The sequence below is a fragment of the Gobio gobio genome (assembly GCF_949357685.1).
Source record: "Gobio gobio genome assembly, chromosome: 20".
In the NCBI taxonomy this organism is placed as follows: Eukaryota; Metazoa; Chordata; class Actinopteri; order Cypriniformes; family Gobionidae; genus Gobio; species Gobio gobio.
In genome coordinates, this window is record NC_137113.1 from 27,274,712 (window position 1) to 27,408,471 (window position 133,760).

Below are 133,760 nucleotides of genomic sequence, written 5' to 3' on the forward strand. Positions count from 1 at the left end.
CAATGTAAAATCCCCAAATCTTAAAGGTTATATAGTTTATTATCCAAGGCACTAAGTAATAGGCTACTCAAATAATCCATGTGTTAAATAGATTTAGGCCTATAACTTTGCTACTGGCCACAGATTAAAGAGGACTTTTGGAGAGATATGTACCCTTTGATAAGAAACTCTCTCGTTGTCATGTTGGATTAAAGCTACTTGATTTTTTTAGGAAGGTGATTTTATAGCGACAAGGTCTAGTGACGTTAATACTACAGCCAATCCGATTCCTCCAATCGCTGAAGTTCATTGTCGACTGTGTCGCTCTTCTTGTCAGCAGCAGTAGCGCGAGAAGCCGGAGTCAGTAGTTCAAAGGGCAAGGATCATCACTAATATCCACCGATGGAAATCTTTTACGCGCTGTGTAGTTTGAGGTAAGTTTTGGGATTCAACACAATACATTCGCATACAGATTGTTAAAACCTCCACGCGCGCCTGTTACATCGCAACAAAATGCTTCATCTGGTCGCCGGACTCATATGCGTCTATGCACTGACGTGTGTAAAAGTTGTCTATGGACAAAATGAAAAAGGTGAGCGTTTTCTATGTACTGTTGTCCCCATTGACAAGGATACAAGTTGCCCCGTGCAGTCTCTGCCTGTTCAAAGCTCATCGGTTCAAGAGGAGGAACTGAGAAACACGGTCATGCAACTTCGCGAGACAATTTTACAACAGAAGGAGACAATTGTCAACCAGTTAGGAACGATTAAAGAGCTGACGTCTAAACTGTCACGATGCGAGTCTGACTCCGAGACATTTAGGAAACTGAATAAGGACACAATGGATGATGTGCCTAAAGATGACACCATTGACGTTCTTGGAAAGATCATGCAGGGTCTGAAGGATCGACTGGAAAACTTAGAGGTAAGAAAGACATTATTTCAGATAAGTTTGACGCTTTGAAGTGTTCTACATGTGTAAGTAAACAGATTACATGACTAAAAACAGTTGTGCTGGATGTTTCTCTGCCACGACTATTTTGGTAATTACGCGGAGGCGTTAAAGATTTACAGGGATTATCTCATTAGTTAGTACGTCTCTAACTCTTAACCACAAATGGCAAAGTTACTTATGATGCCCCAAGCGACAAAACGTCTGGAATGTGTCAGCGCCACTTAAATGTCAGGTGTTAATCTGTCTGTGTGAAATGATGGATTGCATTGCATGATGCATCCTGTATTTTTCTTTCTTCCCATCTGGCACTGAATGAGTTTTTGTTAACAAACTAGTTTGTGGAAGTTAATTTAGTTAGTGTTTTAGGGTTAATTGCTTAAATGAATAGTTCACCCAAAAATGAAAATGCTGTCATCACCCTCAAGTTGTTCCAAACCTGTATGAATTTCTTTGTTCTGCTGAACACAAAAGAAGATACTTTCAAGAATGTTGGTAGCCAAACAGTTGATGGACCCCATTGACTTCCATAGTATTTTTTCCCTACTATGGAAGTCAATGGGGCCCATCAACCGTTTAGTTCCCTATATTCTTCAACATATATTTGTTTGTGTTCAGCAGAAGAAAGAAATTCATACAGGTTTGGAACAACTTGAGGGTTATGGTATTAATGGTTACATATAAATTAACTGGTTTTATTCAAGTTATTAAAAATGTTATTTATCATCACTGAACCAACATATAATTAACCAAGATTAATTTATATCAACAAAGCTAATGAAATCAGGTAGAAGTAGCTCTTTAAGGTAGCAATTGCAGAGCAGGTTAGCTCTTTTTAGAGTGTGCCTGTGTCATTAAAAAATCCTTAACCATACAGATAAATACTCACGACACCTAACAATTATTTTTTGTGTATTCACCTGAAATGTATCTATATGTTTTTATTGTTTATTTTTATTTATCCTGTGGCGTATCTTCAATAATACATTCTTGGCTTTTCAGAGATGCTACAAATGTAAAGGGTTTGGCCATGAAAACATCTTACTGTTTAAAAAAAAATGAAAAGAGGAATATTAGTTGAGCTCTTTTGTAATTATCATTAGCATTTAAATGATTTTAAGAAAAAAAAATTAGTGAGATTACAAAGCAGAATATGATATTTTTTTCAAGAATGACATTGCTTTCTTTGACTTCTTAGAATCAGTACAAATATTTTCAGGTGTTAAAGAAGAAGCTTGAAACCTAAAATTGATTTGTGAATGGAAAAATATTATCATCTTCTTGAAAAAAATACTTGCAAAAAAAGAGAGAACTGGATTATGTTTTAGGCCTACTTTGTAATATTCTTAGTTCAGAATGGAATAGGTTCTATCAAGCTAAGAAAAAGCCTTTGTTCAATTCTGTCAGCTATGTTTAGGAATCCAATGCTTGTCGTTTTTTGTCATTTCTTTCCAAAGCAACAGCAAATGCGAGCCAATGTCTCTGGTGCCTCCTTCCCTAATGAGCTGAGAAATCTACTGCAGCGTAGACTGGAGGACCTGGAGAATCAACTGCTGAAGAAGGTCAATGAGCTAGAGGAAGAGAAGTCCCAGCTATATAATGAGACAGTCGCTCATCGGCAGCGCACGGACAGTACCCTCAACTCTCTCATGAATAGGATCTCTGAACTAGAGAAAGGTCTGCTTCTAGTTATTCTTCTTTCCAAAATACAGGAGACTGAAAAGTGTTGTAACATTTTATTTAGAATGTTTGTAACTGTGTAGCACTATGTGCTTCAAAATTGGCTAAAATATTCCCATATTTGTCAGAGCTGAGCCTTGTGGGCATATATCTGGTGATCAGAGTTCTATTCCCAGGTTGAGTTCCAGTGCTCCATGCTTTCCTGTCTGATCCTCGACTACACTGTCCTATCCGATATATACACCAATCAGGCATAAGTAACATTATGACAGGTGAAGTGAATAACACCGATTATCTCTTCATCATGGCACCTGTTAGTGGGGGGGGGGGGGGGGGGTAGTGGGGGGGTATATTAGGCAGAAAGTAAACATTTTGTCCTCAAAGTTGATGTGTTAGAAGCAGGAAAAATGGGGAAGCATAAGGTTTTTATCGAGTTTGACAAGGGCCAAATTGTGATGGCTAAACGACTGGGTCAGAGCATCTCCAAAACTGCCGCTCTTGTGGGGTGTGCCCAGTCTGCAGTGGTCATTATCTATCAAAAGTGGTCCAAGGAAGGAACAGTGGTGAACCGGCGACAGGGTCAATGATGCACGTGGGGAGCGAAGGCTGGCCAGTGTGGTCCGATCAAACAGGCGAGCTACTGTAGCTCAAATTGCTCAAGAAATGAATGCTGGTTCTGATAGAAAGGAGTCAGAATACACAGTGCATCACAGTTTGTTATGTATAGGGCTGCATAGCCGTAGACCAGTCAGGGTGCCCATGCTGACCCCTATCCACCGCCGAAAGGGTGAACAGTGGGCATGGAGCCAGGGCCGTTTCTAGCCATTTTGACGCCCTAGGCAAAAACCTTATTGGCACCCCCCAGCCAAATCTTAAAAAGCAACATGGTATAACTGGTATTAATTTTAATCCTTATTAACAAATACATACATACATACCATTTTGGAACTGTAATCCTTATTAACAAATATATACAAATACAATTTGGAAACTACGTATAAAAGCTGTTCCAGTCACATGAAAGTAACAAGAATAAATATGGATTCAGTGTGGTCTTTGTTTCTCATTGACGCTTGAACTTCCCCTTTAAATAACGCAACGCTATGCCCTGTAGACACTATTAGAACTGCATGAAGCGATTCAGCTTTCAACACCATCCGTAAAGATGCATTAAATTCGACAAAGCAGTTTAATAAAGGATAATAAATATTGTGAATTAGCACATTTTATTATACTATTTTTTAATTAGCCGTTGAAGTTTTATATGGGACAATTACACACTGATCATTAAACAATGCATTAGCGCAAAAACACACACCTTTTGGAGGTGTAAGTAAGAGAAGAAAGCTTAATAGAGTCTAAATATAATGATATCATGAAATGCTAAAGTGAGTGAGGTTAGCCTACATCTTGCCTCTATAATACACACCGAGCAATATTACACTATCTGCCCATTTCACAGCGTGATTTCTCGACTGCCACAAATACGGCCCTAACAAAATACAGATTTGTGCACTTTTTATTGTACCTGTTTTTTTAATTGGCCTTTGAATTTAGCCTTATTGTGTTGTTAAAAAAAGCGTTACCTTGCCAAAGCTTTGACCGAGCTCTTTGATCAAATGGTGTTGAGCGCTCTATATGCAAACTTTACATGCAACATTCAGACAGTAATTGACAGTACTCTGATCCAATAGTGTTAGGGCAGGGGTAGGCAAGTTCAGTCCTAGAGAGCCGCTGTCCTGCAGATTTTAGTTCCAACCCTAATCAAACACACCTGAACAAGCTCATCAGTGTCTTCAGGATTACTAAAGCTACAGACAGGTGAGGGTTTTTCAGGGTTGGAGTCAAACTCTGCAGGACAGCGGCTCTCTAGGACCGAACTTGCCTACCCCTGTGTTAGGGGAACCAGTGGGGGTGGCAATCATATTTCAGGGTGGCCTTGACACCCTTTACACACTCCCCTGATATGCGTCCATTGCCGCCCCTTTAGCTGATGGCGCCCTAGGCGACCGCCTAGTTCTCCTATGCCTAAAAACGGCCCTGCATGGAGCAATGGAAGAAGGTGGCCTGGTCTGATGAATCACGTTTTCTTTTACATCACGTGGATGGCCGGGTGCGTGTGTGTTTCGCTTACCTGAGGAACACATGGCCCAAGGATGCACTATGGGAAGAAGGCAGGGCGGCGGAGGCAGTGTGATGCTTTGGGAGGCTGATGGAAATGGTATTCCCTGGTGGCTGCCACAAAGCAAAAATGGTTCAGGAATGGTTTAAGAAACACAACAACGAGTTTGAGGTGTTGACTTGGCCTCCAAATTCCCCAGATCTCAATCCCATTGAGCATCTTTATTCGGATCCCCATTAGCTTCCACAAAGTGGTTGCTAATCTTCCTGGGGTTCCACACAGTCATACAAGACAAAAAACATACAAATAAAATAAAATACAATTACACTAATAAAATCATCAAACTATACATCTTAGCAGTAGCAGCGCATCAAACATACAACATATATCTACATATTTGTAAGCATATCTTTACAATGTCTTCTAAATACATGTGCTTTTACTCTTTCGTATGTTTATTGGAACCGCAACAGAACCTTGATAAAGCACAGTTTTTTTCATGAAATTTGTGGGATAGGCTGAACAAACAAGTCCGATCCATGAAGGCCCCACTTCGCAACTTACAGGACTTAAAGGATCTGCTGCTTACATCTTGGTGCCAGATACCACAGCACACCTTCAGGGGTCTAGCTGAGTCCATGCCTCGACGGGTCAGGGCTGTTTTGGCAGCAAAAGGGGGACCAACACAATATTAGGAACCTTCATAATGTTACGCCTGATCAGTGTATATATTCCCACATTATCTGCTATAGTGTTACAGTTTGCTTCTTGGTTTCCTCTACATTAAATTCTAGTCCTGATCTGTCCACATTATTTTTCTTAATGTTTGATTTGAAAGAGTTTGACCTGAGGGGATAATTAGGTTGTTTTGTGGTCCGTCAGCATATATCTGCATTATTCCAGAGATGATACAATCATAAATCACACTTTTTGGCTTTAGGTGGAGGTGGATTCAAATCACCAGAGAATTTCAAGATTTCTCTTCCTCTTCGCACAAATTACCTTTTTGGACAAGTAAAGAAAAGCCTACCAGAAATGTACGCCTTCACTGTCTGCATGTGGCTCAAGTCCGGTTCAAGCCCTGGCATTGGAACACCATTTTCCTACGGAGTGCCTGGACAGGCAAATGAGATCGTACTGATCGAATGGGGCCATAACCCCATAGAACTGCTCATCAATGACAAGGTAAAGAAACAATGTATTAAGAAAAGAAAGTTTGGAATTGAATGTTATGAGGACAATTGCAGTTTATTAATCATCATTTAATTATCAGCATAGATAAGTGTATAAGAAAATGTGTTTAGTAAAATAGAAATGCCTTTCATACTTCTTTACAATGAGTATCATTTGCTCATTCATCATTATTTTGTTTTCCTGTAAAACACAAAAGATTTTATATCGCCAAGCTCCAAAAAAAGAAAAAGCAGCATAAAAAGTATCATAAAAGTTGTCCATATGACTATATTATTCTGAAGCCAAATGAGCTTAGTTAAAAAAAGATTATTCAAATTAAAATAATATTTCAATGTTAATCGTTCTATTCACTGCAGTTTTGAAATCCCATTCCCAATTGTGTAAAAATATACCGTCTAAGATGTGTTGCACAAGGAGGTCACGTGACCTGGGAACGTGACATGGAAAGTTTTAAAAGCACTACTGAGCGTAGAGGAAGATTATAAGTGTACAATGACTTAAAGGGATAGTTCACCGTCATCGTCATCATTTACTCACCCTATTGGCATCGCCCTGTATGACTTTCTTTCTTCTGTAAAACATTTTAAAAATATTTTGAAAAAATTGATAAAAACCAAAAAGGTCTGGTTGCAAACAGTCTTCAAAATATATTTTGGTCCCACTTTATATTAGGTGGCCTTAACTACTATGCACTTACATAAAAAAATTGTGCTCAAATTGTATTGCAAAACATTTTTGGTGATTTTGAGGTGGGATAGGGGTAAAGTAAGGGACAGGTGTGGTGGTATGGGTAAGTTTAAGGCTAGGGTTAGGTGTAAGGGAAGTGTCAACAGTGTAATTATAAATGTAACTAATTACAGGTGTAATTACATGCAGGTAATTTTTTTAATGTAAGAACATGTATGTACACAATAAGTGCATTGTAACAAATGATTAATTTAAATGTTAGTACATAGTAGTTAAGGCCACCCAATATAAAGTGAGTCTGTATTTTTTGTGTTCTGCAGAAGAACGACATAAGTTTAGTAAATGATGACAGATCTCGGCAGTATAAATCACCATCCATTTCCCTTGTGTGGAAAACTTAAGATTTCACTTTGTGTTTAATGAAAGAAAGAAAATAATATTGATAAACTATGTTTTAATACCTCTTGTTGTCAAATAGGTGACGCAACTACCTCTATCACTGAGCGATGGGAGGTGGCACCATGTCTGCATCACTTGGACTACCAGGGATGGGCTTTGGGAAGCCTACCAGGATGGCCAAAGATTGGGTTCAGGCGACAATCTGGCCCCCTGGCACCCTATCAAGCCCGGAGGAGTCCTCATCTTGGGCCAAGAGCAGGTGAGAACAGAAGCAGAGCTGATACAGCAGTTTCTGCTGCAATCCCAGACACAGTCACACTGTAACTGTAATATTATGCCATCCCTGCACAATAGTGTTACTGACTCATGAAATTTACATTTTAAATAAAACTTGACCTCAGACAGCAAACAATGTCGTAGAGTTAGCATGCACATGCTCTAAGAGTGAATAAAAGGGGATATTGTTGTTGTCTTAACGAGGCCTGTCGTTTATGGCCTCAACAGGATGTAGTAGGGGGTCGCTTTGATGCCACCCAGGCCTTTGTGGGGGAGCTGAGCCACTTTAACATCTGGGATCGGGTCCTGCGCTCAACGGATATCATTGCCATGTCAAACTGCTCTTCCTACATCCCTGGGAATGTGGTGGCCTGGACAGATAGTAACATTGAGGTGTTTGGTGGAGCCTCAAAGTGGCCGCTGGAGCTATGTGAAGACCGGCTATTTGACAATTAAAAGTGTTTGTGGACAATAGCGAGCGATATGATATCCTTTTCATCCTCAAAAAAGATTTATCTTCATCACTCAAAACAAGAAGTAGCAAAGTTTTTAAAAAAAATCAACCTAACTATATCAACAATATATAAATATTCTTGGACAGATTACAACATACAGATAAATGTAACCTTTCAGTTGACATATTTGAGGCTAAAGGATATTGGCATTACAGAAAGTATTGTATCAGATGGTACTACTCTGATAACTACCATGTAACTGAATGATCATTATGTACTATGTATTTACATGATACTCCATGGTACATTACCATGTCACCTTGTCGGTGTACAGAAAAGTACACACACACACATGCTTATCCTGTTATATAGCTGCGTTCATGGCATGTTGGAATTACTGGAATTACGAGATAACAACTTTCTTGTAGAACTTGTAGTTGCAACTCGTAAACTATGATTTTTAAAACTCATCATGTGGAAGCACTCAAAATGGCAGCTGCTTTAGCAGCAAAATGTTACTAAGCAGTTATTTTGTAATATTTCTGTTTAATAATTCCTATAATTGACTGTTAATATCTAAATAATGCAAGAATAATCTGTAAATAAAGACAAACGAAAAACATACAAGACAGTTTAATGTAGCTAGCACAGCGTTAGCATAGAATAACTATCTAATGCCCTGCTAAATAAACTATACGTTTAATAAGGCATTTGCATTACTTGTTGTATTAGGTTTTTGACGATTGATTACTAAAATTACACATTCTTTTTGCCGTTAATAGTGCTGCCACAGAAAAACATAATCCTGAGTTTGAGGACATAAACAGCTCAAAGTAGAACGTTCGTGGTTATCATCTAGTAATTGTGACATGGCATGAACACAGCAAATGCTTTCACATTTTATATAGTAAAGGGAGTTCTCACATCTTTCCATGTCCTCTTTGAGTTTGCATAGTTGCCCTTAAGGAGCCTAAGTCACAAAAGTCATTACATAGCTGTTTTTGATTTGAAGAACAAGGCCACATAAGGAAGATTTTGTACTGTACAAGTCAAAAGTCTAAAATTTGGTGACTTTGGTGAGGGAGATCACTTTTAAAGTAGGCACCTTTAGCCTGTTTAGCATTAGCGCAACCCATCAGAGCAAAAAATGTGGTTAAAGCGCCATCAATCTTTTTAAAACCTGTCACAGGTTCTTATAAACACATATCTATATTTAAAAGAGTGAATTACCCATGGAAGATTATAAATGCTTTAACTGTCAGATATTTTGAAGACAATGAATGAACTGTGAATTATGTTGCAAGGCCCGTTTCTTTGAATATATGATCATATTTTTATACCCTGCTTTTATATCAGATATGTAATTTAGTGTTGTTTTGTTTGTTATGCAATGTCAAGATACCCATATTTTGTTTAATGAAAAGCCTTTTTTGTTTACTGTGCCAATTATTCAAGGTTTGCTCGACACTGCTAACCTGTAATTGCCAATGAAAAATAAAGTTAGCATTGAAATCTTTTTGTTCTTCTGCAATATTTTCTATTATGGTTTAGTCTGTTTTTTCAGCACCAATAATAATAAATATAATAGTGTAATAGGCAGTAACTTTCTTACAGATATTGTTCATTTGCCCTGCTTGTTTGTGGAAAGGGTAAATTTGTTTTAAGTTTTTTTTTAACCAAATTTACCCAAAAATACTGTAGAAAAGTACTATAATGAGATATAACTATTTTCTGAATGTAACCTCAGTAGATATAACTGTGGTTGAGGTCAAAATGTGGAAAGAGAGCATGTAATCACACTGTTCTGATGGACAGGTGGCTCAGAGGGCATTAGCCTGTCTTAAGGGATGAGATCAGTCCCAAGCCAAAGCTTGTGTCACAGAGGGACATTTCACAAGACTGCACAAACAAAACTATTTAAAAAAAAGAAAATGACCTTTAGAGAGGTGGACATAACAATAAAAGTGGTGGGTGGTGTTAGAGGTCAGCGCATACAATATTTAGCCGGGGATGTTGAGAAGGTCTCTGGGTTCTATAAAACAGCTGCATCAGTGACCTTCACCAAGGGAGAGAAAATCTCCAGCTTCCTCACAGCTCACATCCCTGAGATAATTAACATTTAAAGATTTTTTTATACTCATGCTCTGCCAAATGCATTTCAGTCACACATCAACATTATGAGCTTTGAAGGGAAAGTAGATAATGGATTATACTGGCTGTGTGATTTAGAATTGGCAAAACAGCATTAATCTGAGTAAGGGAGAGTGATGCATTTAGTATTTGTTCAGATTTATAAACACATAATTTGATCATTTAAAACATTACTGCTAAAAGTATAATAATAATTTCAAAAGATTATGAATGTTTTTTTTTCATGAGGCACAGTTTATTGTTGTCACTATAAGAATAACATAAATGGACACTGTTTATTGAATTTAATTATAGGTCTCAAAGTTGCAGCTGTTTAAAACCTAATTCAATCAAACATTATTAACAATACAAAACAATTAATGTTAGAAGCACCTTAATTAAAAAAAAAAAAAAAGTAAAATCAAAGGTTTGAATTTATTGATTTGAGTTTATTATCTCCAATAGCTAGATCTATTACAAAAGCATTACAAAATGGTCTAATTTCCTAAAATACAGCATACCTAGATAATTACACTCTTGTTCAAATAAAAAAAAGAAATTAATACTTATATTCAGCAAAGATGCATTAAATTGATCAAAAGTGAAAGACATTTATAATGTTACAAAATATTCAATATTTCTTTCTATTACTTTCTATTAATCAGACAATCCTGAAAAAAAAAAAATCTGTTTCAACCTTTTTAACAAAACAGCATACTAGAATGATTTTTGAAGGATCATGTGACACTAAAGACTGAAGGAAGAATGGCTGCTGAAAATTCAGCGTTGCCATCACAGGAATAAATTACATTTTAAAATATTGAAAAGTTATTTAAAATAGTATATGAGTGCTTTCAATGTATTACTGTATTACTGTATTCCAATAAATAAAGCCTTTGTGAACATCTTCTTTCAAAAATATTAAAAAATCTTACTGACCCTAAACTTTTGAACGGTAGTGTAAGTTATGATAAATCAGTGTGTAGGTGACAGGTTGTATTTGAATTGGTTGACTGTTTCCTAAACGGAGACAAATCTTTGCTAAACTTTTGTAAAGAAACATATTCAAGTCCTTCCACATACATATGACTCCCGTAACACTTCCAAGGGCAAGAATAATGCCTCAGCTACTTTTGAGTTGAAGGGCACGGTTATTACTAGATGTATGATGCATAGCTCATCTGTAGCCTTTGACCTAGAGAGGTATTTTGCAGTCCCTTGTGGAGCTGTAATTCTTGTCTTCCTGGTACCTCACAGTGCAGATGGCAAATGTCATTGATCATCACAGCAGGAATATACAGGTCAGACCCATTCATTTCAACAGAAAGAGCTCTAGGTCTTATACAAGGAAACTCTCCCTCATAATCACTCGCAAAGAAATATGATCGTGCTATACAGCGGTGTGTTGGGTACATTTGGGTCAGGTTTAAAATTGTAACAATATTCCAAGGCAAGCTTGTTGAACTGCATGCAATCCCTCTAACCTCATGTACTTTCCTACTTTAAAAGGTTCATCACCAGTGTCAACATCCATTAGGATCTCGAGGAGTTTTACATTAACAAATGGAACCTTCATAAAGTGAAACCTTGAAACCCACTCAAGTATGAACTAAAAGAGCAGAGAAAACAGGAAGGAGAATTAGTGAGTTGAGTTCGCATAGACACAGAAGAGTGATTCAGACGAAAAGCTTTCATGGATTCTGTATTGTGTCGATTCATAGGATGGTGAGTCTATAACTACCTTTCTCTTAGCTTCAAATGTAAATAGATGTATTGAAAGGAATACTTCAAGTGTAATGTTGACCGAGGGGGGTCACAGTGAGACTAACAGGGTTGGGTGTTGTGGGAAGCCCCTGGCTGATGAAGAAGGGGTAGGGCTTCATTTGTCTTAGAAGCAGGAGAATTACCCCATTAAAGGGATGGTTGCATCCTTGACACGCAGCTCGATGTCTGTGAAGGAGAGATAATTCATATCTGCCACCTGCACAGACAAAAAGAGAAAAAATACACTTATTATATTTGCTAACGACAACTAAATCTACTTTCAGAGCATATATACTGTATATAATCTGATATAAAAATCTTATAATTAAACTGTCACTCTGCTGTTTTGGCTGTGCTCACTGTCACTTTTTATTTCCTGACCTGCATAACAAAAAACTTTATTGGAAAATTATAAAATAATAATAAAAATAAAATAAAAATATGATTATATATATATTTTTTAAATATGAAAATATGATTCTTATTAAATGAGTTCTAATGAAAAGTGTAAATTAGATTTTTTTCCCTGGCAGTTGCATAAACAGACACTATGTTAAGACTGTGTCTTGCACTCTTAAAAATAAAGGTTCTTTATTGCCAACAATGGTTCTACAAAAAAATACTTAATTTCCAAGGAACCTTTCCATTGCACGAAAGGTTCTTTATAGAGGAAAGAGGTTCTTTAGAATATGAAAATGATCTATTCTTTTAAGAACTAGTCTGAACAACTAGAAGTTAGTCAAGGGTGTTGACTGTCTTAATTATTTCTTAACATTTATTTAAACTAATTAGGTAATAGAGAAAAACAACAACTATTTAATCTAACCTTTTAAACTACATCAATGTATAAATATTCTTTCAAATCTCCTAGGGGACAGAAATGTTTAAAATGCTTTAAAATAAATATTTAACTCAAAAATAAATATATTTAAAATAAATATTTACTTTACTTACTTTTAAGACAATACATTATACTACTTCACCTCCATAAAAGAAAGGAAGAAGCATGGACTTGTTACTTGAAGGATACAAGCAGGATACAGATATTCAAAAGCATCTTCTAACAAAAGCTTAAATATTTTGTGGTACATGTCATCCTCTAGTGGACAAACCTGAATGTTACACTTAAAAGGATAGTTCATCCAAAAATGAAATTCTGTCATCATTTACTCACCCTCATGTTGTTCCAAACCTGCATTCATTTCTTTGTTCTTCTGAACACACAGGAATATATTTTTGTAAGAAACTTTGTAACCAGGCCGGTTTGGGACACTATGGAAAAATACTATGGAAGTCAATGGTGCCCCAGCACTGTTCAGTTTCCCACATTCTTTAAAATATCTCCCTTTGTGTTCAACAGAACAAAGAAATTCATTCAGGATTGGAACAACCTAAGGGTGAGTAGACTATGACAGAATTTTCTTTTTTGGGTGAACTATCCCTTTAGTTAAATCTATTTCTATAAAAACATCTTTGCTTTATTAGGACTCCCTTGAAAATGAGATGATGCTTCTCAAGGGGTTTATCCTAAAGAATACATTTGTTACATTATTCTCTGTTCTTATTCTCTTTCCTGATGTGAATCACTCACCGGTGCTTTAGATATGAGGGATTGCTGCTTTGGACGACATACGGAGACAGAGATGAATATGAGGGTAGCAACAATCACTGCAGCGCAGGGCAAAATGAAGATAAGACTCACATCTGAGGGGAAAATATATTTACATGTGAGATTGAATGTATAACACAAAAATATAGCATACAATGATTAGCGGTAAATGGAACCAGATGGCTGAGTCACAGCCTATTCAGCCAACATCATAGTCAATAGTGATATTACTTTTATACAGCAAACTGTCAAATAATCATGAAGCTAATATTTTGTAACTTACATTTTAGACACAATATAAGTTCTAAACAAAGTTAAAGAATTTGACTCAGAATGAACATGTTTCCAACCAACACAAGCGTTTCAAAACTGAATGAATCAGTGTTATTCAATGATCCAATCATAAAACCGGATGTGCGTTCACGCCATGTCGGAATTACCTTAATTACGAGATTGTCAAATGCATTCACGTCCTCGTAAAACTTGTAATTACAACTTGTAAACTCAGAATTTTCGGAGAGCTCTGACTTGTTGTACCACATGCATGACTATACCACATGACCTCAGCAGATTCATTGGCTGCATCCGAAATCATAAGCAGCTTACTTTTTGTCTCGCTACCATGACTTTGTAGGCAGCGTTTGTGCATACAGGTAGGCCTACATCACAAAACTGATATTGGACAGACTTCTGAGGAACCGTAAGGGTTTAATGATCTACAGCAAAATACAGTGATAATAGAAAACACAGGATTGTGGGATATCAAGCTGTCACAAACTCATCCTCTATGTCAGCACCAGATTCCTCAGCTCATACCTCTCATTCCCAGTCCCTGGAATATGAACCACATGCCCCTGTCATTGAGAACTCCCATATAACCTGTGTACACCGTGGTTCTATTGTCTTGTCTGATCACGTTTACAAGTGTCTGACTTACGCCGAGTTCACACTGCCCGATTTTAGCCCCGATTTTGAGTCGCGGACAGGTTTTACGAAATCCCCGACAAAATGCCTGAAATCATAGGCAACCCGCAGTGTGAATTATCAAAGACGCGATCAGAGAGAATCTGTATGAAATGTGTTCCGAGTGAAAATTTCATTGGCGATGAGAGAGCAAGATACAGCTGCAAGAAGCAGCTGCAGCTGCTTTCTACTTCAATGCTCACTCCTGTTTGAAATGCAGCCGCAGCGATTAACCACCGACAGAGCAAAGATCACATACATTATCTCTCTGCTGTTTGGCCGTGTGTTGCAGTGGGCGAAAACCTTATGGGATCAAGCTAATCCAATCGCACGCTCCCTCTATGCATTCATGACTCATTTCAGGGAAGTTTTTGGTCAGTCAGCTAACAAGATCTCAGTGCATTACCAACTATACAAACTTTGTCAAGGTAAATCTTCTGAGTATGCCCAGAAATTCCATACCCTTGCAGTGGCAAGTGGATGGAATGAAGCTGCACTTATCATCGATTTTACCATCAGACTTTCCCCCGCACTGCGGCTGCAACTCACTATATGATGTTTTATTAACAAAGTTCAGGAGGAACACATTGAAATGATCTATCCAATCATCACGTCATTCCAACCAGCAGTCAGCAATCTGTAATCAACATGTCTACCCAATCAGCATGAGTGGAGACTTATATAAATATACTGTCAACTCACCTATGTTCCTCGACAGTTTTCAGCATCCCTCCACCACCTTGTCTCCTCACACTCACCTGGTTACTTTCCTATCCAGAAATACGGGGGGAGTACTCTGGGTTCGGGCCAAGATACCGAGCTCGGAGCCCTCTCCTCGGACAGCACACCAAATACACATACTACTTTACTCTATCCAACTTATTTGTAAGTGTGAACTCGTGAATTACAATGACGTCATCTGTCTTGAGAATCTCATTCAGCGATCCATTCGCATCTTACAATGCACGAATGCCTATTATTCGCCCAGCAATCCCCGCCAGAATTCTCAGGCCAGTCACCACCAGCACCAGCCACTGAACCCATGCAAATCGATTCCTTCCACCTATCACAATCTGAATGTCAGCGTCACATCCAAAACCACCTGTGTTTGTATTGCAGAAAGGAATCTCCTACCTACCTCTACAGTCAGGCCCCCTCACAGTGAGTTCTGTCCAAATGCTGTCCAAATCCGGTTCAGCCATCTTAACCTCATGAAAATCCCCTGCCAACCTAACTGTCCATTCTATCATGGGCCTTGGAAAAGGCCTTATAACCCATTGTTCATAACCGCATAACCTACTTTAACTATTTGCATTGGCTGTACACACTATGAGTAGATTTCATTGATGATGCTGGATGATTAGAATGCTGACATCATCCTGGGACTGTGCCATCGACTTGCTGCTAGGTGCTCCTTTGCCCAAGGGAAAGATCTATCCACCGTCCATCCCAGAACAGAATCCCATATAGAGTATGTGGAGGAAGCTCTGCACCAGGGAAACATTCGTCCATCCACGTCTAGTTTCTTACTTGTTGCAAAAAAGGAGGGAGGTGTTCAGCCCTGCATCGATTACCGTGCCCTCAATCAACAAACCATTAAATATTAGTATCCACTTCCATTGGTTCCAGCAACGCTTAAGATGCTATAAGGTTCCCGCATTTTCACCTGCGTAGCTCGTCCAACCTAATCTGGATACAGAGGGGGAGATGAGTGGAAGACCACCTTCATCACATCAACTGGGCACTATGAATATCGGGTCATGCTGTATGGGCTAGCCAACTCACCCTCCGACCACCGTCTCCACATTACGCAGGTCCTTTAGAAGCTCAGAGAACAAAACCAGAGAACAGCTAGAAAATTGTGACTTTCACCACTCATCAATTCAGTTTCTAGGTTATATCATAGATGCTAACGGAGTGAAGATGGACCAGAGGACGGTGCAAGCAGTTGTAATGTCTGTTGTTTTGGTTTTGTTTCAAGTTCATGTTCACTGTCATATTTCCTGGTTTTTGTCATGTGTTCCTGTTTGTCATGTGATCCTGCCATCCTCCCTAGTCTCTTGTGTCATGTTGTCATTGGTTGTTTTAGTCATGTGTTCTTAGTTCAGTTCTGTCATTGGTTCATTTTCTTTATTGTTCACAGGTGTGTCTTTTTAGTCATTCGTCTTTGTGTATTTAGGCCCTCATGTTTGCCTTGTTCCCTTGTCGAGTATTGTTTCTTGTAAACCACTGTGGGTGAGTCTGTCATGGTCATGTTTATGTTAGTTTCTAGTCAAGTCTGTTCATAGTCAAGTCTTAGTTTTTTTAGTATATGTTCACTTGCTCAATAAAACTGCACTTGTGTTCATCACTTCAACTTGCCTCCAGTGGACTCTACGTTACAGAATACTAGACCATCTACACTCTTAAAAATAAAGGTTCTTTGGCAGTGTGTATGGTTCCATGAAGAACCGTTAATATCCAAAGAACCCTTCCATTGCACAAAAGGTACTTTATAGCGTAGAAAGGTTCTTTAGACTATAAAATGGTTAGAAAAAAATGGTTCTTTAAAGAACCTTTCACAAAACGGTTCTTCATGGAACCAAAAATGGTTCTTCTATGGCATCGCCTTGAAAACCCCTTTTTGGTTCTTCCTGGCACCTTTATTTTTAAGAGTGTACCATGAACCCAGCAGTTGACCTGCTTTGTTTACGCCTCGGGATTTGTTCCCTGGAGGATTATGTGGCAGACTTTTGTGCACTTTCAAACCTGGTGGACTTTAATGATGTGGCATTAAAGGACATTTTTCACCATGGACTTTCTGAAACCCTTCCGTTTAAATTACCTGGGGGGAAAATTAATTGGTCACTGGCAAAATACATTGGCCATGCCCTTCTGCTGAGTGGCTCTTCATTTACTGTGGGAACGGCGGATGAGGAGCCCTGCCAATCCACAGTACCCGCCACACCAGAGTGTCTCCATGCCCCCAATGACACGCCTGATTTTGTTCACGTCAGGCCTACCACACGTGATTTCATTCACGTTATGCCTGCCCTGCCACAGCCTGCCCACGTCCAGAGTCCAGCGACGCCACCTGTCCACGTCCAGAGTCCAGCGACGCCACCTGTCCACATCCAGAGCCAAGCGGAATCTCCTGTCCACGTCCAGAGCCAAGCGCCGTCTCCTGTCCACGTCCAAAGCCAAGCGACGTCTCCAGCCCATGACCAGGGTCCAGAGAGGGCTCCAGCCCATAACCAGCATCCAGAGAAGGCTCCAGCCACTGACCAGCATCCAGAGATGGCTCCAGCCACTGACCAGCGTCCAGCGACGGTTCCAGGTCCCACCCAAGAAAAATGTTGTGGCCCCCTGAACTGCCTGTATCGCCATGGCCGCCTGAACCGCCATGGTCCCCTGAACCTTCTCCACTGCCATGGCTTCATGCACTCCATGGCCCAGGTCCGCCCACGCTCCACGGCCCAGCTCCGCCCATCCCTCCCCCACGACCTCATCTGCTCCACCACCTTCCAGGACTTTGTTTTGTTTTGTTTTTGTTGGGCGTCGGGAGCCACCCTTAGAGGGGGGGAGGGGGGGGGGGATCTGTAATGTCCAGTGTTTTGGTTTTGTTTCATGTTCACTGTCATGTTTCCTGGTTTTTGTCATGTGTTCCTGTTTGTCTTGTGATCCTGCCATGTGCTCCATTGTCATGTAATTCCCTAGTCTCTTGTGTCATGTTGTCATTGGTTGTTTTAATCATGTGTTCTTAGTTCAGTTCTGTCATTGGTTCATTGTCTTTAATGTTCACAGGTGTGTCATGTTAGTCATTAGTCTTTGAGTATTTCAAGCCCTCATGGTTGGTGAGTCTGTCATGGTCATGGTCATGTTTATGTTAGTTTCTAGTCAAGGCTGTTCATAGTCAAGTCTTAGTTTATTTAGTATCTGTTCACTTTCTGAATAAAACTGCACTTGGGTTCATCACTTCAACTTGCCTCCAGTGGACTCTTTGTTACAGCAGCTAAAGATTGGTCACTACCCACTACCGTCCAAGAGTTACAAAGATTCCTTGGATTTGCCAACTTCTATCGCCGGTTCATCTCCAACTTCAGCCAGATAACCTCTCCATTAACTTCCATGCTCCACCATAAGCCCAATGATTCTCAAACGACTCAATGGATGAATCCGTCTCTCTAAATCTCTCCTTTCCACGAGCTACTCTGCTCAGATGGCTCAGTCTGTTGTGATTGGTCTACCAAGTACAGCACGTATTTTGGAAACAAACGGCCATTACCATAACTGAACTCCAGCTACGTCAGGAGGCTTCCAGTTCCTAAAGCTCATCGGCAGTACACACTGTAAAGACAGTAACGATGACGCCCATTGGAAGAACTAGTTATTCAACCCAAACCTTGAGCAGGACGTTTCTCTTGATGCTACTCAGTTTGAGGTACATTATGAGGTGTTTCACTGTAATTCCTCACAATCAACATTAACGTGTGTGTGTGTGTGTGTGTGTGTGTGTGTGTGTGTGTGTGTGTGTGTGTGTGTGTGTGTGTGTGTGTGTGTGTGTGTGTGTGTGTGTGTGTGTGTGTGTGTGTGTGTGTGTGTGTCTAATTTATTGCGGTGCACATGTGGGAACTGTATCAATAACAGTGCATACGTTAGCCCAGCTGATATAAACATTAACATTTGCAAAACAAATCTTGCTACATCCCTTATCTTTAATCAAAGTTGTAAGAATGACAGACATAATAATCCATAATCCATAATAGGGGCTCTTTAAGTAATTACAACTGAACTCTGATTTTCAGAGAGCTCCGACCACTGTACTAGGAGCTGTTCATGTCCTCAGACTCATAATTATGTGTTTCTAAGGCAACACCTATAAAGACTAAATTAATCTACAGCGGTCATGTGGTAAAAGTCATCGCTTTCAGTAAATGTAATTACAAGTTCTACGAGGACATAGACACATTTTACAAGTCAGAATCTCCTTAAGTCATTATTTACTCACTCTGCTGTTGTTTTAACGCTGTATGCCTTTCTTTGATGGACCACAAAAGGAGAATTTTTTTTAAATGTTCTTTTCGTTTATATTTTCTAGGCATTGTGCACAGCTGTGCAGAGAAGACCTACAGCCAAGATCAAGAATTTAATAAAATGTAGGTTTGTTTTTCACTAAACCCTATTGTATACCCCCAGAACACTTGGAATATAAGGCATCATTCTGTGATACTTTTGCTTCTTTTTCAAAAAGCTTGGTATAGCTGGACGCTATTCATTATATGGACAAGCACAAGCATGACATTTTTTTATTTTCCTTTTGTGGTCCATAAAAGAAAGAAGAGCATACAGCATTAGAACAACACCAGGGTGAGTAAATAATTTTCAATTTAGGGCTATCCCTTTAATTTTCAACCTGTTAAAAGTCATAAAACTTTCTTGAAAACCTGAATTGCAAAATGTTGTACTATTAGGTAATTCAGACATCTCCATGCTGAAGATGAATGAATCATGAATGAACAATCAGTGGCCTAAAGGTATATTCTGGAGACCATGCTGTTTTGCGTCATATGTGGTCAGACACAGTTTCCTGACGCAAACAGTGATTTTTTTTTTTAATGGTCATGCTCATTCACATGGCTCAGCTTTCCATGTATTAAAAGGGACAGTTCATCAGACAAAATATCTGTCATAATTATGTTTAATAATGTCCCTGGTCTTCATTCACTTTCATTGCATGCAAAGGAAAAGCTTGGTCATTATGCTAAATCATTTTGTGTTTGGAACAAGTCATAGAGGTTTGGAACGACATTAGGGTGAGAAAATGTCAATGATAACAGAATTTTCATTTGTGCCACAATATGTTCCAATTATGCCACAATATGACTATATAAACAATGATTTTCCACTTCCACAATGAATAAAAATGGTTGTAGATAATTGTATCATACTTACGGCTGCTCTGCACATAGATGTTGTAAGATGTCTGGAGGTTGCTGATATTATTTCTCACACTCAGGTCTAAGCAATGGGTTCCTACTGATGTGAAGGTGTAGTTCAGATTGAATATGTTCCTGTAGAGCCTGACTAAATTGCAGGAAGCTGGACTGGGTGTGTGGCAATCAGACAAAACTCTCCAGCACAGCCAAGCCGGAGGACTACACACATCACATGCAATAGAAAAAAATAATGATTGAGAATTAAAACACTATATGAATAAATTAACTGACTTTCCAAATATTATTATTGGTTTTTTTTTTACTTTCTTGAAGTACATTTTACCTTCCTCCAACTTGAATGGACAGACTGCTGCTTTCGTCCACATTATAAATTAAAGGTCCTCTCAATTCAATGCTCCTTATAGCATCTTCAAAACAAAAGAATCTTTGACATGTTAACCCCACTGGTACTATATAAATCAAATCAGAACACTGATGATAAGCGGAAATTATTATGCACCCACCTAACACAGTCAAATCTACAGAGTACAGCCCAGTCATTCTGGAATGTTGGGGTGGATTGGTTCCAATGCTCAATTTAAACGTGTAGTTCCCTGGTAAGGTGTAGTTATACTTCACAAAAGGCTCTGAGCCTTTACACACTTCCCTAAAAAACAAAGACAATGGTAAAGAAAACAATTTTGCAATTAAAATTTTATTGAAATTAACGACCAAATAATAATTACCCATTGCCCAAGTCCCATGTGTATATAAATGTGACAGAGTCCAGGTTATGTCTCGGGTCAGACAGCTCAAATGAAACCACGGTAGGTATGCAAGATGCCAGCTTCCCACTATCCCGCAAGTATGTTGAATTCCCTTCCATTTGATGAAAAATGATCTTTCCTTTGACATTTCCTATGGTGAAATAGAAACTATGTAACATCCAAACCTGCACCAGTGACAACCAAAAGTCAAAAGGGAAAAGAGGACTAGTCAGTTTACCAGATAACTGATGGGATAACTCAGGTATCCCAAAAGCAGAGGAAATAAGAGAGAGAAAAGTGTGAACCAGAACACTCCGGACCCTGATGGAAATCAGTTTACAGTTTAAAATATAAACATTCAACATAAATAAATGATTAGCCAAGATAATGTTTATCTATTACATAGAACTATAAGCTATATTTACCAGTTCATGTGGACTGCAAATCTGTACAGCTTGTGACTTGTGAGAGTATGACTGAGTCCTTCAAGCTTTTGTGTCTGTCACGCTGTTTGGTAAAGGCTTGAAATCATATTCTCGTGTTGAATCCTTATGCTCATCTGAATAATGATGTGCGTATTCTCTGTCAAAGAGAATATAATTCATGCAGAAACGTGACTAATTCACAAGACCATTTCTACACGTTTGAATAGATTTTTAAAGAACGTGCAAAAGTCTCTATATTATACCAAAGCTTTAAAAATATGAAGTGACTGTGTAGGCCGAGTCACACTTTTCAAGTAGCCTATTTCTCAGGGACTCTACAACACAAACTGCCACAAAGTGGCGCTGTAAAAAAGTGAAATGTTTATCAGATTCTCTCTGTCACAGAAATTAATAATCTGACACCGAAGGAATACGACGATATCAGTCTTCGATCACTCTCACTATCGTGCTTTTTAGAGTAGCCTACCAGTTTCAGTGCATAAATGCGCAAAGTGATCTTAATTAAGTTACTCAAGATTTTAAGAGCATTTTTGTTAACCCACGAAAGAAAACAGTCTTTTCATTAAATTATTTACTACTATTAATGTAGGCTATTATTATTATTATTATTATTATTATTATTATTATTATTATTATTATTATTATTATTGTCCATTTGTGCCTTGGAATTTGTGTAGCTAATTGTAAAGTTATAAGTGTGTGTAAAAAATATTAATGCTCAAAACAATATACACAAGTAACAAGCATCAACAATGAGAAAAAAAATAAAAAGATAAAAAAAAGATTAGACATTTCTGTTTGAGTTTAGAAATATATGACGTCACGGCTCCCACCTTTCCACGTGTGGCTTGAGGTCGCGCGGAAAGGTTTCATCCTCTTTCGGTGCATCAGTGCAGTATCGTGTTCTCCGCGAGAGCGCCCGAGCGCTCTGTTATCTGCCGCTTCACACACGTTAACAGGTGGGACGAAAACACAGCTTTACGATTTGAACGGGGAAAGTGAAAACAAACACATTGTCACCAAGGACGTTTGAGGAATACCTGCTAAAATGTCTCGAGCCCCGGAGGACGTGAACAAACTCACCGAGAGCACATATAAGGTAAAAGTCGGTTTAAACTGCGTGTGTGTATCTTTTTTGTCATTTACCACCTGTTACTAAACCCAGTACATACAGCCTTATCAAAGTTGTGTTAGTAATTTAAATAACGAAGTGCTATTTTATGGCATTAAGGTACGTGTAAGTTGTGCAATAGTGGCATGAGTGCTTTTTAAAGTGCTTCAGTTGGGTTTCTGGGTTGAGTAAAAAAAAACCTGTTTTTGCTGGGCTGTTTCTGTTATTGCATACTTGACTGTTCATTGTTTTGCCAAGGGTGTGTTCTTGGGAATTAGCAGAGGAACTGACTAGAATTACATTACAGAAGGGCATTTCAATTCAATAGAGACCCAGAGGGCCCTTGAGTTAGGCAGGACTTTGATCTCATGAGCAATATAATTATAAGTCAATGTTTAAACCTTGCTATTTTTAGCTACTGTATACATATTTTTAGAAAGTACTGTAAATCTCTGTTGTATTTTATTGCATGGACAATAAACTGTTGTTTACATGTGTCCTTTATGAAATGTGGAAAAAGGGATAGTTCACCCAAAAATGAATTACTCACTCATCGTCATGTTCCAAACCTGTGGGATATTATAACCCCACTGACTTTTATCGAATGGAAAAAAAACAGTCATTATTCAAAATACCTGGCCAGTTATTCAACACCTGCCCAGTTATAGGCACATTCATTGAAGTCAGTTTTTGAATATCTTAAGTTTTATTCAGCAGCAGTAAGCTGCTTTCCATGTAACTTTGAAATATGACCTTTGTTTCTTGCTCTCCCAGAATGTGATGGAGCAGTTCAACCCAGGACTGCGGAATCTGGTTAACCTGGGAAAGAGCTATGAGAAATCAGTGACAGGTAATAAACTCTCAAAATTGTTGTAATACACGCAGCTTGGATTTCAGTTCCTGATAATCAATATGACTTATTCACTCTCCTGCAGCAATGACCTTTGCTGGAAAGGCATATTTCGATGCAGTCTCAAAGATTGGTGAAACCGCTGCCGTATCGCCGGTTTCTAGGGAGCTGGGTGAGTACTACTCTTTAAATCGTTGCCCAGAGGTCCTAATCCGGCCTTCGCCGAAATGGATGTGCTCTGTGCACAGAGAGGCTTAACATTTCCTTGTAGATGAATCATTGCACTCAACATGTCTTTGAATATCCAGTGCCAGTTATTTCCTCATTTTGTCAATAGACAGTTCTACGTTTGCGCCTGTTGAAGCCAGACAGGTTTGGTTCTTGTTGACTTTTTGTGACTCAGCATCAGTTTGATTCATATCGTCTGGAAATAATGACAGACTTTACTGTGATTTATAAACTGCCGTCTGTTTCATGGCAACTTAGTGCAAATTACAAAGATTAATGGCTTTGCCTCCACATTAATCTTTTAATTTGCTAAAAAAAAATAAAATGTACACAACGTTCTTATTACAAATACTTTTTTACATACTGTAAATTAGCTTTTACTCTCCAGTGATGTGTCCTTTTGTGTTTTACTGAGCTCCTTTGGCTTTTGTCATTCCCTGTTCTTCCTGAAATCCCTTTCAGACGGCTCGGATGACCACCAGACAGTGTGAATTCTCTGCACATACCGGCAGCAAACTTGCAAAGCAAACAGTTACTCTTTGAGGCTTTGTCTGCAAACCTTTCTGTCCCTGACCCCCTTCCAAAAAGCACCATAGCTCAAATGTTCCATAGGAACATGCAAACTCAAAAGGCTTGTCATCTATATTAACATTTAGTTCAGTCATAAGACCATGCATCATATCAACCTCTAATGCTGTAGTGAATACTAGTGCAGCCATCTATGTCCACCTGTTTCGTATAAGGAATGCATTGCTTATGATTGCTTGTGACACTTGATTGACACAAGGACTTGATTAAGTGAGCGTTGTGTCAACATTAACACACCTGCAAGAAAGTTCCAGAATAGTTCCAAAAATAAATGTAGGTTAACACAATTGAAATAATTACTAATTTAACTTAGTAGTAATTAATTAAAACTCCAGACTGCATGCCTGGGCCACACGTGTCATCAAATGAAACTATATAATGAATTACCATTACTTAAACAGTGATTTCTCTAGGGAATTTAAACATTCAATTGAGGCTGTATGACTGGAATGTAAGAAGTGCTCAGTTTGGTCACCACCCTTTTTCTCTTGCTGACACACTCCTCTAAAATTAAGACCATGAACATTCAATTGCAGGAGTACTTTTGTTATCTTAACAAAACAAGTTCCTTAGAGTCAAGATGTTTGTCATCCTATGGTGGAATTGTGTGTGTGACAGAATTCCTCCATAAGGTTGGTAAGAACAAGGTGAATTTCTCACTTGTCAGAGACTGTTTGGTTTAGTTGCTTGATGTGAACTTGAGTGTTTTTTTGGCTGTGTTTGGTGAGAATGGGTCTTTTATCAACCCCTAGAGCATTGTACTAGCGATTTTTTTTTTTTTTCTATATCTTTACTGTGGTTGGCAATAGAATGCCGCTGTCGCACATTAATGCGTTTTAAACTCTTTCATTAAATCATTGTCTGGATTTTTTTTCTGAGCGATTTCTAATGTAGTTTAAAGGTCCCATGACATGAAAATTTCACTTTTCTTAACTTTAATATGAGTTCCCCTAGCCTGTATATGGTCCCCAAGTGGCTAGAAATTTCGATAGGTGTAAACCAAGCCCTGGGTATCCTTCTCTGCCTTTGAGAAAATGAAAGCTCAGACGAGCCGATCTGGAATCTTCCCTGTATGTTGTCATATGGGGAAAGGTTACCTCCCCTTTCTCTGCTTTGCCAGCCCAGAGAATTTGGAGAAAATGGATTCAGTTTATTTTAGTCGCAATGTCAGCACAGACTTTTACAATATTGATTTGACAGCACTGCCACAAACAGTGAGTAACAGTGTTCATTAATGCCTGATCTCTGATCTGTGATTTCTGATGTGTAGCTAATTATTCAAGTTCACACAGACTTTCTTTCTAAATCGTTTAATACCGCATTTTTCTCTTAGTAGCATGAAACAAATCTGTTATTTAAATTGTGATTAGACTACAGAGAGTGATCAAAGAACACTCTTTATAATGTTCGGAGCTGTCAATCACACATCACGAGTATATCTGCACACTTGCCCAAACTGCCGTTATTATGAATGACACCGTTATGCTGCACAACTAAGCTCTTACTGTATTCATATCGATATAGAGACAGAGCGACACGTGTCATAATCTGAAGACCACGCCCACCTGGGGGGGAAAACAATCGAACGCTCTCCATTGACTTTGCATTGCGTGAAGCGGCATCCTTGTCATTTCGGACTTATAACAAAAAACAGAACAATGTCTAAAAGCGGATATGTGACAAAGTGTACAGCAAACAAGCTAAACAAAACCCACAACCAAAAACCCAGAAGTTTTTATAAGCTATTGACCCAAAAAACGAGCGTTTAAGGACAAAAAAGTGGATACAGGCCATTGAGACAGAGCGCGACACGTTATATTACACTGAGAACTACACCTACTGGAGGGGAACGTCATCAGAGACAGGAAATCTAATATATAAAACTGACATTTGGATATTTGACTTAACAGTGACAACATATTTACTGCACACATAGGCATACTGAGTGTCAGGATCCCAAAATGTACCCATTCTTCCTGCTGAAGCGTCACGTTTTACTGCCTTTATCCACTTTTGTCTCCTTAAACTCTCGTTTTTTTTGGGTCGACAGCTTATAAAAACTTATTTTTGTGTTTTTTAGCTTGTTTGCTGTACACTTTGTCACATATCAGCTTTTAGACATTCTGTTTTTTGTTATAAGTCCGAGATGACAAGGATGCAGCCTCACGCAATGCAAAGTCAATGGAGAGCGTTGGATTGTTTTCCCCCCCGGTGTGGGTGTGGCCTAAATACGCTCTGTCTCTATTGTGTTTGCTGTTAGTTGTGGGGAAAGCATTTTGTGAGAGAAAAGGCGTTGCAATGACGAGATAACTGCATTCACGCGATCAACAGACTGTCTGTGTACTCAATGCGCATCACTGCAGCTTTTCATGTGATGGAGAAAGATCTAAAAATAATGCTATAATCAACACTTTCACGATTCGTTAATCTCAACAGCTGTAATGGTAAAAAAACGTACTAAAAGTATTCGAGAGGGGTTCCACATGTTACAAAGTTCGTAGAAGAAGACCGGGTCAGCGTGACTGGGACTCGTGTTTATTCAGAACTCTCAGATACAAACAAAATAATCTCGCGCTCACAGCACTCTCTACAACTCAGTACAATATTACTTTCTCAGCAATCTTTCTCTCTGGTCCACGAGTACCCAGTCCTCTCTCTGGCAGTGCTTGCAGACCTCACTAAACCACGCCCCCCTCTGCCACAAAATCTAATACTCATTTCAAATGCAAAGATGTCAACCAATCACAACAGTGGGCGTTTTCACTGAAGTCTCACAGCAGACATGCCCCTTCAAACAGAGCATTCAAGCCAATATCAGGGCTAATATCAGGATAGAAAAAATGCCTTTTATTTCAAAATTATGACAATTTATGATGTCAAAATCATATTAACAATATAAGTACACCTCAGGAAACATTATAAAATAATAAAAAAATCCACGCCATGGGACCTTTTAAATATTTATTTTTCTGTTAGTCACTATGATGCTTCTCAGTAGTTTTCATATGAACTCTAGGAAAGCAGAAAGCACTTGGACATCAAAGGACGACAAACGGAACCAGTTGCCATAAATTAGATGATAATTAGGGTTGCGATGTAACAGAAGTAGTGACAGATCTCTTTTCCTCCATATTGTGACGTACATCCGAGTGAATAGATTATCGAAAGGAAATAAAATGCATAGGGCAGGGTCTTGGTTCAATCTTTCAGTTGTTGATTGGAGTCTGGCATATGCCCACCAAGAGAAGTCAGTCGTTGGAAGATAGATTTATGAGAGACATTTAGATTAAATTACAATGTCAAAAAATGCATCTGATTATTTCACAATAAGATGAATAGAATTAATTAAAAAAAACTAAAATGGGAATTTCCATCTCTTGCTACCTTTACAGCACAAGACTCAAATATTAAAGGGATTGTTCACCCAAAAGGAAAATTCTGTCATTTACTCACCCTCAAGTTGTTCCAAACCTAAATGAATTTCTATCTTCTGCTGAACCCAAAAGAAGATATTTTGAGGAACATGGGTAAACAAACAGTTGATGGGCCCCATTGACTTCCATAGTATGAGAATAAATACCAGCCATATATAGCCATATTCTTCAAAATATCATCTTTTGTGTTAAGCAGAAGAAAGAAATTCGTATAGGTTTGGAAAATCTTCAGGGTGTGTAAATGATGACAGAATTTTCGTTTTTTTAACCAGTAGCCTTGTTATTTATAGAATATGTGTTGAATTTAAAGTCAACATAAGAGAAAATTGCCCTCATTTTATTTAATGCATGTTCATGCTCTTACTGTTACTGTCAATGCACATTATTACAAAAGAAAAAAGTTTTCAAAGTAGTTCTTTGTCATTACTTGCTCTTCCAGTCTGAAACAACTTTCCTTTTCCGCTGATGACGCTTAAGCCGTGTGGGCTATCCGATAATGCTAACTAATCACCATATAGCTATTTGAGCATTGTTTTAGAAAATTCACATTCTGTCTATTCTAAAATGTAAAAATAGGATGTTTTATTTCTCAATAAATATCTTGTTTCACTCAAATAAGTGTCATATTATAGAAAAAAAGCTATTTACTTTGACATTAACTTCACTAATGACACTAATTTCCTGCATTTGACATTGTGCATATTTCATATCAAAATGTTTTCAGTCTGCAAATGTTTTCTTCAAATTATTTTCCCATTGGAGGTGTCTGCATTAGTGAAGTGTGGCATTCATCGATCCCAGAGACATCCTGAGCCTGTTTATTTATGCTTGAGGCATTCTAATTTGACTTAAAAACACAATTCACTGACAATGTGCTGTACTTTCATATTATCCAAATAAATGCTGGTGCATTTGAAGGGAAAACCATGGGAATAGTTTGATTCGCACAACAATTTTAGTTGTTGTTGTAGCAAGGATTTACTGTCACAGATCAGGTCTCAGTTGCTCTTGCATAATATTAAAGGGATAGTTCACCCCAAAATGAAAATTAACCCTTGATTTACTCACCCTCAGGCCATCCTAGGTGTACATGACATACTCCATACTGACATAAGTTGAATACGGAAGGCGGTCTGGTGGAAGCTAGATATTTGTCTTTATATCATGTTAAATATGGATATTTTTCTTACACAAATGCATCACTTCGCTTCAGAAGGCCTTTATTAACCCACTGGAGCCGTGTGGATTACTTTTATAATGGATGGATACACTTTTTTGGGCTTCAAATTTTGGTCTGCAATTTACTGCCATTATAATGCCTGGATTAGCCTGGACAATTTTTTTAACATAACTCTGATTGTATTCATCTGAAAGAAGAATGTCATATACACCTAGGATGGCTTGAGGGTGAGTAAATCATGGGGTAATTTTCATTTTTGGGTGAACTATCCCTTTAACTTCCTATTGAAAGCATCACCTGTCATGTCCAGGAAACCCTCTTTTCCTTGCCATAGGAATTCATGGCATCAAAATTGCATTAGTGTGTTGTTTAAACAGAAAGAGATTGTATAAAGAACACCAGGTGTTTTGAATATGTTCATTCTCAAACCTGCTTTCAGTTTTAATAATCTGGTAGTGTAGTGTCAATGTTGAAGAAGCACAGTGTTGAACAAACAACAGCAGTTGTGTTTGTAATGTTTTTAGTGTGCTATTTTAGGTTGCAACCTTCCAAGAAAAATACTATCCCAGCTGTTGATGACATTAGAAGAGTATTTCCTGTCACTTTCACATATTTTAAGTCTAAGATAATGTGAACGCTCTGTGCTAATTGTCACTTTTTCTCACTTATTTAACTGTTTACTTCTTAATATGAACTCCTTAATATATATATTTTTTTAAAACAAGCTTACGAAGGTTGATAATGTTTAAGAAGCAAGCTATTAAAGTGCATGATGGACAGAAACAATGTGTATCAGCCAGATCACCCTGTAGACCAAGACTGGTTGCCCACTGAAACTAAGCAGGGTTGAGCCTGGTCAGTAACTGGATGACAGACCTCCTGGGAAAAACTAGGTTGCTGCTGGAAGAGGTGTTAGTGAGGCGTGAAGGAAGTGCTCACCCAGTGGTCTGTGTGGTTCCTAACACACCAGTGATAGGGACAGTATACTGTCAAATAAAAGCACAGTTCTTCGGATGAGACATTAAACTGAGGTCCTGACTCTATGTGGTCATTAAAAATCCCAGGATGTCCTTCGTAAAAGAGTAGGGGTTTAAACCCGGCATCCTGGGCAAATTTGCCCATTGGACTCCACAACTGAATTATTTTGGACATGGCCAATTTACCATCTACTGCTCAATTTTGAAATGTAAATCTGGGCGCATTGTCTCAAATACAAAAATGAACTTGGATCAAACCAAAATGGACAATTAACATTGTCCAGTGTCGTTTACATCTATGGCTGTTGGTTGGAGATATACAGCTTAATCCATTGTACAATCATCAAGGGCAGCAATAGACAGTTTGTCTGTGAGTTTTGTCTGTGTATGTGTCTGTTCAAGCATAGAATCTAATCTGAAATCAACATGACGTACATTCAAATCCCATAATATGACACATTTGTGAAATGGGATAATCATTGTGAAAAATTGTAGGATGGGAACTGATTTGATCAAGAAAAAAAACAGGGAGGCAGAAATTAAGGGGTACATTTTGATTTAATTTGCATTGCAGTTTTACATTTAAAAGTAGATTTTACTGATAATGATTCCCCATTTAGGCTTTTTCCATTGGCAGGGATGCCCTGTAACCTTTGTAAGGTTGTGTACCTTTTATGCTACATCTCTGGGGTTGTGAAAACATGGAGCAGGTGCTGACACTCTCAGTACAAAGACTGCATTTACCGACTCCCTCCGCTGACCTTACCATGCTAAATAATGATGCTTTTATAACTGCTAGATGAGTGATAATGCTGCAGCTCACTTCAGTTTGTTTGCTGTAGGGTTTGTTTTTATGAGCAACACTAATGGGGCAAGATGAAATGACACTGATCAAACTGAGTAAGAGAGATGCATGCTAAAGGTGTAGTCATAGAAACATGTCATACACAAGTAAATGGAAGTCTAAAGTACAACTTGATACCTATCTGAAGGCAACTTTGAACTGTTTATCCAGTTGAGATGGAAACAAAACTATAAAGAAAACCCTAAATATCAGTAATGTAGCAATAATGTTTAATTTTTCTTCTCAGGGGTCGTGCTAATGGAGATTTCAGAAGTGCACAATAAGGTCCAACTGGAGCTGGAGGAATCTGTAAGTATGCAAAGCTCTTTTATGAGTTCTTCTCTGCTTTATTATCTTGATACATATACATGTATACAAGTTAAAATTATCAATTAAAAAAAAATTTCCTGTTCAAAAGTTTGCATTCCCTTTGCTCTTATTGTATGTTACCTACTTTATTATTATTATTTAGCCTTGTGGAATGTCAGTATGATCTTATTAATATTTTTGTTCAACAGACACATTAGGTTGATCAAAAGTGAGCGAAAAGATATTTATAATGTTACGAAAGATGTCTGTTTCTAATATATGCTGTTCTTTTGAACTTCCTATTCATCAAAGATTCCTGAAAAAAATTATCACATGTTTCTTAAAATGATTTCTGAAGGTTCATGTGACTGAAGAGGGGAGTGATGGCTGCTGAATATTCAGCTTTGTCATCACAGGAATAAATTTACATTTTAAAATATATTAAATTAAACCGTTATTTTAAATAAATGTAAATTTCACAATGTTGCTGTAGGGCTGTGATAAAAATACAAAATCAAATTTGTATGAAAAACGTATTTGTCTGGTAACGGAGAATTAGGCTGTTGCATCCGGACTCCATTCATTGATCTCCTTGCCCTGCATATGGATGATCTGGCTGGTAAAGACGGGTGTCTCTTACTGGCCCTCTCCCTTAAAAATATACATGTATGTATTTATATACATACATTTATATTTTATTTTATTAAATAAAAAAAAATAAAAAACATATTTGTGTTAACCTATGAGCAGAACTGTTGCAGGCAATGCTATTGGAGGAAACCTTTAGGACATGAGCTTTGTGTATTTGTAACTTCAAACATTTTTGTAGTCACATGATTTGACATTATAAATCATACAATCACGATTTGCCTTGGGGATAGCGTGTGTGTGTGCTGAACTTATCTGTGGTATGTGCCTGTATTAAGGGGTGAACCTCTGCTCTCTTGATTTTAAGAGCATTTCTTCCTCCAAAACCGTTTTTATCAAATGATCTTAGGTATTCAAACTTGCAGCATTTAACCACTGAAGCTTATAAGATAACCCTTTTTGTTTAAATTCTCTACATAGTCGTGTTATCATAGTATTGGAATGATTTCATGCAATTTCATTGATATAGATTTTTGTCGCTGTGCAATGATGATTTATCGTCATTAACCTTGTTGTTACAGTTCATGAGGTTCCACAGAGAGCTCATTGCTGAACTGGAAAAGAAAACTGATATGGATATCAAGTACATGAATGTGAGTATTGCATGTTTTTCTCCACTTTATACTAACCTGTGCAAGGACATTTCATTGATGCTGTGGTATTATATTTCCTCTAGGCCACATTCAAAAGATACCAGTCAGAACACAAATTGAAGCAAGACTTCTTAGACAAAACACAGGCTGACCTGAAGAAACTGCGTAGAAAAAGTCAAGGGAAGCATTCGTCCAAATATGAGATCAAAGAAAATGAGGTGAGGGTTGATTTATTTTTTTGATATGAAATCTATCTATCTGGCAGTTTGTAGTCCTAATATATCGACAAGAATTAGCATTTTTGAACCACGGTTTCCCTCTGGGTTTTTAGGCTAGTGGCTTACAATTTTTGAGTAAAAATGTCTGTGATTTAATATTACTTGAACAGATATGTTCTCAAGAAAAAAATACACAGTCATACCTCAATTGTGAATTTTGCAGCTGCCGTGCTATTAATGTGTAACGAAAAAGAAAAAAAATGTTGGGCGGGGATTTGGTTATGTGGGCACTTGGTCATTTATGAGGTCATCTTTTTAAATGAAAGGCATGCACGAATGAATTATTCACAATAAGATCTATAATATGCATTTAGAAAACTTCCCTTAATGCCAATTTTATTAAAGACTACAGCTACCACAAAGATGTGTTTATATGCTTGATAAGCCAACCATTTAGTCCTTATATAGCATTTTAACAAAAAAAAATTTAATCAAAATACGTGTTTATTTTGTAAGCCAAAAGGTGAAACTCTTTTCAAGTTATATTCACTTCAGACAATATTTTACTTATAAATCCAAAATCTAAAAGCCAAAAGGAAGTTCTCAAGGGAACCCATGACAAAGGGAACGGCTCTATTCAATTTATTTTCTGGCTCAATGTCAGGAACATGATTTGACACTTAATGCACTCATTCTGCTGGGGTGGGCTCTTTTAATACACAGTTTGAATAGCTCACCATTGTGTTCCTCCTTTCAAAGGCGTATTGTTTCTTTGAACGGTTAGCAATGGAAACCTTTTTTTATGTAATGTGTTTGCTTCTGAGTTTCTTTTTTGACATGTTTGAAGGAAAATTGAACTGATCTGCTGCTGAGTTTAACAAAGCATCAACCACAATCATGTAAATTGTTTTAATAGTCAAACATTCCCATTAAAATGTCTTTTAGTCATCGTGCCATTTGTATTGGCTTTGCAAATCACAATAAATATGAAACTTGAAATTGCCATTGTAAACACAGTATAAAACTTAAAGCACAGACATATGGTGTGTTTGCATTTTGGGCAACCAGAGTTTGAGTCCAATTCCTCTCTCCCATGATTTCCTTTCTGTCTTCCTACCGTCCTATATAAAATTAAAGCAAAAAAGCTTTTTTGGTGGGAGCAGATGAAGTACATTTAAAAACTTGTTTCCTGCAAGTATGTATCATATCAAGTCACAGAATTATGTAGATCTTGAGTTGGTGAAATGTCATTCACCTTAGGAGTGACTAGAATCTTATTCAAAAACATGTCAAATCATGTCCCTTACAAAACCCACCGAATCATAATTTCATATAGCCATGAACTCATATCATGCATTCATATTGCACTGAGAGACAATACTTGTGGGACTTTCATGTCCAGGCATGATCTGTGAACGATTCTGAAAACAACTCCAAGGAAACAAGCAACATTCACGGTCACTATGACAACTTGCAGAGAACTACTGTATAATAGTGAGGGGAATCCTGTGAAGAAGAACAGAGCTCTGTTTCTAGTGTCATTTTCACAGGTCTGCTGGGTAACAGCCATGTTCTATAAAAGCATAGAATCCTTAGTCTGGAAAAAGAGTTACTCACAAGAAAAATTACTGCATTAACATAAGGTGTTGACTGTGTAGCCTTCTTAAATATGTTGATAAATCTCATTTTGTTAAATGTGATGTTTTGTTTGTATTTCTCAATGCAATCTGTCCCAAAAATGATGTATTTCAAGCAAGAAATCCAGTATATCTGTTCCACTCGCTGGCTACTATGAGTGTATCATGTGATGCAGCCATATCGTATGATTCATTTAATCTCTAGTGTATGGAGTCCATCTCATCCCGGGAGACAGACATGCAGAGGTTTATTGCAGAAGGATGTAAGGAGGCTCTGTTGGAAGAGAAAAGGAGGTTCTGTTTCTTGGTGGACAAACACTGTGGCTTCTCCTATCAGCTAGCAGCTTTCCATGACAAGGTGACCCACTGAAAATATTCAAATATAAAACGTACTTTTTTCCAGGTAATATTGATGTTAGACTTCAGGAATAAAAATAAATTAAAATGGTACATGATATGTACACTACTGTTGAAGAGTTTTGGTTTAGTAAAAAAAATTTAACTAAACTTTTTAAAGTAACTTTTTTAAAATGTGTATTTTAAAATGTAATTAATTCCTGTGATGGCAAAGTTGAACTTTCAGCAGCCATTAGTCCAGTCTTCCATGTCACATCACATGATCCTTCAGAAATCCTTCTAATATGCTGATTTGAAAAAATATATATATATATTTTTCAGGATTATTTGATGAAAAGAACAGCATTAATTGGAAATAGAAATCTTTTGTAACATTATAAATGTCTTAACTCTTTTGAATGGTAGTGTTTGCATTTCTTCCTTCCAACTGAATGTACACTTGCACCCACAGGCTAAGGAGATACTGACCGTCAAACTGCCCAGCTGGCAAGATAAGTGTACCGATGCCACCAGGGTGCCAGACACAGTGATATCCATGATTGAGGGTCTGCGGACTCCAATGTCAGACATACCCGAGTCATCGCCTACATTGAAGCACAGTGACCAGGTTAGTCTCATGTTAGAACAAGGTGTACCTCCATTAAATTTACATATGACTGTTTAAATGCTTGTTTTTTGTTTGTTTGAGAGCCACATAGCATTCACTTGTTTAACCCTTAAATGCCTGAATGTTTTGCAAAACATTATTATATATTCGGGTCTTTAGCGACCTGGATCTATATCTAACACAGATGGATCTCTACCTGTCGCGATAATATAAAACTCTTCTGATATTAGAGAAACAATAACAGAAGAATAAAATAAGGCATATCCTTGTTACCTTTTAGAGCTTGGAAGGGTTCAGTTTGATGTTTTATACAATCATCACTGTCCTCGTCAGCGCTCATTTCCCATCTGGCTCATATTCAGCATCTGGCTCATATTCACCATCTCAAACATATTCTCAAAACTATCTTTTTCAACGGCTTCAAAATCAGTATTTTGATCGCTGACAGCTTCTTCACCAGATCCACCATCAAGTGACAGTGACACTAATATTTGATTGCGTTCAGTACCTATTCTTTTGTTTTCTGCCTGTGGTAACTATGAGTGAAATGTCACTTCATCATTGTGTATCAGACATTGCCACCTTGTGGAATAAAGGTGAATTTCACCTATTCAAGTCTTACTAATGCCGAGTTCACACTGCCCGATTTTAGGCCCGGATTTTGGCTTGCCGTCAAATGCCCGAAATCATAGGCAAATCGGTGCTCATGCACGTGAGTGACAATCACACAGTGTGAATTATCAAAGACAAGTCGCCAACGCCCATGAGATATTTGGCATGCTAAATATCTGGACTTGTCGGCTATTCAAACTCCTGCTGTGTGAAATTAGCCTGGCTCCGCCCTCCTACGATCTTCCGCTCAATTTTCATTTTCCTTCAATACTTCGTCTGGGATTGCGGTATATTCTCTGGTTTTCGCTGGTCAAATTTGAACCGGTCCAATCAGCGAACAGAGGGAGTGGCTGAGAACAATGACGTTGATGTCGTGCGCTAGTTTGAGATGACATGCGTCACGACCAAACGTTAGCGATTGTTATGGCAGATCCAGAGTGTTATAGACCAGAACATCAGTATTTTAATAGATATATTTACAATTATATCAAACAGAAACAAAGCACAAACATGTGCTTGACCAGCTGCAGAAGTAGCACATTGCAAAATTATTTATTTACCTCATGCTCTCTTTGCAGAACACAATCCTTGCTCCCTCTGTCTCCCTAACCATTTCCTCCGCCATAATCTTTTGTCTTTTTCTCCTTTTCGCTGCAAATCAGTGCACAAACAATTTGGATCGCAAACTTTCTGCATTTTATAATTTTTAAAAACAATTCCAGTCTTGCGCGAGAACGGTCTGATGCACGCGCGATTTTGCGTTTAGTTGTCACATCTCACGTGTTTGGTTGTGAAACGTAGTTTGCGCACCGGAGAGAGTTGTCAGTGATTCTTCCTATTGTAAAGTCATGCAGTGTGAAACCTCCTGTCGCCAATCCATCGTGCAGTGTGAACACTGCTCTTTTCACACTCATTCAATCTCTGCTGTGATCCGATGAGTTTGAAAATCGTGCAGTCTGAACTCAGCATTAGTCAAAGATTCGGTTATTATTGTGCACAAAAAAATATCCTTGCACTGTCACACACCTTGGGTCATTAGCGACCCTACAAAAAATGAATGGGAAAACAGGCATTCTTTTATAATTTTATAATTAATTGATTGAGGAATACTAAGAAGTTGGATGTCTTACTTTAAAAAATGAATGAGGAGGAGGGTAGTGAATGATGTTCTGGGTCACTTAAAGGGTTAGTTCACCCAAAAATGAAAATTCTGTCATTAATTACCCACCCTCATGTCGTTCGACACCCGTAAAACCTCCGTTCATATTCGGAACACAAATGAAGATATTTTTGTTGAAAGCTGATGGCTGAGAAAGGCTTCAGATAGGCCTCCATTGGCATTCAGTACATTTACACTCCGAAGACCCATAAAAGGCACTTAAAACGTCGTTACAAAGTCCATCTCACCACAGTGACTCTACAATAATTTTACGATGCGACGACAATAGTTTTTGTCAAAAATCAAAATAACACCTTTATCCAACTTGTTCTTGTCTTCCGTGTGTGCCTCCATGACGCATGCGCGAGAATATGACGCAGATCCGGCGTTCAGACACATGACCCAGAAGTGATTTGTTTACAAGCAGAGGAAGTGTCTAAGCTGTTGAATTCTACATTGATCGTGCTTTAGGTCTCGGCGTAGTTCTCAAAATCGGGCTAAAGTGTGCATTTCATGGATTCCCGAACCCCGGCGCTACGTCATATTCTCGCGCATGCGTCGTGGAGGCACACATGGAAGACAAGAACAAGTTGGATAAAGGTGTTATTTTTATTTTTTTTGCGCACAAAAACTATTGTCGTCGCATCCTAAAATTATTGTAGAGCCACTGTGGTGAGATGGACTTTGTAACGACGTTTTAAGTGCCTTTTATGGGTCTTGGGAGTGTAAATGTACTGCATGCCAATGGAGGCCTATCTGAAGACTTTCTCAGCCATCAGCTTTCAACTAAAATATCTTCATTTGTGTTCCGAATATGAACGGAGGTCTTACGGGTGTCGAACGACATGAGGGTGAGTAATTAATGACAGAATTTTCATTTTTGGGTGAACTAACCCTTTAAGACCAGAGGTATGCATTTAAGGGTTAAGCCAAAACTGTTTTGTTTAGTTTTATTGAAAAAAGGCATCCTGACATTATGGTCTCTGCATCGTTGCATTTTTTTTTTTTCTCCTCAGACCAATTTCCGTTCGATTGTTCCGCCCCCAGCCCCGTCACTCAAAGCCCACACGAGCCCACTGGCCAGCATGTTCTCCCAGGACATTCCCAAAAGCCCCATCTCATCAGAGCACTTCTCAGGCAAGCTGACGGCTCCCTCACACTTAGATTTCATCACTTCTGCTCTCAACAATCAAGCGCACTAGCCTTTGTGTTGATGAGGCAGTCCTTGAAACATTGCTGTGATTACTAATTTAGCTGATTACTGCCACAAAATATCTTTAATTAATGTCACTTAAATCAACAGATCAAGACAGTCTAGATGGAAACGGCCTGTCTAGGTCTGCATCTGTGTCTAGCGGTATAGACATGGCCAAGAAGAACAGGGTGCAAACTATCTTCCCCCACACAGCAGGAAATAATGAGACCCTGCTGAGCTTTGATGATGGAGACATTATTACACTGCTTATCCAAGAGGAGCGGGATGGCTGGCTGTATGGAGAACTAGAACATACTGGACAGTAAGTTTGAAGAACATTCATTCAATTTAAAATTGCTTTTCACCTTGAAGAAGTTCACCCAAAATGAAAGTTCGTCATCATTTACTCACCCTCATGATGTTCCAAACCTAAATAACGTTCTTTCTTCTGGGGAACACAAAAGACGTTTTTGAAAAATGTTTTTTGTGTGCTTGTCCATAAATGAAAGTCAATGGTGTCCAATATTTGTTTTGGACTCCATTAACTTCAATTATATAGAAAAAAAAACAGTTGAAACATTCTTTAAAATATCTTTTCTGTTCTGCAGAAAATAGATTTGGAACAATATGAGGCACATTAAGGACGCTGCAACTTTTCATTTATATGTTCTTTGTCCATGGTGCCCCTTTGACTTGGATGTTAGCAACATTAGCTTTTCTGAGCTGGAAATACTGGTTCCATGCTTCTGTTCGTCAGATTTACTCTCCTAATTTGCACAATTTGGTAAGGTATGCTCGACATGTCAAACATGTACGAGGTGCTTACATAAGTTATTATGAGGGAACAAGCACACTGCTGCCGTAAGCCTTTTCAGGGCAGTAGATTTATTGGCTTTAACTTATTAGCACAAACAAAAGTGGTTCCATCAGGTAGACTTGATGAGGGGCATTCATTCTTCTGTTATCATAGTACATCGTTTTCTTGACCTGATATGTGCTTCCAATGTGGGTGGTGAAACAACGGGGCAAGCTGACATTTGACCTGGCACTTTTAGAGCGAGTTTGATTAAGGAATTATTTGTAAATGAGAATGCGAGATATGGCATGGATTCAGCACAGACGAGTTGATTAAGCCGATTTTCAGTATTAGCATGAATTTTTTTTGTTTATTTATTTTACATTTAGTAGTTTTTAAAGTCTGCATGAAATCAAAATTGACGCTATTTAGTTTGTTAGTGCACATTACTAGTCTTGTGAAGAATTAATCTGTGCAAGTTAATCCACAGAAAAATGTGTGTTGCACAGCTCTGCTTTATCATAAAAGCTCACAGAGACAGCTAAAGAACTGGCTCAGATTTCTTAATGCACATAATACATGTAATTTATAAAGTTCTACATTTGTACATTTTTTTATTAGACTGAAGCTGAATTTTGATTGGATTAGTTATCAGATTGTTTTTATTTTACCTTTTTGAAAATGACAATATTTGAATTTGATTTGGTGATGCTAGTGGCTTATTAAAAACATAATTGTAAAGCTAACAGGCGCATCTTTTTGTTATATTAATATTTGCATGTAATCATTTATTCATAGCGACATACAAATGAAAGCACAAATGATCCTACTGCAGCGAAAGCATGTGTCTGTGATTCTGTGTGGTCTTACATTTGTTTATTTTGAAAATTTAATGAGCAGCTCTGTTGTCACTGACCAGATCTGCCATTTCAGAGATCCAAGGTCCACAGATTTTCCCTCACTACCCATTATGCTGTCACCACTATTTTGAGAAGTGAAAATGTCTTAATGCACTGACGCACTCTTGAAGGCTCGGTTCAAAGTTATCCACAGCTGGCAGTGTGACAGTTCCTAAGCAACCGAAACCAAATGAACTCTTCATACTACATGGTGTTTTGAGCCACTACAGTGGTTTCTGATTAGTCATACAACTGCTGAGGACAGAAATTTGTCTTAATGCATATGGAAATGGAGCTGGCACCCATTTTTGTTTGAAAATCATGATGCACATTATGGATATTTTTTGCTTTCAATTACAGGCGGGGCTGGTTTCCCTCATCTTACTGCCGGACTTGCAACGATCCAGTAATCGCAAACAGGTGAGTTTGCTTTTTCTTTCATTTGAGAACTTCAAATAATGTTTATCTAACCATTAACAAAACAGTAAGACATCTATTTATGTACTTTGTTCAGTAGATTCGAGAGCCCATTGCGTAGCCAGAGTGCGACTGATCTTCCAGAGCAGCCGGAGGAAGACGAGGAGGTGGAGGAACCCGTGCTGCTGCCCCCGCCTGACTACAGTGACTCATCCAGGGACAGACCCATCACCCCCTCTCCACAGAACATGGTAAACAACTAAGAGCAAATTTAGTTGGAAAAGCAGCCATTTTCTGGAAAGCGAGACATACCCCTTTCCCACCAAGGCAGTGCTGGTGCTAGTTCGGAGCCAGAGCCTAGTTTCAAATCGGTTCTTTGTGTTTCCACACCCAAAGCACCAGCTCCAAGCCAGGAAAAGTGGTTCTTAAGTAGCACCAAAACATTGCTGGGCTAGAAGTAAGAACTGATTACGTCAGGCGCTGGGGGCGGGGTCAACCAGACGAGCACAAACTTGAGATCTGCCATTTTTTAAATAGCAGCTAATGGAGCTAATAGTTGCTGCTCATTTGTAATCTTTGTCCATACAAATTACGGCGAACTGCATGAATGTGTTGGATTCGCTGGGTTTTGATGCCGATGTAGGATTGTAAAGCCATGTGCATCAATACAGGGAGTGCAGAATTATTAGGCACGTTGATTTTCTGATCATATTTTTTTTCCAGGCACATTTGACCAATTCCAAACCACAGTAATCCTAATAACTACTATTGATTTAGTATTTAATAATGTATAAGTGATATATAATTGTTCATGAAGGCTGGAAATGAAAATCACTTTATATTCAGGTGTGCAGAATTATTAGGGATGTTTTCTTTTACAGATAAATTGAGCCAAAAAAGAGATTTAACTCAGACTGAAAAGTCAAAAAGTATTAAATGCCCATGAGAAGGATGCAATACTAATGCAATACTAGACATTGCAGTTAAGGCATGACCATTGGACAGTGAAATGCTCGTTGGGTCAGCAGGGTCAGACAAAAACAGGTGGTGAAGAAAAGACACCTATTAACCGTAAAAGAATTAAGAATTAAGGTGAGAATTAAGGGTGAAACCATCAGGAACCCTTTAGTCTCCAGCGCCACCATTTTCCAGAGCTGCAACCTACCTGGAGTCTCCAGAAGTGCAAGGTGTCAGGATCTCAGAGACTTCAGTTAGGTAAAGAATCCTAAAAAATGACCCCCACTAGATAAGAACACTAGTGTTGTAAAATACATGAAGCCTGCTTTTTTATAGGCTTTATAGGTTTTATAGGTTGAGAATGACTCTTGAAGGACCAGCACCACATCCTCTAGTACCACTGTTTGAAGAATTCATCTTCCAGAATCTGGCAGTATGTTTTGGGAGTTAATTTTAGTCCATCCTGAAGTCCGTTTTGCAGAGATGGACTAAAAATGAACTCCCAAAACGTACTGCCAGATTCTGGAAGATGAATTCTTCAAACAGTGGTACTAGAGGATGTGGTGCTGGTCCTTCAAGAGTCACTCTCAACCTATCTGTCCATAAAGCCTATAAAAAAACCTTCTTCAAGTATTTTACAACACTTCAGCTTATGATTCTTATCTAGTGGGGGTCATTTTTTAGGATTCTTTACCTAACTGAAGTCTCTGAGATCCTGACACCTTGCACTTCTGGAGACTCCAGGTAGGTTGCAGCTTTGGAAAATGGTGGCGCTGGAGACTAAAGGGTTCCTGATGGTTTCACCCTTAATTCTTCACCTTAATTCTTAATTCTTTTGCAGTTAACAGGTGTCTTTTCTTCACCACCTGTTTTTGTCTGACCCTGCTGACCCAACGAGCATTTCACTGTCCAATGGTCATGCCTTAACTGCAATGTCTAGTATTGCATTAGTATTGCATCCTTCTCATGGGCATTTAATACTTTTTGACTTTTCAGTCTGAGTTAAATCTCTTTTTTGGCTCAATTTATCTGTAAAAGAAAACATGCCTAATAATTCTGCACACCTGAATATAAGGTGATTTTCATTTCCAGCCTTCATGAACAATTATATATCACTTATACATTATTAAATACTAAATCAATAGTAGTTATTAGGATTACTGTGGTTTGGAATTGGTCAAATGTGCCTGGAAAAAAATTATGATCAGAAAATCAACGTGCCTAATAATTCTGCACTCCCTGTAGTAACACAACGTTTGCATTGTTGATGGAAGGCTTGTTCGCAGCGGTGCTGTGCAGACCGATCGCCGTATGACAACGAGTCCAGCGAGAGCATATGACTCCTTATGCTTTTGATTCACTCATGTTTTTTTTTTTTTATCATACGTGGATCGGTCCGCGCAGCGCCGATGCATCTCGAACAAGCCTGGTGTGTTTGTGTTTCCCACTGCCTCGCTAGGGTTGCTGAGAAAGATGAGACGTATACAGTGACGTAAGACCTGGCTCTGTTGTGGCTCTCAGCATGTGGAAAAGTAAACGGTTCTTAGAAGGCTCCTCCAGTCGAACCCACTATGAACTGGGACTAGCACTGGCTCTGAACTTGCACCCGGTTCATTCTGGTGGAAAAGGGGTAACAGAGGGGAGTATCTGTGTGTCTTATCCTTTTGTGGCTGAAATAAAGAAGGCAAAGTCATTCTGAGAGGTAGTCCCTTGATTGAATAAGGCTTTCCTATAGGGCAAAAATGAAACATCTTTGTTGATTCTGGAACAGCATTCCAGTCAGCCAATCAAATTTGAGGGACACCTGGTCACTTAATGTGATTTTACTGATCGGATAGCTATCCGATTAAAACTGTTCCATTTACACTTGGCCATCTAAATGTGTCTCCGAAATAAATCCGATCTTCAATTCCCGAGCTGTATGCTATTTTAAGTTCACATTAACAAAAGCAACATATGCGCTGCATTTTATTTATCGTCAGCTAATTTCAAGATCAAAGACTGCAATAGGAGAGAGAGCAGTGCCAGCACTAGGACGATAATTCGTTTTATTACTTTTAATAAAGATAATTGTGTGGTGAGGTTCAGGATGCAACGCCAAACTTTCATTTGCGGTAGTTTATGCATCCTGGTTGACTATAACACTCTCAGTCGTTTATTTAAAAAAAAACTATTTTGGGAGGTTTCGTTTGGTCTCAAACCACCTCCTGCAGTGATTTTAATGATTGGATTTAAATCACTCTCAAATGCAAATATATGCAAGTATTTTCACTAGTAGTTTCTTTTGGACCCCACTCTATTTGTTCAGTTATACATTAGGTTTTAAATCGTACAAATTAGATCTACATAGTGGCAATAACCACTTATAAGACCTGCAATAATGTAACCTTGTTGTTTGCCAGGGGGCCTAGGGAGGGGTTGATGAATGCTCTGCATTGCTATCATTGTGGAAAATAAAAAGACATCTGAAAAATGCTCCCTACCTGGTTTTCTCATTGTGAGGAAGATTGGAAACTGTTAGAGCTGCACTATATTAACTGGCACTATATTAACTATTGGCAAACCGTATTTGAGTATCTGGCTCCCTCTCCTGAAGGACCTCAAGACACATGTACTGCCTTGGGGCACGGAGATGAAATTGTTGAAAGTGTTTAGACACAACTAATTCACCTTGAATGTGATCATATGATTGTGGGCTGGTGACTCTGGTAGACACATGTGGACTGTTGTGGCAGGTCTATGAACTAAAGTCTGTCCTCTGATGAACAAAGGGTTAGTTCACCCAAAAGTAGGAATTCTTTAATTTAGTCTATTGAAGTGGTTTTCAATCCTTGTCCAGGGGATGCACATTTTGTATGTTGACGCTCTTGATTCAGATCCTCAGATCATCAAAACCACTGCTCTACTTTACTCCTTGCTGTGGAACACAACAGGATATTTTTTGAAGGATCTTTATGGAACTTTCCATAAAAATAAAATGAATCTGTTCCTTAAACCGTGGTATGACTTGTGGCCTTATTTGTTTTGTTTTTTGGTCCTTTTGGGAGTTTTGACAGCTTGTGGTCACTGTAAACCGTTGTTTAGAAAAAGGTCATATGAATTACTTTTATAGTATGTGCTTTTTTGGTTGTTTTTATGTTATTTATTCATTCATTTTTTTGATGTTTTTGAAGTTTGACAGACTATAGTCACATTAAACTGTTGTTTAGAAAGATGAATCAAGTGGAGTACTTTTATGGTGTGCGTTTTTTTTGGGGGGGGGTGTAATTTGACAGCCTGTGGTCAAGAAAATGACATTGGAATGACATGAATGAGTAAATTGTGACACAATGTACATTTTTGCGTCAACTAATCCTTTAATATGTTAATATGTCTCCTAGCAAGATTTGTCAGATTTTAACTCCAGGATACTTCCAGTACATCCTTCTCTCTTACTGTGCATGACTGCTTACAGGTCATCGTCTCTTGACGTAGTTATGATTAGATTGTCAGCAGGCAGAGAAAGCAAGCGTTTCTAGATTATCAAGATTCCTGACGCATATGATGAGGTCATAGGACACAGCGATTGTTCCAGGTACTTAGTCAACAGGTGAAGTGACAGAATTATGTGTTGACATCCTAATCGAACCAGTCTAACTGGGAAAATCAACTACGCTTTCATGTTCTAAAGAATGGAAGCACCGTTTATGCTGATCACTTTTTATTCTTTTTTTTTTTTTTGCAACAGGTGTCTTTGCCAAATGGTCACTCAATGCCTCCATTCCTTGGGTGAGTATCATAAACAGAATGGAATCCCCATATTACTACAGCACTCTAGAATTTAACCCATTCTCTGCAATCACAATGCTTGTTTTCCTCCTCAGGGTCGGGAATCCATTTGCCACGGTCAAACTACGACCCACTGTCACAAATGACAGATCTGCACCAAACATATGATGCGAGTTCATTCAGCCCCATGCCCCGATGGGAAGTTGTGTCTATATTGATGCATTGCAAATATGGCAGAACCACCAAATGAAAGGATTCTGTTACTGCATCAATTTTAATCCTTAAATTTTCTAAAAATGCAAACCAGCATATATACAGGAAGCATTATTTATAAGATTTTTAGACTTTGATTAAATTATTATTTTAAATTGTAACTGGATTCATACACTTCCAAAAGAATGCACAGCACCAACACAGGCTCTTGAATAGATATTTTCTGACCATATTGGTCCTATGTCTGGGGCCTTGTAAAGGTAAGCTGAAATCCCAAATGTATATTTTAAGGTTCAAGTATTGCAGCCCCTAATTAGAAAAACGACACATGACCAAATCATATTTCATTTCAAAATCCAGTGAAGTAGTGTGAGATTTGCCAGTTGCCAAATTGTTCTGGTTGGAATTTATTAATTTTAGCCTGTTTTTGTTATACAATGTCATTATTTCATTGTTTTAAAATGCTGATGTGTTCCTTATCCTTTACACCTTTCCCACGTTTAAAGGAGAGCACTGTAAATACACTTAGTTCAATTGTTTAGTCCTCATGTTAAAGATAAGTGCAATATGTGGTGATAACATTCATAATAGCTGCACAGGTGATTGTTGGCTTTAACTGGATATCATCTCAAACTTGAGCATTTTTCACCATGGAATAGAAATGCTTGGGTCCTAACTAAATACAGATTTTTTTTTTTTTAATGAAGTCTTGTAAGGTCATGTACATGTTATGCCTTTTGCAAGCATGTTTTATGTAGGGGAAACAGTCTTTTCTTTTAGACCTTTTTTTTTGTGTTGCAATATTGATTCATTGCCCCATTTCCTGTCATACCACATTACTCCGAAATAAAGATATATGTGTATATGTCTGTATGAAAATGCCTTGGATTTTTATTACAACTCTAGAGTATTGGATACAGTCCAAAGCACTCTTCACCTTGTAAAACTTCAGAGTTGTTATAAATGGGTTTTTATGAGGTGTGTGTATCATGTCACATGGCAGATAACAGTAATTTAATTTTGCCCTTCTCCTTCAGTGTTGTAGTCAAGGCTGAGACTAAAAGAGTTCAGCTATATTTGTGTTTGATGCTTGTTAATTCACCTATATCCACATATAATTATTCCCCTATATTCCAAGTAGGCTATACAGGGAGTGCAGAATTATTAGGCACATTGATTTTCTGATCATATTTTTTTTCCAGGCACATTTGACCAATTCCAAACCACAGTAATCCTAATAACTACTATTGATTTAGTATTTAATAATGTATAAGTGATATATAATTGTTCATGAAGGCTGGAAATGAAAAACACCTTATATTCAGGTGTGCAGAATTATTAGGCATGTTTTCTTTTAGAGATAAATTGAGCCAAAAAAGAGATTTAACTCAGACTGAAAAGTCAAAAAGTATTGAATGCCCATGAGAAGGATGCAATACTAATGCAATACTAGACATTGCAGTTAAGGCATGACCATTGGACAGTGAAATGCTCGTTGGGTCAGCAGGATCTGACAAAAACATGTGGCGGAGAAAAGACACCTGTTAACCGCAAAAGAATTAAGAATTAAGGTGAAGAATTAAGGGTGAAACCATCAGGAACCCTTTAGTCTCCAGCGCCACCATTTTCCAAAGCTGCAACCTACCTGGAGTCTCCAGAAGTGCAAGGTGTCAGGATCTCAGAGACTTCAGTTAGGTAAAGAATCCTAAAAAATGACATCCACTAGATAAGAATCATAAGCTGAAGTGTTGTAAAATACATGAAGAAGGTTTTTTTATAGGCTTTATGGACAGATAGGTTGAGAGTGACTCTTGAAGGACCAGCACCACATCCTCTAGTACCACTGTTTGAAGAATTCATCTTCCAGAATCTGGCAGTACGTTTTGGGAGTTCATTTTTAGTCCATCTCTGCAAAACGGACTTCAGGATGGACTAAAATGAACTCCCAAAACGTACTGCCAGATTCTGGAAGATGAATTCTTCAAATGAACTGTCTTTTCTTCACCACCTGTTTTTGTCAGATCCTGCTGACCCAACGAGCATTTCACTGTCCAATGGTCATGCCTTAACTGCAATGTCTAGTATTGCATTAGTATTGCATCCTTCTCATGGGCATTCAATACTTTTTGACTTTTCAGTCTGAGTTAAATCTCTTTTTTGGCTCAATTTATCTGTAAAAGAAAACATGCCTAATAATTCTGCACACCTGAATATAAGGTGTTTTTCATTTCCAGCCTTCATGAACAATTATATATCACTTATACATTATTAAATACTAAATCAATAGTAGTTATTAGGATTACTGTGGTTTGGAATTGGTCAAATGTGCCTGGAAAAAAAATATTATCAGAAAATCAACGTGCCTAATAATTCTGCACTCCCTGTATATAGTATATACTGATCAGACATAACATTATGAAATAATATTAACCTAATATTGTGTTGGTCCCCTTTTACTGCCAAAACAGCCCTGACCCATCGAGGCATGGACTCCAAGGTGTACTGTGGTATCTGGCACCAAGATGTAAGCAGCAGATCCTTTAAGTCCAGTAAGTTGCGAGGTGGGGCCTCCATGGATCGGACTTGTTTGTTCAGCACATCCCACAGATGCTCGATTGGATTGAGATCTGGGGAATTTGGAGGCCAAGTCAACACCTCAAACTTGTTGTTGTGCTCCTCAAACCATTCCTGAACCATTTTTGCTTTGTGGCAGGGCACATTATCTGCTGAAAGAGGCCACAGCCACCAGGGAATACCGTTTCCATGAAAGGGTATACATGTCAAAGTAACATCCACATGGATGGCAGAACCCAAGGTTTCCCAGCAGAACATTGCCCAAAGCATCACACTGCCTCCGCCGGCTTGCCTTCTTCCCATAGTGCATCCTGGTGCCATGTGTTCCCCAGGTAAGCAACGCACACGCACCTGGCCATCCACGAGATGTAAAAGAAAGCGTGATTCATCAGACTAGGTCACCTTCTTCCATTGTTCTGTGGTCCAGTTCTGATGCTCCAGGGCCCACTGTTGCCGCTTTCGGTGGTGGACAGCATGGGCACCGTGACGGGTCTGTGGCTATGCAGCCCCATACTCAACAAACTGCAATCCACTGTGTATTCTGACACCTTTCTATCATTTTTATTCTAACTTCTTGAGCAATTTAAACTACAGTAGCTCGACTGCTTGACCGGACCACACTGGCCAGCCTTCGCTCCCCACGTGCATCAATGAGCCTTGGCCGGCCATGACCCTGTCGCCGGTTCACCACTGTTCCTTCCTTGGACCACTTTTGATAGAGACTGACAGCTACAGACCGGGAACACATATATAAATATATATATACTGCTATTCAAACTTTAAAAAAAAAAGTTTTTAGAAGCCTTTTATGCTCACCAAGGCTGCCTTTATTTTATAAAAAAATAAAATAATGTAATATTGTGTAATATTATTAAAATGTAAAGTAACTTCTTTTTCTATTTGAATATATTTTAAAATGTAATTAATTCCTAAGATGTCAAAGCTGAATTTTCAGCATCATTACTCCAGTCTTCAGTGTCACACGTTCCTTCATAAATCATTCTAATATGATGATTTGCTGCTCAAGAAACATTTATGGTTATTATCAATGTTGAAAATAGTTGTGTAAAACTTTTTTGTTTGTTTCAAAACAATTTTTTCAGGATTCTTTGATGAATAGAAAGTCATGCACCTACGATGACAATTTCAGACCCCTCCATGATTTTTAAGTGGGAGAACTTGCAAAATAGCAGGGTGTTCAAATACTTATTTTCCTCACTGTATATATATACAGGTATATATATATATATATATATATATATATATATATATATATATATATATATATATATAATCACATCACTGATTCTTGAGATAAGGGACAAAACATGTTTTAAAATGTTAAAAAATTTAAACTAACACTACATTATTAAAAATTGGTATTTTTGTAGACAAAGGTCTCAGATAATGAACAGGGAACAGGTTTTTTTCTAAATATTTTTTCAAAATTTTTTATATTTATTCAGTCCATAACTTAATTTGTGTCAACTCCATCAGACACACTAAAAAGCATGCTAATTTAATTTAATCTATCCAAAAACAATGTGAAGTCTTCCGTTATGTATATGCTAGTGTTCAGTAAAGGATCTAAATCATAAAATACATTCTCTGTTTATTTTTTGTTTGTTTTCACACTATTATGAACAACCCAGTTTCTAAATTCCTTAATTTACCTCCCTCCTTTTAATATTAAACATATATCACCAATGTTCTTAGATTGACATATCATCATGTAGTTCCATTGATGTTTTAATATTTTTACACAATAAATTGAAAAAGAATAAGACAAAAACAAAACCTTAACAAAAACCTTCACCTGACAGTATAAAATATTGATGGAGTTGACAAATACTGATGGAGTTGACAAATACTGACGGTGTTAACCAAGGTTGAGCTGAGGCCAAATATACCGTATATGTACTGTAAATATAATCATGAAACAGCATTAGAAGAATTCCCCATATGCAAAAAAAAAAAAAAAAACATATTAAATCACATTATACAGACTTTTTGAGAGCATTTGTCAACTATATCAGACATAAAACCAAACGGAGTTGACAAAATTGATTTTTTTGCCACCTTAACCACGTGTTCTACAGTGGAGCAATTTAGTTTTTTTCTTCAGTTGTAGCTGCCTTAATAAACTTATCAAAATGGCAAGATTTATCCCACAAAATGTACAGAAACTATTACACTGCGCCGACTGCGATGACGGAGTTGACATGTTAAGGCTAGTGACCACAGAGACTTCAATATTGTTTGTTTAAAATATTTAAAAATCTACAACTTCCAGGACAATGTGTCCAACTGTGAGATCCACAATGATCAGGAAATAGCAAATGCTCCTCAGAGATAAAGCTGCCCATGACACTGCCTGATTTATTCAGAATTATAAAAAAAAATCCTGACGGAGTTGACACAAAGTGAGGACAACTTTTATAACTGTTGTTTTTTTTTTAATGGAAAATATAATTCAATATAAACTTGAAACTAAAACTAAAGATTTCTGCCTTTTAATGTAACTGTGTATTTTTGTATTTGTTGGATTTAACACTTTGTTTTACATCGTGACCTCATACTGAGGACAGGTTAAATTACATGTTTCCAAGTAGCCTACAGAGTGTGCTTTTAAAATAATATTAAAGAAATAATTTAAAAGAATAAGCAATGAATGTCCTGAGTATACCTACACATTTCCCTTAGATGTAACTTTTTAGTATTTTTATTGTGTTGGCATTCTTACTTTTTAACATAAATAGGGCTTTTGTGTGTGGGACATGTTTTGTCCCTTATCTCAAGAATCAGTGATATATAGCCTATATGAGTAAATAATTTTTATACAAAAATATGACAGACCTGTATCTTCTAGTAGGTGTTAACATTAAAAGAATTATTGAAAAGAAAAAAAAGTGAAACAAATGTGAGGTGTGGTATATGCTTTGAAGGCACCACAATAACCACCTTTACCGTCCCATCATCTTTTAACATGAGTTATTGGCATCCCCTGCCGGGCCAATAAGCCAGTGCATGCAACACAACACAATTCTGACCACTTCCTGTTTGGGATCTCTGTGTGGAGTCTCCACATCGGACAAATCACAGACAGATTTCGAAAAGCTGAATGGTCTCAAAATGACAACATAGGCACAGTGCTTACACCCTGACGCAGATAAGGTATGTACGCTGGACATCAGCTGATATACTGTCAGCGACACTGAGAATGCATTAACTCCCTATTGTGATGTACTTAACACTGTCACTGCGGAAGACAGGCAGGTGCAGTTATTAATTTCAATATGTTTCTTTTCTGACTGTATCCTAGTTGTATTCCTGTTTTCCCCCATTTAATATGTTGTTGTGAATTACTCTACATGTTTATCTCTTACGAGCTGTCATTGCTAGCTAACTTAACGTTAGCGTGCTAACCGGCAGTAACGTTACATCAACAAACAAACCCCCAACATGAACTGTCAACATATACAGCATATCTTATTGTTCCTTGTTGCATTAGTAACGTATTTTAAACGTAACTAACAAATTAAATGTTTTACATGGTACCATATTAATTCCATGTTTTATTTATTATTTTCCTTGCCATAATATCTGCAAAGTTACTACATAATTGACCATTTTCAGTACTAATATGATGGTATTTATAATATTTATAATAATTTATAAATTATTATTATTTTAAGTACCTTGTAGTGCTATGTTAATATAGTAATTGAACATGGAAATATTTCAGTTCCATGGTATTACAATCTAATACTAGTATAACATGCTTAACCTGGTACCAGCACATTAATGTTTTGTAAGGGTAGTCTGTCATTTAATTGGAGCTTTATAGAGTTTATTGTTTATTGCTGGGATCATGAGGTTCATATATATCTTGGGAAGTGTTTAACAGGTCTCCTTCAATGTTTTGGCAGCTTGAGGATCAGGAATGAGAATCGGCTGACTGCAGATCTGCTGTCAAAGCAGAGGAAAGAGTAGGCAGGAAATTCTGCTTCATTTGAAAGCAATTAACTTTGAGTCCTTGTTTCCTTCTAAACGTTTTTTGTAGCCACAAACTGATGCTGAGGTGTTTGTTTATCTGCAGATCTCTTTCTCTTGTCTGTTGCAGCAGGGTGCATCATGCCGAGCTCCCTCCTGTGGGCTGTTGATGTGTATGGGAGGGTTTATTGCCTTTCAACAGCTGGACATCAGTGGGAACATTGCCGTGATGCCCACTTGGAGTTCAAGCGCATCACAGCTGTGCAGCAGTGCTGCTGGAGCATCGCATGTGACCACAACATCTATCTGAATGTGCATGCCAGTGATGTGCCCATCCGCTACCAAGAGGAGACGTATGAAAACCAGGTGTGCTCCGCAGCAATATACAGACTGACATATGGGTCAATGTGTTTTTGTACTATCTTTTAATTTATTTAAAAAAGAAATGCATAAAAAAATCAGATTCATACGTACAATAACGTCTTTTGTGATTTGCATGTTTAATTTATTCAAACTGTAATATGAGATAAAAATATACATCAAATATTTTAATTTGAAATAATTTTACAGCAGTACTTCACTGCTTATTATTATTTGGAAAAAGCATCATGCAGAAGAAAAAAACCCTATTAACAGGAAATTTAGTAACCTAAAATAATACATAGTTTGTTTTAGGAAATTATATTAGACAACGTTTTTATTTAGAAAAAAAATATCAATGGACATTTTGTTTATTTAATTATTGTAAACAATGTATTGAAGTGATATTGTAATCATAATATATATATATATATAAAAAATGAAATACTGTTGAATATAGCCATTGCTGCTGATATGCTGCTGATATTAAATCATAAATAAATAAATAGTTTAGGTTGTAAAATGTTGTGTGGTGACTACCTAAAAACCCATTCATAATTCATGGCTGCTTTGATTTGATCAGAAATACAGGAAAAATGTTAATATTGTGAAACAAAATTACAATTTAAAATGACTGTTTTCTTTTTAATGTATTTTAAAATGTAATGTATTCCTGTGACGGCGAAGCTGTACTTTCAGCAGCCATTCCTCCTCTCTTCAGTGTCACATGATCCTTCAGAAATCATTCTAATCATTCTGATTTGGTGCTCAAGAAACATTGAAAACAGTTGTGCTGCCTAATAATTTTGTAGAAACTTTTTCAGATTTCTCGAATAGAAATGTCAAGAACAGTATTTATTTTGAAATAGAAATTTTTTGTGACATTTAAAATGTCTTTACTGTTATTTTTGACCAATTTAAGGTGTCCTTACTGAATAAAAGTATATGTTGAAAATATATTTTAAAAAAAAAGTAATAATATTACGATTTGTTCACTCACATGTATTCAAGGTATATAAAAACATATTACTTTTTACTTGATGGTTACACCACATGGCATTTTTAGATTTTTTAAATAAAGTCCTAAGAACTTTGCACATGTGTTTTAAACTAGACTTTATTGTAAACACTTTATTTGTCATTGACACTAGAGTACTTGGTGGTGAATGAGATTAATGTGTTTCCTGTTCCCTTACAGAGGTGGAACCCTGTCGATGGCTTCTCGGACCGGCTGCTGCCCAGTGACCGCTGGCAGTGGAGTGATGTCACAGGGCTGAAGCACCAGCCTCTGGGTGACTTTCAGCTGCCCTCTGACAACTGGGATTGGGAAGCGGACTGGCACGTGGATGAAAACTTTGGAGGAGAGACCACAGAAAAAGGGGTCAGTATTGATGCGGGTTTTGATGAAGGTTTTGGGGTCAATATATTGTTCTTATTATTATTATTATTATTATTATTATTATTATTATTATTATTATTATTATTTTAGTGCTATTATGTGCAGCAGATTGAACGAAAATTGTCTTCACCACTGTCTTCCCTCTGCATCTCCTTTGTTAATTTAATTTATAAAGAAAGTACATAGATAAGTTATAATAATATATATGTATTTGTTTACACTTTATTTTAAGGTGTCATTGTTACAGTGTAATTATATATTTAAGTACTGAGTAATATTAATTAACTACATGTACTTAGTATAGGGTTAGGGTAGGATTTGGATTAGGGTTAGTTGCATATAATTATGCATAATTTACTGTTATTACTATGGTAAGTACATGTAACATATGTAACAAGGACACTGTAAAATAAAGTGTCACCTTTTTTTATTAACAAGAACAGGTGGTATACTTACAAAGACTATACAAACACACATACATACAGATAAACAAAACATATGATCAAAATTATGTCAGTTTGGAGTGTTTTGAGGTTGTCAGTTCTTGAAAACATTTCCCTTTTTTCCCCCTCCCTTTCTTTTTCCATCTTCCTTTTTTTACTTTTTTCTTTATTTCCCTCTCCCTCATTTTCCTTTTGCTTCTCTTTTTTCTCTTCCCCCTCCTTTTCCCTTTTCCTTTTTTTCTTCTTTCTATTTGAAAATGAATGTATTAAAGCTACACTGTGTGATATTTTCCCCCATCTAGCGGTTAAAAGGTATATGACCATCCAGTGAATATTAGCAGAGCCCGTCTACGGAGAGCCTGCCCACTCCCTATTAAGCCCTGTTGTACAGAATTTTGGTTGTAGTACCACCAGAGTTCCACTGGGGGCGATCGCCATGAGTGCAAAATGAATGGAAGTCAATGGGGCTTGACGGCTAAATTTGTCTCTTTCACCCGATTGCCGTTGAGAAATCTCAGAAATGATTGTAGATTTTGCAAGTTCAACATGGGTTTTAGGTCGAAAGTTGAATGAACGAGTACTTATGTCCTTTTGATTTCTTACAGGTTGAGTTGTTGTTGTCCATAACACGCTAGCATTCTGCTAATGAACGCTGATTGGTCAGTGAAGGACTGATTACGACCAGAGATCCCGCTTGATGGCATCGTGTCATCTGAAGCGGGACCAGAAACAAACAAAACAAAAACTCTTCTAGCACGTGTATTTACCTGTGTCAGCTGTGTTGTCGATGCCTCGAGAGAAAAGAAAGTGCAGAGCGCGAAAGCACCAGAGCGACTGAAGGATTGCCGTTAAGCAGTATCTCTGGTCGTACATGTGTATGACGTCATTGACACTTTAAAAGACTTTTTAAAGCAAATAAGTGACTCTAAAAAATCTAACACCCAGCAATGTGTAATTTATTTGCATTTCCTTTCGAATACAACATTCAAATTACTAGATAAAAAATTATATCCTGAGAAAAGTGGATTTTTATTGGTATAGCGCCATAGACCTCCATTCATTCTGCACTCGTCCTGTGAGCGCCCTCATATGGAATCAGAGAGGAACTGCAACCAGTTCAGAAGCCGGAAGTTCAGTGAGAGTGAAACTTCTCGCCATATTAGACATTCTCTGATATTAGTTTCTCTTCCTCTCAATTCCGATTTCGTTTTAACTCCTACGGTGGCCGATTTAGTCCAAGATTAATATGGCGTCCAGTTCGACCTCGTCCACATTCGACACGGTGCCATCGAGTGTTAAAACGCCAAAGGCGAAGCTTGAATTTACGGATATGTCCCTCTTTGGCTAATGTACTTTCAAGATGGAGGGGCAACATGGCGACCCGCATTCGAACCATTACCAATACATTACCCGTATGGATTTTCAATGGCATATTATAACCTTACGAGAATACTTTTTGACTTGAAAGAAGTAAATATACATTAATGAGCACATATATTTTTGAAAGAACTAAGTGTTTTTAGCTAAGAATAAACTAAAAAAGTTACACAGTGTAGCTTTAACCTAGAACTAATTCAGTTAAGTTTATTTCTAAAGTACATTTAATAACAGCAACAAGGCTGACAAAAGTGCTGTAAAATTAAAAAATAATAATACCATAAGATAACAGATAAAAGGAAGCGGAGAAGAACAAAACAAGATATTACATATATGTTTTAAGACTAGATTTGAATGCAGAAAAGGTTAGAAGCAGCCCTAATGTGGTTTGGAAGTACCAGCCACAGAAAAAAGCTCTATTACCCCGGCACTTTAAGCAAGTTCTTGGAATTTGGAGTAAGTCTTGATCTTCAGACCTTAGGCGTTGTTAGAGATTATAAGGGTGGAGTAAATTAGACAGATATTTTGCCATTTGATTATGTCATTGTCTAAAAAAAACATGCACATTACTTTTCTTGTTGAACAACTTCAGGGTTCGGTACCGCTATGTGCTGTCTACATGACAGTTTCGAAATAAACTGCTAGTCTGAAAGCCCCCTTAAAGGGATAGTTCACCCAAAAAGGAAACCAAGCAGATCTCGGCAGCCATTGACTACCATAGTGGGAAAAAAATACCATGGTAGTCAATGGCTGCCGAGATATGCTTGGTTACAAACATTCTTCCAAATATCTTTCTTTTGTGTTCAGAGGAAGACATTTTTTTTTTAAACAACTTGAGGGTGACTAAATGATGACAGAATTTTCATTTTTTGGTGCACTATCCCTTTAAACCACAAAAAGAGCTCTCACTTGCGTTATGCCATTAACTGATCTTCTTTGTCTTTTTCAGGGATGGACATATGCCATTGATTTTCCAGCCGCTTACACAAAAGACAAAAAGTGGAACTCTTGTGTGCGTCGGCGCAGATGGATAAGATACAGAAGGTACAAGGCACAGGAAACTTGGGTCAAGGTGTGTACTAGTACAAAGGTTTTGAAAGCAATTATATATCTTATCTTCATTGGCTGTCTTTAACGTTGATGAAAACATGTCTCTACGTTCATTTTATATGTGAGAGCAGATCCCCTCAGAGCAGACTGAGTCTCTTCCTGACCCGTTTAATGACATCACTTGTGGTGGTTGGGAGATCACTGAGGAGCCCAGAGGGTGTTTGGCACTGTGGGCGGTCTCTCTGCAGGGAAAGGTCAGAACTCAGTTTATTCCAGGCTTACATGCTGTACCATGTCCAACAACATCCTGTGCTTCTGTAATTTATTATTTTTTCAGTTCTATACGGAGCATTATGGGTTCTTGGAACACCGATAAAAAGTTGTATCACGTCAATTTATCCACAAAAAAAGGGATCTAAAAGATAATTCTTTGTACATTCGAGCAGGTTTGGTTCCGGTGTGACATCAATCACCATAATCCTGAGGGCTCCTTTTGGGAGGACGTGCCCGTACCAGGGGAGGTTGTTCAGATCAGCTGTGGGCCTGGTGACCTGGTGTGGGCGGTCCTGTGGGAGGGTCATCTGCTGGTCAGAGAGGGCATCGGCAGAGATTGTCTCAAGGGTGAGCGTAGTGGTGTAGTTAGTACATTCACTTTTGCCAAGTTTCCATTTTTAAACGTAATAAATGTGTTTGAGTAGATAAAGTATTTATATCCCCTGTTTTATTTTATAATATTGTAATTAAAGGGTCATCATGGGTGACAGTGGAGTCGCCAAGCCCTGAAGCGGGAGCCGTACACATAGCTGTTGGTGTGAATGTAGTGTGGGCTGTCACTAAAGATCATAAAGTAAGTTAATTTGTTAATTTAATATAGTTACACTTGCACATAGAGTGCATAGAGTACCACTAGTAAAACGGCTCCTTTTTTTTTTTTACTATAAACAGTATATTATCATTCATGTTGTATTATCTGTACTAGAAATTGTATTATTCACCAAAGAATCCTGAAATAAAAATCACTGTTTCCACTAAAATATTAAGCAGCACAACTATTTTCAGCATTTATGATAAAATAAATGTTTCTCAGCATATTAGAATGATTTCTGAAGGAGCGTGTGACACTGAAGACTGGATAAATGGCTGCTGAAAAATTAGCTTGGCCCTCACAGGAATAAATTACATTTTAAAATATATTAAAATAGAAAACGGTTTAAATTTTACTCTATTTTTTTTTATCAAATAAATGCAGCCAGAAAAACATTTTTAAAAATCTTACCAACCCCAAATTTTGAACAGTTATGGACATAATTTTAATACATTTTTTGTTGTTACTTAGCTTGTTTTTCCTCATCTTCTTATTTCTAATAGGTCTGGTTTAGACGGGGTGTGAATTCCCATAATCCTTGTGGCTCTGGTTGGATAAGTATGGTTGGAGAGATGGTCATGATCAACGTGGGTCTCAATGACCAGGTCAGAGATTAGTAATGTTCTCTCTGGGGTTTACCTCATTAATTCCTGACTCTAATGTACTTTTTCCATTGAATAAGCATATTAATTATTCACCTTTAGAGGGGTCAAACAACTTTCACACTCATATGCCTGCACAAAAGGCAGTCAGCTATTATGGGTTGTTTGAAAAACGTTTTAATGGTACAAATACCTCTTATATGTCAAAAGATCAAGGTAAATTTGATTTTTGACCCCAATTAAGCATAAAACCCTTAGCCAGAAAATAACTGAATCAAAATAATTCATATGGATCAATGTATTGATTAAATAAATACATTTTATGAAAATGTGGAATAAACTTTTTTTTTTTTTTTTTTTTTCAATACTATGCCATATTCATGTATTCATCTTTCATGGATTCATTCATCATGTGTTTCTAGTGAGAATTTTAAGTGCTGAAACCATTTCAGCAGTTTATTGCACTGAGATCTCTGAAGGTCGATGTGTCTCTGTGCTCAGGTGTGGGGTATTGGTTTTGAAGACCGGGCCGTGCATTTCCGTCAAGGTGTGACTGCCAGCGAGCTGAGTGGGAAGGCCTGGAAGGTTGTGTCTGTACCCAGAGATAGTGACCGTTCCCACTCTAGCGCCAGCGCTAGCAGCCTTCAGAGGTTAGTTAGCTTCAGTCTTTAGCCTGTGTAGAATAGATGAATGTATAATGTTTTTTTTGTTTTGTTTTTTTTATAAAATAAAACCATCACCAGGTGGTGTAAATCATCCAAGGAAGACTATACATTTGTTAGTACACTTGGCAGTTTGCTTTCTTTAAAGACCGTACTTCACACTTAATCACTGAACAGCCTTCATCTCTGAAAAGAACAAAAAACTGATGAATTTCTAGAGAAAGATGTTTCTTTTTGGTCTTTTTTTAATCTGAAAGTGGACTTCAGCAATGCAACTGTTGTCAATAATTAATTAACTGAAAAAGACAATGTATTAAGTAGCATAACAGTTTAAAAAAAGCAATGTATTGTCATATGTGACAGAAATAATATTTATATTTTTCGTTACATGTCAGGTATATTTTTTTTAATAGAAATGGATTGTCATGTGACAAGAATATTTATATTTTTCATTAAGTGATTCATTAAGGTATTCATTTTACAGTGTTGCGGTGTTACAGTGACAGTTTTCCCATTGAGTTTTTATTAGAGGGCCCTTAACAATATATCTTTTGTTTATTTATTTATTTATTGGAAGGATTAGATCATTTTTTTAGACATTCTCTTTGTAGACTGGATTGATGGATACTGAAAAGGGCATCACAGGTTAAAACTTACAATTATTTGAAACATGAATAAAGTTTTTTTGACTATTTTTGATCAATCAATTATATAAAAGTGTCTTTGTGATTCCAAACTTATGAAACTGTATATGTTAACATTCTGTGTCACTACACCTCGCAGTGCTGGTTGTTTCTTTGGTGGTGAGGTGCGTTTGGAGCCCCAGGCATCAGTGTTGAGTGATGCGGACCCTGAGACTGAAAGAGCTGTGGGTGGAGTTGTCCCAACTGAAATGGGAGACAACCCTAAACCACGTATCCCTAAAGTAACCAGTGACAGCTTCATCTCTGAGCTTGTGTCTGATCGTGAAGGCCAAATCGGTCATCGTGAGGTCCCCCCAGCTGGCCCATCTATTCCTGAGGAGGATCACACAGAAAAAGAGGTAGAGGACAGGGCTTCCCCATCCCAGGTTCTGTCTCCTAGCCAATCAGGTGGGCTGAATCCTCAATGGAGCAATGTGGACCTGGAGGAAGCCCAGACGCACCTCGCATCCGGACCTGGAGTAGACGCAGCTGAAACCTGCAGCCTGTCCTCTGTAGCAACCTATAACTTGGCCTTGGAGGAGCCTTATGGGCCAGATGAGTATCCAAAATGGGCCTGGGTCAGTGGTGGGGGATGTTTGGTCGACTGTCACTTGCAGCTCAACTGGTTCAACTCTGCTATATCCACAGGTCAGCTGGGTCATTTGTGTATAATCTAGGGATGCACCGTTACCGATACCAGGACTCGGGTGTCGGTCCGATACTGTTGTGAAGTACTCGTACTCGTACTCATAAAACTACCCCGATACAACCGCACCCGATACCACTTTATGGCAACGCATCTTCGGATGCGGAGCCGCGCGGTAAGTTACATAATTCGCCGTGCACACCCGCACACCGCGGCGCCAAGTGCAAAGGGCTCTCGCGCTCTCAAAGCGCAGGACTGCCATAATATGGCTTCATTTTTAGTATAAACTAACCAATAAATATATAAACTATATTTTATAAACTATAAATTATATAAACCAGTATAAACCGCTCGTGAGGCAGATACCTCTCGGTAGTGAGTGCTAAAAGTGAAAGTCTGTTTAGTAAGGATGTGCGCAATGACCAGTCTAACCCCGGTAGTATAACAAGCCTAAGCAAGCTTAATTGCAGGGGTGTAGCACAAAATCCTGGGCCCTATGCATAGGCAGTCCTGATGGGCCCCCATGTTCCATGTTAAAATATATTCCAGACTTTTAAAAGGGCCCTCTCCCTAGACGGGGCCCTGGGTAGTCAGGTCCACTTTTCCCCCCACTACCACGCCCATGCTTAATTGTTATAGGTACTAGTTTGACATGACATGGAAGAAAATGGAAAAGTTTTGTGTAAGCTTTCAAAATCCTCCTTCACCCGAGTGGAGATTTATCTGAAGCCTCCGCGAGCGCCAGAGAAAACCAACGCATGCAAAACCTGAGGTAAAATTAAATGATTTTATTACACTTTTCAAAATAATATATTAATTTCAAGATATAACATGAACACGACAGTAATTTAAACATAGCCTTTGTAAAAAAAATTATATGTATATATATATATATATATATATATATATATAAAGCAAAACTTTAAATGTGCCAAAAAAATGTAAACGCCTATTTTCCAAGTCGTCTAGCAGCAGCGCTAACGTTTAATCGACTAGTCTCGCACATCCCTAGCTCAGTGTCACACATTGTACGGAGGAAAACAGAAACAGGCTCATAGCTGATAATGCAGAGAAGCTTCTTTTCATCAAAAAAAACCAGCCTCTCTCAATTTTCCGAAAAGGGCTGTATGGCTATGATAAAATCTAATAATTTAATTCAGTGGTTCTGCTACTATGTTGTGTGGTACTGGAATCCACTGAATGTTACAGGTTACATTTAAGTGATATGGGCAGCAGTGCCATGTTTGTTTAGGAAAACACCAAGTTGAATGTTAAAATGTCAGCAACAGCATAAATTTGTGTATTTACTTTATTACAGTCAGAAAGTGAAAAACATCTGATGAAAATGAAGCATTGTTATAAGAACTGTAATGGTATTATTAAGTACTCGTATCGGTACTCGGTATCGGCAAGTACCCAAATGTAAGTACTTGTACTTGTACTTGGTCTGAAAAAAGTGGTATCGGTGCATCCCTAGTATAATCTGTGTAATTGAATTGGATGATTCACTTTGTCCCTGACCGTGTCAAATGTAACTGTGTCCTCAGCCCTGAACTCCTCCATGCAGACCATGTCTCTCTCCATCACACCTGCTCAAACAGCAGCTTGGCGTAAACAGATATTTGAGCAGCTCAGCGAGCGCTCCAAGAGAGAAATGGAGAATTTCATGCATTATGAGCAGGCCATTGAACAGGTAGTGCTCACACACCAAACAGTTCACCTCATCTGATCCTTTCATCAATACTAACCAGTTTTGTCATTTATCTTGTTTTGATTATATCTAGACCGTCATTGATATAGCAACAGTAAGTGTCCATACAAGTGCGCTGAGAGTTAGTCGCAGTAGCAAAAATAGTTAAAAGTCAAAGCAGTCAGTTACTGTCACAGTGGCCCTCAGCTTGGTAGAACTTAATATTTACCCCAAGAAAATGTATCATTTAATAATTCCCCTGATTCCTGTCCTTTCTAGTCTGTGTGGGTGAAGAAAGGCACCATGCAGTGGTGGAGAGACTGGAAGCCTCATAAATGGGCGGATGTTCAATTTTCATTGGAGCAGTTCTCAGGAGCAGAGGGCAACAAGGATGGAATTCTGTTTATCTACTACACCTTTAATGATGAGAAGAAGGTAATCTTACATACAGAAGACCCTTATTGAATAAAAATCCATGTTTATTCATTTTGAGGCCATTTATTGTGACCAATGTACTGCTAAAATATTTTTTTTAGCACATAGATATTTAAAATGTACATTTGTTTTTTCTCTTCTAGGAAAATGTGCAAAAAATATTTATGCCACATTGTTTATAGCTGGAAAGTAAACTAAAGGTACAAGCCTTTGATATGTCTAACCCGTCTAACTTCAATAGGACATTCACCACCGTTCAAAAATTTGAGGTTTTAGTTTAAAAAAAAAAAAGATATTAACACTTTTATTCAGCAAGGATGCATTAAACCAAAACATTTTTGGTTACATCCCCCTTTAAACTTAAAAAAAATGCACACACACACTTCTGACTAATTTCACAAAAAATAATTTGCAATGTAACGGAAAGATTTTTCAACGGCTGTTTTCGGGGGGGTTTTTTCTTCTTTTTTTCTGCTGATCTCCTGCACCCCCCCTGCAGTACATGTGCGCCCCACACTTTGAGATCCACTCCAGTCATGTAAAATGTTACAAAAGATTTCCATTTAAAATAAATGCTGTTCTTTTGAACTTTCTATACATCAAAGAATCGTGTACCACTGTTTCCACAAAAATATTAAAGGTGTACTACCGTAAAACTTCAAATAATAGCCAAGTCCCAAATAGACGCCTGTCTCTTTTAAACGCCTGGTGTGACGACAGGTTTGGGTAAATAAAGGCCGGTCTGTTTTTTAGTATCGGGCTGTATTTGATCTTCTCAAACCCGTCAGATCGTCTGTTCTATGTTTTGATTAGATTTCACGTGACAGACGGAACCGTTCATGAACGACTCATCACTATGGCAGCATAACAAAGAGGTTAACGAACTTTCAGTCTTCAGTTTTTCTTAATTCTCTCAATACCACCATGGAGAAAAGTATAATTTGACATTTAAGCTGACAGTTGTCAAATTTCAAGCGTGGGTAAAGCTGGATACGGAGCGGCTGAAAAATTCCTTTAATGCTTGCGCGCAGACGTGCGCGTGTGTTTGTGTGTGTGCGAGGGAGAAGGAGGAGATATATTTCATTAACTTCGGGATGTTATCCTTAGGTATGTGGCCTGACAGTAGCTTCTGATGGAAGCGAGGATCACCTTATCCATTGTTTCAAAGAGGGAGAGCCGTGCGCATCTGGGCGGAGCTGTTAGTGTGAGCAAGGCAGGCAGAGTTAGCGGAGGGTGGAGAGGGAGAAGTGGAGGAGAGCGACGAGGAGGAGGAATTCGCTCATGAACTTGTAATTGAGAATCGCGGGGATGATGATAGTGATGAATAGAGTAATTTTCTATCACATGATTGCAGTTGTTTTACAGGGTAGCCTTCATTCTTTCTTGTTGATGTGTTTCGGGCAACAAGTTCATACGCTCAATGGATTTTAGATGGGCGGTTCTGCCCATTGCTGTCACATCGTTTCGTTTTTTGTGCTGCCAATAATCTAAGACATTTCTTACATTAAATGATTTGTTAAACACATTCGAATTAATTATAAATAAAACGTAATATAATGTGGTAACCTCCTACCGTCATGCTTGAACATCTCAACACTAAATTAAAGGCCTGTCTCTTATAGACGCCTGTTTCAAATACAAGCCGGTGCAGTTCAGCGATTTGGGTAAATAGAAGCCCGGGCTATTATTTGAAGTTTTACGGTATGTAACATTTTTTCAGTAAAATATCCAAAAACCACTAGGCCAGTGTTATAGATTTTGTTCAGTTGAGTACTTACAATATCCCAAATGTTTCCAACTATTTGTAAATCGTGAGAAAATCGCTATTTTGAACAAGGAACCGGGACATGTGAGGAAGTCGCCTGTCAATTGCGTCATATCTGCGTTGCCCTCGGTTGCGAGGCGTGTGTTGCGTTCATCTTATTAACAATCACTCCAGCGGCCTCATTCAGCTCCCACAAGACTCGGTCCTGCTCTGCTTCATACTACAGTAACGTTTATAATCGCATCCATGAACATGAGTCCTATCCCGATTCTTGTCCACCGGCTGTGAGGTGAAGACCACTTGTCCCAAGATTCTGTGCTCAAACTTGACACCATCAAACTTCGCCTTTGTTTTGAATAGGCGACCTCTAGCGGACGGAAAAGTTACATAGTGCACCTTTAAGCTGTTTTCAACATCGATAATAATAACAAGACATGTTACTTGAGCACCAAATCAGGATATTGGAATGATTTCTGAAGGATCATGTGACACTGAAGACTGGAGTAATTTGCCATCAGGATTAAATTATATTTTAAAATATATTAAAATAGAAAAGAGACATTTTAACTACATTTTAAGTAGCATTTTAAGCAGTTTTTCTTGTGTTTTGTCAAATTAAAATAATAATTGTCATAATTAATATATCAAATAAATACAGCCTTTTGAACAGTAGTGCGTCAACAATGTACTGTGATTTTCATGTAGTCTCGATAGACTCATTTGATCAATTCAACCTCTATTTTGCTTTGATTCTTTGCCCAGTATCTCCACGTGTTCATAAACGAAGTGACAATCCTGGTGCCGGTATTGAATGACTCCAAACACACATTTGCTATCTATACAGCAGAGCGGACCAAACAGAGATGGCCTATCCGCCTGGCTGCGGCCACAGAGCTGGAGATGCATGACTGGGTGAGGCGAGAGCATGAATCATGGGAAATATTTTTCCCAAGAACTTGCACTGAACTTTGTGATTTCCTTGCTGTTTAACTGACAGTTTGTTCATCCTATCAGCTGGCTCTGCTCAGTGTGTCCTGCTGTGACTCTAGAGGTATTCAGGGCCCTCCCTCGAAACAAGCCATCTGGTCGGTCACCTGTAAAGGGGACATCTTTGTGAGCGAACCAACTAAAGAACTAGAGGCATCTCCCTACCCTACACCATGTGATCAGATGTAAGAATCAGATGATAGATTGATTTTATGTGAAGTGTAAATTCTTCAATTAGGGGACTACATAAGTATATGGTTTTTTTTGTTTTTGTAACTTCCTACTTTTAAGAATTATAATAGCTTTAAACTTAAAAAAGTTAGTTCACCCAAAAATTCTGTCAAGAATTACTCACCCTCATGTCGTTCCAAACCCGAAAGACCTTCGTTCATCGTCAGAACACAAATTAAGATATTTTTGATGAAATCCGAGAGCTCTCTGACCCCTCCATAAACGGCTATTTAATTAACACTTTCAAGGCCCAGAAAGGTAGGAAAGATTGTTAAAATCGTCCATGTGACTCCAGTGGTTCAACCTTAATTTTATGATGCGACGAGAATACTTTTTGTTCTCAAAAAGTCGTTCTTTTCACAATTTCGTTCTACCAGTCTCCTACGCAGTTTATGTTGTAAAAACATTATTCTTTATTGTTGAGTAAAGTTGTTATTTTTGTTTGTTTTTGCACACAAAAAGTATTCTTGTCGTTTCCTAAAATTAAGGTTGAACCACTGTAGTTATATGGACTATTTTAACAATGTCTTGTACCTTTCTGGACCTTGAAAGTGTTAATTAAATTGCTGTCTATGGAGGGGTCAGAGAGCTCTCGGATTTCATCAAAAATATCTTCATTAGTGTTCTGAAGATGAACGAATTTACGGGTTTGGACCGACATGAGGGGGAGTAATTCACGACAGAATTTTCATTTTTGGGTGAACTAAACCTTTCATTATTAAAAAAGTCTTCAAATGTTCCATTGCCAGAATTGAATTTTTTGGGCTTGTCCCCAATGTAAACTTTTAGTTATTTTTGGGTGAACTAAACCTTTCATTATTAAAAAAATCTTCAAATGTTCCATTGCCAGAATTGAATTTTTTAGGCTTGTCCCCAATGTAAACTTGAAGTTTTCAAATCAAGCAAATCTCGAATGCACCTTTTCCTAAGATTATTTTCGCTAATACTGCTGTTATTACCAGCACACCAAGCTAAATTTAATGAAAAATGTAAAAAAAAATGTTTTTTTTTTATGTTTTTGAAAGTCTCTTATGCTCACCGGTGGTGCATTTACAATTAAAACGATTTTTATATTAATATATATCTTAAAATGTAATTTATTCATTTGATGGCAAAGCTGAATTTTCAGCAGCCATTACTCCAGTCTTCTGTGTCACATGATCCTTTAGAAATCAGTATGCCTTTTATATCATTTGGTGCTCAAAACATTTTCATTATCAATGTTGAGAACAGTATTTTTGTGAAAAACTTATTTTTTTCAGAATTATTTGATGATAATTGCTTTTAAAAGAAAATTCTTACTGACCCCAAACCTTTGAACAGTAGTGTATATTCATCAACCTGTTACATTTGTCCATTGTCTTGCTGTGTTGTCATATAGCAATGAATATGCAAATATGACTGCTCTCAAAAATAAAAATAAATAAAAATCTTTGTTATCAAGGTTCTGGCGTCAAGTTGGAGGGCATTTGCGTGTTATTGAGTCCAACAGTCTTGGTGTGGTGTGGGGGATCGGCTTTGACCACACCGCCTGGGTCCACACAGGAGGCTATGGAGGAGGCTTCTTTCAGGGTAAGTGCATCACTTCTCTTTCTAAACCAATAATTGTTCATGTACTTTAGTAATGTTACGTGTTTATTTCACTCATAAAGGTTTGGCAAGCAGTACAGATAACATCTACACACAGACTGATGTGAAGAGTGTTTACATCTATGAGAACCAGCGCTGGAATCCTGTCTCTGGTTACACTAACAGGTTAATATAGAGCATGATGTTTGCTATCCAGAAGTGTTCAGTGCACTCACTGCTGTTCCTCACTGTTTCTCCTCCAGGGGTCTCCCTACTGACCGTTACATGTGGAGCGATGCCTCAGGTCTGAAGGAGTGCACTAAAAACAACACTAAACCACCCTCCCCCAACTGGACTTGGGTTTGTGCCATTATCCATTTTCTCCCAATACATAAAGAAGCTTGCTTGATAGCAGAAAATTGTTATATGTGTTGATACTTTGCAGGTATCCGACTGGACTGTTGACTATGCTGTGGCAGGAGGGACAGACAGAGAGGGCTGGCAGTACGCAGCGGATTTTCCTGCGTAAGTTATGTTGGCCATCAGCATCTTTTCAGCTCTTTTATTACCTAGGCATTTAAACACAGCAGTTTTAGTATTACCTTCACGTGTGAGAGCACGCTAACTCCTTTTTGATTTTTGTGAATGTAATATTCACCATTCTAGGTCATACCATGGAAATAAAACATTGAAGGACTTTGTACGCCGCAGACGTTGGGCAAGGTATGTAGTAGTTAAGTGACTGTATAAAACGGAAGTTGCGGTTGTCTTTTCTTCCCTACTGTGATGTAAATCCGAGAGAAAGGGCTTTTTGAAAAAAGAATTGTCCATTTTAATTTCATAGTCTGCTCTCTCCAGCTCTGTTTATCTATCGTCCTTAGGTTTTGGGCATTTTTTAGGTGTATTTCGTTTTTTATGTCTTGCATAGTTTTGTATTAATTGTGCAACTCTTACTTTGTTCTCACCATGACATGGCATTAAAAAAAATATATAATTAAGAAGTACTGTAAGTGAATGTTTTTTTCCATTGCGTTTTGCCTGTGCAGTAGCGTACTGAAATTTGGAATAATTAATTTAGTAGTGCTGGGCAATCAATTAATCGCATCCAAAATAAAAGTTTGTATAATTATTATGTATATATAAATACACACACATGCATGTATATATTTAAGAAAAAAATTATATTTATTATATATAAAATATTTATATATAAGAAATTATATAAATATATATACAGTTTATACATGCAAATATTTCTTAAATGTATATACAGTGAGGAAAATAAGTATTTGAACACCCTGCTATTTTGCAAGTTCTCCCACTTAGAAATCATGGATGGGTCTGAAATTGTCATCGTAGGTGCATGTCCACTGTGAGAGACATAATCAAAAAAAAAAATCCAGAAATCACAATATATTATTTTTTACCTATTTCTTTGTATGATACAGCTGTAAATAAGTATTTGAACACCTGTCTATCAGCTAGAATTCTGACCCTCAAAGACCTGTTAGTCTGCCTTTAAAATGTCCACCTCCACTCCATTTATTATCCTAAATTAGAGGCACCTGTTTGAGGTCGTTAGCTGCATAAAGACACCTGTCCACCCCATACAATCAGTAAGAATCCAACTACTAACATGGCCAAGACCAAAGAGCTGTCCAAAGACACTAGAGACAAAATTGTACACCTCCACAAGGCTGGAAAGGGCTACGGGGAAATTGACAAGCAGCTTGGTGAAAAAAGGTCCACTGTTGGAGCAATCATTAGAAGAGCTGGGACCACCGTTTCCAAGGTTACTGTTGGCAATACACTAAGACGTCATGGTTTGAAATCATGCATGGCACGGAAGGTTCACCTGCTTAAACCAGCACATGTCCAGGCCCGTCTTAAGTTTGCCAATGACCATTTGGATGATCCAGAGGAGTCATGGGAGAAATTCATGTGGTCAGATGAGACCAAAATAGAACTTTTTGGTCATAACTAAACGTGTTTGGAGGAAGAAGAATGATGAGTACCATCCCAAGAACACCATCCCTACTGTGAAGCATGGGGGTGGTAGCATCATGCTTTGGGGGTGTTTTTCTGCACATGGGACAGGGCGACTGCACTGTATTAAAGGGTTAGTTCACCCAAAAATGAAAATTCTGTCATTAATTACTCACCCTCATGTCGTTCGACACCCGTAAGACGGAACACAAATGAAGATATTTTAGTTGAAACTGATGGCTGAGAAAGGCTTCAGATAGGCCTCCATTGGCATTCAGTACATTTATACTCCCAAGACCCATAAAAGGCACTTAAAACGTCGTTACAAAGTCCATCTCACCACAGTGGCTCTACAATAATTTAACGATGCAACGACAATAATTTTTGTGCGAAAAAAAAAATCAAAATAACACCTTTATCCAACTTTTTATTGTCTTCCGTGTATGCCTCCACGACGCATGCGCGAGAATATGATGTAGCACCAGCGTTCGGGAATCCATGAAATGCACACTTAAGCCCCATTTTGAGAACTACGCCGAGACCTAAAGCACGATCAATGTAGAATCCAACAGCTTAGACACGCGCGTCTTCCTCTGCTTGTAAACAAATCGCTTCTGGGTCATGTGTCCGAACGCCAGATCTGCGTCATATTCTCGCGCATGCGTCGTGGAGGCACACACGGAAGACAAGAACAAGTTGGATAAAGTCGTTATTTTGATTTTTTTTTTGCACACAAAAACTATTGTCGTCGCATTGTAAATTATTGTAGAGCCACTTTGGTGAGATGGACTTTGTAACGACGTTTTAAGTGCCTTTTATGGGTCTTGGGAGTATAAATGTACTGAATGCCAATGGAGGCCTATCTGAAGCCTTTCTCAGCCATCAGCTTTCAACTAAAATATCTTCATTTGTGTTCCGAATATGAATGGAGGTCTTACGGGTGTCGAACGACATGAGCGTGAGTAATTAATGACAGAATTTTCATTTTTGGGTGAACTAACCCTTTAAGGAGAGGATGACCGGGGCCATGTATTGCGAGATTTTGGGGAACAACCTCCTTCCCTCAGTTAGAGCATTGAAGATGGGTCGAGGCTGGGTCTTCCAACATGACAATGACCCGAAGCACACAGCCAGGATAACCAAGGAGTGGCTCTGTAAGAAGCATATCAAGGTTCTGGAATGGCCTAGCCAGTCTCCAGACCTAAACCCAATAGAGAATCTTTGGAGGGAGCTCAAACTCCGTGTTTCTCAACGACAGGCCAGACACCTGACTGATCTAGAGAAGATCTGTGTGGAGGAGTGGGCCAAAATCCCTCCTGCAGTGTGTGCAAACCTGGTGAAAAACTACAGGAAACGTTTGACCTCTGTAATTGCATACAAAGGCTACTGTACCAAATATTAACATTGATTTTCTCAGGTGTTCAAATACTTATTTGCAGCTGTATCATACATACAAATAAATAGTTAAAAAATCATACATTGTGATTTCTGGATTTTTTTTTTAGATTATGTCTCTCACAGTGGACATGCACCTACGATGACAATTTCAGACCCCTCCATGATTTCTAAGTGGGAGAACTTGCAAAATAGCAGGGTGTTCAAATACTTATTTTCCTCACTGTATATACATGAAGGAGTTTGTATTTATATATACATAATAATTATACACAGTACACACACATACAGTATATTATGTAAACATGAACTTTTATTTTGGATGCGATTAATCGATTGCCCAGCACTATAATTTAGTAAATTTTTTGTCAAAATGTTTAGTGGTAAAAAAATAAATCAATGTAACCAAAACAGCGTTGTTTTAGTATTTCTGTTTAGTAGTGTATAATGAAGCATTTATTTGGGTTTGGTGCAGTTCCTTAAAATTTATAAAAGATAAAAGTTTGTTTTTTGTAATCGTAAAGGAGCACTGTATGTCATGGTCAAATTTGATTTCTATGGCCTATTCTCATATGTTCTTTTTTCACCTTAGAAAGTGTAAACTCACAACAACCGGCCCCTGGCAGGAAGTCCCACCTATAGCTTTGAGTGACATAACAATCCTGCCGTGCGGGCCGAAGAGCACTGTGGAACAGGTGCCATTATGGGCCATCAGCAACAAGGGAGATGTCTTGTGCCGCTTGGGTGTCACCTCACTAACCCCTGGGGTAAGAGCCAAGTTCATCATTTTCTAGTCAATTGCTATTCGGTTTAGCTTTCAGCATTTCGCATGCAAGTAGTGTACAAATACTGTACAAACTTAACACATTATCACTGTAAGAGGTTTCCCAAAATGCTGTAATCCTGACTGATGATGTGGCTTGTTCGCAGGGGTCCTCATGGTTGCATGTGGGAACTGACCAGCCTTTCAAGTCGATTTCCATAGGTGGCGTTCACCAGGTTTGGGCCATCGCGAAGGATGGGTCTGCGTTCTATAGGGGCTCTGTGTCCGCTCAGAACCCAGCAGGTGAGGGAATAACCTTCTATCACAAAGCCTTTGATGGGTAAATGCATCACCCCATAAATGTGCAGCAATATGCACTTCTCTCATGTTACATTTTTAATGCAAGTCATTCCTGTCATGCTGATTTTACAGCTTTGCCTGTGGTATTTCTGCAGCAGCATTAGAAAGGTTTGATCTGTTTGCAGGAGATTGCTGGTACCATATCCCCTCTCCGACCGGACAGAAGCTTAAACAGGCGTCAGTGGGCAGGACGTCTGTATACACAGTGGATGAAAATGGTACACCTATACACATCACACCGATAAAAAGGTGTTAAAGGATTAGTTCACCTCAAAATTTTAATTTCCTGATAATTTACTCATCCCAATGCCATACAAGATGTCCATGACTTTCTTTCTTCAGTGGAAAAGAAATTACGTTTTTTTTTAGGAAAACATTTCAGGATTTTTCTCCACACAATGGACTTCAATTGCAACCAAAATGTTGAACGTTCACATCAATGCAGTTTCAAAGGGCTTTGAAGTGCTTCAAATGGTACTGCGTGATCCCAGCTGAGGAATAGGGTCTTATCTAGCAAGACGATCGGTCATTTTCTAAAAAAAATTCAAATGTATATACTTTTTAACCACAACTGATCGTCTTGTGCTGGTCTGCAACGAGCCAGGCATTACATAACTTATGTTGAAAAGGTCATGCCGAACGTGGGCAGAAGTACCGCCCCATTGTTTACAAAGCGAACGTTAAAAGACTAATACAAACGCGTTTTAAACCTAACATGTAAAACAATGATAAATTAAAAATAAATATGTCATTCAACATGCAATAAAATTTGAACGAGCCTCCTTCTCCACACTTTTAAACAATGGGGCAGGACTTCCGCCCACGTTCGGTGTGACCTTTTCAACGCATGTTATGTAATGCCTGGCTTGTTGCAGACCAGCACAAGACGATTTTTTAAGAAAATGACTGATCGTTTTGCTAGATAAGACCCTATTCCTCAGCTGGGATCGCGCAGTACCATTTGAAGCACTTCAAAGCCCTTTAAAACTGCATTGATGTGGTCGTTCAACATTTTGGTCCTTTAAAGGATTAGTTCACTTCCAAATTTCCTGATATTTTTCTCACCCCCATCTCATTCAAGATGTTCATGTCTTTCTTCAGTGGAAAAGAAATTAAGTTTTTTGAGGAAAACATTCCAGGATTTTTCTCCACATCATAGACTTCCATGGCATATATATATATATATATATATATATATATATATATATATATATATATATATATATATATATATATATATATATATATATATATATATATATATATAATTTAAAAAATCATCATGAGCAAATCCATGCTTACTGTGCGGTCTAAAGCAATCAACAGTGCTATACATAATCTTAATTTAAAATTGTCAAATAAAAATGGACAATATTTGTTATAGTGATTATTATATGTGTGGTCTTGTATGAGCAGGTAACCTGTGGTACAGAAATGGTGTGACCCCCAGTTACCCTCAGGGCTCATCATGGGAGCACATCTCCAATAACGTGCGCAAAGTGTCTGTTGGACCTCTGGACCAGGTCTAGACCATTTCCTTGTAACTAGTTGTTGCAGTCTAACCACTGTAGGTTTGCTGCTCTGCTAAATGCCAGATGTGTGTGTTTTTCCTAAGGTGTGGATCATTGCAGATAAGGTCCAGGGCAGTCACAGTCTGAGCTGTGGGACTGTGTGTCGCCGGCTGGGGGTGCTGCCGATGGAACCAAATGGACAATCGTGGGACTATGGCATTGGGGTGAGCACTGCTGATGTCATCTTTATGTTCAGTAGTAGTACTGTGCAGAAAATAAGAAATCATCTGTTTCTCTCAGGGTGGATGGGATCACATAACCGTTAGAGGAAATGCCATGGAGGCACCTCGTATCCTGATGCCGTCCCTGACTGACAATGGAAGCAACCAAACAGCAACACGCAGCCAGCCAGAGATGAACGGAAACCCAGTGGGCTGTTAGTCAAACAGCTGAGCTCTTCATGCTAGTAGCCATAAATAGTTTTCATCCCTACTGTAGCGCTTCTCTTGTATAGACCAGAGTTAATCATTTCCACTCAAAAAAACATTTGTCTCAAGTTCCCGCACATGTAGACGACTGTGTTTTTGCTTGTATTTAGGCTAAATTCAAATTCTCTAGTTAGCTTGAAAGACTTTTTTCTTGTTTTGAGGGCTCTCGTGCATAATGAGGCCACTCCAGTAATGCCCTCTCCTTTTTAAAACGCCCATCATTTGTCATTTTTTTACATAGCACTTTTGGTTAGAGGACCTTAATTTAAGGTTTCTTTATTTGTCTGTGGTCAAATCACAAAAGCCCATTAGCTTTTTTAAAATTCTTTATTTGAATCCAGGGGCATTAAATACAAAAATTTCACAGTGTAAGCTGCTGAAGGTACAAGCCTTTTATATTGAACATCACACAGAAAACCGTTTTAAAGAAACATCTGCGTCTGGGATGTTGCAGCTCGGCTGCAGTGTAGTAAAAGAGTCTGTAATACTTTCATCATCTGCTTGTATCAGGTTATTGGTTATTAATATTCTTGATAAGAAAGCTGAGACAGCACAGTGATACTATACAAATACACCACAGTTCCAAAGTTTGGGGTCAGTAAGAATTTGTTTTGGAAATAAATATAGGCTTTTATTCAGCAAGGATGCATTAAATTGACCAAAAAAGACAGTAAAGACTCAACAGATTACTATTTCAAATAAATACTGTTCTTTTGAACTTTCAAAGAATCCTGAAAAAAAAATATGTATCAGGGTTTCTACAAAACATTAAGCAGCACAACATTGATAATACGAAACAATGTTACTTGAGCACCGAATCAGAATATCAGAATGATTTCAACTGAAGACTGGAGTAATGACTGCTGAATATTCAGTTTCTCCATAACAGGAATACATTACATTTGAAAATATAGAAATATTTCACAATATTACTGTTTTCTCTCCATCTTTCCAAAACAAATTCTACTGACCCCAAAGTTTTGAATGGTAGTCCAAGTTCAGACACTTTAGCTGTATTTAGTTTAGGCTTGGCAATGTGAAGACAATTTTGTGAAACATTTCTTTTCTCAGGATGTCAGCATATTTCATTCATACATAGATGTGTATGTGGTATGATTCTGTTTAAAGGCAGCACAAATTTCAGAAAGTAACAGTATTTATACTTAATCTTTCCAAATGGTTTTTATCAGGATGAATAGTTAGTTTTATTCCAATTCTGATTAGTTATGTTGTACATGTGGATGTATAAATTTGGATTATTCATGAGTAATGGTCCTAATGTGAAACTGCATTAATTGTGTGATATCCTTTATGGGCATTATTTAAGGTTGCTTCTGTACATAAAAAAAAAAGAAATGATATGCAGGCATGAGAGAAACCACTGGAAAAAGAAAAGGATAATATAGTTTTAAATTATTAAATGTAGACAAATAACAGGGTAAGGACAGTGGAGTCATTATTTAAGTACAGTAAACTCCTCTCAGTGTCATATGTGCATGGTTCTTGTCCTCTCAATAAATATGAAATCTGTTCCACAGCTTTGCATTTTTAATATGAAATGCTTACCCTATTAAAAGGATAGTTCACCCAAAATGCCTGTATGAAGCGAGCTCTGTGACTATTTTGCAGACAACAAAAGATGTTATGTATTGTCCATTCAATGAACGTTAGGGGGTCCGGTGTTGATTTGGACCCCATTAACTTTCACCATGGGCATCTTCTTTTGTGACATTTTTGGGTGAACTACATTAAGAACCAGTAGTTTGTGTCCCTTCATAATCCAAAGAGTCACTGACTAACAATTTAACATCCACTTTGTTTGTGGGCAACAAATATTCTGTACATAAATGAGCCTATTTATGGACCAGCTTTAGCTTGTAAACTCGAATGCACCTTTGTGTTAGTCTTAAGAGCTGGTATTCATCATCATGCATGTAGCGTGCATTTGTGTTTTACACTTGTCGTTTAGTGCTCAGTGAGTCTGTTCTGTGGCAGTGTGTGTTAGCTGCCCTGGCTGAAGCTGTGAATGTGGCTCAGGTAGTTGGACAGGTCTTCCTCTCCTTCCTCCTGTAGATGCTGCTGATAGCACTGCAGGATCCGGGCGGCGTTAGCCTCCATTTGACTCTCCGTGTGAGGCAGGCAGGCATTAGACATGCCCAAGATAATGGTGGTTAAGGCCTTGATGTAATTCTTGGCCAGCGTGAGAGTCTCGATCTTGGAAAGTTTCTTGTCTGTTTTGACATGAGGAATGGCCTCCCGTAGGGCCTGAAAGGCGTTGTTGAGTTTGTGCATCCTCTGCCTCTCTCTCTCATTGCTCTCCAGTCTGCGGACGTTGCGTTCCTTAGCGTTGCTGTGCTGCCGCCTGCGGCGTGTGCCCACGCGGGTACGACCATGCCCCTCACCCCTCAATGTTCTCCACGTCCCGCCCAGCCTCACGGACGCCTCTGAACCCTCCTGCTCGCTGGAACCTGGCTCTGTTTCCAGCGTAAAGTCTGGGTCATCCTGCTCTGCCCAAGACTGTCTGCTCCGCTTTGACCCTTTTCCTTTGGACTTCATACTTGACTCCCCCACACCCTGGTGTAGGCCCTAGAATATTATCATTCACATTTGATTTGAAGACATGCACATGCAAAAATAACATCATATATGAGTATAAATGGCTTTAATAATGTGGATACTGAAAATTAGATGCTAGCCTATATGAAGAATAAGTAGGCCTATGTCTCAAGTGCTTTCCGAATACTTGATAAGCTTAAACTGATTAGATTTGAAGACATACTCCTGGGTAATGTGTAATATTCATCCCTATTGGTAGCATCTTATTCATACCTAGTTAACTAGTCTGTTCAATAGTTACAAATATAAACTGAAAATGAAATGTATAATATTAAGCTATGCTGGTAAACTAGATTCATCAAATGAGCAACAGGCACATCACTACACAATGTCGCGGCTGTCTTATAAGCTGTCAATCAATCATCCCTGCTTTCGAGGGGAAAAAAGTTTTGCTTACCTCGAAATAAATTTCCACCAAACTCGAGATGATGTCCGAGCGATAAGAGCCTTTCGAAGAGCGATAATTAGTTGACGGGAAGCGCTGTTGTGGTCCTGACAGCTGCAGTCAGAATGAAATGATAACGGTCACGCGCTGTACCTGTTGCTGCTGGATGTCCACGTAGCGCTTTTGTGGCCAATCAAAGGAGAGATCCTTTTCTTCTCAAGTCACCCATGAACTGGCGCAAGCATCGGAAATAGCGATCTGAAACTTTGTTCACGCTTTCAGATGATGATAAAAGCGATCTGTGGTACTGCTGCTGTTGCTGCAGGTGGTTTTGCACTATATACTTTTATTTTAAAGCTGTGGAGTTGTTAACCATGCAAATCACATACTCGGGTGCATTACATTAGTGGGGACTTTCCATTGATAAACGTTAATACGTTTATTTAGCTTGTTGTTTCGCAAGAAAGAAAGAAATATGCAGACATTGCCGTGGTGTGTTTCCTGTAGATTATGTAATTGATAGGGTTTACTATTTCCATGGCACTTTATCAAGTTAAAACACTGTTTAATATTTGCCTAGACCTTTGCATTTCAAATGGGCTTTACATATCATTAAGCACTTGCCTTATTGTGCTATATGGTATGGTTCTTTGGAGATTATGAATATTATTAGGCTATCATTGTACTTTTTTTGTATTTATTTCCCGTTTTGACTGTATTTTCAGATCCAGTATTAGTTTATGTAGCCTACTCTTTATTAAAGCAACAATTCTAAATCAAGGGAACATATATTACAGGAGGTAGGCTGCTTGTACATTTCTGCTTAAATATTTTGAATTTGGCAGAAACATTTTTTAGATTAAAAATGAGCTGTGATTAATCTAATATATTCTCTCTCTCTATCTCTTTCTAAAGCACCAGAACCACGGTTGACCAAAGATCAAAATGTTAGAAAATAAAAAGTCCTTTGTGGAACCTGCTATAGTATCAGACTTTTAAACTCTTCTACTTGGAATCATTATTTGTACAAGTGTAGATGTGTGCAGAGAACCACCCTTTTCATAAACCGTGGCATCAGACAGATCAAACACAGACGTGTTTATTTTGTACCTGAGTACAGCAAACCTGTTCTAAGTGCGCCAGCATTAAGATCAGTCCATTTCATCAATTGTGTTTTTGATTGTGTTTTACAATGTAGCATGAAGCACAAAAAGAAACCAATCACCATTTTGAGTATAGGGTGGATGGACTGATCTGGTCACATAATATAAAGACACTCTAAACATATGACATACGGTGTGGGGCAAACAGGATATTTTCACAGTTTCTGGGAACGTGTACATTTCACACCTGTTTAACTCACAGCAGTTATCAGCTCAAATGATCCCTCCCCCACATCACTGATGGCCTTGGTCGAGCAACGTTTGGACACAGGCTGGGCAAGACTGACTCCCTGCTTCGGTCTAGTGTGCAAGGGCTCAATGCTGAGGCTATGGAAACAGTTTCTATCCCAACCCTCAGTTTATTTAGTGTGGAACCTCCGGTATACACCACTTACACTGATAACAATCTGCCTGTAAGCAAAGAGCTTAGGAGACAGCCTCATACAAAACCATGCTCACAAACAGGCATAAAAACCATATAAACATAACTAAAGAACACCTGAACATTCATTCATGCAAATCCACCCAGGTATTCACTTTAGTAGTAGGCTAGCTTAGTTTATCAGCAGTTGGTAGAACTGATACCACAACTTGTATAGTTTACAACTGTAGTACACCGTTGTGTTATATTTCAAGATAACTATTTGATTTGCATCCTCCACACGGATGTAACTTTAAAGTTCTACTCACATTTCCCTTGAGTAAATAAGTCACTCATTAGCAACCACATGCTAAGTGCTACATTCCAGTCAGGGGAGCTTGTGAGATGTAAATGACAAATGAAAACACTGTCAAAAGCCTAATGGGGTGTTTGATGAGAACTTAAGGTGATAAGGAACCATGTACACAAACTATTTTGATTGGTAAACAAATGTTTCATTGCTCAATCAAGTCCCAAAGCTTACAGTTGGCTGCCTTCAAGGCTAAATGTAAAAATAGCTGTTTAAACATGGAGCCTTTCTCTGCTGTTCTGCACACCTGATGTTTCTTCACACAGAACAGTGTTTAAATGAAGCCCAAGGTAAATTGTTCAACTGAACGAATGCTGACTTGAAGGATTAGATGTTAGATCTGAAAATTACTAATTAAATTAATTGACAGTTAATCAGAATGAAAGTTCTGTTATTTACTCACCCTCATGTTGTTTCCATACATGTATGATGTTTTTTTTCTACTTGTGGATCACAAAAGGAGATTTGTAGCAGAATGTTCACATTGCTTCTTTATCAAAAATAAAAAGTAAATGCTAATTACTGGCTGTATATTACAATTATATATTACAAGTATATTATTTGTTTTTTGGAGTTGTTTGATATATGTGAAGGAAAAAAGACGGATCACCATTCACATTCATTTTATTGAAAAGAGCAGGGTGAGCATTCATCCTACATCTACTGCATCATATGAGTTTGGAACAACATGAGGGTGAGCAAATAATGACAGAATTATTCCAAAAATGATCTGGCATGCTTCACCTAATAACATTGTCCTAATAATGATCTTTGTTTTGCTTCCTCACAATTACATACTGATTAAAAACAGACTAGTTTCAGTGCATAAACACATTTTTGATATCCTAATCTCATCTGAAATGTGAGCAAATGATGATGATATTGATATTTTTTTATATTTTGATGATATTTTTTTATGTTGATGTCATACTGCCACGTCATCACACATGATCTGACTGGACAAAACAGCAGCCAGGAACCAGTGCATTAAAGTCTGACTCACGCAGCGTCATAAAAGGGGAAAGTGGGGGACAAGTCAGTTTTTCCATGACCCAAAAGCCGGTCAGACGTGAGTGGGGGGAGTAAAAGCTGTTATGTCCGTTGGGCTTGAGCAGATGCTAAGGAAATGCTGCATCAGACCACATCCATCCATCCATCCATCCATCCATCCATCCATCCATCCATCCATCCATCCATCCATCCATCCATCCATCCATCCATCTGTAATATAATAAATAATAATAGTGTATGATCATTTCTTGAATAATTTAATAACAAAGCAAATTCTGAATTATTTTCACATTTCACTTGCAAAATATGGTGTGTAATATGAACCATTTAGCTCATAACATGCAAACCATTACAGTTTTTCTGTCTCTTTGGTGCATTTCTCAGATAACAAATACAATTCTTAAAACTACTTGTTCAACCTGTGAATAGCACTGATTATTTCTTCATCACAGCACCTGTTAGTGGGTGGGATATATTAGGCAGCAAGCGAACATTTTGTCCTCTACGTTAATGTGTTAGAATCAGGAAAAATGGGCAAGCGTAAGGATTTGAGCGAGTTTGACAAGCCAAATTGTGATGGCTAGACGACTGTGATGGCTAGACCCCTGAAGGTGTGCTGTGATATCTAGCACCAAGATGTTAGCAGCAGATTCTTTAAGTCCTGTAAGTTGCGAGGCGGGTCCTCCATGGATCGGACTTGTTTGTTCAGCACATCCCACAGATGCTGGATTGGATTGAGATCTGGGGAATTTGGAGTCCAAGTCAACACCTCAAACTTGTTGTTGTGCTCCTCAAACCATTCCTGAACCATTTTTGCTTTGATGCAGGGCGTATTATCTGCTGAAAGAGGCCACAGCCACCAGGGAATACCGTTTCCATGAAAGAGTGAACATGGTCTGCAACAATGCTTAGGTAGGTGGTACGTGTCAAAGTAACATCCACATGGATGGCAGGACCCAAGGTTTCCCAGCAGAACATTACCCAAAGCATCACACTGCCTCCACCGGCTTGCCTTCTTCCCATAGTGCATCCTGGTGCCATGTGTTCCCCAGGTAAGCGACGCACACGCACCCAGCCATCCACGAGATGTAAACGAAAGCGTGATTCATCAGACCAGGCCACCTTTTTCCATTGCTCCGTGGTCCAGTTCTGATGCTCACATGCCCACTGTTGGTGCTTTTGGCGGTGGTCAGGGGTCAGCATGGACACCCTGACTGGTCTACGGCTATGAATCCCTATACATAACAAACTGTGATGCACTGTGTATTCTGACTCCTTTCTATCAGAACCAGCATTAACTTCTTGAGCAATTTGAGCTACAGTTGCTCGCCTGTTTGATCAGACCACACAGGCCAGCCTTCGCTCCCCACATGCATCTCTACTGTGAATAATAATGTATACTGTACATTGTATACTATTATTATTATTATTATAGCGTAATGTATATTGTTTAATGTATGTTTTAGTGTGTATATTGTTTAAAGTATATTGTTTAAAGTATATGTATATTGTAAGTATGTGTATATTGGTTAAAGCTGTGAGAACCACACTCACATTGTGTAAATTATTTATTGTTTATTGTAGAGTTTACTGTGCTGTGAGTAATTGTGGGCGCATCAGTGTAATCTGATGCTGCTCTAAATGTTGTACATGTCATGTCGTGACTACTATGTTGCTCGGAACTGCACCAAGAATTTCACCTGCTGTTGCACTTGTGTACATGGCTGTGTGACAATAAAGTGATTTGATTTGATTTTTGATTTTTGCATCAATGAGCCTTGGCCGCCCATGACCCTGTCACCGGTTCACCACTGTTCCTTTCTTGGGCCACTTTTGATAGAGACTGACAGCTACAGACCAGGAACACCCCACAAGAGCTGCAGTTTTGGAGATGCTCTGACCCATTCATCTAGCCATCACAATTTGTCCCTTGTTAAACTCGCACAAATCCTTGGGATTGCCCATTTTTCCTGCTTCTAACACATCTGAGGGCAAAATGTTCATTTGCTGCCTTATATATCCCACCCACTAGCATGTGCCATGATGAAGAGATAATCAGTGTTATTTCACTTCACCTGTCATTTTCAATCATTGTCATCAAAATCATAGCCATAATTTACTTCTGAAAATACTGACAGAGTACACTGTTAGATTGACAACATGACTAAGCATTTGGCTATCTTGTTTGTGAACAATGAAACAAGGACTTGTCATTCTGATGACGCTGATGTGTTCATTGACATAAATACGTTTGAGACATGAACTAAGGATTTTAAGCAAGTTACAGGCTTTTGCAGGTAATCCATTGTTTTGAGAAATGCATTTACTTGTTTGCAAATCTTAAGGATGATTCAAGAAATGTACTAAAGCAAATGAGAAAAACTGTAACAACCACTAATAATTATTGATTATAAATAATGCTTTTGAGAGAAAAGCAGGTAAACACTGACTAATCCTGCAGCTGTAAGGGGATGCCTTACAGCTTCAGAAGGCATGAATTTGTGCAGTAGGCGTCTCCACCTGCTTTGTAGAATTGGTTGGGTTTTTTTTTATGTGGATGGTGTCAAAACAGGAAATATTGTCTTCATCTGCACACACTGTGCATTACTTGGTAGCTGTAAATATTTGTATAGCAACGCTAGGTCTTCTGTTATGACGTTTCTTTTCTCAGGAAACCTGTAAAACCACTTCATGATTTATCATTCGACACACTGTTGGAACCAAACAGGCGTTACACAATTTTCCTAAAGTTCAGTTCTGAGTGATGCTTATTGGAAAATAATATTAATATGTTTTGGTTTCAGCTTTGTCTTTGACTTGAACATCAGAATTCATATGTATAGTGCATCTGAGGTTTACGAGGGTAACTTGCATCTTTCTTATCACTGGTAAGCACGTCTTTCATGAGGGAGGTGTTCATGAGAGGAGGTGTTGGTCTGTAGGAGGAGCATCCAGCTGTACTGTCCTCCAGACGGGCTAATTAAAATGGCTATTGTTTTAGCTGTGAGGTTACTAAATGATGCCTCAGTGAATGTGAAGCAACTTCGAAACCTGATGTCTTCTCAATTTGAATTACTGAGAAGGAACAATGTTTTCAATTAGAGCAGTCATTCCCAACCTCTTAAGCAGATTCCGGTTTTAGGGAATTAACTTCACTTAATATTAGGTCTTTTTACAGCTATTAGAAATATTAGCACTCAGGGCTGTCGAAAAATGTAAATGACTGAAATAATAGTTCAATTTAAGAAATAAAAATATACACCGATCAGGCATAACATTATGACACGTGAAGTGAATAACATTGATTATCTCTTCATCACGGCACCTGTTAGTGGGGGGGATATTTTAGGCAGAAACTAAACATTTTGTCCTCAAAGTTGATGTGTTAGAAGCAGGAAAAATGGGCAAGCGTAAGAATTTGACGGGCCAAATTGTGATAGCCAGAGCTGCAGCTCTTGTGGGGTGTTCCTGGTCTGCAGTAGTCAGTATCTATCAAAAGTGACCCAAAGAAGGAACAGTGGTGAACCGGCAACAGAATGATGGGCAGCCAAGGCTCATTGATGCCCGTGGGGAGCAAAGGCTGGCCAGTGTGGTCTGATCAAACAGATGAGCTACTGTAACTCAAATTGATCTAGAAGTTAATGCTGGTTCTGATAGAAAGGTGTCAGAATACACAGTACATCTCAGTTTGTTGAGTATAGGGCTGCATAGCCACAGACCAGTCAGGGGCCCCATGCTGACCCCTGACCACCACCAAAAGCACCAACAGTGGGCATGTGAGCATCAGAACTGGACCACGGAGCAATGGAAGAAGGTGGCCTGGTCTGATGAATCACATTTTCTTTTACATCTCGTGGATGGCCGGGTGCATGTGCGTTGCTTACCTGAGGAACACATGGCACCAGGATGCATTATGGGAAGAAGGCAAGCCAGTGGAGGCAGTGTGATGTTTTGGGCAATGTTCTGCTGGGAAACCTTGGGTCCTGCCATCCATGTGGATGTTACTTTGACATGTACCACCTACCTAAGCATTGTTGCAGACACTGTACACCCTTTCAATGGTATTCCCTGGTGGCTGTGGCCTCTTTCAGCAGGATATATTGTGCCCTGCCACAAAGCAAAAATGGTTCAGGAATGGTTTGAGGAGAACAACAACGAGTTTGAGGTGTTGACTTGGCCTCCAAATTCCCCAGATCTCAATCCAATCCAGCATCTGTGGGTATTGAACAAACAAGTCCGATCCATGGGGGCCCCACCTCTCAACTTACAGGACTTAAAGGATCTGCTGCTAACATCTTGGTGCCAGATACCACAGCACACCTTGGAGTCCATGCCTCGATGGGTCAGGGCTGTTTTAGCAGCAAAAGGGGACCAACACAATATTAGGTCACAATGTTATGCCTGATCTGTGTATACAAAATGAAGGTTAAAATAAAATATTAAAATACAAAAACAAATTAATATATGTGCATTTTAAATGGATGATGGAAAATACTTTGTTTGTCAAGGTTGTTAGCAACAATTCTCTTTATTTGTCTCACAATACAACGTTTTCCAATTTTTGTGTCTCATGTCTCAGCCAATGCAATTATAAAACAACAAATCTAAAGCGGTTTGTGATTAAGCTACTTAGTGAGTCTGATTTTTATTCATACAATTATTTAAGCATAAACGTGAATCCCAAAAAAGACCATTTTAATCATATTAATAAAATATGCTGAATGATATCCAGTTTAATATGAGTCAAAATTTAGCCTATGGTTTGGTGTCCATGAAGGGATACTTGAGCTTTGGAAGAAAAGGAAAGCTTTGGAAACACTGATTCAGAGTAACCGAGTCCCACAATACATCAGTTTTAGGAAGTTGATGCATGAAAAACAAGGGAAGTTCAGAAGCAGCAGGTAAACATTTTTTACGGATGGCCGAACATCCATGCAATCATGTGAAATGCATCAATTATTTTCTCTTGCCCTCTTACTGCAGTGCTTGAATAAATATCGAAGCCAGGCATCAGCGAATGCGCAATAGGAAACATTTCCCCGCCGCTGTCACTAGGCAACCTTGAAACGGATGACTCAGAGAGCTGACTCAATAGGTACTGTGACGAAGTCAATCAAGAAACACACACACACACACACACACACACACACACTTATACACTCACCATCTGTATGCATAGAGGAAATCTCTCAGTTGAGGTAGAGAACTAATCCCTGCTTCTTTACCTGTGGCTAAACACCTCTGTGTCGATATCTTCTAACAGCCTCCACCCAGCCTTCTCCACACCCTGTAAATAAATACAAGCGTGCACTTACTCGAAAACTTTGTTGAAACAACTACTTTACAAATAAACATCCCACATTAATTAGCTAAGCATTTTAGCTCATTTAATAAAGATGTATATTCAAATATAAAGTCAATTTCAACAGCATGCAGTTAAAATATTGCAGAAATACATAGACAATTTTCACTGCAAGTTTTGTTTGTAAACAACTGAAATAATTGTTTTCCATGTAGCTGTAAAATAAAATATGTATTTGATATAAAATACATCAATTTCAATATGTCACCATGAAACCAAAATGAACAATTCTTCTTTTTATGGAATATTTCAGTATTTAGGCCTATTATAAATCATTTATCTGTGCACATCATTATCATTTTTTTAAATGAATGTGCCCTATTATATTTAATCAAAAAACCTTCCCCCTTCACTTGCAGCGACATCTATTCTCATCTTTGATGACGTGTTTACAGATGTGAGGGCGGGACAACCTGTCACTCGCATGAGATCACAGCAATAGAGTGCAACAGTGCCCGCCCACTTTTTCAGCAGCGTTGGTTCCGGGAGAATTTGTTCCGTTAATTTCTCTCATAGCGATTTAAAAAATGTCTTCATTAAATGTTATAAGCCATGAACCAAACCAATATGAGGTGAATCATAATATATTACAAACTTTGATTTGAAGCAAAAAAAATTAAAATAAATGTTTTATGTTATGCAGCACTTCCACAAGAACCAATGAGGTTTGAGTTTTGTTCTCATGTGTCAAGCATGTTCGGTTGAGCTTTTTTTGTGTTCCCTAATCAATGTTTATATGTGAATAAAAGCCTAAATTCAATCTGTTCATCATATAAAGCCATAGAGTCTCTTCAGAAAATTTGGACTAAACAGCTCAATTCATATGGATTAGTTTTACGAACACTTTATGAACTTTTTGAAGCGTCAAAGTCTTAGTTGCGTAGCTGTCAACGGAGGGACAGAAAGCTCTCAGATTTCATCAAAAAGATCTTCATTTGTGTTCCGAAGATGAACGAAAGTCTTACGGGTTTGGAACGACATGATGGTGAGTAATTAATTTTCATTTTGGGGTGAAATATCCCTTTAACATAGCATTATATTGTACGATGATCACGCCTTAAAGGCACAGTATGTATTTTTTTCTGCTAGAGGATGCTTATTCAAAGCAAAGGTGTAGCTTGATGACGCCTTGATTTCACAGAATCATGGGAGTGTCGATGGTACTCGGGCAGAAATCATATTCATGGATGAGCTAATGTATTAATGATTTATTAATGTTACTGTAGTATGAAGCACTAGCGTAGCTACAGGTGGGCCTAGGTGGGCTTTGGTCCACCCAGATTGACAGCTCCAGGGAAATACATAATTTTTTTTTAAATAATACTAACTTCTAATGTTTAACAATTCTTAAATAATTATTTTAAATGTGATTTATTTTGTCATGCATTAGAACTCTATTCTAATATTAATAGAAATATGCTAATTTGTCTCTTCAGTTTGGTCACGCCAGTATGTTATGTTCTTCTTCACGGCAATATCCGGATTCGATTCCAACTAGCAGCGCCCTTCTTTTGTTATTAAAAAAATGGCTAAACTGCCATTAATGACACATTTAAAAAAGAAACACGTCTTTACAAAGATGACAGGACGCCATAACACGTTTGTCGTTTGATCAACATCTTCAATTCAAAACTCAGCCAACTCCGACTTGTTAAGAACAGTTACATTTGAGTGTGTTGAAAAAGTTATGTTATAGTGCTTCTCTGTGTGTCCGCTCGGTGGCTACTATGAGACACTTGTTGCACACTGCAGTAAGCTAGATTGATATTAGCCACGGTAAAGCAAGAAAACGAGATTTAATTAATAAGACTAACTGTGTTGAGTTATAACGATTCCTTTTTCTGTCGATGAATGTATCCAAACAGTTTCTCACCTGTCTAATTAAAACACATAGTATATTAAAGCATCTTTGGTGTTCCATGGTTTCTAAAAAAATAAAACCGGATATTGAGGGTAACGCACGATGTCATTGATAGGTGACGCACAAACCCGATTCGTGTCCTGGTTAAAATTGCTTATTTCTCTGGATTTAAACATTCTTGGAAACATTTGGGATAAAGTATAAGTACACAAGTCAATAAAATGTATAACATTGTTCCAGTGGTTTATAATCCCCCCAAAAAATGACATATTGTGCCTTTAATTCACGGGTAGGTTCATATTTTTTGCTTTTCATTGAGAGTTAAATCTCTCTTTTTGGGGGGACAATTTTATCTGTAGAAAAAAATGTCTAATAATACATCTAAATATAAGGTTTTTCACTTTAAGACACACCTTCCCTCATGAACAATTGTGACGATTGATCTGGTTTGGAATTGGTAAATTGTTCTTGGAAAAATATGATAAAAATGTATGGACTAACAATTAACCACTCACTGTAGTAGTATTGTAGAAGTTTTTTGGTCCCCTCCAGTAAGCGGTAAACAGCAATAAGTGGCTAAACAAAATAACAGCATTTGCTTAGACAAAATTTCGCAGATTCACCTCATGACTTTCTGCTCTTTTTCATGCATGTAACAAATACGGACAAGGTCCTGGGTTGGGCGTGGCGTCCTCTGCTGGACATTATAGAAAACACAACCTCAATTTGAATTTACGGACACCCCGTGGCCAATCATGAACACAACACCTTATGGAGAATACTAATGTAGTTTTTGTGTATTTGTTGCGCATATTTAAATATATAAGTAGGCTTTATTTATATAAATAATATATTTCAGAGTCATTCATTGTTGAACTAAGAGTGAAATATTTAGATTATACAGATACAAGATATGAATTTAGAATAGCTCCCACAATTTCTCAGGCATCTTCGCACTGCAGATCAGGTCGAGCGAAGCTCCATCTCTGAGGACACACAGGATGCCCAAGGTGCTCCTCTGGCAACAAAATCACTGATGCTGGAGTTTTACTCAACACACTCATTCAGCATCAGGATATTGTTCCCAGCTGACAACATATACACACATGCACACATTCCCATCAGGCCTGAGCGTGGGGAGGAGCAAACATGCAGCTGGTAATTCAATCAGATGCATGACAAGAAGGTACAGGGAGCCTCTGGCTTCATCAGGAATTCTGTACACTTGTCATGGTTTTGCTCCAAGCTTCTGAAACTGAAGACCCCTGCTACCATTAAAAAAATGACCAGCTAAAAGCACCGAGGCAGAGAGAGGGCTGCTAGTGGAGCAGATTAATATTATTGCTAAACCAGAGGTTCCTGATTTCTATATATATTTCTAATGAAGAAAAATGACTATGACCTGTGCCATGAATCAACATACCTCATGCAACTTTTATAAAATATAAAATGTCATAAATACCAGTTCTGAGACTAAAGTTCTCACATATATCACTTGGGATTGTGTTTCACTCTCAGAAAAAGCGCTTCTCTTGCAGCCTTACTTTTTCTTAAATAACTGAGGGTAATGTGCTCATCCCAAAAGAAGTTGCACTATGGTAACAGACCTTGTGGGGGTCCCGAAGCCTAGTATGCTACCAAAAATGGAGGAGGTTCACTATTTTAAGTGGGTTTGTGCTGATCTTCCACCAATTGAGTGGTAACACTTCACAAAAAAGGGGCCCAGAACCTCACGCTATCCTTTTACACATGAAGAGCAGAATCATCATATCCCTCAAACAGATGATAAGTGACACCGAACAATCCATGAGAGCTGTGTAATTGGATGCCTTTGGGCTTATTCTGAGCATGCAAATCAGAGCCAGTGGCGCTGAGAGTTACATGCCCCACAACAACATCAACTCCACTCGTCTGGTGCCCCATTGCACTCTGGGTAGGGGACAAAAATGAAAAGTCAGCCTTGGCTGTCGTAACCTTTTTTGGAAAAGTTGGGAAGTGCCTTGTACAGCAGCTCTGGTGTACAGACGTTCTGAATAGTGTGAGTAATTCAAGATGGATTTGTAAACACAAATATATTACCACCTTCTGCTTAAATTAAAACGGTGCCTTACTTTGCCTCATTAATTTATTTGTTTATGAATCCGTCCAGTGACCTGCCAAATAAAATTTCAAGCTATTGTAAGCCATTTGAATTTAATACATTATGAATCACACCATAATAATTTTCTTTCTATGTAAACTTTGAATCCTCCTATTTTAATTTATAATAAATATGTTAGTATATATTAAATATTGTTTAACACTTTCCACACATGCCAGGATGACGAAACTTGCGTGTATTAGTTGCCATATCAACATTATTTTGAGAAAAAAAATTGTGTCAAAATTAAAAACATCTTTGGAAGATATCACTGAACATTTATTTAAACATAGCAAAAGTAAATTTCTTGTGTTCATTTTCATCTCTGTTTTTTTGTTTATTTAAAATAAGACAAATCTGATATTATTTTAATCTTATATCTGTTATTTAAGAGTTGAGATCGTTCTTTAATGCTGATCTAACCAGCAGAAGACACGAGTTTGGGTTAAATCCCAGTTGTGCAGGTGGGGCATGTTCTAATACTGCATTACAATGTGCCCCTTTTAGAAATAGGCTATTATATTCTACACTTTTATGAATTCTATTGAGAAACCATGAGAAAAATGTGAATAAAGTCTGTGAGTCAATGTTAAGAAATGCTTAATTATTATTATTATTATTATTATTCTTTAAAACTATGCTGTATAGCTGTGTTTTGAGATGTGTTTGTTGTCAAACTCAAAAATGTGTTTATTTTTAATGATTAAAAAATGCCATTATTTTTATTCGAAAAAGTTGATAATCGTATTTTATTGACTAAATATTTTAGTTTGTCATGGATATTTTTTTTTAATTATATTAGATAACATTTTAAGCTGCCATATGCTAATGTGCCCCTCACATGTTACAATGTACCTCATATGGGGAATGTTGTCACATTTCACTTCCATTCTTTCGGGATAAATCAAGAAAAAAGTATACACTGTATTAATTAAACAAAACCAAAAATTGTACTAGGCATGTTGGAAATGAATGTGGCAAAGAATAAATACTCTGAACCCCAAGTGGATTTACACAAACTGAGAAAGTCAAAAAGTGCTAGGTGGTGCCCCGCTCTCGCCTAATATACAACTATTAATTATGTTTTATTTTAAGGTTTACAGTGTACTGTGTAGTAATTATTAATTTAAGTAGGCTACTGAGTAATATTAATTAACAACATTAGGAGTAGGGTTGTGTGTAATTACGCATAATTACTGTTATTACCATTGTAACATGTATACGTGTAACAAAGGCATTGAACAATAACATGTTACAATTGTTTAAAAGTAAATAATAACATTTTATTCATATTTATGCAAACAAACATAAAATATCTGCAATGTTCGGCCAAAAAGGCTGTTTAATCCGTGGCAGATTGATATACTATTATCATTTTTGTTAAAAAAAATTGTATGAGATTTTTTAAATATTTATTTTCTGTATTCATTTTAGTAAAGATTTTAATTAAAGTTTATATATATATATATATATATATATATATATATAGCTTTTTATAAGGTTTATTAGTTATTTTAGAACTTTGACTTTAAACGTAAATGAGTTATTTATTTATTTTGAGGCTTTCAAACAATTAATCACATCCAAAATAAAAGTTTAATCAAATAGAAAATCTGAAATATATACATGCATGTGTGTGTATTAATGTATACATAATAATTATACACAGTACACACACATATATTATGTAAACACCAACTTTTATTTTGGATGTGATTAATCGCGATTAATTGTTTGATAGCCCTAATTTATTTTATTTCAGTTAATGTTTATTTTAAGGTTTTAGTTTCAGCAATATCTGAAACAGATATCCAGTAATATCCCTGATCTGAGGCTGGGTTGATTTGGCACTTGGTGTGAACTACTGAGCAGTCTAAACGAGAGTGGTAGGAAGTTGGCTGTTAGCCATATTAGCGATAGCTGCAGCAGAGAGGCCAGTTGAGGCTAACTCCACTTTAACTATTTACAGTCCTCTTGGTGTGACATGACAGAAGGATGAACATGTTATGTTATCAAAACCAAAACCACCAAACTTTATATATTCGCTATAATAAACTTGGACTCTAAAGTTGGACTCTGTTGTTGTAATACACTGGGGGTGAAAAAAATGACAGTGATGCTACAAAATCTCGATAAAGTCAGCTTGAAGGGAATGTTAGTTTTTTTTTGTTCATATAAATAAAAATGAATAAACACCTTTTTTATACAAAGCTGTACATTGTGCAGCGAGAGTCCCTCTAGTCTAGTGGATGAAGTGTCTTCACGTTTGGCCCAGAGATTTTATTACATCTCAGTCTCTCTGTCACCTTGATTGGAAATACAGGCTATTTTAGATTATAATGAAATGGACTGAAGTATTATTTTAGAGATGCCAAAACACTAATTTGAAGAGAGCCTCAACTATATGATTATAATAATTCTATTCTATTAGAGAATTAGATTAGCAATCAGATCAAGAACCATATTAGTTTTTACAGGGAACATATCAAAGTGTAGCACTCTGTATTCTCAGTTGTTGGCTTTACATCCTTAATCTAATCCTGTACGGAAGCTATATAAGGCCAGGGATGTTCAGTAGATTTTGCTGTATGCTGTGTCACTATAATTTAAAAATAAAAAAAGCTCTGTCAGTCTCGGCAGTTTGCCTGCCTTTGCTCTGCATTCATGGATCGGGTTTAGGGTACAGTGAGTGAGAGGACACACTCTGTAGACATTTTAAAATTTTTGATTTATTTTATAATCAATCATTTTTTCAGAAAGACTTATACAGGGTGTGCATATGTTGAGCCGCTTTTATGCACAAGAAATTAGATAAGAGAGAACCATTTTCTAAAAAAATCAGTTATTTTGGAAGGCATCCAGAAATCCTTAAAATAATCTGGATCCACTTTACCTTGTTGTGTTAACTCACATTACTACATGATGCTGATCAGATCATTCGCTTCATGTAGTCTATAAATAAACTGAAACGAAAAAAAAAAATTGGTCAGCTTCCATATGAAATCCATATGAATTTTTATGTAATTCTGTTTTTTTTAAACATATTATTTAAATTAAAGATCAAAGGGAATCCTATATAATAATCCCCTTTATTTGACACATTTTAATGGCCGGTCTGATATTGGGAATCACACATTTGCAACCTTTGCACTATAAACTGTAACCCAAGCATGTTTTACTTACTGGGACCCCTTGCCTTCTATTTGCCCCTCTTCACTCTGTTTACAAGATAGAGTTTATGTTAAGTAAAAAGCCACCTGTTTTGAGTCTGGCAGACATCTCACTTACTGGAGCACTGAAACTGCCACATGAGATCTGTACCAGGCTGAGAACATGTACGTGTTCTCAAAATAGAGAAAGGTGAAAACATTTACGATATAAAATGCTATAAAAATGTGATGCCAGGTTTGTATCCAGTGTCATGGCTGTGTACTGCCATTCTGCTAAGTGTGAAGTCCATCCAAGAGATACTGTCATACTCATAAAAACAAGAGCCAGGCATGTGGCGGCTCAGGGAAACCCCAAAGGTAGCTACTGTACAAGCAGAGGGACAGTCACCCAGTCGTAATGCAACTGGCATGCCCTGCACCTGCCGCATGGCTGAATGCATTTCGGGCCAAAACTCATTGAATGAATGATACTACTTGGGATGGCTTTAACAGACTGCACATTGAGCTTCAGCGAATTTCACAGTTAGCGCTACGCTAAACACTGGAGCATTCTTTGGCATGATTAAAAACAAAACCGTCAACGGAGAGAGCATTCCACCAAGAAAGGCTGGTGATTTTACACACAAACATCCATTCCCATAATGCCACATGTATGCAGTCTGTTTGGTGAGCTTAAAAGGAGACTATGTTAATTAGGGACCAAGCACCGAAGGTGCAAAGGCACCTATTGAAATCGTTAGCGTTCTTATTATTCTGCTACTTATTCTTCCGCCATGGGAGTCTATGGCAGCCCATAGAATCGCTTGCGGGAAAGTTATGAAATTTGAAATTTGACACACAAATAGAGGATAGTCCCAACTGTCGCTATAGCGAATTTGGAGTCTCTAACTCAATCCCTCTAGCGCCACCGTTTGTCCAAAAATCATAAAAGGGGTCTCCTTAGATTCGGGACATCATGCCGAGTTGACTGATATCCAGTTTTACCATATCAACCATTTTGGCTGTCGGCCATTTTGAATTATGTGCTAAAATGCTGTATTTTGTGAACACATGAACGGATTGTTATGAAACTTGGTATGAGTCATCAGCATGATGCCTTGAAGGAGCCTGAGAAGTTTCGAAATAGCGCCACCTAGTGGAGAATTTTTTTCTTTGGGTGTGGTTGACTTATTTTCATGGGAGTAACTTTTTAGTCTCCTGAATCCTTGCCGAGTCCAACGATACCAGACTTGGCAGGTTTCGGCGTATGGTTTGTGCAGCGTGGTAATTTAGCGCTTAAAAAACATTAGCTGATATCTTCGAAAATGCTAGTCCGATCGAGACGAAACCAGCGTCAGAAGTTTGAAAACATAGGTCGATAACTATATGTTAATGCCCAAATGTCAGAATATTGATAGTAAGGGGTAGTAAAATCCAATCAAAGTCAGGTGTCAGTCATTTTTTATGTGTTTTTTCATATAAATGTCTATAACTCCACAACGAAATGAGATATTTTCACCAAAATTGACACACACATGTATGGGCTCACTCCGAGGACACATAAAAAAATGGTAGGATTGTGCCTCTTTGTGGCGCTATAATTAAACAAAATATGACATTGGCTCTATACACGGGTTTCCTGTTTACAAACATTACAGGGTGCGTGCGCATCCTGGAGGCAGAAAGACAGATCGCTCAGCTGGTCCGCTACTGCAACAACCTTAAGTATTGAAGCTTTCCTTATTGTTTGTATATAACTGCTGACTCAATAAAACGTGATTTTAAATGCATGGCAGGGTACGTCTACCTAACAAAATGTACCTGCAATAACAAAAATAATTTTTTGGCAAACGCATGCTTCCCCCTAGGTATGTTAAACATCAGGCACCCAGCACTGGCTCTGTTGGTACAATTAACCACGCAGCAACTCCTTGGCATTTTGACTTACAGACACGCCGCTACTAACCTACAACACGAGAGGTTTCTTCTTTCTGCCTCTCGAGTGCGTGCGCAAGCAGTGATGACGTCGCCGAGAAATCCATGTATACAACTCAATGTTTTAATGTGGGGTTTTAAGATTTTTGCTTAAAATTGTCTTAAAATGTCTTCACTCATTTTTTCAGTTGGTCTGATGCTTGCTTCCTTGTTTGCTTCTGTTGCGCTTGCCCCCGGTATTGCTGCTTGTAGCTATATTTAATACTGATGTTGTTAAGTTGACAGTCAGTATTAGCTATTGTGTGCTAAGCACTCAATATAGAAAGCTTAAAAATCTTTATCAGCTGTTATTGAGAAGCTTGTTTTTGGATTTTTAACTGTGAATTCATAACCTTTATCAGTCTGAATACTAATCCAAACCATTCACTTTTATGGGATATTTTGAAGAATTGTTTTTGTCTGGTAGTTCTGGCAGGTCACGTTAGTCTAGCTTGCATCAGCTGACTGTCAGCTGATCACGTCTACCTATAGGAATACGACGTCTATCACAGCATACATATATATGCTTCTTCAGTACTATCAACAGCTACCGCGTTCACCAGAGCTCATTTACCCTCCTCCATCCCCAGCTCCTCTTGTCCAGTCAGGATTTGTTTTTCTGATACCCCTTGAATCAGACTAAATTCCCAAATTATTTTGTACATTTAATGTCGACATTAATGACATCTGCAATACATTATGTTGGTTCGGTTCTGTTGCTGCTCTCCCTGCTCTCATCCATTCTAGGCTGCATGGATGCCCAGGCAGTTCTTGCCCAGAACAGAACCATACCGCCAAACTAAACTGTATGCTAATAGTCAATCTATCATCTGTGACGATAGTGGTCCTGACAAAAACAATACATGTCAATGGAGATCAAAGTTGACTATGAACTTTCATTGTATGGACAAATTTAAAAGACCTTTTTTTTTGGCTGTGTTCCCCAAAAAACAAAAGTCGTACAGGTTTGTAATGACACGAGGATGTGTAAATGAGATGGAAAGGCGATTTTTTTGCATGCCAGCATGGCATTGGGTAAGACCTGGAGCTCCTGGGGGGGCTTTTCTAATTTTCAACAGCACGAAACCAACTTCTCACAGGCTTTGTTGGAGATGACATGAAATCCAAGTGTCCGACTCATGAGTGGCATTACTCAACTGATCCAAGTCTTGGTGATCTCATTGTGGAGGTCCAGGACTCTCTCTGGCCTCTTGCCACTTTAACAGGCCCCCAAGGGGCATATCAACGATCAGCACAAGGGGAATTCGCAGCCTGGCAAGATAGGCTCCTCAATTAGCGCCTTCATGTATTTCACAGACGTGGAAGTGGAGCAGTCTGTGGCTACATCGCTCACGTGCAGGGAGAATCGTGGGACAGGTGTTGCGTAAGGCCTCATATCATCAGCATGTAAATCAGACGGCGAGGAAGAATGCACAAATGTGCTCTAAATGTGTTTGTTTTGTGTGTGCCATCAGATTTACGGCTAATGATGTGATCTGGGCCGAGGTCACTTCAGGGTGTCCATACATGCACACACAAACATTCCAACTACACACACTTGGTGTTGAGTGATTAATGTCGGGGAAAAGGAGGGGCGGGAACTGAAACTGAGGCAGCCGTCTTGGCTAAATCTGAGAGTCCCATCGGCATGCTTCTATCGCAGCTGGTCAGCTGAAAATAGATAGAGATGCAACTAAACCCGAGAGACAGGGAACAGCACAATCTCTGCCCTCATTTATTAAAGACATAATCAGCTTTAATTAGGGGTAGCTTTTGAAAGGTATCCCATCTTGAGAATCCCTCATTGTTATTGTCTAATGCCCACAATGACAATGCTGTTGGCAGATCAAGAACAATTGATGATACATCAAACAAGTTGTAAATCAAAAGAGGCTTAGTGAGAAATCTCAATATGTTACTGAGAACCTTGGCCTGGAATAAAAGCATCTCAAAATAAAACAGGGCGTGTTCCAGACATGTAATGATTTTAATACGGTAATTGCAACACATTGCTCACTTATCGGCTTATTAATAATTTATTTTACCCCCTGACCAATTTAAGTATTTATGAAAATAAACACAGGAATTAATTAATTAATACATGGGTTATTGATGCATAAAGTGCATATTTCAACATCAAGCGATTTAAAGGGATATTGTGCAGAAGCCTACATTCTTACAGCATTCATAATCTTTGTTAATGTTAGTTATTAAACATGTTCATGTTAGTTCACAGTACATTAACTAATGTTAACATATATTACTTTTGATCTTAAAAAATGCATTAGTAAATGTTGAGATTAACATTAACTATTAATAAATGCTAGAAGTATTGTTCGTTGTTAGTTCATGTTAACTAATGTAGTTAAACAAATGTGACACTTATTTATCACAAGAAAATCTGTCATTTACTCACCCTCATGTCTTTCCAAACCTGTGTGACCTTATGACGTTATTTAGTCTTTATTGTTCTTATTTTGAGTACATGATAATTTTCATTTTCATTTTTTGTGAACAGTGTGTATCCATCACACTGTATTTTCCCAAAGCATCAACTACTTTTACTTTTAGGGGTACAACAGCTTGTCACTGCACCCTCAAATTGACATTTTTATACCTTATCTACCCCAAAAAGTTTCATAGTAGTACTTTAAGGAGGCATATAAGGGTATAATATGCACATTTTGGAGGTAGATCAGGTAAAAAGTCGTCCCTTTATGGGTAAGCTGTTGTATCCCTAAGGCAAATAAAAATAGCTGCCATACATTCATTCATGGAAAGACACATTCAAATCATCAACGAACAACCGGCATTAAGTTTGGTTTGTCCACTTACACTAGCACACTATTCACATTTTAAAAATAATTAACTTGTCATGAAATATAGATTTGACATAGTCATTATGCTGTTCTTAAAACAATAAAGACTCAAAGAGAAGCAAAACAAATGTAATATGTTGTTCAATTGTACAGATTTAAATAAATATCATGCCAAATAATGTTATATTCAGAATCACCTTTACTCACCAGGTCAAATCTTTTCCCTGTCCCTTTAAAAAGCCTTTTTAGTATGATATGGCTCCAAACTCTCGTGATGCACCTGATGTAATGTATAAGCAAGGACAAAGAAAAAAGGTGTTATTGAGAATATGAAAGTCCAGCCCCGATCCCCGTCAAATCCCTGTCACTCAGGAAACATGGCCTTCCTGCAAACAAGTGGTAGTATGGAACGGGACAAGGCCACAAGGGCAGGTAGTGGGCTGGAAGGATGTTTTTGTCATTGCTTTGGCCCCTGGTTGGCAGCCCGCACAAGCAGGCAGACGTCCATCCTCAGGAAAAGAGCCTGTGGAGGAAGTGAAGATGACGTCACATCAGCTCACTGTAGATCAGCACGTGCAGAAAGACAAAGCAAAAACAGCTGGACTTCATATTGTGTTTCAATGCTGTGATCGAGCCATAGGCCTTTGATGTGTGTGGAAAATAAACATATTTCTCTGTGCAAAATCCTCCATTCGGCCGCAGCCTTTAAATCATATTCTGTAGGCACACGTCCAATAATGACAGTGAAGCAATAACAGGATGTTTACAAAGATATTCACTTCAAGTGAATGAACCAAATATAACCTGCTGATATTAAGTGACACATCACGTCTGATATATAAATCATGAGGCTTTTTTTGTGTTTGTTTGTTTGTTTGTTTGTTTAATTCAGTAGATTGTGAGGGGCTTCACTCGAGTAACTATTACAATGGCTTGTCCTACTGTGTCCTGGACAGGTCAGGTGGTGTAAAGGACACAGCTGCAGGTGACATACAAACACTGGTGGTTTTTGACATTACGTAGTGACGTTCAGACTGCAGGCTTTTCTGTTATAATCAGGGAAGACACTGTTGGCAGGCATCAGAATTTCCTCAGATCCGTTGGGAAATGGCTATCACAGACGTCTTGGCTGCCTCTGATATTTCAACTGCCATTAATGGATGTAAAGGTAACGTATGAATGATGTTCCAGTGAACTACTTGAGATTCATCTCTGCGAATTTGTTTGAATTGAACAGTGCTGAAAGATTTCCTTGTTGCAAAGTTGTTTGATTTTAGTCCGAATTTTTTGCAATATTCAGCCTTGATTTTTTTTTTTACTCCCGCAGCAAAGGATTCTTTCAGTCCAAAGACGTTTTTTGCAACAGTAGGTTTGTCAAAGAAGTCTCCACGTGAGATCGAGAAGGTCTTTAAAATGTTGGACCAGGACAAGAGTGGGTTCATTGAACAGGATGAGCTACAGTTGAGTAATTTGCTTTTTTCATGTGGCAGAGCGACTGAAAAACTGTTCAATTGGAGATGATATTAGTGCACAATCCTGTGATATGTTATGGATAATATGTAATTATTCAGCTTAGAACACGGCAATCATTTTTATATGGAAATTAAATATTGATTTGAGTTGAAACTGTTTTAAAATCTTACCTGTATATTATCTTAAAGCAAGATAATGCATTTCAATATATAAAACAATAGGCCTGAACAATATTACAGTCAATAGTTCACCCAAAAATGAAAATTCTGTCAGCATTTACTCACCCTCAATTTGTTTCAAATCTGTATAAATATTTTCTTCTGCTGAACACAAAAGAAGATATTCTGAAGAATGTCTGCAACCAAACATTGAATGGGCTCCATTGACTTAGACAGTATTTTGTTTTCATACTATGGAAGTCAGTGGGGCCCATCAACTGTTTGGTTACCCATATTCTTAAAAAAATCTTCTTTTATGTTCAGCAGAAGAAAGAAATTCATACAGGTTTGGAACAATTTTCATTTTTGAGTAAACTAAATGGTAAATGGTAAATGGACTGCATTTATATAGCGCTTTTAACAGACCAATGGCCATCCAAAGCGCTTTATACATTGTCTCACATTCACCCATTCACACACCAACGGCGTTGGTGTGTGACGTATCCCTCATAGTCCTCAGACTTCATTTCTAATGCCACCGATAACTGATATGCACAATGTTGTGTGTGTATGAAACAAGAAGAGTAACAGTTACCTGGATGAGCGCACTTATATACAGCGTTGCCATGGACAACAGTGAAAATAAGAAACATTTTCGATTAACCAATCAGAATTAAGAGCCATGGAATAAATAAGTGACCTTTTTATTCCTTATATACTGAATACATCTATGACACATTTTCCAGGTTGTTTCTACAGAACTTCTCAAAAGGGGCTCGTCCGCTTACAGCAGCTGAAACCAAGGCCTTCCTCGTGGCTGCAGACATGGATGGGGATGGGAAAATTGGCTGGGAAGGTTGGTATCAATCCTCAGATACTTTACAAATATGATGTGTAATGTAAGAGATTAATCTACATCTCCTCATTTCCTGTAGAATTTACAGCCCTTGTTAATGCTTCCTGAGACCAGCTGTTACAGTCAAACATGGCAAAGAAAAAAGGCTGAGTTTTTCCACTGGGATCTTGTCAGTATTGCCGTTTTCAAAGTTGAATTGTGCAGGATTGTGCTCTGTCTTGAATGTTTCACTGTAATGTTATTGTTTGGCCTTGGAATTTCTACAAGAAAAAGTAATACAAAATAAACATGTTCAAACAATATTTCTTGCATATGTATTGTGTAATGTTGCAAATAAGTCATCTTGAATATGTGTAGCCTATAAGAAGTGATTTAGACAATCATTTAGTAACTTTAGAATATTTTTTATCATCCAAACTAAAATAGTTTTGTTGCAGCTATTGAGTACAAGCGAACACAATAAAAATCACAATGATTTGAGTTTGTCTTGTTTTGCATCATTTTCTGCATTGCTTATCAGTGTTGAATACACATTTAGGTATTGTGTGAGAAATCCTCCTTCCTAAACAAACTCATAAGTGTTTCATCATATTTACCAGTCATCTGAAACTCTGAAACGTTTGCTCCTGTCCAAGCCCCCAGCTGTCACCGAATCTGCTTAGCATCATCTTGCATGTAGAATATATATAGTAAAGAGACTGTAAATGTGCCCCCCCCCCCCAAAAAAAAATTTTTTTTTTAAAAATAAAATAAAAATAAAAATATAATCCAACATTACACAATATTCGTACATATTTCCCTGCATGGTCAAAAATGCAACGAATAAAATAAATCTAATGAGAACAATAATTTAATCCTACAGGATAGGCCTACTAATTAAACTGCAATAGGAATTTAATTGTATCCAGCGGGATCTAATGTGCCTCTTTCTAAAGGATTTTTTATTTTATTTGACCGACCACAACAACTGGTTCCATATAAACGGGCAAAATACGACAAACGTTTTTAATAGGAGAACTAAATGGAACTAAATGACATTGCGCACATTTTCATGCTAACACTGATGTGCGCTAGGATGTCCCTCCTATGTTTCCCATAAGGAATCAGAGCATCCGCTTTTGAAAGGATAAAAATACATCTATATGACTAGTGGACACATTTTTTCGCAACTTTACCCAACCTAAGCAAATGGTGTCCGTTACAACCCCAGAGACAAAAGTATAAAAGCCGGGCCCATGGGTGCTTTGGGTAGTCGACTCACATCTGTGGAACAGTTGCCAGCGCAGCGCAAAGGTGAGTTTACCGGATAGACCATGAGGATCATACACCAGGGCTTGGTGAATTTCTCTAATCACCATGGAATATGATCAACGAAAAATGGAGGGACAAAATGAGGATGTAAAAGGACTTGCAACAGGACTGAAAACGCGATAATACACCAATTTCTTCACTTAACCAAAAAGGACCTGCTACTTTCTGAGATTTGGGAGCTTGCAATGATCCATTTTTTTTTAATGAATCGTTTTTTTCAGTAGGCTGGCATTCTCGCATGATCTCACAGAGATCATATTTTGACTTTAGGAAGAAGTTTAAGTGAAATGGGAGAACTGACTCAGAACCGATCAGCTTCATGTCTGCTTTGCGTTTTCTTTCTACGGAATTATTAAAGGGGGTTTCAGTAAACGTTCCAGTTTTTGCGATGTTACACAGTTTTTTTCTTCTTCAAATTGAATGTCGAAAACCTTTATGCATCTCAATGTCTCATCATCTTATGTGGGTCTTATTTCCAGATAAATCAAAATGGCATTTGCTGGAATTCTCAAGGACGAGGATGTGGCTGCAGCCCTTAAGGATTGCGCTGGTAAGACACATCTGCTATAACTCACCACAGAGAAACAATATAGACAGTTGATAAATTCGCTGATTTTTAATGCATTTTCTGTGTAATTCCAGCTGCAGACTCCTTCAACTACAAGAGCTTCTTCGCCAAGGTCGGCCTGAGCGCAAAGACTCCCGAAGACATCAAGAAGGCCTTCTTCGTCATCGACCAGGACAAGAGTGGATTCATTGAGGAGGATGAGCTGAAGTATGCAAGCAACAGACTTACAATTATTTAACTAATTCTAAAGCTAATATTAAAATATATTATATTATTATATTATATTATTATATTATATTATATTATAATATTATATTATATTATATATTATATTAATTATATTATATTATATTATATTATATTATATTATATTATATTATATTATATTATATTATATTATATTATATTAGGCCTATATTATATTATATTATATTATATTATATTATATTATATTATATTATATTATATTATATTATATTATATTATATTATATTATATTATATTATATTATATTAATATAGGCCATTTATTGAATGTTCATTCTCTCATTTACGGAACATTTTCCTCAAGTTTCTCATTTGCATTCTCCTCAATGTTCCCAGACTGTTCCTGCAGACCTTCTCTGCCAGCGCCAGGGCATTGACTGATGCTGAGACCAAGGCCTTCCTCTCAGCTGGTGACAGCGATGGTGACGGCAAAATCGGAGTTGATGGTACTTAACCTCATATTCATAATTTTTTATGACTTTGTCAAAGCATGATACGACAATACATGATTAAACCTATGCAATCAAGCTTAAAAACTGATATGAATGAGATGTCAAAACGATCAGTTTCAGGCTGTAATTGTTTTCTTTATCATTTTCTTTCCACAGAGTTTGCTTTGCTTGTAAAGGCCTAAGCATTCATGGACCCTTGTCTTTGGAACCAGAGCTCTGCTTACCTATCATCTTTTTTATATTTATTTATGAATGCCCTGCAAACTCCTCCTTGCAAAGAACGCACCCTCAATGTCTTGAAAAGCTATTTATTATTAATGTTGTTTCATTGCATTGTATTGTTCTGTAAAAAAAAAAAAACCTTCTTTGTGCAAACTTACAACCTCTTTTGCACTTTAAGGAAATAAACATACATTTGATTTAAAACATCATTCTTGGCTTTCAATATCTTACTCTGAATTTTACATGTGGGAAGAAATATTTTAAAACTTTCAAACACTTTTAGTGTTAAAACTGTTACTATGAAAACAAAAGTGTCTAAACATGGACAGTGGTGCATTAGCACAACAAATACATTTAAAAAGAAGCTTAGGCATCAACACTTTAGTGAATGAGTGTGAATGAGTTGGTCATTTCATTGAAATGACAGCGGTATAAGCAGTTTTTGAATGAAAACAATGAATGGCTTAGTATGACTATACTCACCATGAGGACATTTGTACACATGCTCACTTAATGTCCTCATGATCAACAGGAAGTGAGCTAATGAGCCTTGCACAGGCATCACTTTACAGCTCTAAGTGACTGAGTGAGAATGTCACTTTATACTCCCAAAGGCATATCACACACAACATGACTGAAGCAAAGAAGCAGAAGCACACTTTCTCTTCTTGAGTGTACTTTTAACACAGTCCAATTGCTATACTAACTAAAAAACAGTCTTCAATTTAAATCTTTGCCTCTCTTGCCAAATAAAGAAAGTTTATTCTCCAATCAAGAATAAAAATATTTAAAAATGAATCGCATGCCATTTAGAAACACAAGTCATTCAGCTTTTGATATTCTAATATCAATCTAGCTTAATGCATTTTGCAACAAGCGAGTAACCTTATAACTTTCAACACACTCAAAGGTATTTTTAGCATGATTGTTTTGATAAAGTAAACAGCTCTGCATTACCCCACAATTAGAATTCGTCAGATAAAGTGACCTGTATGAGTGATTCAGCACTTGCAGCTGTTTCATTAGAATGAAATAAAATAATGTGAAATTTAATTGAAGGAGGTAGACGTTGAAAATAACTTTAACCGTAAAATAAACATACACAATAAAGCGAAAGGAGCGTCAGCAGCCGACTGCGGCATATGAGCATAATAAAAGCTCTGGAGCTCCTCCATGGGACTCGAGACCATTGTGTCGTGCAGGCGTCTCTCATTCCGCTCCCACAGCTCTCAGCCCCGCCCTGCTTCATACCATAGTAACGTTAATAAAACGTTGACACAGCTCACCCATGAACACGATTTCTGCCCCGCTGGAATCGGATTGCTTTCCATCAGCTGTGTGGAGGTGAAGACGACAACTCCCATGATTCCACACTCATTCACGGTGTCATCAAGCTACGCCTTTGTTATTGTTTTAAGTAAGCAACCTCTAGTGGCAAAACTGTGCTTTTAAATGACACATTAGCTATTTTTAAACTAGCTTTTCTATATTTACTTTATCACAACTTTAAAGAGAAATTAAAGTCAATGTTTAAAAAATCATGTTTTACTAAATGTTTTTCAAAATTTTACATTCTTTAGGTAGGCTATTTATGTGCACAATTTGAAATTTAGTTATAACAAAGAATCACTGCCCCCAATATCATTATCATCATATTTAAATGGGAGTTTGAATTATAGATGTTATTAATCTAAGTTTAAAAGACAATTAATATTCAGTAATATTATCAATTTAACTGCACAAACTAAATTTTAACTGAATTGAGCTGAATAATGACCCTAACTTTACAACATTGTCACAGTTAGTGAACTAAATTGAAACAACATGTAAGCTGAATAAAGACTATTCTCTTCTGTAGAGCTGAATTATGGACAGCTGAAAAGATGTCCATAATTGACGGAATCAATTTACAACATTAACTGTAGAAAAATGTCAGTATCACACACAACAGCAAAAAAAAAAAAAAGGTGATAATCATCTTTATTGTAGCCTAGATATGGTAGCCTAATGTTTTTGCATGATGAATATAGGCTAGCCAAACATGAATTTTCAGTAAACCATGCTAAATAAAATAACCATCAATAAAAATTCATGAATCAATAAAAAAATAAATACAAATAAAAATAAAACATTTTATCATAGGTCTGATTCAGCATATAGATGTCTTTTTTATGACTGAAATCAAACGTGATGTTGGCAAGAGGTGCTCAAGAGAAGCACACATCCATGCGGTATACGCAAAAGAAAGAAGTTTACCTTTGCGTTTGCATTTACCTTACATTTCCAAAGCACACAATACGGAAAAGTCAGTAGCCTATTATGGGTTCATTTGTGATTCATGCGCTTCCTCGTGAGCGTGTGAGATGATTTGCCCCAGTTACACGACTGTACAGTGAACTTGGTTTCTCTCTTGGTTCACTCTTGCCGTTCATCTACAGGGGGCTTTCATCCATATCAGCATCGTATATTATTAGCCGGCGCGATATTAAGGACTTATACATACGTACATTTTAAGCATCCTCATTTAAGAGCATATAAATAGAACACCCTGACTACTGAACAATTTTTTCAACCAACAGCCTCCCATGCGGTGTCCATTACATTTTGCCTTATATTTCGGCTGAGAAGTGGTAGGCTATATAAAGTGGAAGCCACGGAGTTGGTGCTCACTGCAGGAGCCAGTTTTTTCTTTGTGAATCCAAACTCAAACCCTAAAGACAACAAGAGGTGAGTGTCTTCAAAGATGAAACTACACAAGCTCACAATATCTTGCAACGAAGAAAGAAAAACGACGAACATCAACGGCATAGGCTACGACTTTGGGCTGATCCGGAGAGGATGGTTTGACCTTTTAAATCTCGGCCACCTGGCGTGGGAATAATTTGTGTCTTGGAGTTTGGACGTGTTTGGATATTGCGCTTTATTAAACGGTTTGATTACTCCAGGACTGGGTGGGATTTATCATAACACACTCTATGTTGATTTACCAAGCATATGGGAGCAAATCATTTCTGATGATCGGGGTGCCTGGAGTATTATAAAGCTGAAATGTCAATTTTCTTGATTAAATTGAAATGCGGTGTGTGTGCGCGCTTATGTAGCCTATAACCTGTAAATTAATGTCAAAGTAAAATGAAACCCTCTGCCATTTTTAGGCTAATCATGGCATTCGCTGGTATTCTGAAAGAAGCTGACATCACTGCAGCCCTGCAGGCCTGCCAAGGTAACCTGCATGTTTCTGGTCCCTTTGACCAACAACCGAGAATATCAATTTCATGTTGTTCCAAACACACTTGACTTTCTTTTTTGAGTGGAATAAAAAGGCAGAATGTTAGGGACTGACAGTCTCAGTCACTATTCACTTTCATGTAGCTATGAACAAAGATGCGATGAAAGTGAATGGTGACTAAGACTGTCATTCTGCCTAACATCTCCTTGTGCTCCATGGAAGAAAGTCGTGTGGATTTGGAACAGCATGAGGGTGAGAAAACGATGACAGAATTTTCATTTAAAGGTGTAAATATAATTTGTTAGAGCATGTCATGTTTTTCAAGACCCTTGAAGATGTTTTTTTTTTACCATTTATCTCCACCATCATGCTTAAAACCTGATGAAATTACCTTCTAGCTGCTGACTCCTTCAACTTCAAGAACTTCTTCGCCAAGGTTGGCCTGGCCGCCAAGAGTCCTGAGGACATCAAGAAGGCTTTTGCTGTCATTGACCAGGACAAGAGTGGCTTCATTGAGGAGGATGAGCTCAAGTTAGTCCGGTCTTAAATTGCTTTTTCATATTAAACTGACCTGTCTACTGGTTAAAACCCTCGAACAATGCTTGAGGTTGATTGTTTGCTTGTGCTCTTCAGGCTGTTCCTGCAGAACTTCTCTGCTGGCGCCAGGGCACTCACTGATGCAGAGACAAAGGCCTTCCTGAAAGCTGGAGACTCTGATGGTGATGGCATGATTGGAGTTGATGGTGAGGAATTTGCTTCTTGTTGAATATAAATACATAATTGCTCAAATATAATTTCAACCGCTCAACAATGTCTTCTGATTAATTGTTCCTCCTTCATTTTACAGAGTTTGCCGTCTTGGTCAAGTCATAAATGGCACCTGACCAACAACTTTTGCTGACAACAAGTATCGTAGCCTGAGATCTCCACTTTTTTATCTTAGTGGCTGATTTTTATACACAACCCTGACTGTCCACTCCCATGCTGCACTCCGTCCACAATGACTGTCAACGACACATGATCTTTCGCATTGTAGATATGAATGTTGGTTTCTGTAAAATCTTTGATCCCGTTTTTGGGAAAGGACAATGAGAAAATAAATACTATTTTTCATTTTTGAGTCTTTGTCTTTTTTATTGTTTGAATATATTACAAGTAGAGTGCTCAAGGAAGATGTCAAAATCCAAAAGACTAGTTCGCCACTGGTTCCCTCGATATTTTTTTTACATAACCTACAACTTGAGGATACTTAACATTTTTCTCTACAACGTAAACTACTCACACCCCAAACATTCATATAGTCACGAATAAACATAACTGCTTCAAAATTCACACTTTAGATATGGGTGTGTGTAATATACACTGTAGAGCAAAACATTAAAGTATCGTCAAGTTATGTTTAAAACAGACCTTATTTCACTCATAAATTGAAAAACACCATTATAAAAACCCACAGGAAAATCTCGAGGGAACCTGTGGCGAATTAGTCTTTCGGGTTTTGTGGTCATCCCTGCAGCCATTGTAGCTTAGCTACTTTCAATTATAAAAGGTGCATCTGGGATCAAACAGACTAATAGATGGCTGTGTTACAGTAATACTATAGAATAGAAAGATTTAGTAAAGTGTAGCAAATTTCAAAGACAGCATGAAACGGAATGTCTTTTCTTGCCTATTTTGATGTATATCCAAATGAAACAGCTTCTCAAACAAAACATTTTTTTTAAGGCAGGACTTGATTTTGTCCATCTTGAATTGATTGGATCATTGGATTATTGTGGTTTGCTATTACTGTGATCTCATGTGAGAAGAGAAGAGAAGAGAAGAGAAGAGAAGAGAAGAGAAGAGAAGAGAAGAGAAGAGAAGAGAAGAGAAGAGAGGAGAGAAGAGAAGAGAAGAGAAGAGAAGAGAAGAGAAGAGAAGAGAAGAGAAGAGAAGAGAAGAGAAGAGAAGAGAAGAGAAGAAGAGAAAAGTAATAATGATTAAAATATAAAATATGTGCACAGATCAATCATTTATAATAAATAGGGTTATATTCCATAAAGAAATACGAATTTTGATTTCATGGTGACTTTAAAAAGCATGCATGGAACCAAACTGAGGTAGGTATCTTGAAATACAATGTGACCGCCATTAGGTGGCGTCTGGTGCCACATTTTCCTTGCACTTGCCAGCAGCCTCTCTCTACTGTATACTTTTTTCGTTTTCTTTTTTTGCTAGTTTACTGATTCAAACACCAAAGTTATCAAAGGCAAAACTGTGCAGTTTGTTTAGAATTTAAATCATTTGTCATTTGTTTTATTTTTTTGTATTTGTTATTAATGTCAACTCCAGACTCAACAAAACACAGCACAAGACATGTTGGCTGTACTGTACCAACAAATTAGAGAATGTAAAAGGATAGATCACTATACCGTAACACTACCAGTCAGTTCAGTGCATTAGAGTTTATTGGTGCAGCTCCAATGTCCTGTCTTCCCCTTTCCATTACAGGCCACAGGCACTTGATAATGCCATTTCTTCACCACTTTCCAGATTTCTACATATCTGCGAAATTATCATAAAACATCTTTGCAAAAAACAATAAACATTTTTTTTATTTGATGCATTACATTCAAATATGTAAATAATGTAGTGGATTTTGACACAGATGGTTTATATGGAAACTGAGTATTATTCAGTTCTCACATAATGAGATTCAGTAAGTTGTCCATTACCAAGCTACTTTTTTTCTTTTCTTTGAATTCTACTGATTTTCCTGAACAGTAAATGATGTAGAAAATGTTTTGTCTGTAAGCTCAATCATTACTCTGTCTGATATTGGTCAGATTAGTGACAAAGTGAAGAGTGTCAAGTTGCATGAGTAGATGATTAGTCTCAGTGTCTATACCTAAATGGATTGGACTACTCATTTAAAACAAAGACAAAGTGAATCTCATTACATGTAAAGCTATTTCATTTGCCAAACGAACCAATAAATCAAGCATAAGAATCTAAGTGAGATAATTGTGAAACAGCAAAACATCAGCATCAAATACTCTATCTTACAGTATATTGTTATTAATTAACTGGTATGTTGCACAAAATAGATGACAAAGTTAACTAAATCTTGTGAAACAGGTCAAAGGTGATTCACACGAGGTCATAATCAATGCCTGTGCATGTGGGTCATTCCACAAAATGGCAACCTTTTTCATTTTGATATATGATTTAATGCATCAAGTACATTTTAAGATGTTAAAACATTCTGTACAGTACACAATTATGCAGGGTGGACGTTATAAAGCCATCCACTACTGAAAAAACTAAATAACAAGTGTTCCTTTAGCTATATATATATATATATATATATATATATAGGCCTAGTGTGTAAAATGTGTAAAATGTGTAGCGTGAATCCATTAAATGTCACTATAAAGTTTAAAAATGACAAAGTAATAAAAAGTGAAGACACTTAATTTAGAAGGAATGAGGACGACATTATGAAAGTTTTTATTTATCATTATTTATGGAACTATCATTTCATGTGTTAATGTCATTATAAATATAAAAAACTATGAAAATGAATATACATTTTATTTATGTACTGTATGTAAATGTACATGAGACGTAGCCTCACAAACAATCTTTGTGTTTACAAGAAATGTCTTACTCACAGCAAAAGCAAACATTTATCATGTGTGCGTGTGTCCAATGAGATGAGACGTTATAAATGTGTTTACAAAAAAGTCACAGCAAAAGTGAAAAAAAACAACCTTTCTTTGTTAAAGTAATTGATTACAGATATATTCATTAGAGAAACAAGAGGCACGATAGTGATAAGACTGACTCACACGCACGCGCGAACACACACACACACACACACACACACACACACACACACACACACACACACACACACACACACAGCGTTTCTGTCCAAGTATGCACTATTAGAGCGAAGTGCAGGTGTGTGCATTCGGTCTGAGGCTCATTTAAATAGTAAAGGATAATTAGTTAGGCAAGAAATTCAAGTCGAGCTGTGCAACACGAATTTGATACACGGACAGGTAACCCAAGCATCTCTCATTGTCCGTCCCATTAGCATATACATATATATATAAGTTGTCAGTGGATGAGAGGCGCCATCACACAGCCTTTCCTCTGGATCAGCGCGAGGAGAACTCTTCACAGGTCAGATGCTGCTTTCCGCTTACCATCAAATAACGTTTTACTATTTTTTTGTTTTGTTTAAAGTGATCTATTTCAGCAAATAGATGACAAGTGACAGAAAGTAGACTAGAATAAATAGGGTATTTTAGTGTAATGAGCATGTAAACAAAACAACATTTTAGAATGTGAATGATGACGATTTTAAAATGATATAAATGATCTGCCTTTTATGTTTCTTAGGCTATTATTTTTGAACAAGACAATTCTTTAAATTGTGTGTGTTCACAAACTGTACAATTATATAAATATATAAACATAATTCGTTACAAATCCATAAAGAGTACAACATCTAAAATGTTTTTTTCTCCAACAGCTTGAATATGTCACTTACTTCCATCCTCTCAGCTGAAGCCATTGAAAATGCTGTCAAAGACTGCCAAGGTACGACAATGATGAACCAATTAATAATCATAATTATTAATAATAATAACAACAATTTTGTCTTATGTTGAGATTATCACATATGCTTTTCTTTAACAGCTCCAGACTCCTTTTGTTATAAAAAGTTCTTCCAACTTTGTGGCCTGAGCCAGAAAAGTCCCCAAGAGGTGAAGGATGTCTTCGGCATCATAGATGAGGATAACAGTGGATTTATTGAGGAGTCTGAGCTCAAGTATGTTGTTTTATACTGAATTTATGAGTGACATCAAAAATAACTGTGAATGTGATATGATTTCAATGTTTGCTAATAGCCATGTTGTTTTAATTTCATGTTACTCGAGGCACAGTTCCTAAAGTTTTATGGCGTCAATATGCTGCCTTGTTGTTCAGGGTGATCAGAGAAAGCACTTCTAATGCTAAAAAATACTATGCTCGCAATAGACATGCATGAAATCTGGTGCATAAAGAGAATCACTTTCGCTTAAGCTTTACATTAAATGTCCACATCTTACCTGATAATACCAGAGTTCCATTTAAACTAAGCCCTTTTCAAATGTAATCCATGCAGATGCTGTCATTATGTTTTTTCTGTCCCTGCTTTATGTGATTTATCTGCATTATGTAATGACTAGAACTCAGGGCTGGAGAGATGACATTCACAGCTTTGAGGCTTTCATTTTTAGCTCACATTTTAGCCAGAAAAGGTGAAAGAGATCATATTTGACCATTTAATTGATGCGTTCAGCTCTGTGTGACTGCATAGAAGATCTGAAGTAGGAGAGAAAGAGTTCAGTGATGACCGCTTCATTTTTCTTATCAATGGATTTATGTGCATCAGGTTCTTTCTTCAGAGATTTTTCCCGGGGGCACGAACCCTGACAGAAAAGGAGATTAAGAGCCTCCTTACAGCTGCAGATGATGATAGCGACGGCCGGATTGGAGTAGATGGTAACTTCATTTGTTTTATGCATCTGCATGTTTTACCATTTTGTATATGTACAGTTAATACGATTTCAGTTTGTTTCTTTAAAATGATGGAAAAAGAAAAAGGGAGTATTTATCTTACATTGCATCTGTTTCTGTTATATTATGTCCTTTGCTTGATGTCTATTATGTCATTTCTCAGATCATTACTGAAGTGCTAGGACTGAACAGCTGTCTTAGATCATGGAAACTCTAGTGAAAAAAAAATCTAGCACTGCATTGCATAAGAGGATCAAAGATCAGGGTCACCTCAAATTATTATTTCAAGCCTGAGTAGCGGTCACGCACGGTCTGAGACAATACAAAGTCTGAAAGCAGCATGCAAATGACTGAGAAAGAGATTTCAGAGTTTTGTTTTAGCGTTATTCATTTATTAGTGTTTATATCACCTCTTTAGGACATGTTGAAACTAGAACAGATTTAGTTAAATCGGTCTATATCATTGTCTACATTTTAAATCCTGATGTTCCTCCTCTACAGAGTTCCAGACTATGGTGTTATCCTGAAAGACGACTGGAGCCCTCAGCTATAAGCACTGCAGCCTCATCTTTCATTTGACTTTTTACACTTGATTTCTTTTCAAAATAAGAATCAGCACATAAAGTAAATGTACTTGACTTTTGCATACACGTGTCTGTTTTGTTGGCCGATACAACCCAAATGACCAATGACAAAACTGTTCAGGGAAAATTAAATAAAGTCACTAAACTGATGCATCTTGTTTACTGTGTTTTAAATCTGCTTATAAATCTAGAATTTAAGATATGTTGTTATTCTCTGATATTCACATATAAGTTAACTACCAGTATGTGACTGTGCATGAACTTAACTCTGTTAGACATTTTTCACGTTAAGCTTTGACAAGCTACAGTTTATTCATCTGTGCACTACGCATAAGCACAAAACAAAGAAAATGCACTTTTACTTTTGTAATATACACCGTACATCAGCAAAAGGTGAGATCTATTACATTAAAGAGACCTTAACAACCTTATAACTAATTCATACAAACAGCCAAGTAAAGTCATTCTTGATAGTCTCCTCGAGTCAGTTCATTTCAGAAAGCATGTTTAACCTTGCACGCTTCAGCATCGCTATTTTGCAGTTATATGACAATAATATGCCTACAGTAGTGTATAATGTGGGCTGTGAGAGATTGCTTTTTAAAAATATGAATAATTGTTATAAATTAATACAGAATACTAACAATGTTCCAATGCCCTTAGGTAAAACCCAAAAGAAGGAATCCTTGATTTGTTTCAGATTGTTATGCTCAGATTGTCTGCAAACCTTTGAAGTGCAATGATATAAAACAATAAAAACAGAATAAATGGATCTCAAATCATTTGTGAACATAACTTGCAATGTTTCATAAACATCTTGTTGAATTAGCAGTGTGGATGGAGATGGCATAGCATCTTTTAGTCAAGTTATTTCAATTGGTCCTTTGATTTTTAAAAAAAAAAAAATTTGCAGGCAGGCAGTGCATTTTATTCTTTTTTCTGTCTTCCAATAAATACAATATAGCTCACTGCAAACTATAAACCTTTAAATCCTAGATGTAACCAAAGCCTTAAAACAAGGGAGTTCAAATGTAAAGCAGACTAAGTAGGCACAAAAGGTACAGACATTGAGAGCAGGTGTACGTTTCAGTGAAGAGGGCCTCTCAATACTGAATGGCAAGGATATCCCGCTCAGGTTACCGCTTAGCCCATTAGAACAATGGAATTGAAAATGCTGCATCAATCCTGGTTTCTGATTATCCCCTTTCTGCACTGAACCCAGAGACCAAAATGAGCCAGGCAAACATGTGCCTTAATGGCATCAGATCCACTGAAATAATCCCAGTATGCATGGCCAAATATGTTAGATTTAACAAACAACTAATGGGGGAGATTGTACAGAAATTATACTACAAAGCTTATTATTCAGCAAGAGGTCACATGTTTAAACATAACAATGTTTGGATTATTTAACTTCCAACATTCCATTTACAAGACAATTTCTGTAACCACTGGACTGGTGTGTTGCAAAACTTTACTACTTAGGTACCTGGGGCTCATATAATTGGAGGTACAACAAACAATATCCTTTCACAGTAAAAGAATGACTGGTTTCAGGTTATATATTTAATGTTTAACATATAGTGTGTAACACACACAGATCAGGCATAACATTATGACACGTGAAGTGAATAACACTGATTATTTCTTCATCACGGCACCTGTTAGTGGGTGGGATATATTAGGCAGCAAGTGAACATTTTGTCCTCAAAGTTGATGTGTTAGAAACAGGAAAAATGGGCAAGCCTAAGGATTTGAGTGAGTTTGACAAGGGCCAAATTGTGATAGCTTGACGACTGGGTCAGAGCATCTCCAAAACTGCAGCTCTTGCGGGGTGTTCCCTGTATGCAGTGGTCAGTATATCAAAAGTGGTCCAAAGAAGGAACAGTGGTGAACCGGCAGCAGAGTCATGGGCGGGCCAAGCATAGATATCCATAATAAAGGCTAGATGTCTTACGGCGGAGTCTCTAACGTCATCAACGGCGGCCATCTTGTCACAGGCAAGCTTTCTGGCGGGCTCTGTGGTACCTGATGTAAGGTGAGTATTCTGCACAAACACAAATGCTCTTATCTCGCTGAAAAAATTCTTACGAACGTTATTAACGTGGCTATAATCCTGGATGCTTGAACAAATTATGAATAATTATGCATAAGTATGCAGTGTCATAATTGCATCTCTGACGTTTATAACAAACCAAACAGTTTGTAAATCGGTAGAAAATTGAGCAAGTTATGGTTATTTAAAAAGTATGTGCACCATCAAACCACAATGTTACGAGTGAGCGAGCTGACTGTGACAAGATGGCCGCCAGATGCGGACGTCGACGTCCATTTGCCAGCAGCGCGGACGAGACATCTAGCCTTTATTATGTATATCTATGGGGCCAAGGCTCATTGTGTCACATGTCTGTCTTGTCTTTGTGTGAGCACATGGCTGGTATTTGTCATTGTTAGTGATGTTACGTCTGACACCGGCGCTCCGAAGCTTGCTTCAAACTCGAACGGTCCTCGCAATGAACCACTGCTTCGGAGCTTGTATCATTACGTCATTAGTCACGTGAAAATGACGTCTGAAGCAAACACACTGGTTCACTCCTGTAGTGAACCACCAGACTGCTTTGACAGCCCAATCCAGTGTTGACAGGTTTGAAACCTGGCGGACTGAATTTCTTATAAAAGTGAAGCTAAACCATGGCAACACCGTGGGTTGTAGTAGTCGGCGTTATTGTTGAGGAGAGTGGATTGAGTTTATTTCAGTGTCACCCTCTGCCACATTTTTTATTTTATTATTATTAATTAGAGAACATATGAACATTGTTACATAAAAACATGCATCAAATAGCCTACAGAAACTTCAAAAACCCTCTGCTACATTATACAAGTACAAAGCTAAACAAGATAAAGCTTTCACACATGCTACTGCCCTGCTAAAAAAAAAAAACTATAGAAACCATTACAGGAATTCTATTGGATTTAATGGTTTTCATGGGAATTGTATTGGTTGTAATGGTAATTATAGTGGTCTCTGTGGGTCTCTACTGATATGTGTTGGGTTCTATTGGTGGGGGCATTAAATCCTAATGGAATATGTCCCAAACACACTACAAAAAATAATTCTGTAGTGGTTTAAATAGTAAAAGCCAATGGTTCCTATTGGTATTTTAATAGAAACCATTAGAATTTCTGTGATGGTTTCCAACTTTTTTTAAGCTGGTCTGATCTTCTGTCCTTGTCTAAATAAATAATTACACACACACACACATCATGCTTAATGTTTTATTATCAAGGTGAACACATTAAATTCATCAGTATCTGTAAAATGCACCTACATAAATGAGTTTCACAGCACTAACACTGCTTCAGCTTTGATCGCCTCGGTAAACACGTAATAAACGGGGCGTTAACATATAACTTGCATTTTATGGTTGTCAGCTTTGTTGCATTACATTTACTTCACCAGGAGATGGTGCTACAATTTTTATCTGAATGAAGCTTCGAGTAATGAACCATTTTCGACACAATTGTATCAGAAAGCAATAATGCTTCGAAACGCTTCATTTGGCCATCACTAGTCATTGTTGGCCATGTGCTTGTGTTTGTCATGTTTGCAGTGAGCACATGGCTCAGCACCTGTTCCTTGTGTCAGGTGCTCTCCTGTCTATTGTCTTGACCCCACCCCTCTTGTTATCTGATTATTGGTTAATTTGTCCCACCTGCTTTCCCTCATTATCTGCCTTGTTTGTTCCCTATTAAATCTCCTTGTGTTTGCAGTCCTGTGCTGGATCGTTGTCTTCTGTTTCTCGTCATGTGCTTCCTGTTGGCTTCTTGTTCCCTGATCTTGATGTTTTGTAAATTTTAGTTTGTTTTAGTTTTTTTCATTTAATAAATCTAAGATTCCACCTGAATTTGAGTCCTCGCTTCTGTTCATCCAACCCAGTCCTGACACATTGATGCACGTGGGGATCGAAGGCTGGCCCATGTGGTCCGATCAAACATACGAGTTACTGTAGCTCAAATTGCTCAATAAGTTAATGCTGGTTCTGATAGAAAGGCCTCAGTGCATCACAGTTTGTTGCCTGTGGGGCTGAATAGCCGCAGATCTGTCAGGGTGCCCATGCTGACCCCTGTCCACCGCCGAAAGTGCCAACTGTGGGGATGTGAGCATCAGAACTGGACCACGGATCAATGGAAGAAGGTGGCCTGGTCTGATGAATCACGTTTTCTTTTACATCACGTGGATGGCCGGGTACATGTGCATCGCTTACCTGGGGAACACATGGCACAAGGATGCACTATGGGAAGAAGGCAAGCCGGTGTGATGCTTTGGGCAATGTTCTGCTGGGAAACCTTGGGTCCTGCCATCCATGTGGATTTTACTTTTACATGTACCTAAGCATTGTTGCAGACCATGTACACCCTTTCATGGAAACGGTATTCCCTAGTGGTTGTGGCCTCTTACCACCACGTAAGATGAACCACATCCAACAGGAGTCACTCTCATAGCCAACTTTGGGGTATTTTGGAGGAGCAAGTCAGAAAATGTTTTCCTTCACCAGTATCACACAGTGAACTGGCCACTGTTTTGGAAGAGGAATGGCTCAAAATCCCTCTGGTCACTGTGAAGGACTTGTATGAATTCACAATGTATTGGCAGCATAAGAAGGCTAATACATTATTGTTGGGTTTCCATGTTTGACGGGGAATTTCTATAGAGATTTTATACTGTACATACTGTAGATTCTTTTGACCAGGGTTAGGTGCTTCTGCATCAAGTCACCTTTATTTAAATAGCACTGTATACAATACAGATTATTTCAAAGCATCTTAACAGTTTTAACAGGAAAACAATGCAATTCGGCTGTTGCAATGCTCTCTTTTTGCTGTGCAGGAGCTGGCTGGGGTTGCTCCCGCCCAACAGTGATCAGCAAGTGAGGTAGTGTTGAAATGCTACCACTTACTTTTTAGCCTCCTGAAACGACAGTATTTATGGAGTACCAGAAGACTCCGGCGATAGTGGATAATTAGAATAATTAGTTGGAATCGATAGTTAGAATAATTAGCTGGGGACTTGTGGACGGTAAAGCCAGGCTGAAAAGGGTTTCTTCAATGATCTCGACACCTCAGTGTGGATATCAGAAATAAATGGTAGGCCCCAACATGGAGATTGAGAATGTACTGTTTTCTTTTGGGACAAACGTCCTGCCTCTCAGTAGGCCAGTTGATATTGAACTTGGCCACGTCACGAGTTAAAACCTCCACAAGCTCCTCGTAGGCAGGAGAGTGAGGTGGCGTATCCTCAACTTCTCCTGCATAGATACTGGGCACATCCAAATCCTTAAAGCTGGATAGCTGGATAACTCTTACTCCAGGGAGAAGAAACCACAGCGCATCCAGAGAGAGCGCTAGATCCAAATTCAAACACACATCATGAAAGACCACACAGTTTTCATTAATGTCCATCAGGTCTCTCAGACTGGGGTGAATCCTTAAATACATCACATACAGATGAAACAACTCTACTGAGTGCCCTTTTTTAAAGAGATTTTAAAAAACTGCAGCATGAATTTGTGCAGGTAAGTAATGTACACTTAAGTATTGTGCACTGCACACAGAACCCATCATTTAACCCCATCAAGGAAGGGTTATTTTTCCCCCGGTATGGTGGTGAAAGGTTTATTATCTCCAGCCCTATATGTCAGGATACCCCTCATTAAAGCCTTGAAGGCCTGTTACCTAATTGATGCAGGGTCTGTGAAAGGATGGATTCACCATTCAAGAAGATTCTTCCCTTGCTCTCTTGCAAGAGAGGACATAGCCTGTGATGTGGACGAAGTGCTTTGGCTAGATCCAGCTATAGGCTAATAAGAGATTTTGTCTGTGTGTGTTTTAAATCACGCTTTCGTTGTGTCAGTAGTTCAAACAGAATCAGATTGTATGAACCATCTGCTTGCCATACGGTGTCAAATTTTTGAATGAAGTGTTTTGTTTGGCAAAAGAGCTGAGGTGTTCAGCTACTTGTGTTTGTGGATGTTTGAATTGTGTGTAATGTTTTGACAAAATAAGCTTTTAAAATCCTGCAAAAAAAAAAAAAAAAAGTAATAATAATAATAATTATATATATATATATATATATATATATATATATATATATATATATATATATATATATATATATATATATATATATATATATATATATATATATATATATATATATATATATATATATATATATATATATATATATATATATATATATATATATATATATAAAAAGTGCCATCAAGGCTCTTTTAAGCCAACTGAAACACTGGGCAAAATATTTGTGTGAGACCATAATATTATGATGGAGAGCCTCAGTCCTGCAGAGTTCAACTCTAACCCTGATAAAACTCACCTGCCTGTAACTTTCTAGTAACCCTTCAGACCATGATTAGCTTGTTCAGGTGTGTTTGATAAGGGTTGAAGCAAAACTATGCAGGACTGTGGCTCTCCAGGATCGACTTTCACCACTCCTGATATAATGCTTTCCGTTAATATATAAAAAATATTATTTCTGATAAAAAAAAGAAAAGAAAGATAACTTTCAGAAGACACTCAAAAAAGGAACATGTCTATGACAGAACTATGGCATTACTAGAGTCTCCATCTTATGTGAGTCTAAATGATTTTATAACACTTTTCTTAAGTAGGCCAACTATTCAAAACGTTTTAATGGGGTAAAAACTGAGTCACAGGACTAATTGTTATACGGAACTATGTTTGCACAGCGGATGTAGTCTACCCGAGCGGATCAAACTGTAACACACAGGCGACTGCCAAGAGCAGGAAGTACATCTTTTCCACTGATCTCAGCTCTGCTTTTCCTCATGAAATAGCAAATTAAGCACTTTGTTTCAGTTGTCATGCTGTAAAAGGTAAGCACAAATTGGCCGAACACCCTTTGTGATAGTTGTCGCTTTTGAAACAGGATTAATACTGCAGCTAACCAGCTAGCTTGCAAGTAATGTGCTAATTTGTCTGACACCGTCATTCTCCAAGGAAAATGAAATGCTTTTGATTCCTTTTGTTTATTTGTAAATTCATGTTTCTAGCAGCTAACTTCCTTGTCAGCAGCAGTTTTAAAAAAGTAGAAAAGAAAAGGGCAGTTTATTCGCTTTTCAAACAATCTTAAACTAAATAATTAAATTACATATTGTTAAAAAAAATAGTTTAAATTCAACCTTTGTCCAAGGTACATGTAAAAAGTAATATTGTCTAAAAATATTGTAAGGAATTGGCTAAATTCTTTCACCTTCACTCTCTCCACGGAAAGTGAGATGCTTTTGGTTTCCTTTTTGCCTCAGTTATGAAAATCATGTAACGTTTTGCGTAATAATTCTTTGTCTGTTTCTCGTTCATTCGTCTAAGAAGCAACTAACTTTCTTGTCAGCAGCAGTTTATTTTTTCAAAATGTAGGAAAAAAGGGCAGTTCTTCACAGTTGAATTGCTTTTCTTAATCACAACAAACCTAAACTAGATCATTAATTATTTATATAGTTTTAATTAAATTAAACTCTGGTCCAAAAGCTCCATGGTACATGTAAAGAATAACATGGTACATGTCTAAAAATATTACATTAAGGATTTCCATGAACATACATTTTCCGCATATATTATATGTTCCTTTGGAGTGGATGTGGATGACCACCTCAATAAAGTGTGTTCTGTTTACAGGTCAAAGGCATGCACTCCATAGTCAATGAAAAAAGCGGGAACCGTAGACTCAGACCACACTAATGCTGATGATCAGGTATTTTCATCAATGGTACTGTCATTAGGGTCTAAATAGGAATTATTCGACATGGTGTGTTAATGATCTGCTTTCTATTCCTGCCTTATATCATCTTCTCATAAGCCCAAGAATGGCATCTGGAATGCAAGAGAAACAGTACACACCATCTTTGCTCAGTTTTTTCATCTATAACCCTAAGTTTGGACCACGTGAGGGGGAGGTAAGTAGTCTAAACAATATTGTTTTTGCATAACTCTTCTGCATAGTGTTGTTTTATTCTTCACAGTTAGGCTGATATAGAATCTGAGGCCACAGAAAGCGTAAAAGTGTAATGTTCTCATCTCAGTGTAACACATTTAAAATCCTTTTAAAAGTTTAAATCATTACACACGTACTCAAGATAATTCAAATTGACCACAGCAAATGTTTACAAAATGCATTTGGGCTTGAGTTATCTGAAAAGTGAAAAGGTAGAAGTCATGTTTTGGTTATTATATGTTAATCATATGTTTATAGAGCTGTTATTGTGCTTTGTAGGAGGAAAAGAAAATTTTGTTTTACCACCCCATCGAAATAGAGAAGAACGAAAAGATTCGCAATGTTGGACTCTGTGAGGCCATCGTTCAGTTCACCAGGTTAGCACTTTACTAATAATGCCATGAAGAGTGGTGAACAACTTTTATTAAATGAAAGGCAGACATGATTGACAGAGATTTTCTTATTTACAGAACCTTCTGTCCAACCAAACCAGCCAAATCCCTCCACACTCAGAAGAACAGACAGTTTTTCCATGAGCCGGAGGATCATTTCTGGATGGTTATGGTACATCTATCAGTGTTGTAGAGATTTAGCGAGAGGTGGTTTTAATATTGAGTGACATGGCATCTGACGCACAAAAGCCAAGTGATGTGTCACTTAAAACTTGTGACATGTGTCACTGACATAGTCGCAAATCACTAACACTGAGTCGCGGAACAAGTCGCATTATGTTGTGACAGCTCCAGTAGTGACTGACAGATGAGTTGAGCAGCTATACTGATGTAATTTTGATAATTCTAGGAAGGACATGAAATAAATCTATTATGGGTCACTACGAATAACAAATTACTGTAAACCTTTATTTTTGCATGATGCTGCAGGCATGATGGTAGGTGTCAGTGTAAGTGTAACACTGGCCAGCGCAAGATTCTCATCTAACTTTTTTTTATGGAATTATGTAATAAATTAAACTCATTTTTGTTGTAATTAATTCCACAATGTAATTAATCATGTTAAACAGCAAATCTATTGGCACATCACAAGTTTTAGTGACACATGCCACTACCCACTTGCATGTACAGCATGTGCCAATGGATAGTGGTATGTGTCACTAAAACTAACTTGTCTCTTTATGTTGTGGCACCTCCAGTATAACACCTGCATCTGTCTGCCGGAGTCTAATGCAGATTATGTAACACATGCACTTAACTGCAGAATATATATATATTTTTTATTTAATTAATAATTTTCTGTCAAACATGATTTATTACATTGCTGAGTTAATTTGTACAACAAAAATAGATTTGATTTATTACATAAAATAATTTTTTAAAATATTGAAGCTATACTGAGGAAGGTCCTGCGTGACTAATGCACTGAGCACATTTTTTTGCATTTGTATAAATAGTCAATTTTTGGATGCGTAACAAATGTTTTTCAAGAAATTGAGTTCTTGTGCTGGCCAGTGTTAAAATATCACTAAATTAGGCTATGTATTTAGGATTTTGTCAAAATTACATCAGTAGCTACTCAACTCATTTGTCTGTCACTACCGGAGGTGTCACAACATGCATACTGCGACATGTTCCGCTGTGTCAGTGTTTTGCAACTATGTCAGTGGCACATGCCAAAGAAGACCGGATGTGCCAATAAGCATAGCGTCATGTGCCATTGGCTTCTGTGCCATGTCACTTAATGATAAAACTGCTACTGGATTTAGTTTCAATTTAAAAGCCAAACAAAAGAACTTGGAATAAAATCAAACTAGCCTGACACAGTGCAGCTGAAGTATGTATTAAGCAGCTTTTGAATTCCTCTGTCAAGGTTGTACGGAATCCAATGGTGGAAAAACCCAACAAAGATGGTAAACCACCCACTGTAGAATACCAAGAGGAAGAGATTATTGTAAGTAATATGTGGAATGTTAGTTACACACACCATTGTAACTCACATTAAAAAGATTAATGTTTAGACTAGAGTCAGTATTTAAAAAAAATAAAACTTTTATTCATCAAGGATGCACACAACTGATCTAAAGTGACATTAAATACCTTTACATTGTTAAAAAAAAACAATTGCAAATAAATGCTGTTTGATTTTTCTATTAATCACAAAACTTAATTGTATCATGGTTTCTTCAAATATTTTATTTATTTATAGTTTATTTTAATAGGGACAGATACAGTAAACATAGATAATCTTCTTTATGCAATCCCATGCCAGTATCAAAGTGTTTATAGCCAAAGGCTAATTTGCAACACCTGTCCATAGAAGAGCTTTTTGTATTAAGATATTACACTAAATGCAAATGAAAAAGAGAGAAACAATACATTGAATAAAAAAAAATCAACTGTTTTAAACATACATATAGAGCCTATTAGAAGCAAATTAGAGAGAGTGGCTACTGAATATTCAGCTTACAATTAACTAAAATATGAATTTACGTTTTTAAAATGTAGAATATTTCACAGTTATATTTCACTGTATTATTAATTAAATAAATGCTGCATTGGTGAGTATAAGAGATTTCTTTCATTGAAAACATTGAAAAAATCGTACTGACTACATTTTACGTTGTTCTTTTAGACTTTGTTGTAGTGTAGACTAAGTTGTTCCCGTCTTTTGTTTTCTAGGATTCAGTTTATGGGTCTGTATTACAACAGTGCTACAGCATGTATAAGGTAAACACTGTTCAATCTATTAATCACTTTTTTTTTGTTGCTTTCTCTTTAATGCAAACAGTGGATGTTTCTAACAGTTTTTTGTTGTTGATCTTTAGCTCTTCAACGGCACATTCAGCAGGGCATTTGAGGCTGGTGGAGTAGAACTGCTTACCCAAAAGCTTGAAAAGTTCTTTTACAGGGTAAATAAAGTATTAATTAAGAGAACTCAATCCTTCAATCAGATAAAAGGTAGACGGTATGTACCTCTTAAAAGGGACAACCATCAATTTTTGTGCTCTTTAGTTTCTTTATAGTCATACTGTTGTCCTGCCATGTGAGCTTGTTTGCTAGACTTCGCAAGGACATCACTGATAATTTGACTTTTAAAATAAAATTCCTGCAGATAAGCAAAGAGAAAATCTGCAATAGTTCAAAATTTTGCGGATGTGTGATGCTTTATTTCTGGTGTCAGATTCAACATATTTGCAAATGGACAATGCAAGGCATATAATATATATGAACAGGAGGCCCAACAATCTCATTTGTCCATGTTTGTCTTATTAGTTCTTCGGTTCAGATTTCCTTGCTGAGGGCATCATGCTTACTCACCTGTCTAAATAATTCAGCTTGGGTCAAGGGAAACCCTCCGCGTCACCCCTCCCTAACCCATGCTGTGCCCTGAAGCTCTCAGTGAAAGTGCAATTTGTGCCTTAGGTTAAATGTCACTGACTGCTGTGCAAAGTCACACCAGAGTTGCATCTCAGCACGTCAAGTTGTCAGATTACATTACGTCAGCCTTATCAGGGACGCTTTGGTAATTTCATCCATGTTTGCGGTCATAGAGTTGTTGTACAGTTTCTTTTGGACCTGATACTGTACTGTTCTTATCTATACTGTTTTTTTCTTTTATCTGGTAATTATGGAATTATACATTAATTATATACAGTAATTTTTTTTTTTTTTTAATTACATAAAAAAAAAAATGTAATTTGTGGTTGTCTTCTCTGTCTTAGTACCTGCAGACGCTTCATCTCCAGTCGTGTGACCTGCTGGATGTGTTTGGGGGAATCAGCTTTTTCCCTCTGGACAAGATGACCTACCTGAAGATCCAATCTTTTGTCAATAGAGTAGAAGAGAGCCTGAGTCTGGTCAAATACACAGCCTTCCTGTACAACGATCAGCTGATCTGGTGAATGTCAATCTATACACTCCAAACAAGTGCCCCTATTATGCTTTTTCAAATATTACCTTTCATGGTTTGTGAATGTAGAATGTCTGCAAGGTTTTAAACATCAAAGTGCACAGCAAATAAAGTTATTCTCCTAAAAGAAAGAATCGATTCTGAACTGCTGAAATTAATGGTCAGCAATTCCAGTCTCACCTCCAATTGCATAACTACTTAACAATGTAACACATTTGCATAATGCCAGCATGTGGTTTTCATTTGCTCTCGGCGAATAACGTCTACTTTGACCCGTCCTCAAACACTGCTCTGATTCAGCTCTGTGAATCCACTTTGCATGCACTTCAAAAAATGATGGTCATGCTGGAACTGATATGGAAAAACCGACACCATCGTTCGTATCACTGCGTATCAAATGCTGAGGAAGCATCCAGAGCTGAAATTCAGATATGGTATTAGTCGTTTAGTTTCCATTACGTGCTGTAAGCGGTAGACCAATCACAACAGATTTGGCCACCTGACCAATCAGAGCAGAGTAGACTCTCGGAAAGGAGGGGTTTCGAGAGACTGAATCTTCAAACGAACCATTTTCAATTCTTTGAGAAATTAGGTGACGTATAATGTATATTATGAAAAAATACATAGTGTCACCTTGGATACATATAAACCTATTGTTGGAGAACTCCAAAACTAATTAGGAACCTTTAAAATGGCTTAATAGGGGCACTTTAAATGGATATTTCACCCTAAAATAAAACCTCTTTTAATCACCCTTATATCGTTCCAAAACTAAATGACTTTATTTCTTCTGTGGAATACAAAAGAGGATATTTAGCAGAATGTTCACGCTGCTCTTTTCCATACATTGAAAGTGGATCATGATAAGGGGCTGTCAAGCACTAAAAAGGACAAAAGAGCCATATTTGAATATGTCAGTATTCAAATCACACATTTGAGATTTGTTTAGGTGGACTATACCTTTACTTTAAAAAGAATTTTCCCTGAAACCTTTATAAACATCAGTCCTACAGCAATTGTGTGACATGAATGAGGGTTTAGTGCTGTAGAGGATATGAAGTATGAAAGAGATGAGACTGCAGGGACAGCCAAAGCTTCTTAATCACAAACTGTCTGGCACAGGGATCCAGATAGACTTAAAATATGACTTTTAATCCTCTTTGTTAAATTCACATCATGACTTTCATATCTTGTTTTCAAAAACTGCTTTCACAGAAGTGCCCGTCTTTTAGCCTATTAAATGTTGTTTGTCTTATTACCAGTTTAAGTGAAAGCGTCTCATTGATAACGTATTACCAGATACCAAGTTTTGTAAGACATAAGATATTTAAACAGAATTATAATATATCTGAGTTTTAGTCTTACGTTTCTGTGCTGTATTTTGTAGGAGTGGTCTAGAGCAGGACGACATGCGCATTCTCTACAAATACCTGACGACCTCGCTGTTCCCGCGGCACACTGAACCTGAGGTGAGACATGGATAGAAAGGCCATTTTAGTTTCCCTTTTAACCCGACATTGTCTAAAACTGTTTATACGGTAGGCACTAGGGGTGCATTTCAATGTGTTAAAACTAAATTGTAATCTTAATATAATTTGTTTGTCTTTTTGACAAACAAAAATTTGTTTGTTGTTTGCCTCCTGTTTGTCTTTTTATCAAGTTATTTTATTCGCAAATAGTATCATATGTGTGAATTGTTATACACTACTGTTCAAAAGTTTAGGCTCAACTTCTTTTATGCTTGAAAAGTCTATTATGCTCACCAAGCCTGCATTTATTTAATCAAAGTAAAAGCTGTAATATTCTGAAATATAATTGCAATTTTATATTAATTAATTTTATATTCATAGTTTTCTATATAAATATATTTTAAAATGTATTTTATTCCTGTTATCACATGATCCTTTAGAAGTTTAAAAGAACAGCATTTATTTGAATTTCAATAGCTTTTGTAACAAGATAATGTCTTTATTGTCACTTTTGTTCAATTTAATATGTCCATGCTGAATAAAAGTATACATTTCTCTTTTTTTTTTAAACCTGTCCTGCAAACTTACTTGGACAATAGTGTGCATTTAAATTAATTTTATAATTAAATTAAACATCTGAAAAATTCACACACATGATACTACAGCAAATCCAACTGATGTTTCTTGTCTCTGGCCTGTTAGTATAATCGTTTGTGCCTTACTGTATGTATACTGAGTTGTAAATCTACTAACCTTATGTATGAAATTATTTAGCTATTCTAAAATTCTGTTGAATATATAGTAGGAGGATACAATGTAACTGATGTCATGCAGTAATCATTCATTGTATGATTTTTGGAATGTACTCCAAAGTCACGTGCCGTCTACAGCTGTGTTAATTAATTATCTCTTTCTCTCTCTCTGTGTGTGTGTGCGTGTGTGCGTGTGTGCGTGTGTGTGCGTGTGTGTGCGTGTGTGTGCGTGTGTGTGCGTGTGTGTGCGTGTGTGCGCGTGTGTGCGCGTGTGTGCGCGTGTGTGCGCGTGTGTGTGTGTGTGTGTGTGTGTGTGTGTGTGTGTGTGTGTGTGTGTGTGTGTGTGTGTGTGTGTGTGTGTGTAAACATTCGGCAGCTTGCAGGAAGAGACTCTCCACTCAGGCCAGAGGTGGCTGGGAATCTGTTGCACTATGGGAGGCAAGTATCCAAATATTTCCTCCTGAGTTCAGGGCTAGAACAGCAGGCTCTTGGCCTTCTGCCTGTCTGCTTGGGCTCCATGCTTTGGGGACACAAGCAGCCAAGCGCAGCGCTAAGACAACACAGATCAACCAACACTGCTACATATCAGATTGCACAAGGGTAATTTAATTGCTTTGGTGGCAAAGAGAAAACAATGAGCCCAACAGAGTTTACACATGCCCATCTGATTGTTCAACGAGTGGATGATGGCACAATGGGGTCGTGTTCGACTGATAGCAATAAGATTTATAGTAGAGCTGCAACTAACGATTATTTTTTCTGTCGACTAATCTAACGATTATTTTTTCGATTAGTCGACTAATCTAACGATTATTTTTCCAGATTAATCTTATTATTCTTTTTTACTGATTATTGTATTTCAAAGAGGGTAGTGAATTTGTATATTATTTTAACATGAAATCAATGAATGATGACAATATTAATTGTATTTCAGGAAGGGTAGTGTACATAGTATGCCATTTTATAATGAAATATATGAACACAAGAAGCTTTTTAAACATAATATATAATGATACTATTCATCATAAAATGTATACAGAGTAGGCCTAATTAGGAAAAGTTGTTTACTATAATAGTCGAGTATGATTTACTTATTGATTTGTGTCAATAGTAAACGAAAATGCACTTGTATTTATCTGCAAAAGGTTCACATACAGGAGCTTTCAGCATAGTTTTAATATAGTATAACTAGTCGTCTATTTTGAAGATACATGTGCATAAACAACGACTAAAGCTGCCAGAAGTTTTTGCCCAAACTTCAAAGACACATTTAAATGATTAAAGCTAGAGGCATATCTTAACTTTAATGTTACTTTAATCATGCAAACTACCTATATACAGCATGTTATTATGCATATGTGTTTGGGACAGAGCGGAACCAGGTCGCATTAACAGGAGATATATGCAGCCCATAATAAATAAAGGCACGAGACGTACTGGGGTCAGAGAAGAACCATGAGAAGAACCCAGGAAAATGTGACCGTCTGTTGCAATACACGCGTGGCGCGTTCAGCTGCGCGAGAGAACACTGGCAAACACAACAAAACCCACCCATTCGTCACTCAAAACTAGCCCAAAACAAGCCCAATCGCGTTTCGGGGAGGTTCTCCGGTAAACATCGCGTTCGGGGGGTTAAATATGTGTGTTTTTTTTGCTTCAAACCGCGGACATGAGACACAGCCCGCGGCAACAGTGTAGAAGTAGCCCAATTCCGCGGAAAAAAGCGGACTTGGCAACACTGACTGCAGTGTGAAAGTTCCCGCTCTCCACGCGCACAGCTCCTGCTCTGTCACCGCGCGCAGTGTGAAACCGGCATTACAGAGCGAACAAAGCACAGTTTTATTCGGCTTCTGTTTAAAGTACTCCCACACTTTTGAATGTCGCGGTCTGGCTTTATATGATCAATGATCATTTTCACTATGCCCGGGAGCAGAAGCTGCCATTACTCTAGATCTTCTGTTCCATTCTAGAATGTAAATAATGTGCCGCCGACGCGTCGACGCATTTCACGCACGCATTTCACGTCGACGCGTCGTTGCAGCCCTAATTTATAGATAATTCTCCTGAGATCGGTCAAGGAGTGACTGATGAATAATTTTCAGAGTTTCTTTGTTGGTGTGTCTATAGTATGTAATGTGGGTAATGAGAAAGCACTCTTCAGAGGGTTGGCTGTGACTCATGAGGCCCGTTAACAGGACAGTGTTGCTGGTAGCAACTGTTAGGACCAAAAGCTGTGACTTATTCAGAGGCCTTGGAGACAATCACAGATTATTCATCATTTGAAAGAGATATTTGTGGATTGTGGACTACATGTGAATATTTGTATTACAAGTGAAATGTTCAGAATTGTACTGACGTCTTATGTTATGTTATGAAAACAGATTTTTAACTGGACCAGCAAATCTTAAAGATCCAGATGCAAAATTCAGATTTCCTAGGATATATGTGAACACAGAGGACAATTATGAGGAGCTACATTTGATTGTCTACAAGGTGAGAGAAACACTCAAACTTAACTTAGTTACTCTTTATGTAATTGAATTAATGAACTTATCATGATCTTGATTAATTACCTAACATCCACGCTTTTAATTATTTATTATTAATAAATAAATAAACTGGGTTTTGTAAATGATTTAATATAATAATAATAATAATATGTATTATTACATTACATGTTAACCTATTATTGTTGTTTTTGTTAATTCATTTATTACACCTGGGCAAACTGACACAAACACTGAACTAATAAGAGAGACAAAATATTTGCTTATTTGTTCAGTTGCTCGTTCTCATTAAAGGTGATGTTTGTAAATTTAAGTTAAAATCTAGCAACATTGACTCCAATGTCATGGGTTTTCTGTGAAGATCTGAACAGTAAGTGTTCAATAGTCAATATTTTTGTTGCTAGAGGGAAATACACTGTTCTTTAATGAAAAATGCAAGTTCACATTTTACATAAATGTTATTTCTTATCTAGGCAATGAGTGCAGCTGTATGCTTCATGGTAAATGGTAAGTGTCTTTTGAAGCTATTTTAACTCATTTTTTGTGCTTGTTAACGGTTGACCTCATATCAGGAAATAAGTCAAATGGTAACTCTTTCTTCTGTGCCCATAGCGGCAGTGGATTTGAGTCGTGAGTTTTGTGAGCAATTAGACAACCTGGTTGGTCCCCAACTCACCCTACTGGCATCTGACATATGTGAGCAGTACAACGTCAACCGGAGGATATCAGGGTCAGTACTACTCCTGAGCTTTACTTCAAGGCATTGAAAGCCCTTGAACCACACACACTCACCTTTATAAGTTATTATTATTTATTAACATCTGTTAGATAGTGGGGACATTTTATATCTGGTTTAAAAATATTGCTTGCAGCCCTTCAAACTATTGATATGTATGGTGAGCTGTGTAGAGGAATTTACAGTTAAATGAATGAAGACCCGGAGTCGGAGGTATAATAAATAGAATAACATTTTAATGAAGAATAGTTTGCGGTTTCATCTGCAGAAGCCAGCTTTAGGTCTCACAAGGAGTTCTTAGGCCACGCTCCCATACATACAATTTTCCACCACAATTATATTCTTTTCCAAGGTCTAGCTACATCATTACTTCGGGTTAAATGATTCTCACTGACTAAGAGAAAATGAATAATCAAAGTCAATTTCCACACATGGACTGATAGGCAGAAACACACCATATTGCCAAACGTATTGGGACACCCCTCTAAATCATTGAATTCAGGTGTTCCAATCACTTTCGTGGCTACAGGTGTATACAATCAAGCACCTAGGCATGCAGACTGCATCTACAAACATTTGTGAAAGTCCATTGTTGAAATTTCCTCACTATTAAATATTCCACGGTCAACTGTTAGTGGTATAACAAAATGGAAGCAATTGGGTTCAACAGTAACTCAGCCACAAGTGGTAGGCCACGTAAAATCACAGAGCGTGGGTCAGCGCATGCTGATGCCAACTTTACAGTCAATAGCCCCTAACTTCGTGTGGCCTTCAGATTAGCTCAAGAACAGTGCATAGAGAGCGTCATAGAATAGGTTTCCATGGCCGAGCAGCTGCATCCAAGCCTTACATCATCAAGTGCAATGCAAATCATTGGATGCAGTGGTGTAAAGCACGCCGCCACTGGACTCTAGAGCAGTAGAGACGTGTTCTCTGGAGTGAAGAATCACGCTCTGGCAATCCGATGGATGGTTTGGCAGTTGCCAGGAGAACGGTACTTGCCTGACTGCATTTTTCCAAGGGTAAAGTTTGGTGGAGGGGGGATTATGGTGTGGGATTGTTTGTCAGGGGTTGGGCCTGGCCCCTTAGTTCCAGTGAAAGGAACTCTTAATGCTTCAGCATACCACATTTTGGACAATTTCATGCTCCCAACTTTGTGGGAGCAGTTTGGGGATGGCCCCTTCCTGTTTCAACATGACTGCACACCAGTGCACAAAGCAAGTTACTTTTGGCAATATGGTGTTTATCCATTGTTCACGCTGCAGACACTTGGACCCCGGATTTAAGCACGTTGTGACCTTCCAGGTCGTAGAACTGCGTTTCTAGGTGCCAGCTTGTCTGGAACAAAAAATCAGTCAATCTCCGATGTCAGTTGTCCACCTCCAATACTGATCTGTAACAAAGAATTCTAGCCGACATGCATAGATACACAGCGTCTTCAAGGTTGGATATAAAATAAATAAAATATATATTTATAAAATATAATATAAAATAAATATATAAGCAACATATAATTCTATAAGTAAGTAAGTCTCATAAGTCATTCAAATAATTTAATATGTAGAAGGATAAATATTGATTAATACCTTGATTATAATCACTCACAAGATATACATTGAAGCGGCAGTGGATTCCAGAATCCACCCCCTTCAGCTGTCATTGCAACTCTTTCAAATGAGTCCTGCTTCACTGCTCGGACATGCATCAATCTTAAATGACTGGGTCATCCTGTGACACAGGTAACCATTCAGAAATATAGACACGGCTTTCACTCTCATGCATTCTACTGTATCATCTCTCTTCCAGTAGCAGTTACCGGAGCTTATCCATTAATCATATCTAAACGGTGTGTCCTTATCTTACCTGAGCCCTGCGTGGTGCACAGTATTGTTTTGTGTGGTACAATCCCTCATATCAACTTACATGCCACTTATCACACTTTAAGGAAACATAACTGCTTTAATTCTTCCATGCATGTTGCACTAAGAGGGTTGCACTAAGAATACTGAGCTTCATTAATCCTCTCAAAATTGTTGTTGCAGGCCAGAGAAGGAACCTCAGTTTAAATTCATCTACTTCAACCACATGAACTTGGCTGAGAAAAGCACCATCCACATGCGCAAGACGGCCAGTGTGTCCCTCACCTCTGTCCACCCGGACCTCATGAAAATCCTTGGAGACATCAACTGCGATTTTGCACGGTAAGCAGTGCCATTGATTTATTGAAGTCATTGTATGTTTGAATTGCATTTTGTAAAGGTATTTAGTAATAATGCTGGGTACACACTGCACGATTTTCAAAGTCGTCGGCTCGCTGTTCTTCTCACTACACAACTGTCTGGGGTACCATTTAGGTGCTGTTTTGTGCACATTACACGACGGATCGGCAACAGGGGGTCACAAATTACACAACATTTCAATAGGAAGAATCGCTGAGACCTCTGCCTGGTCTACATTTCACAACCAAACACGCGAGAAGTGTTACAGAAAATAATGTAAGATCACGCATGAGATGGGAGTTCTCGCGCAAGACTGGATTTCTTCCTGTTAAAATGATAGCCCGCAAGAAACTTGCGATCCAAGTTATCTGTGCGCTGATTTGCAATGAAAAAGAAGAATACGTTGGAGACTGGTTACTTGCTGATGTTCTGTTGCAGGTCTATGACTCCTCCCTTGAACTTCCCCTCGCCCTGTATCTTGCTCTCTCATTGGCTGTAAGTCATCACCGATGTAATTTCCAGTTAAAACGCAATTCACACTGCTCGGCTCGCTTAACTTTGGCTCGGTTTGCTTTTCCACTGCAGTTTAGTACCACTTCAAAGTGGGCGGATTAATTATAGATTAATTTTTATAGTTGCGCTGCCTCGTAATGAGCCATCCATGCAGTGGAAAATCGCCATAAATGTCTCACAGACAGCGATGTCCACAAAGCTGTTGGTGACTGAAAATCATGGCAAAATTTGTGCAGTGTGTACAAGGCATAAATATAGGGCAAAAAATTAACATGGGCGCAAATAATATTTCACCAGAAAATACACCTCAGTGTTTATTGAGACAGTGGCTCTCAATGACTAATAATTCCATGGTTTAATCGTGTTCGTACGCACATAAGAACTTCCCCCTAAAAGCACACCATTTTTTTTCTTAACCTCATTGTAATGAAGCACATTTCCTGTGTTGACAAAGGTGATTTTTCAGCATCATGAATCTATTTTCAGTGTCACGTGATCCTTCAGAAATCATTCTATTGATTTGCTGCTCAAAACATTTTTGTTTTTTAGTCACCTTCATTTATATATCGCTTTTTACAGTACAGATTGTTTCAAAGCAGCTTCACAGTGATAATAGGAAATTAAGGCAACAAATATTTTGGCTATACAGCAGATCTTGAAGAAAGCCATTGTCCAGCTTGAGTAAGTTTTTGATTGATTCGTTTCCGTTGTAAAAAGCATTAGTTATTAACTTGGGGGCCGCTTTCACAACTGAAAACAGAGAACCTCCAATGCATTCTGGCCGCTCATTTACACGACGACGGCATTTTGGTGGACTGAGAATGAAAATTTTGAAATGGGTTTCAAAGTGCAAGTTTTGAAAACGATACCGTTATCATCTAGTGTAAATTGAAAGTGAATCTGTGAAAACTGTGACGGCATGCACATGTGTATTACATGTTTAGTCCAGTGGTTTTCAAACCTGCCCTGGAGGCAAAATGTGTGCATATGTACGGTTAGTGAATAAAACCCAATGTCTGTGCATGTTTTGTAGGGTGGATGAGGACGAGGAAATCATTGTTAAAGCGATGACAGATTACTGGGTTGTTGGAAAGAAGTCTGATCAGAGGGAGCTGTATGTCATTTTGAACCAGAAGAATGCCAACCTCATTGAAGTGAATGGTATGCTAAGTGATATAATGGTGTGAGATTGTTTAAAGTTTACTAGTTCACTAGTTTAATCACTGTTTTTTTTATGTTCATTTAAAAGTTAGTGTGTTGAAAACTTGACCTAAACGCTCATCAAACTTCTGTTTGTGTTACAGAGGAAGTGAAAAGGCTGTGTGCAACACAATTCAATAATATTTTTTTCTTGGACTGAGGAGATATGATGGGCATGGACTACTTCACTACACTAAAACTGTCAACTGTTCAGGTTTTACTGACAGCATCAGTGTAATGCAATAATTGCATTGTAAAAATGATTTTTCACATCATGCAATTTTTTAGATTTTTATTTAATCTATACTGAAATGTGGTTGCTTCCTTGTAATTAATTATAAAATCTGAATTTTACTGTAATTACCTCTTTTCATTTGTTTGTATGTACATATTGTCATGTTTAAGTATCCATCAGCTATCCTCTCTTTTGTGTTTCATTCCCATTGTTCAGATTTGTTTTATCATTTAGATGCAATTAGGATGCAGTTCAGAATGGGAATCTGTCAAACTATATTTTTTCTCTTATTTTAAATGTCATCATTATTGTGGTTTAACACCCATTACTTAAAAATAAATTTACAATTTCATTAAATGTAGGTTGCTGTTCTTGTTCAAATACACTTCACTGTTAAAATTGTTATATGATCTTGAATAACTTTTCTGTTACACTTAAGTTTTGATATAGATTTCACGCCTCTGACTGCCTCATGCTGATTAAGACGAGGGTTGCATGAAACATATCTGATCCAGATTTTCCTTATTTATTATTATTCCAGCTTTCATGTAGCCTAAAAAGTACTTGATTCTGGTTTATAATAATTTTTATACTTATGATTTAGTGTCACAAGTAATTTGATGATTTATAAGTAGTTAGCCTGCAAAATTAATGTTCTATGATGAAAAAATATTACCTTACATAGCTTGGGAAGAATTATGTGCTAATTGCATCATACAAACAGCCAGAATGTATGATTATATCCGAACATCTGGTCAGGGTCATCCACCTTGACTTTTATCCTCAGCAAGAGGATTAGCATTCTGAATCATTCAAAATCATAACGGACAGAGCAATGTAGCATGTGTGATTTATTTATTTATTTATTTTTGGAACTTAATGGAGAAGAACAGCTGGAACCAAAACCAGAGCAGCTACAGGTAAAACCTCTCAATTAAATTTAGAAACATGCAAAAGAAGTTTATTTTCATATGTACACTACTGTTCAAAAGTTTGAGGGTCAAGTCTCATGTTCACCCAGGCTGCGTTTATACAGAAATGCAATCAAACCAATTATATTTTGAAATGATAACATTTAAATGTGCAATACAAATCTTTAGAATTATCCTTCAGAAATCTTTTTAATGTGCTGATTTGGTGCTCAAAAACATTTCTTATTATCACTGTTTAAAACAGTTGTGCTGCTTAATATTTTTGGGAAAACTGTGAAACTTTCTGGATTCTTTGCATTAAAAAGTTTAAAACAGGAGCATATTTTTTGTTGTCTTTATAGTCTTTAAAGTATTTTTTATTAATATCAATTTAAGAAAAGTAATTTCTTTGAAGAAAAAAAAATTTAATTGTCCCCAAACTTTGGAAGGGCAGTGTACACTTGATTTAAGAGCCCATGCAGAGTAGGCGTGGGTGATATGACAAATCTTATATCACCATATAGTTATTTTTAAGGTTATGATAAAAGTTTGAGACCATTGAAATTTCATAATTCTTCTCACCATTTTCAATATCACAGACTACTATCCCAAGTAAAAAACTGGACATTATTTGAGCATTTTTAAAAGGGAACATCAACCCACCTAAAAGT

General features: G+C 37.7%; 10 protein-coding genes across 17 annotated transcripts; 8 read left to right on the forward strand and 2 right to left on the reverse strand.

The window, feature by feature from the left end:
• The first annotated feature begins 287 nt into the window (after positions 1-287).
• Positions 288-9,259, forward strand: nptx2b (neuronal pentraxin IIb). The gene is made up of 5 exons (XM_079801070.1): positions 288-903; positions 2,388-2,607; positions 5,673-5,917; positions 7,092-7,271; positions 7,517-9,259. Exons 1-5 carry the CDS (start codon positions 493-495, stop codon positions 7,742-7,744), a joined length of 1,284 nt encoding a protein of 427 aa, XP_079657196.1. The 5' UTR covers positions 288-492; the 3' UTR covers positions 7,745-9,259.
• Positions 9,260-10,116: 857 nt separating this feature from the next.
• On the reverse strand, positions 10,117-21,372 carry tmem130 (transmembrane protein 130). Its single transcript, XM_079801071.1, has 8 exons — positions 21,317-21,372; positions 21,130-21,212; positions 20,871-21,042; positions 20,649-20,791; positions 20,468-20,552; positions 20,141-20,343; positions 13,229-13,341; positions 10,117-11,854 (listed from the first exon to the last, which is right to left on the reverse strand). Exons 1-8 carry the CDS (start codon positions 21,322-21,324, stop codon positions 11,777-11,779), a joined length of 885 nt encoding a protein of 294 aa, XP_079657197.1. The 5' UTR covers positions 21,325-21,372; the 3' UTR covers positions 10,117-11,776.
• Positions 21,373-22,176: 804 nt separating this feature from the next.
• baiap2l1a (BAR/IMD domain containing adaptor protein 2 like 1a) lies at positions 22,177-45,809 on the forward strand. 2 transcript variants are annotated; one of them, XM_079801073.1, is made up of 14 exons: positions 22,177-22,436; positions 23,223-23,298; positions 23,384-23,470; positions 30,797-30,858; positions 32,028-32,099; positions 32,183-32,317; positions 34,160-34,312; positions 34,763-34,918; positions 37,706-37,826; positions 37,993-38,206; positions 39,940-39,999; positions 40,097-40,247; positions 44,681-44,721; positions 44,817-45,809. In XM_079801073.1, the coding sequence occupies exons 1-14, from the start codon at positions 22,386-22,388 to the stop codon at positions 44,887-44,889; spliced, it is 1,452 nt and encodes a 483-aa protein (XP_079657199.1). In that variant the 5' UTR covers positions 22,177-22,385; the 3' UTR covers positions 44,890-45,809. The 2 variants fall into 2 exon arrangements, with proteins under 2 accessions (XP_079657199.1, XP_079657198.1); XM_079801072.1 differs by having other exon boundaries at positions 22,209-22,436; positions 40,094-40,247.
• A 4,721-nt stretch (positions 45,810-50,530) lies between these two features.
• Positions 50,531-74,305, forward strand: tecpr1a (tectonin beta-propeller repeat containing 1a). 7 transcript variants are annotated; one of them, XR_013815313.1, is made up of 27 exons: positions 50,531-50,682; positions 51,438-51,497; positions 51,632-51,867; positions 53,060-53,242; positions 56,030-56,152; positions 56,262-56,384; positions 56,577-56,751; positions 56,877-56,977; positions 57,499-57,600; positions 58,099-58,247; positions 59,043-59,590; positions 61,136-61,281; positions 61,558-61,713; positions 64,241-64,390; positions 64,493-64,650; positions 66,141-66,268; positions 66,349-66,451; positions 66,529-66,625; positions 66,711-66,790; positions 66,932-66,988; positions 70,239-70,413; positions 70,577-70,712; positions 70,895-70,987; positions 72,186-72,292; positions 72,385-72,504; positions 72,581-73,355; positions 73,747-74,305. XR_013815313.1 is itself a non-coding variant. In XM_079801075.1 (27 exons), exons 3-27 carry the CDS (start codon positions 51,643-51,645, stop codon positions 72,719-72,721), a joined length of 3,597 nt encoding a protein of 1,198 aa, XP_079657201.1. In that variant the 5' UTR covers positions 50,554-50,682; positions 51,438-51,497; positions 51,632-51,642; the 3' UTR covers positions 72,722-74,305. The 7 variants fall into 7 exon arrangements, 4 of the variants coding, with proteins under 4 accessions (XP_079657200.1, XP_079657202.1, XP_079657203.1 ...); XR_013815314.1 differs by lacking the exon at positions 51,438-51,497 and adding an exon at positions 61,373-61,393; XM_079801075.1 differs by adding an exon at positions 61,373-61,393 and having other exon boundaries at positions 50,554-50,682; positions 72,581-74,305.
• Positions 73,087-75,933, reverse strand: bhlha15 (basic helix-loop-helix family, member a15). The gene is made up of 2 exons (XM_079801107.1): positions 75,782-75,933; positions 73,087-75,354 (listed from the first exon to the last, which is right to left on the reverse strand). Exon 2 carries the CDS (start codon positions 75,322-75,324, stop codon positions 74,770-74,772), a length of 555 nt encoding a protein of 184 aa, XP_079657233.1. The 5' UTR covers positions 75,325-75,354; positions 75,782-75,933; the 3' UTR covers positions 73,087-74,769.
• Positions 75,934-96,844: 20,911 nt separating this feature from the next.
• LOC307116752 (parvalbumin, thymic-like) lies at positions 96,845-98,945 on the forward strand. Its single transcript, XM_079801109.1, has 4 exons — positions 96,845-97,147; positions 97,307-97,439; positions 98,357-98,466; positions 98,546-98,945. Exons 1-4 carry the CDS (start codon positions 97,087-97,089, stop codon positions 98,572-98,574), a joined length of 333 nt encoding a protein of 110 aa, XP_079657235.1. The 5' UTR covers positions 96,845-97,086; the 3' UTR covers positions 98,575-98,945.
• A 1,321-nt stretch (positions 98,946-100,266) lies between these two features.
• On the forward strand, positions 100,267-101,245 carry LOC307116754 (parvalbumin-2; the record flags this gene model as incomplete). The annotated part of the gene is made up of 4 exons (XM_079801111.1): positions 100,267-100,327; positions 100,420-100,552; positions 100,948-101,057; positions 101,220-101,245. The coding sequence occupies 4 exons, from the start codon at positions 100,267-100,269 to the stop codon at positions 101,243-101,245; spliced, it is 330 nt and encodes a 109-aa protein (XP_079657237.1).
• A 2,456-nt stretch (positions 101,246-103,701) lies between these two features.
• LOC307116753 (parvalbumin alpha-like) lies at positions 103,702-106,324 on the forward strand. Its single transcript, XM_079801110.1, has 5 exons — positions 103,702-104,012; positions 104,441-104,508; positions 104,913-105,045; positions 105,148-105,257; positions 105,362-106,324. Exons 2-5 carry the CDS (start codon positions 104,448-104,450, stop codon positions 105,385-105,387), a joined length of 330 nt encoding a protein of 109 aa, XP_079657236.1. The 5' UTR covers positions 103,702-104,012; positions 104,441-104,447; the 3' UTR covers positions 105,388-106,324.
• Positions 106,325-108,412: 2,088 nt separating this feature from the next.
• Positions 108,413-111,397, forward strand: pvalb9 (parvalbumin 9). The gene is made up of 5 exons (XM_079801108.1): positions 108,413-108,684; positions 109,037-109,104; positions 109,204-109,336; positions 109,943-110,052; positions 110,569-111,397. Exons 1-5 carry the CDS (start codon positions 108,626-108,628, stop codon positions 110,592-110,594), a joined length of 396 nt encoding a protein of 131 aa, XP_079657234.1. The 5' UTR covers positions 108,413-108,625; the 3' UTR covers positions 110,595-111,397.
• Positions 111,398-117,428: 6,031 nt separating this feature from the next.
• ccz1 (CCZ1 homolog, vacuolar protein trafficking and biogenesis associated) lies at positions 117,429-133,429 on the forward strand. The gene is made up of 17 exons (XM_079801089.1): positions 117,429-117,568; positions 118,368-118,443; positions 118,549-118,645; positions 118,963-119,060; positions 119,154-119,247; positions 120,508-120,588; positions 121,317-121,364; positions 121,463-121,546; positions 122,360-122,535; positions 123,935-124,016; positions 125,145-125,206; positions 127,150-127,261; positions 127,749-127,782; positions 127,888-128,005; positions 130,054-130,212; positions 131,777-131,904; positions 132,048-133,429. The coding sequence occupies exons 2-17, from the start codon at positions 118,430-118,432 to the stop codon at positions 132,101-132,103; spliced, it is 1,443 nt and encodes a 480-aa protein (XP_079657215.1). The 5' UTR covers positions 117,429-117,568; positions 118,368-118,429; the 3' UTR covers positions 132,104-133,429.
• Positions 133,430-133,760: the final 331 nt, after the last annotated feature.

Bases quoted from the DNA above. Each gene is read 5' to 3' on its own strand.
- nptx2b (XM_079801070.1), top strand. From the start codon at position 493: ATGCTTCATCTGGTCGCCGGACTCATATGCGTCTATGCACTGACGTGT. The intron at 904-2,387 runs GTAAGAAAGACA...TTCTTTCCAAAG, and splicing joins ATCGACTGGAAAACTTAGAG to CAACAGCAAATGCGAGCCAA. The intron at 2,608-5,672 runs GTCTGCTTCTAG...TTTTGGCTTTAG, and splicing joins GATCTCTGAACTAGAGAAAG to GTGGAGGTGGATTCAAATCA.
- LOC307116752 (XM_079801109.1), top strand. From the start codon at position 97,087: ATGGCTATCACAGACGTCTTGGCTGCCTCTGATATTTCAACTGCCATT. The intron at 97,148-97,306 runs GTAACGTATGAA...TTACTCCCGCAG, and splicing joins TGCCATTAATGGATGTAAAG to CAAAGGATTCTTTCAGTCCA. The intron at 97,440-98,356 runs GTTGAGTAATTT...CACATTTTCCAG, and splicing joins ATTGAACAGGATGAGCTACA to GTTGTTTCTACAGAACTTCT.
- pvalb9 (XM_079801108.1), top strand. From the start codon at position 108,626: ATGAGAGGCGCCATCACACAGCCTTTCCTCTGGATCAGCGCGAGGAGA. The intron at 108,685-109,036 runs GTCAGATGCTGC...TTTCTCCAACAG, and splicing joins GCGAGGAGAACTCTTCACAG to CTTGAATATGTCACTTACTT. The intron at 110,053-110,568 runs GTAACTTCATTT...CCTCCTCTACAG, and splicing joins CGGCCGGATTGGAGTAGATG to AGTTCCAGACTATGGTGTTA.
- ccz1 (XM_079801089.1), top strand. The intron at 127,262-127,748 runs GTGAGAGAAACA...TTTCTTATCTAG, and splicing joins TACATTTGATTGTCTACAAG to GCAATGAGTGCAGCTGTATG. The intron at 128,006-130,053 runs GTCAGTACTACT...TTGTTGTTGCAG, and splicing joins GTCAACCGGAGGATATCAGG to GCCAGAGAAGGAACCTCAGT.
- LOC307116753 (XM_079801110.1), top strand. From the start codon at position 104,448: ATGGCATTCGCTGGTATTCTGAAAGAAGCTGACATCACTGCAGCCCTG. The intron at 105,046-105,147 runs GTTAGTCCGGTC...TGTGCTCTTCAG, and splicing joins ATTGAGGAGGATGAGCTCAA to GCTGTTCCTGCAGAACTTCT. The intron at 105,258-105,361 runs GTGAGGAATTTG...TTCATTTTACAG, and splicing joins TGGCATGATTGGAGTTGATG to AGTTTGCCGTCTTGGTCAAG.
- baiap2l1a (XM_079801072.1), top strand. From the start codon at position 22,386: ATGTCTCGAGCCCCGGAGGACGTGAACAAACTCACCGAGAGCACATAT. The intron at 34,919-37,705 runs GTTAGTCTCATG...TTTTCTCCTCAG, and splicing joins CATTGAAGCACAGTGACCAG to ACCAATTTCCGTTCGATTGT. The intron at 38,207-39,939 runs GTAAGTTTGAAG...TTTCAATTACAG, and splicing joins GAACTAGAACATACTGGACA to GCGGGGCTGGTTTCCCTCAT.
- bhlha15 (XM_079801107.1), bottom strand. From the start codon at position 75,324: ATGAAGTCCAAAGGAAAAGGGTCAAAGCGGAGCAGACAGTCTTGGGCA.
- tmem130 (XM_079801071.1), bottom strand. The intron at 21,043-21,129 runs GTAAACTGACTA...ATTTCACCATAG, and splicing joins GTTATCCCATCAGTTATCTG to GAAATGTCAAAGGAAAGATC. The intron at 20,553-20,648 runs GTGGGTGCATAA...TTTGTTTTGAAG, and splicing joins TGTAGATTTGACTGTGTTAG to ATGCTATAAGGAGCATTGAA.
- tecpr1a (XM_079801074.1), top strand. From the start codon at position 51,643: ATGCCGAGCTCCCTCCTGTGGGCTGTTGATGTGTATGGGAGGGTTTAT. The intron at 61,282-61,372 runs GTAGTGCTCACA...GATTATATCTAG, and splicing joins ATGAGCAGGCCATTGAACAG to ACCGTCATTGATATAGCAAC. The intron at 72,505-72,580 runs GTGAGCACTGCT...TGTTTCTCTCAG, and splicing joins CGTGGGACTATGGCATTGGG to GGTGGATGGGATCACATAAC.